A 144179-nucleotide genomic window follows, 5' to 3' on the forward strand; every position below is an offset into this window, starting at 1 on the left:
GATTCCATGATTCTACAGTTCCATTCTAATTTTAGCCATTTTATGGGTGATATTCATATGTTATATGCCCTTCACCATTCTGCGCGCTCATTCTTGTATTACATATTCCTCAGGGGAAGGAGACTATTATCATTTTATGACTTACATGAAACTCAGACAAATACTGTGTTTACAAATTTGCTGCAATGAATTCATCAAAGGTAGATTTCCTAAATCCCTATTCAGCAGCCTATTTATGATACTGTCTTTCATTTGATCACAAATAGGTAATATAAAATAGGTACATCAGATTTTTTCTTATATTTAATTGATCAAATTTTTTTTACTATTTTGACTATCAACTTTTTTGAATATTGAAACTTCCAGATGCTTTCAAAATTTTACTGTGATTCATACAGCTTTTTGGAAATCATTGCTTCCTTTATTCCATCTTCAGCAATCAGTTTTATGCTACACATTCCTTTTAATAAGCTGATTCATGTCAGATGCCACTTTTTCTCATCTTCTTTGAAAAAAACTAAATTACAAAGGGATTTAATGATGAAAAGATGCACCATTGGGAGGTCAAAGAGTTCATTTTCTGACACAGACTCATTAGATGATGTGGCACACACCAAGGGTGACATTGATTACCATAGCCAATGTACTCCTAAAGGTTAATGATCAGGATAATTAGCTGACCTATTGGAACCAGATAACACTCAATTGAGATAAGTGACAGGTGACTGTATTTATTCATATAGGCCAGAAACAGACTTTCTGACATTGCCATTTTTTTATTGAAAATTGCCTGTAAAAGAAACTGCAGAAAACGTCAGCTGTTTCTCCAAGGAAGGTCTAGTTTAAGAGTTTCTATTCCTTCTAGTTTATAAATACCTACTGCCCCAAATATCTTGTCTGTAAAAAAAGATTAGACAGATAGAAGTTTAGGAACAGAGGCTCTGGTAGAAATTTTAAAATGTAGTTGATCACATTACAAATTATAAAGAGGGATTTAAAAACAACCCATGTGTTTATTTTGACAGCATTATTCTGCAACCAGAGTGAGAGTTTATAGCAGCAGTCCCATGAAAAATGTATTTTTTATTAAAAATGTTTAATTATGTTTTATTTAAATGCTTGGTGTTGCTGGGAAATAGTTGTTTCTTTTGCTTTAAGTTTAGGAGGCAGAAGTAAGTGCATAATGTTTGGTGAATGTTTTTCTACTTACAGGAACAAGCATGTTCTTGACACTTAAGATATTTGATTGAGAAAACTCATTTGCCTTATGCAGTTGGACAACATATCTCATCCACTGTTTTGTTTTGCTCTGTTTTGCTCTGATGTTGCTCCTACTGTGCTGTTGTGGACAGCATGAGATGTAAGATCTGCTTGAGTCATGTCTTTTACCACTCTGATGTTACTGGAATTTGGACAAGAAAGGTATAAACCCCATCCTTACATGTGAGACAGAGATATTCACAAAGTCTTCTTATCGCATTCGTGGAAGAAGCAATGTATGTAGAAACAGAGGCCAGGAATCTAGGGAAAAAAACAGGTAATGCTAAAGGATTAGGTCAGGAAGCAACAACAATTTTGGCCTATGAAACTTCAGGGAATTCAGGAGCTGTACGTCTCTGTTTCATCTTAAAAAAAAAAAAAGAGAGAACAGATCCTATGAACATAAATAAGGAAAAATTTGTTCCCCGATATAAAAGCAAATGACTCTCTAGCCCTGAGAATATAAGAAAAAAGATAACTGAGATTTTTTTTGGTAGCATTACAGTCACAACACATTAATCAATGTGTCCTTTCTAACTACAGATGCTTCAGAGTAAGACCGAAAAAATGCTGCAAGCCAAGAAAGGGAAACTCTTGGCCCAGGCAAATTCTCACTCACTGGTAATTGGATAATTAATTAAACACAAGTGAAAAGGATATCTACAGTTTCTGAGGATTTCAAGAAGTAATTATCATAGCTGTCTTTTTAGGATCACACTTTTACTTAGGTTAAGGTTTCACTGGTCTCTTTTCTTGGTATATACAGTAATGTTCATACGTTTTTATGAGGAATGTTTGGTATCATCCCTTAAAGACAAACTAAGCTTATACCAGTAAAAAAGCAATGGCAGGGAATGTGCCTGGTTACTGGAACATGATAATGTCAGGTGAAGTTCCAGATAACTGGAAAAAGGGAAATATAACCCCCATTTTTAAGAAGGCGAAAATGAATGACCCAGGGAACTACAGACCAGTCAGTCTCACCTCTGTGCCTGGCAAAGGCTTGGAGCAGATTCTCCTGGAAGGCATGCTAAGGCACATGGATAACAGGAAAGTGGTTGGTGACAGCCAGCATGGCTTCACTAAGGGGAAATCCTGCCTGACCAATTTGGTGGCCTTCTATGATGGGGCTACAGAACTGACGGACAGCAGTAGAGCAGTTGATGTCTTCTACCTGGACTTCTGCAAAACATTCAACACTGTCCCACACGACATCCTTGTCTCTAAATTGAAGAGGCATCGATTTGATAGGTAGACTGCTCAGTGGATAAAGACCTGGCTGGATGGCCGCACACAAAGAGTTGTGGTCAATGGCTCACTGTCCAGCTGGAGACCAGTAACGAGTGGTGTCCCTCAGGGATCGGTGTTGGGACCAGTCTTGTTCAACATCTTTGTCGCTGACATGGACAGTGGGATTGAGTGCGCCCTCAGCAAGTTTGCCGATGACACCAAGCTGTGTGGTTTGGTTGATACACTGGAGGGAAGGAATACCATCCAGAGAGACCTCGGCAGACTTGTGAGGTGGGCTGATGCCCCTTATGACGTTTAAGCATGCCAAGTGCGAGGTCCTACACCTGGGTCGGAGCAGGACTTGGGGGTGTTGGTCGATGAGAAAATGAATATGAGCCAGCAGTGTGCGCTTGCAGCCCAGAAAGCCAACCGTATCCTGGGCAGCATCAAAAGGGGCATGATAAGCAGGTCGAGGGAGGTGATCCTGCCCCTCTGCTCTCGTGAGACCTCGCTTGGAGTATTGTGTACAGTTCTGGTGTCCTCAACATAAAAAGGACATGGAACTCTTGGAACAAGTCCAGAGGAGGGCCAGGAGGATGATCAGGGAACTGGACCACCTCCTGTACGAAGACAGGCTGAGAAAGTTGGGGCTGTTCAGCCTGGAGAAGAGAATGCTGTGTGGAGACCTCATAACAGCCTTCCAGTATCTGAAGGGGGTTATAGGGGTGCTTGAGAGGGACTCTTCATTAGGAATTGTAGTGATAGGACAAGGGGCAGTGGGTTAAAACTTAAACAGAGGAAGTTTAGATTGGATGATGTTCTTTCCTGTTAGGGTGTTGAGGCACTGGAATGGGTTGCCCAGGGAAGTTGTGAATGCTCCATCCCTGGCAGTGTTCAAGGCCAGGTTGGACAGAGCTTTGGGTGGCATGGTTTAGTGTGAGGTGTCCCTGCCCATGGCAGGGGATTAGAACTAGATGATCTTAAGGTCCTTTCCAACCCTAACTATTCTATGATTCTATGATTCTATAATCTGAAGCGTTAAACTGTTAGAGCTACTGTGCACAGTTTTGGCCAGTGCTAATGATCACCTTTGTAAAGCATTTCTGTGCATGTTTCTGCAGCTAATATAGGCTGACTATTCCCAAACAGTCAGTTTGCATGTAACCACACTGTTTTGACCATAAAGATGTCAATAATGCTATCGCAGACTCTTCAGTATCAGGTGGCCTCAGTGCTACAGAACAGTTCAAGATGTGCTAAACTTGCTAATAAGGACTCTGGATCTAGTGAAATCTAGATCCTGGATTCAACAGATATATGGAAGATAGATCTTTTTCAAGAACACTTCATTTCTAATGCTGGCATGTTTTATCTGGGGCATGGTAATGTCTGTAATGATAAAATCCAGCGAAGCAAGAATGATCTGAGATTTCAATATCTATCCAATGAGGGAAGACTGAAAGAATGGGATTAAATCTCTCTGCTTAAGGAAAATTCTAAACCATGAACTTGTAAATCTTTTTGGCAAAGACAGAGGAAATGTGTTCTTCAGGGCCAGTGAGAAGAACAAGAAGTAATGAGCACATATGTATTAGTAAGGGAGATTTAGATTAGATACTAGGAAAAACAAAGTAAATGGAAGGATTTCTGTGGCATCAAAACAGATCAATTAGATTGCTGAATGTTCATTCCTGGAACTTTTTAAGAAAAGCTGCAGAAAACATTAGTAGTCATTTAATTAGATAGAAAAACAATGAAGAAGGCACTGCAGGTGTTTTCTAACCCAATTTCATTAGAATTTTCTGATCATGCTAATTGTATGTTTTGAAAAAGCAACAATTAAATATTTGACATCATCAGAGAATTTTATTTTCTAGAAAAATATACAAAATTGAAAAGCTTTTGTTATTATTTATTTCCTGTAAGTATACTTTTGTTACAGTGTTAAGTCCTGACTGATGAGGGAAGTAAAAAAAATAAAAAGTATTAATTTAAATTAAATTTTATACCACTTTTTTACATATATCCTGAATGTAAACATCCACAATATTTTTTTTCCAAGTATAGTAATAATAAAGTGTTTTTTTCACCTTCTGAATAACACTAAATGTAAATGTGTTCTGTCATCATTGTTCTAATTACTTTCAAATTAATTCCTTTTCCACATCTTAATATTCTGTGAAAAGGTCCTGTTTCATTACTATATCTTCTTGCTCAGTTTCTTCAGTTATGTGACTACTTCAGAAAGAGAAGCCAGAATTTCCACAATTTTTAGCTTCTAGGTTCTCTAATTCCACATACAGTTAGAGAGATTATTTTAGCACATAATGTCTGTTGTAATAAAAGAGAAAGCAATCTCTCCCCCTCCCCACTCTAGATTTTTATTTCATTGCACTAAATCTGGCATAGCTGTTTATAACATCTGTTCCACTTTTCCTTTCCTCAAGTACTGCAAGCTATAAAACTTCATTCTAGGCTCTTAATGCAGTCAATCATTTACCTAGTAAAATAAAGAAGACTAATGAATCTTCCTCATATAAAGCTCCATTTAGCTGGGCTTGACAATATAGCCGTATTGCTCAAAGATGTGTGAACAAGCAACTGGAATACCTGGAGGCAGATACATTTAAGTAACTCACAGTAGGTCATATCTAGGAAAAGGATTACAACAGTAGAAGGAAAAGCAGGAGGTTTTGCCTCAGGCTACCTCTAAGGCATTTGAAGTAATGCAGTAATTCTACCAGGACCAACATGGTGAAGTATATATTGCAACATAAGCTGCTCATAAAGTAGTTGTAAAGATTGAATGTCTTCTAAATGCTTAATTTTAATTGGAATGTAATTAGCCTGAAGGCATAAAAGTATGTCTAATATGTATTTTCTTTTTACAGTTTAATAAATAGTTACAGAAAATACTTACTGAAAAATTCATAACAATATTAAAAAACAATTAACTTTCTTAGTTTTCTCTTGTAATAAAAAAGTTACAGAATCAAAGTTTTAGGCTGGTAAAGAAAATTACTTTTATTCACTACCTCACCATTGAATCTAAATACTGAAGGTAGTGATTAAATTGAATATTTTTGTACATATACAGAATATTTACAAAACAAAAGATGCAACTGCAAATATATATGCCCAAAAGAATATTCTCTTTTGAATTAAATGCCTGTATACAATTTTTAATAGAACAGTGTTCATATGAATAATGCTTTGAATGAATGCATTTTAATTATTTTGAAAGTAGACTTTTTTTTCTTTCTTATTTGTTTGGGTTTTTTTGGGGGGCGGGGATATGTTTTCTTCCTTTGGCGGGGGGGGGGGGGAGGAGGGTTTGTTTGGTTTGTTTTTTCCCCAAAGTTGTTCTCTAATCTTTTATCTGAGAGGAAAAAATAGGTAGAAAATAACTTTTGGCTCCCCAGTAAAGAATAAGTCAAACTGACCTTTGTGCTAGAGTAAATTGTGCAGCTCTGTGCAGTCCTTTTTCTCATTTCCTTCTGTGTTTTACATAAACCATGTAAATTACATTTTAAAATAAGACTCAAGAATTAGCTTTATGAATTAAAAAAATAGTCTCTTCTATAGCAAGCTTAATACCAGTATAAACAGCTCCTTTAGCAGTTTGCCTGGTGTGTATTTGTGAGACTCCTTATATGTGTGAAGAGTCTATTTTTCAGACTTCTTGTCTGTGCCAGTATTAAAGATTAAAAATTCTATGGAACTAGGGGAACCACCTGTGTTCCTTCCACAGAATAGGGAACCAGAACTACTAGATCTCTAGGAAGCTCTGTCCAGTAGTGAGTGCCATCCAGATTTACTCCATTAATTCCTGTGGGGTGATGAAAAAATATTGTTTTTTGGGTTTTTTGTTTGTTTTGTTTTTTTTTTCTTTAAAGGCAGTTTTTGTACTTCCAAACAGAACCTAGCTGTTAGGCCAACACCTGTCTTATTGACAGAAAGAAGGAACAGAACAAAATTAACTCCTGGTTCTAGTTTTAGAACTATAATGCCACAATTCTTTCAGGGAGAATGGGGCTTGAGAAGTTAACTTTCACTAATGGTTGATGTCTCTGTACATCTGAAATATTAGCATAAACAAGACAAGGTTTCTATGACAGCCATCACCCCTAATTTTATTTATGCTGCTTTGTGTCAGATCTAAGTTGGTTTCCTGAAGGACACTGCCTCTTTCAGGCTTTCTGAAATCCAGCTCAAGGGCACAAAAGCTCTCTTCCAGAATGGTGTTGATGAATTTCTTCCAACTCTTTCATCCTTGTCTTGGTTATTTGTCTATTTGGGGGTTTTGTGCAGGTATGTTTACTTCTAGACTTCCCGAAATACACTGTCAAATTTTAAGTCAAACATACACTTTCTATTTCCAGCATAGCTCCCCTGTAAGTTCACTTAACTTCCTTTCACACCTGTGTTATCAGTAATTGCTAGTTTACCTCCCTGGCTATAAACATTTATAGTCTACAATTACTCTCTGCACTAATTACCTCAAATAGCTGGTTTGGGCAAGGGAAAAAGTCAGTGGGAAAATACATATCCTTGTTTTCTAGTACTTGAAATATACAGCCTTCCTGTAACATGAAAACAGTATAGCCATCCTGGTTTTCTGACATTACCAGAACCTCCTTTTTTCTTTTTAAGCTAGTCCAGTCAAGTAAGTTGCGATATTCATGAAAGATATGTTTGCAGTTTGCATAGGGTACAACAGTGAAAGCTTTCTTGAAATTTGTAAAAATACTTCATTTGAATTCACAAACTAAAACTGGAATCTTTGACTAAACTAAATGGCAAAGTGGGAGAACAGATTTCAGCTATGAATATTAATTAGGTTATGAAGGGTTTTCAAAGCTCTTGCTTCATTGGCAATAGGAAAATATGAACATCTTGAGCAAATGCAATTGGTGTGAAGGGTGTGATACACTCTTACAGATCTTGAGGTCTTCTCTGCCCTTCAGTCTGTGAAAGAGGACATTAAAGTTTTTACCATGAGTTACCTTGAACTTAGACTCACTCATCTTTATGTCATTTTATCACTTAAACATTTCAGTCACCCCAGACAGCTGCAGCTCCTGTTCAGACTGCCTAGGTGATGCTGTCTTTCTAAGATGCTTGCAGTGGAGCCTGAATGTACTGGTCTGAATTCTCTGCCACATGTTCCACACTGTAAGGATCAAATACACATCGGCCTTACAGCTTTTTCAGACTGCTGATCCAGGTTAATAAGCTGTCAAGATCATGTAAATCAGGCTGACTACGAGGAACATTGAGGATCGTTAAGGAACATGACACTAAAGTAACCTTACTTTGACTAACCCTTTTCCATACTTCAGCTTTCCTCTTCCTCTTTTTCCATGCTTTTTCTTCTTTTTTTTTTTTTTTTTTATGTTTGGTTCCGTCCCCAAGCATAAACAGAATATAAGGTTTACCTAAAAGTTTTGAAAATTCCTAATCAAGGAAAAGTTTAGGTTATTTGGTAATTAAAGGTAATGAAAACTAAAGCAGCATCTCCCTAGATTTCATAGGAATTCCTTTTATTTTTTGAAAATGATAAAGGTTATCATGAAAATGATAAATGATATTTGCAAGGAAGAAAGCTTAATTCCCTTGTCATCCTCTGCTCCATTTTCCTCCTAAGACTCATAATATTTTTAGTATGTCTTCATAATGATATTTTCAGGGTTCTTTGATACCTTCCGCTTCCATGAACTCATACAATCTGTATTCCTGGTGTACAATCCTGTATGTCACCGTGTCACTTTTTTTTTTTTTTACTGAAATATGCCTTTTAGGCTTTCAGAACAGATCTGTGGGTACTTTCAGAAGCTATTGAGGGACAAATAAGGTTATCATTCCAAAATGAAATTTCCTGGTACTCATTTCTCGTATTTTCTTTCTTCCTTTACGTATCCACTGAGGTAGTAGTCTCCTGTCCACCATGCAATCTTATGCTTCATTTTAGACTGGCCATTTTATTCCTTTGTTATGATAGTTTATGTCATGTAATTCTCTGTAAGTGAAACTCGTCCCATTTTGGAGGACTTAATCAGCATTTACTCCATGGGTGTAATGAAATATTATAAGTCTTTCTTCAGACAGAGGGCACATAGTAAATTAGTGTGGCACTGACCAAAAATTAGTTCATGCATGTTTGGAAAAACATGAGCTCAGTTATTAATTATAGTCATTAAAACACAAATCTACAATTAATGGAAGCAGTACCAAACATAAATCAGATTAAAACCCTCTACAAAATAATCTAATGTTTAATTTTTTTTTTCTAGTTCTGTAGCTTTCACCTCTCACAAGAATATTTCTCTCCATCCTTCAAACTTGGCTGAAGTTTTTCAGGACAAAGCATCTCTGTTCTGCCAGACTTCTTTATTATAGGGAAGGTTTTCAAATTGGTTCACATCATAAAACAAGTATGACTGGTAGTTCCACTTCACCAGACATCAACACTGGCACAAATGTTTACATTTTCCCTGGATAGCCAAATCGGCCACTAAGGGATTAAAAATACCTGAATCTATAGCATACACACGTCTTTCACTATCAGAGAAAACTAACAATCCATAGCTCCATAGAGTTAATACCTTCTTCGGTATGGCATAGTATTACAAACAATTGCAAAATCCATACAAATAAAGTGCTTACTTTGCTTTGCATCATCTTTAATTTGTTGGAGAATGAAAAACTGGACACATCAAAGTGTTTACTAGGGTTGAATCATATTAATTTTGTATACTGTTACTTAACAGCAGACAAAGGAAACATTGTCATTGTTTAAAGAAGTAACCCAAGAGCTGTTAAAATAAAATAACAACCTTTTCTTGTGAATTAATGTGTTTTTCATAATTTTTGGTTAGTTTCATTATTATGGAGTAGAAAATGGGATGAGACCTTGGAAAAATTCATCGGCCATTTTTAAGATACAGGCGTACTTATGAGTTACAATCCTGTATCACATGGGATGGGTCACCTAAATGAACAAAAAGGGAAAGTAATTCAGGTAAATAACCTACCCTTTTTTAGTCAGCATAAAATTGTGATGAAGGAAGTTCTGCAGGTCTCAGGAAATATTGTTACTTTTTTGGCAAATGAGAAATTGACCATGAGAAAACAACATTACTGTCACCTGAACTACATAAGAAAAAAAAAGAAAAAAGTTATGGTCCCCACAGCATTCTTACTGCTCAGTTAGAGAGATATGGACTTCACGGATGGACTATTAGAAGAATAGGGAATTGGCTGGATGGTCACATTCAATGTCTTACAGTCAATGTCCCAGTATCAACGCGGAAAGGGTTCATACAGTAACAAACACCATTTAATATCTTAATCAGTGACAGTGAGATTGCATACCCCCTCAGCAGGTTTGTCGATGACACCAAATTGAGCAGTGCAGTTGATTCTCTAGATTGAAGAAATATCATTAAGAGAGACCTTGATAGGCTTGAGGAGTGGGCCTGTGTGAACCTCATGAAGTTCAACTCTGTAAAGTGCAAGGTCTTGTACCATGGGTTGCAACAATCCCCAGTATCAATACAGGGTGGGGGATGAAGGGATTGAGAGCAGCCATGCAGTTCATGAAAGGATTTAGGGACACTGGTGGGTGAAAAATTAGACATGAACCAGCAATGTGTTCTTTCACCCCAGAAAGCCAGTCATATCCTGAGCTACATCAAAAGAAGTGTGGGCAGAAGGTTGAGGGAAGTGAATCTCCCCCTCTATTTCAGTCTTGTGGGACCTCACCTGGAGTACTATGTCCAGCTCTAGGACCCTCAGTACAAGAAAAACATAGACCTATTGATGTGGGTCCAAAGGAAGGCCACAAAAATTATGAGGGATGGAACACATCTTCTATGAAGAAAGTTGATATAGCTGAGATTGTTTAACTTGGAGAAGAAAAGTCTCCAGAAGACCTTATTGCAGGCTTTCAATATTTAAAGGAGACTTATAAGAAAAATGGGGAAAGAATTATAGTGGGGCCTGTATAAGTCTTTCTTACAGGACAAAGGACAGCAGTTTTAAACTGAAAGAAGGTAGATTTAGGCTGGACAGAAGGAAGAAATTTTGAATGTTATGGATGATGAGACACTGGAACAGGTTGCCCAGAAAAGCTGCAAATGTCGCTTCATTGTTAATGTTTGAAGTCAGGTTATATGGGGCTTTGAGGATCCTGATGTAGTGGAAGGTATCCCTGCCCATGTCAGATGGGTTGGATTAGATGACTACAGAACCATCAAATGATCAAATATTTTTGGTTGGAAAGCTCATTTCCATCCCAAACTATTTTATACTAATACAAAATCTGATACTAAATTTCCTAAACAAGGGTAATTGCTGGAGCTCATTTATACTTTTCTACCAGCATAGTGTGGATGGTTTGGGTTAGAAAGCATCTTTAAAAAATATCTTTAAGTGTCTTTTCTAACCTAAACCATTCTATGGTGCTATTATCCTATGATTGAGGAATGATTAGTAAATTCCAGAGCAAATGTATAAATGACAATTTGCATATCAATCTGCAACACAAAACTATTGCTTTATTTAGGTCCAACAAAGTTTTGAGCAAAAACTGCAGCCTATGTTTAGGATATTTAGTATCAAATTCCATACTAACAAGAAGATTTAATATCAACTAGAACTGCAACTGGTAGTCACTGATATTTCTTATGGTTTATTAGTATTTATGGAATTAATATATTCATATCTCTCCCTCCAAAGTCTAGCAACACCAGTCAAAAATAACGCTGGGTTTCACCAGCAGCCTGGTCACATCTCTGTGTGAGGTAAAATTAACAATAGAGATTAATCTCTTTCAGTCGTATGTTTGTTGTGGTTTCCTTAGTTTATTTCATTCTCTCTGAATTATTGGGAATATCTGCAATAAAGATTATAGATTTTATTATTTGTGTATTCACATATAATATAAAGTCGTTTACAGTTCTTAAGAAATCCCAAATTTTGTGCTTATCAAATCACCAGTGTGGTGTTTATCAAACCCAAATGAATCACTGAATGCAAAATCTATCTAACTGCATCAGAGGAATAAATTCCGAAAACTTGCATATATCCTGTGCTACATACTATTCTTGAAAGACTGGATATGACACTTATTGCTTTGAATGGATGGCCTTTCTGCTTTTTTATGCTCATCAAATGTGTCAATGTTGATGAAATTGTCAAACAATATGTTTTAAATTTAAAACACAAAGAAAAAAGTGAGATTGCTAATTTTCTCAGTTAACAAAATACTCCCGGGGCTAAAGACAGATGATAACTGTGACATTTTATTAAGAAACCACTGATAAGCCAAGATCATGAAAGTTCATTCCATATGTATATAATTTTATATATATATAGTTATATATTTAAAAAATCCATTTATTTATATACATATCAGACAGCTTCAATTTTTTACAAAACAGTGTTTTGGAACTAAAAATTCTCATTTTTCTATTTTGTGTTCCAAATGACCGAAATTGATTATGCCTAAAAATTATAAAATTGGGTTTGGTATATTTGGTGCATCAATATGTAGAGAAGGTAAGTATTTGATTAATTTATTAAATCAAGACCAAAAATGTGAATATGCTGTGTTCAGTGAATAATGCAACACAGGATATATAAATCTATGGCAGAAGGCACGGACTTCTGTTGTTATTATATCACTGCTGCTATTTCTTTTGCTGCTCTTTTACTCACATCATTCCCTCTGGGTCCTAGGCTCTTTAAGGTTCATTTTCTGTTGATTCTCAATACTATTTCTGGGAATTGGAAAGATCAAGAAATATTCAGAATTGAGCAACAAGCAGTCAGAAGCAAGTGAATTCTTTATGATGTAAGTAACTTGAAGAGATTTATGGCAGTGTGCTTTGCATTATATTAGAATTCTTCACTTAGCTCTGCCCTGAGTTCCATTTCATATATTTTACAAGACTTGCAGTTTATCTGTTCATATCAGTAGACCTTTTTATTTCATTTTCTCAGACACTTTGACACTTAATAGGACTGAATAATGAGAACTTCCCACAATGGATATCCTGCGGTTATTTATGTACTCCATAAATGTACAATTTTTAGCTGTTAATATATTCTTTGAAGCACCCTCAGAATGCATGATAAGCATCCACAGTTACAGTTTTCTTCCCTTTTTTTTATATCTAAATCGCAAGGGGACTGCTCTTCTTGTAAGAATGGACAAAACCCATGTTCAGTCAGATTTTCAAGAATTGCAACACAGTGCTAACACTTCTCAAATTTTCTTTACTAACTTTAATCAATTTTAAATGTGTAAAGGTCTCATGAAATCACCACTGACATATTAAAGCCCTTTAGCACTACTGGCTTTCTCAAAGAGCTGTTCCACACGGCTAGTAAATAGCCAATGAGAACAAATATTTGTAGTGACCCAAACAACAGCTGTAACAGTAAATCAATAACACCTTCAATTTAGTTTTATTTGAAACAGCAGGAGATTCATTTAACAGCAATAATTTAGAGCAGAAGCTTCACTGTAGCAAATGTTTGGTGACATTGTACATATATATGTACAGGCAGGCATATAAATAGGTATATACATACCTACTTTTAACATAAACATATCATACAAACCATGAGCTTTAGTAGTCCTAATAATTGGCTAAAGTTTTAGTCAGTTAAAAATACTTCTGGCAGTGCCCAGAAGATTGCTGAGCACGCCCATCATGGCTGAAATATAGCCATTAAGTTAACCCAGTAAAATTTTTTGGACAATGCCATATCATAAATTCAGATATAATCAGTTTATGAAAGACCATTTGAAATATCTGTAGAAATGGAAGTCTGTGTTTCAGCCTACTGGAGTGGATTTTTACAGCATAAATTGTATGTGAAAATGCATAAAGTAAGTGGGATAACTTTAAGGTAATGCTAAACAAGAAAGCAGGTAAACCTAGTATAGTATAATTCATGCTGCCTATTGAGAGATGTAGATGTCTGATGTAGATGATCATGGGATCAGGATGAAGGCATCTTGTAGAAGATAAGTTATTGAAGAATGCAGACAGATTCTGTCTATTTTAGGGAAAAAAAAACAACAAACAACAAAAAATCTCTGGACTGAAAGTGACTTATTTCCCTAGAAGCATGTTCAAAGTTACAAAGGATATAATAAAAATGTGATGCAAAATGGGAGGAGCACATTAGGCCCAGTAAGGTAAACGAAGAATATGAGACCTACAATAAGCAGCTGTCACTATAATCAACTGTCAGAGTTAAGAGGCAGGCTTATTCTTCCAAATAAGAACACTTTTATTCTAGTATTCTTGCATCTTGATTTTAAGTCTTCTCACATTATCAAGATTTTTTTTTCGTGCAAAAAACATCACTTGTGTCTTCCTTCCAGGCATTCTGCAATAAGTCTATCATTTTACCTGATTCAATTTTTAATGAATGACACCTGAACAGATAATTGGTATTTAGTGATCTTCTACATAGCAGACACGACTCACAACTGTCCATAACAAGTGATGATTCTGGTAGATACTTAACAAAACTTGTTGTCTGACTCAAAACCATTTTCTCTTCCCTGATAGAAATACTAGCACTCTGGTCAAGTATGCTGTGATTTCCAGAAGAAACAGAGATTATCCAAGGAAAAATCTTGAAAGCAGCAGCTGTTGGCTGAAAAATTATCTGTCATCTCCCAGTCTTAGTCAACAAAGACAAACACTATGATATTCTTGTGTCAAATGGCATGTTTTTCAGACTAACAATAAATCTGTTTATTTAATTTCTTTTTTTTTTGAGAAGAGAGGGTATTCAAGAAACTGTTTCCATTTTTATTGTGGATTAACTTTTGCTGTTCATACACCATTTAATGGTTTACTCACTAAAATGCGTTTTTGCAGAGCAAAGATACTATTTATCACATGCAAGAGTAATAGAATCTTTACTTATGCCAGATTAAAATCAATCAAGCTGAGAGGCTGAGTTTCTGAACTCATTTAATGCTGTTTATTTGGTACCTACTTCTCCAAAATCATCTAGTACTTTGTAAAGTTTCTCTTTGAGATTTTGAATTTAATTGTGTGTGTATTCAAAGCTAATTATATGCAGCTACCTGATTAAATGTTCATTCACATAATGATTAAAAGTGTCTTATGATGACAGTTGTAGTATGTCAGTTTCAGAACTGAATGATTATCACCTGCTGATTGTAGAAATGAATGTCTATAATAGGAGTAATTTTATAGCAGCAGTTATTATAAACTAATACTGATCATATGTTACAGTGATTATTGTGGTGTGTCAGATACCTATTTGAAGAGAAAGAATTATTTTCAGCCTTCATTTACTTATTGAAAGACATAGAATTAGATAAAAAATCAGTGTATTTTATGAAGTTTAAAATATTTTGTCTCCATAGGAATATGGTCAAAGTAAACACTCATAGAGGCAGCCAAGGAGCATTAAGGCTCTTTAAGAGAATGGTTTTCTGTACATTTTGAAAACAGAGAAGGAGGAAGTTACATAAAATGCTATACCTAATTACACTATACTACTTTGTAATAAAAATGAAAACAGTTTCCATTATCAGCAAGAATAGATTAAGAGTATTTAGCCTTTTTAAAATTTTGGATGAAAATTATTTGGTCCTTACCACAGATTTTCCCATTTCTTGAACACAGATTGAGACCTTCTCTGTCTTTGCAGTTTTGGTAATTGGAGGGGGTGGGGGAGGGAAGGGAGAAGGGAAGAGGAGAAGAGAGAGAAGGAAAAGAAAGAGGAAAAGAAGAAAAGGAAAAGAAAAGAAAAAAAGAAAAGAAAAAAGAAAAGAAAAAAGAAAAAAGGAACTAAAAGAAAGAAGGAAAAGGAAAAGGAAAAGGAAAAGGAAAAAAGGAAAAGGAAAAGGAAAAGGAAAAGGAAAAGGAAAAGGAAAGAAAAGAAGAAAGGGAAGGAAAGGAGAAAAAGAGAAGAGAAGAGAAGAGAGAAGAGAAGAGAGAAGAGAGAAGAGAAGAGAAGAGAAGAGAAGAGACGAGAAGAGAAGAGAAGAGAAGAGAAGAGAAAGGAAAGGAAGAAAGAAAAAAGAAAAGAGAAAGGGAAAGACAAAAGAAAAAGAAAAGAAAAGAAAAGAAAAGAAAAGAAAATAAAAGAAAACAAAAGAAAAGAAAAGAAAAGAAAAGAAAAGAAAAGAAAAGAAAAGAAAAGGAGAAAAGAAAAGAAAAGGAGAAAAGAAAATGAAAAGAAAAAGAAAAGAGAAAAGAAAAGGAGAAGAAAAGAAAGAAAGAGAAAAGAAGAAAGAAAAGGAAAAGAAAAAAGAGAAAAGAAGAAAAGAAAAGAAAAAAGAAAGAAAAGGAAAAGAAAAAAAGAGAAAAGAAAAGGAAAGAAGAAAAGAAAAGAAAAGAAAAGAGAAAAGAAAGAGAAAGAGAAAGGAAAAGAGAAGAGAAGAGAAGTGTGGAGACAGTGTTCTCACAGGAGAATGGATAATTGGTACATAAACTCTGAATAATCCTTAAAGATACAGCAAGGCCATGAGAGGTCTGAGGAAGCTTAAGCAAGCAAGATAAGAAGAAGCTGGAATTCACTGAGTTAATGAGAACTGTGGACTGTTGGCAAGCTTTCGAGGTCAAGTTCTTACACCTGTGCTTAACCAGTTATATGTTAGTCACTAAGGGTCTTCAAGACATGTATCCAATCATAATATGCCAAATCACTGTAACTGCATGTAAGAAATAGTATCTAAGGAGTTAAGGCTTTGTAATAAATTTGGCAATCACTTGATCACATTGATCGTTTCTGCGTTGTTTGTGACTTCTGCGTCAACAGAAAAAAAAGAAAGGAAAGGAAAGAAAAAAGAAAAGAGAAAGGAGAAAAGAAAAGGGAAAAGAAAAGAAAAGGAAAAAGAAAAGAAAAGAAAAAAGAAAAGGAAAAAGAAAAGAAAAGAAAGAAAAAAAGAGAAAAGAAAAGGAAAAAGAAAGAAAAGAAAAAGAAAAGGAAAGAAAGAAAAGGAAAATTTTTTAAAAGGAGGAAAGTGTTCAGAATTTGGTTTTGAACCAATAAAATATACATTAATACTTACATTACTATCTAAATTATTAACTAAACCCCTTGTAATATAAGGAGATATTTCCATTGCTGGTTTTCATTCCAGAACAGCAAAGGGATATCTCATAAATCATTGCACTGTTGGTCATTTCACATTCCAAGAACACAGAAAGCCTAATTGATAACTGGTCAATAAAATGTTGCCCTTTTCTGGAAGTCATAGAACTATTCCCTCGTTGAAGGTTAGAACCTCTTAGTGCTGAAGCTCCTTACTTATTACAGATAATTGGAATTTCGCCTTTACAGAAATGGCATAAAATGGAAACTGAATTCATATTGCTTGCATTGCTTATTACTTTGCAACTGAGCATCATAAAATCCTACTTGTTGAGTCTTAATCTTTATTAATTTGTACCTTTGTAAATCTGAAATAATTTTTTTGAAAATCAATTGATTTGTACCAGATTTATGCAACTGACATAAAATCTGTCAAGGAGCATGTGGTTTGGTTCAGTTTGGTCTGGGTTTATGCATGAACATAGCAGCTGCTTTTGTAGGGGGAGTATTTTGGGGGAGTACTTTTTTTATCCCTGTGACCACTATGCATAGACCTAGATAGCTAATTAGCTATGGAATAGCCAATGGAGCCACTTTCTCCAACTGGTGATATATCCAGTTTGAGTGAAATACGGATAATGTCAAGGAAGAAGAATGAAAGAGTCATAATCATTTTATCCACTGTGAGCACTTCTTTTTCCTAATTAAGTGTGCAATTATCAGACTTTAGTGTCATATGGTGTAATGTTTATTGAACTAATTAGGATGAAGCTTAAAATTACTTGCGGAATAACTTGATGAAGCAGCTGCCATTTTTTTTCCGCTTAAAGGAAAGAAGAAGCAGCTTGGGGAAATGTAGGCACCTCTAAATTGAAATGTTATAATCAATAGCACACAAGACAGACAGATGTTATAAAATTAACAGCCATTTAGTTGACCTACATAGAAGAATTTGTATTTTCTGAAAAGAACTGGGACAAATAGGCATGGAATACAGGTATCATTGTACTAGTGAGAAACAGAGGAAAAAGGGTGATTTTTTTGTTTTTGTTGTTGTTGTTTTTTAATGTCCCAGTGTTTTTACACGAGGTATTCTGTGAGATTTACAAAACTTTTAATTGAGGCAATAATATGATGATGACATGTACTCACCTCTCACAGAAGCTGTGGAAGTTTAATGCACCTCACTTTCCTTCTGAAAAAGTTTTCTCAGACTAGAACAAATTCCCTAATATGTATCCAACTTTTCAAACATGCTATTACAAATGTATTAAAGAGTTGTCAGGGAGTGAACTCCCAAAAATACTTAGTGAAAGCATGTGACAGTTGATTCCTTTTGTCTAGAAAATACATTGGTAGTAAGTTTGAACATATTGACTCATATAAGGGTAGGCTTCTTGAATACATGCATCCAGAGCTGCTGATCAAAATTTATTAAGTCAACTTTTCTGGTTTAGCCTGTAATGGTGATGAACATTCACAGACACTAAATCAATCCTTTGAGGACTATTAGAAGATAAAGCACTGCGCTTTACTACTCAGACAGTGCTCAGTTATGAGCCATATCTGTAAGGTTTTACTACTTCTAAACAGTCAAAACCAATTGCATCTGAAGTCATTATTTTTTTTTTTTAAATAGCATTCTCAGAATTCTACCACCAAACAAGAAGAGGAAATAATCATGATTAAGGTGTTATCTTTTTATTATTATTTTTTTTACCAATATATTTCATGGTCCATAGTCGTCTAATTTTACTTCACAGAGTCAGCCAAACATCTATGTAAAGACCACCTGTTTGTGTATTAGCAAGGGATAAGTCTGCTTCTGGGTGAAGTCTGGAGTCCTGCAGTCACCCAGCCTAGATCTATGGGAGCTCACTGGTGTCTGTACGCCTTCATTGTTCTCTAGTGAAAGTCAGGGCATAAGGATATGGTAAGTAGATTGTGCACAGGCCAGTAAATGTTCCATATCCACAAAACCACTGAATTTATTTAAAAAGTAACACATTCCCCACATCCTGCTAGCCAGTTATGTTGCAATGTTCTTCATTTGTACAGATCACCACCTCTGTCAAGATCCTCTTGAAGCAGGATGTCATTACAGTCAGCTAGTTGTACTTCCTTTTGTATGTGAGTCATAAACATGTACACTGATATAACTTAAAAAAAAGCCTCAAAAAAAGCAAAAAATCCCCCCCCCCCCAAAAAACTAATCAAAACACCACAATCCAACAAACAACTAAACAAACAAACAAGCAAACATTAGAATTATGTTGTATTCACACACCGTTCAATAAATTAGTAGGCTGGCTAAAATTAAATAATTTTATTCTCTAAGTTTTCCTGATTTTAAACAGATGAAGATCACAAAACTTTAAAAACTACATAGGGTTCCTGCTCAAGATTTATCACTGTGGATGAGTTATGTAATAATTTCGATACTGCAAAAAAAACCAGCTAAACTATATATCTATATTTGCTTTGGAAATCCCTAGGAAGAATTTTTTTTTTTTTTACATATGAAACATTCCCAACTTCCTAACTATTCAGGGAGAATTAGATGCCTTAAAAAAAAGATCTTCAAATTATGCTCAGTTTACAAGATGTGTAACCCAGAAGAAAAAGTACAAGTATGAATTATTCTATTGTCTTCTAGTAAGTTACTTTAACAAAATAGATTACTCATTTTGTTCAATGTGGTCACAAATTGAATCTGGGAAAAAAAAAAACAAAAAACCCTCAAGCAAAAACACCCCCCAAAACCCAAACCAAACAAAAACAAACAAAACAAACCTTGGACAGGAGTAATAAAGTGAAACTTGCTTTTTAGACAGTGTTCTATGTGAGCAGTTTATATCAGATTAAGGTTCCCAATGGAAGAAGTGGAATGGATAAAGTGCAGGTTTTTTCCCTAAAAATGTTTGTGGTCTCTGGAAAATTGTTTTCTTTCAGATTGAGGACTTGTGCTTCATACCAAATAACATGTAACATTTTCAGACTTCTTTTGAGGAAAAATTAAATCTGTTTATTGCAACTGAATTGCAACTTATTGCAACTGAACTGTGCTGGATCATTCTTCCTTCTTTAATATATTGGAACGCTATATTACAGATTTAAAATTGATTGAATGGTTCCTATCCGTATGAATATTGCTTACTCAAAGCAAATGTTTAGTATTTCTCTGAATTGCAACTAACTATGCATTCCTTGAAGAAAACATTTACCCTGTTTTCTAGTTATAGAAGAGCAAGGTCTTTGCAAATGCATTCAATTTCTGTTTTTATCTGTTTCTTGTTATTACAAGGTGCAAGAAAGTATACGGCTGTCCCCATTAATGACTAATCTGGCATGAGAAAGTAGGAGTCATTTCCTACTGAAACTCAGAGTATTTGATTGAATGCCTTTGAGATAGCTTTGAAAAAATAGATGTTGACTGAACAAATATTTTAGAGGAGAAAAATTCCTATAGGAACTGAAACTGCAGACTTTGCCTTAAACGCAGCCATGCACAGTCAGAAGGTTTTTATTTTTATTTGGAGTATTGCTTTGTGTACCATACATAGTTTTGTATACCATCTGTGAGAAGAAGAGGTCTATAGAGGAAAAAATGTGCAATAACAGTGTGCAGTATGTTAGATATGAGACTGCAAAGTACTGTAGAATCACATCATTCTGTCTTGGTGCTGCTGTAATAATTCCTCACAGAAAGTCCTGGTTTATCTTTATCTGGATAATGCAGGAGAATGTGGTGATCAAACTAGATGTCTAGTTGTTAGCGGAAGCTGTTGGGAGGTAACTGTGAGAAGCTGTGAGCTCATTACTGGCTAAAGAGAGCAGCACTGGAATACTGATTTGGGAGTACGATTATGGAAAACTGATGTTCCTTACAGATGGACAGCAGTGGTAGAAACAGTAGCTATGTAAAATATTGATAGAATATTTTGTGATGTGGAAGCTATGGGGAGTAGGAAATTCACTATTTGCACAAGGAATGAAAATGGAGAAAGAAAAGGAGTGTGGAAGACTTATCCCAATTAAGAGAGCTAGTAAAGGGATGAATGCTGGTGGTAACACTGAAAAAAAAAGGAGAAAAAAAACCTAGAAGGAAGCAAGAAAAGATAATTGGAGGGAGAGGAGTAGGAGACAAGAAATTAACTTTATGTATGTACAGAACAGGATGTATGCATCACTTTGTTACAATCAAATTAATTAATCTGAATAATAAATGCAAGTATAGCAAACATTTTTGAGTAGCATTTCAGTGCAAGATGTGTTGAGCATTCCAGAAAAATGACAGACTTTTTCTTCAAACAGAAATAAATTTGAAACAAATTACATAAGTGAAGGCTGATTAAGACTGTTAATTTAAAATGCAAATTATAAGAAGAGGATCAGAAGAGGAAAGCTCCCTTCTGTTGGTATGCTACATCTCTGATAAATGCAAATGTATCACTTTTTCTACAGCAGGAGCTTAGGTTAGTTGGGCTTCTAACTCAGGTTCAAGCCTGATGGAATGAATCTGATCCCATTGTCCCAGAGACATATATTTTTGTAGGCAGTGAAGAAAAATAAAACATAGCATAGCAACACAAGTTTTATGCTGCTCTTCACTGGATTCTGCTGGTTGGATGGTCCTCTGATGGTTGATCTGCTCTTCCCTTTAGGAACAGAGATCAGAGGTCAGGCTGCTCTGCTGCATGACTATACTGGTGTCAGCTCCAGAGAAGCTTTCTTTTGTGCTGAGTGTGGCCTTGCTGGAAGTCTGCTTTCTAGCAAGGCCACTGTGAGATGTGATGTTCAAGAACATAGATTGTCTTAAATGGATGACAGTTTTACAGAATTCTCATAAATCCCAAGGGATAGGGTCACACTTTCATTTCACTCCACAAGTGTAGCTCAATCTCTTTCTTCACATAAACATCCTAAGTATTGGGTGCTAACAATTTCCTGTGTGATCTAGGAGGATTTCTGTATTCTTTCTTCAGACGCAACATTTTGTGCAGCATGCTTCATAAGAATCATCTCTCGCACTTTTGCGAGAAGTCATTTAGTAAATACAGCCAAGCTTTATACAAATTTTTATGATGTTAACATAGTAAAAATAACCCCAAAACCAACAAAGCAGACCCACGCATAAAACACCAAACCAAAAGACACTGTCGTATTGGTTAATTGCTGAGGTGAGTAGCTTGAGAGAGGATGCCTGCAACACCGGAGTGGAGCGGGGAAAGATCAGTGTCCAGGAGCCTCAACTGAGAGCGACAAAAGCCATTGAGGAGAGAGCCTCAAGTCCTCAACAAGACTTGCCCGGGAGCCGGCAGCTCAGCTCTCGCGAGCAGGGACTCACCGGGGGCAGGGCCAGCAGGCTCGGCGGCAGCTGTGAGCGGTTAAAAACCTGCCCAGGGAGCGCGGGCGAACAGAGCGGGTCGAGGCAGCTTGCGCGGGCAGGTGAGTAGGGTGACCGCCTGATCAAGAGGACTCGACTGGAGTGCAGCAGGAGGAAGGATTGCTTGCTTGCTTGCTTGTGCAGAGAGACGTAGACGGACCGATCGACCAGATAGAGCACGGTCACCACTCGATCAAAACCTGTAGTTAGGAATAACGTGGGTACCCAGACTGAGCCTTCCTGCAGACATGCGGCCGTGCAGGTCTCTGGCTGCAGTGAATGCCTGAGCCTGGCGCTTGTATTGGAGAGAGCCAGTGACACCACTTGCGTGCGGTGTCAGCAAGTAGATGACCTGCTAAAGCAGGTGGTTGAACTGAGGGAGGACATAGAAAGGTTGAGAGCTACCAGAGAGTGTGAAAGTGAAATTGATTGGTGGAGCCACACCCTAAGGCAGGGGCAGAGGGAAGTGGTTGAACAAGTGGTGGATCCCCTTCCCCTCCTATCATCAGACAGAAGGAGTGAACTTAAGGGACAAGGAAGTATGGAGGGAGGTCCCTCCTCGGAGAGGTAAGGGAAAACCCTCGCAATCCCTTTCTCCTTCCCAGTTGCCCTTGAATAACAGGTACGAGGTCTTGGAACTACAGGGCCAGATAAATGGAGATGGAGGGGTAGATCTATCTAGTGAGTCACCTAGGGCTTGTCACTCACCCCATGCCTTATAACTTCCTCAACGAACAAGAAAAGAAGAGTAATTGTGGTGGGTGACTCCCTTCTGAGGGGAACAGAAGGGCCCATTTGTCGACCTGATCCATCCCACAGGGAAGCCTGCTGCCTACCTGGGGCTCAGATTAGAGATGTTAAAAGGAAACTCTCTGATCTGGTGCAGCCCTCTGACTACTATCCGCTGCTGGTTTTTCAGGTTGGCAGTGATGAAATTATTACAAGCAGGGCAAGGGCAATGAAGAGAGACTTCAGGGCCCTGGGACTGCTGGTTAGAGGGTCTGGAGCGCAAGTGGTGTTTGCCTCCATACCTGTTACAAGCAAAGGTGAAGAGATAAATAGGAAGAGACTGCAGATTAATATATGGCTACGGGACTGGTGCCAAAGGCAGGGGTTTGGGTTTTTCAATCATAGGCTGCTACATGAGACACCTGGTTTGCTGGTGGCAGGTGGGATACACCAGTCCCAGAGGGGGAGAAGGTTTCTGGGGCAGGAGTTAGCAGGGCTCATTGACAGGGCTTTAAACTAGGTAGGAAGGGGGAAGGGGAGATAACTGGGCCTGTTGGGGACAAGCCCAAGAGAAACATGCGAGGGCTTGAAGAATGGCAGACTAGGGAGAACTCTCAATCTATTCTTTCATTTGAAGGAAAGGGTAGTTGTTTAAACCCTGTCCTGCAGGGGAAAAAGGGTACCTGGGCAAGAGTTAGTAGAGCTCACTCACAGAGCTCTAGGTTAGATTCGAACTGCGAGGGGGTTGTAGCTGGGTTTGAACTAGTGGGGCAATGTTCTAGTATGAATGAAGACCAGAAGGCCTCCTGCCTTCCAAGGGTGCCACTAGCGTGCTCAGCTCACTCCCTGAAATGCCTGTACACCAGTGCACGCAGCATGGGGAATAAACAGGAGGAGTTAGAAGTCTGTGTGCGGTCTAAAGGTTATGACCTGGTGGCAATTACAGAGACATGGTGGGACAGCTCACATGACTGGAATGTGGTTATGGATGGCTATGTCCTCCTTATGAGGAGAGGCTGAGGGAGCTGGGACTCTTTAGCTTGGAGAAGGGGAGACTGAGGGGTGACCTCATCAATGTTTACAAATATGTAAAGAGTGAGTGTCAGGATGATGGAGCTAGTTATTTTTCAGTGATGTCCAGTGATAGGACAAGGGGCAATGGGTGTAAGCTGGAGCATAGGAAGTTCCATGTGAACACCAGGAAAAATTTCTTTACTGTGAGAGTGATCACTGGAACAGGTTGCCCAGGGGGCTTGTGGAGTCTCCTACATTGGAGATATTCAAGGCCCACCTGGACAAGTTCCTGTGTGATGTACTCTAGGTTACCCTGCTCTTGCAGGAGGGTTGGACTAGATGATCTTTTGAGGTCCCTTGCAACTGTTAAGGTTTTGTGATTCTGTGATAATCAGTAATTTCCTAAAGATGGCTCTAAATATGGATTCATGGATTTATGCTTAGGCAGTTGAATGAGTGGTATGGTGTTAGTGTGAGATGCTGCATTCTCATGTTGTCTGTTTAGTTATGTGACTTTCTCATTTAAGAATCTAACCTTAATTATCTTCTTCTAGGATGCTTGTAATATATGCTTTGACTCTTGCCTGACCTTTCAAGCTATGTACAGTAACTGCAGTTTCACAATTGCAATATTTTTTTCAAAAGGACTTGGACTGCTGAATAGTTAATGACAGGCACTGTGTTCCTTTCTTCTGGGTGTTAAGCAAGAGAAATGGGAGACTATTTACCTGGGTAATAATTACACTGCTGTGATAATAAGAATAAGCCTATGTGATACATAAAGAAGGAATTTTGGAAACTAGAATTAACTGTAAGAAGAAATATGGGAGCAGAGGAAAGAAGTCTTCTCATTTTATTGCTGTGTTCTGACTGGGAGATTGGAGTCTGCTGATGTCCTGAAATTCATGTTTCAGGGTCATCATGAGGTTTGTTTAAGTGTATTTTGGTCCCTATTATACAAAAAAAAAGATGTAGATAGGCTGGACATGGTCCAGAGAAAGGTCATGAAGATGATCAAAAGACTGGGAAGCCTGACATATGAGGAAAAGCTGAGAGGAGTGGGCTCTTTCAGCCTAGAGGAAAAAAAAAAAAACAACAAACAACTCAGGGGAGACCTTATCACCATGTTCTAGTATTTAAAGTTTCCTACAAAGAAGACGGAGACTCCCATTTTACAAGGAGTCTTGTGGAAAAGACAAGGGGTAATGGCTTCAAGTTACTCCTGAGGAGATTTTGACTGGACATAAGAGGAAAAATTTTCACAGTGAGAACAATCACCCACTGGAATAATCTCCCCAAGGAAGTGGTGACCTCCCAAAGTTGGACACTATTAAGATTCATCTGGATGGGGTGCTGGAACATCTATTCTAGGTCATGCTTTGCCCAGAAAGGTTGGACCAGATGGTCCTTGAGGTCCCTTCTAACCTGGTATTCTATGATTCTGTGAAGTGGAAACTGTCAAATTATTTGCAATGGTTTTACCTAGGCAGAGGGAAAGAATTAGGTTATAAGAAATACTTGACTAAACAATCCACAAAATCGCACTTACAGACTGCAGTGGTCAGTCATAGGAGCTTCCAGCAAAGGCAACTGAGAGAAAAACTTGCCTACTGTCTGAAGAAATTCTCCTCTAATTCAAGCTTTTATAATTTACTAGGCTTTTCTGCCTTCTCTTTGCCACCAGTTAGAACATTACAGAAAAAATGTCATTTCAGAGTACAGGTCATCAAGCAACCTCCAAAAGATAAACTAAAATTTACAAAAGATTAGCCTAAACTTTCAAATTTTATTTTTTAAGGAGATCTGTAACATAGGTAGAATAAACAAATTCTTTGTATCAGATATTTAGAAGCTTTTCTTGCCAACTAAACAGTGGCTTAATCGTATTTCTTTCCAATTTAGGTACTTCATTCATTTAGTAAAAAGATGATTTGAGAAAAGTGGATGATTTCTCAAAAGGTGCAAACATCCACTGAGAAAGTAGAATTAATTTTTTTATGAACATGACTGTGAAAATGGTTATTGTGGGAGTTATGTAATAAAAGCATGAGAAAAAAATAGGCATATATAGAGGAAAAAATAATCTTAGTACATTTGGGCCAAATTTGTCTTAGCATAAGGCTGTCTGTGAAGAATTTAAAATACCTTTTAAATAATAGAATGACCTGGAAATGCAGAAGGAATTGTAAGGCTGGCTGCATCAGACAAAAAATACTCTATATTCTCTATATACTATTATAGAGCGCGAGCGACCAGTTTGCACGGCAGTTTGTGCAGGCAGGCGAGCGGGATGGTGAGCACTCAACTTATGACCAGGGTCCGCTCTGGGAGCTCTGCTCTGGCTGCCCGGGTAGTGGCCAGTGTAGGCACCCAGACAGAGCAGACTAGAGGGGAGGCTGCAGTGCAGAGCTTGGGGTGTAGAGAGTGCCTGCATTGGTCCTGTGAGGGAAAGGTGCACTGTGGAATGCTGTCAATAGGCTGCAAGATGTCAGGGGAGCCGAGAGGAAGCAGGACTGCTTCCTCCAGGTGCAAACTGTGCAGGGGCCTCAAGTTTCCCCTCTAGCTCATGAAGGAAAGAAGGAGGCCGTTAACCCAGGAAGCTGGGAATTAGTAACAAAAAAGTAAACAAAAAAAAAAAGGAGGAAGAGGACAATTAAAAGCAAAGGGCTTCCTCCTAAATCTGATGTCCCCATGCAGAACTGCTTTGCTGTCCTTCAGGGGGCTAACGAGGAAATGCACTCTTACCAGAAACAGGCAACTGATGCATTAGTAAAAAAGATCTCTACTGGTGCTGCCAGGAAAAAGCGGCAGGTCGTAGTGGTACAAGACTCTACTTTGAAAGGGACAGAAGTACTCATCTGTCGGCCTGACCCAGTCTCAAGAGAGGTGTGGTGCCTACCAGGGGCACAGACCAGGGATGTTGCAGAGAGGCTGCCTGCTCTAGTAAGTCCCATGGACTATTACCTAATTCTAGTGATCCATGTGGGTGCTAGGGATATAGATAGTAGTAGCTTGGGGAGCATAAAGAAGGACTACAGAACACTGGGAGAGGTGGTTAGGGGCTCTGGAGCTCAGATAGTCTTTTTGTCAATTCTCCAGGATACAGGGGAGGACCTAAAAAAAGCTAGGAGGATTAGCCAGGTTAATAAATGGTTAAAAAGGTGGTGTCATAGTCAGGGGTTTGGGTGTCTTCAACACAGGACTCAAGTTTGTATGCCAGGTCTACTGGGAGCTGGGCTGCGCATGGTTTTGGTAGGAGGCTTGCCAGACTGGTCAAGGAGGCTTTAAACTAGATGTGTTGGGGGAAGGGGGCATCATTCCATGCCAACACACCCAGTCAGTTGCCAGAACCTATAATAAATGCTTGGAGCAATGCAGAGATATTCCAGCCGCTCCAGCCAATGAGCTGGCTTCATTTAGAGCTCGGATCAGATGCCCCTATAGAAACGCGTGTCGCATGGGGAACAAACAAGAGGAATTAGAGATGTGTGCACGTCTACAGGGGTATGATATAATAGGCATCACAGAAACATGGTGGGATGGCTGCTATGACTGGAGTGTTGGAATGGAAGGTTACAGGCTTTTTAGAAAAGACAGGCCTGGCAGGCAGGGAGAGGGAGTTGCTATTTGTGTTAGGGATAGGCTGGAGAGTATGCAACTCTGTCTGGGGACAGATGATCAGTCGACAGAGAGTTTGTGGGTCAGGGTTAAAGGGAAAACAGCTATGGGAGACATTACTGTGGGGATCTGTTACAGACCGCCTGATCAAGGAGAACCTGCGGATGAATCATTCTATAGACAGATAGGAAAAGCCTCATGCTCGCAGGCCCTTGTTCTCATGGTTGAAGTCATCAACCACCCTGACATCTGTTGGAAGGACGGTACGGCCCGGCACAAGCAATCCAGGAGATTCCTCGATTGTATGGAAGACAACTTCTTTGTGCAAGTAATAGAGGAGCCAACAAGGAGAGGGGCCATGCTTGACCTAGCACTCACCAACAGGAAAGGCTCCTTGGAAACGTGATGCTCCAGGGCAGCCTTGGATGCAGTGATCACGAGATGGTCGAATTAGAGATCCTCAGGACAGTGAGAAGAGTGTGCAGCAAGCTCACTGCCCTGGACTTCAAGAGAGCAGACTATGGCCTCTTCAGGAACCTGCTTAGTAGGGTTTCATGGGATATGGCCCTAGAGGGCAGAGGGGCCCAAGACTGTTGGTTGATATTCAAGGATCACCTGCTGCAAGCTCAGGAGTGTTGCATCTTAACTAGAAGGAAGTGCAGCAGGAGGGCCAGGAGACCTCCTTAAATGGATAAGAAGCTGCTGAGGAAAATTCGAAGGAAGAGGCTTATAAAAGGTGGAAGCAAGGACAGGCAGCCTGGGAAGAGTACAAGGATGTTGTCTGGGAAGGTAGGGACCACGTTAGGAAAGCTGAGGCCCAGTTAGAATTAAACTTAGCTAGGGATATTAAGGATAACAGGAAGGGATTCTATAGGTACGTAGCAAATAAAAACAGACAAGGAACAACGTAGGCCCCCTCGGAAAGCTCTCGGGAGAACTGGCTACACAGGATTTGGAGAAGGCTGAGGTTCTGAATGACTTCTTTGCCTCGGTCTTCATTGGCAAAGGCTCTGACCACACCACCCAAGTCTTGGAAGGTAGACACAGGGACTGTGAGAATTAAGACCTTGCGCTCACTGTAGGGGAGAATCTGGTTCGAGACAGTCTTAAAAAACTGAACGTACACAAGTCCATGAGAACAGATGAAATCCATCCGCAGGTCCTGAAGGAGCTGCAAATGAAGTTGCTAAGCCACTGGCCGTCATATTTGAAAAATTATGGAAGTCAGATGGAGTTCCCGATGACTGGAAAAAGGGAAATATAATCCCCATTTTCAAGGAGGGGAAAATGAATGACCTGGGGAATTACAGACCAGTCAGTCTCACCTGTGTGCCTGGCAAAATCTTGGAGCAGGTTCTCCTGGAAGGCATGCTAAGGCACATGAAAAATAACAAAGTGGTTGGTGACAGCCAGCATGGCATCACTAACGGAAAATCCTACCTGGCCAGTTTGGTGGCCTTCTATGATGGGGCTACAGAACTGATGGACAGGGGTAGAGCAGTTGATGTCATCTACCTGGACTTGTGCAAAGTGTTCAACACTGTCTCACACGACATCCTTGTCTCTAAATTGGAGAGACATCAATTTGATGGATGGACCACTTGGTGGATAAAGAACTGGCTGGATGGCTACATGCAAAGAGTGGTGGTCAATGGCTCAATGTCCAGTAATGAGTGGTGTTCTTCAGGGATCGGTGTTGGGACCCGTCTTGTTCAACATCTTTGTCGTTGACATGGACAGTGGGATTGAGTGTACCCTCAGCAAGTCTGCCGATGACACCAAGCTGTGTGGTTTGGTTGATACACTGAAGGAATACCATCCAGAGAGACCTCAGCATGCTTGTAAGGTGAGCTGGTGCCAACCTCATGAAGTTTAACCATGCCAAGTGCAAGGTCCTGCACCTGGGTCAGAGCAATCCCAGGCACAGCTACAGGTTTGGCAAAGAAGTGATTCAGAGCAGCCCTGTGAAGAAGGACTTGGGAGTGTTGGTTGATGAGAAAATGAACATGAGCTGGCTTCAGTGTGTGCTTGCAGCCCAGAAAGCCAACTGTATCCTGGACTGCATCAAAAGGAGTGTGACCAGCAGGTCAAAGGATGTGATCCTGCCCCTCTACTCTGCTCTTGTGAGACCTCACTTGGAGTATTGTGTGCAGTTCTGGTGTCCTCAACATAAAAAGGACATGGAACTGTTGGAACAAGTCCAGAGGAGGGCCACGAGGATGATCAGGGGACTGGAGCGCCTCCCATATGAAGATAGGCTGAGAAAGTTAGGGCTGTTCAGCCTGGAGAAGAGAAGGCTGCGTGGAGTCCTCCTAGCAGCCTTCCAGTATCTGAAGGGGGCCTACGGGGATGCTGGGGAGGGACTCTTCATTAGAGTCTGTAGTGACAGGACAAGGGGTAACGGGTTTAAACTTAAACAGGGGAAGTTTAGATTGGATATAAGAAGGAAATTCTTTCCTGTTCGGTTGGTGAGGCACTGGAATAGGTTGCCCAAGGAGGTTGTGAATGCTGCATCCCTGGCAGTGTTCAAGGCCAGATTGGACAAAGCCTTGGGTGAGATGGTTTAGTGTGAGGTGTCCCTGCCCTCACACTAAAACCCTGCAGGGGAGGTTGGAACTAGATGATCTTAAGGTCCTTTCCAGACCTAACTATTCTATGATTCTATATTAGAAATATAGGACAATATAAAGAGTTTCTATAAAACTTATTAAATGTCTCCAAAATGACTGATGTAAAAAAATTAAGAATTTTATTACATACATTCTTAGATGATTATATGGAACTGTTATTTTTAAATTGAAGATAAAGTAATTTTATTGCTTATAGTTCACCACACTCATATAATATTAGGTCCAAATCTCCTGACCTTAAAATCTCATGTTACAGTCAGTTACTAAATGAGGTGTATTTACAGAGCAATGTAATAAAACATTCACAATTATACATCCATTTTCCTGCATAATTTTTTCTTGTTGCTTTTCCACCATGGTATTGTAACTTTAGAAGTAGGTAAACCTAAAATTTAAGTCACATTTGTTTTGCTTTGTTACATAAACCAAATACAAATAAACAGACATTCAAAGAAATAAATATATCTATGTTCATATTAATGTATTTTGCTGATGATGGTTCTGATTTTGGTTAAAAGTTTTGTGCTTCCACTGAAGAGCTGCAAAACATAGATGCAGGATGCTGGTCTGATACAGCACAGCATCCTTATATCTAGTTGTATGCATAAATTACTGGATTTTTTAACATACTTTAAACGACTTCCAAATGCATACAAAGACACATTCTACATATCTTTCCATCGCTTTTAGAATACATCTTTATATTAATGTCAAAGAAAAGCAGAACAAGTTGGCAAAGTTTTATCTCTGTTGTACCTTGAGCATCTCTATACGGCTTTACACCAAAGTCACTCTTGTAAAAAAAGTAAATGAAATATGAACCAATTCTACTCCAGAGAAGTCAGACGATGAAATTGTTCTCTAGGAACAGCAGTAATATCATCACTTTCTACAAACAGCACATGAAATATCCATTTCTGTTTTCTAAAGATTCTGATCATGCAGGACATCTGAGCAGAGACACATCACAGTCACATTGCCTTTCCTCCAGAGAGACGTTGTGCCCCATGCACCTGAAAAAATGGTTATTCTCTGTGCACTTAAACACCACCAGCACTGGTAGATGCTTGGATGTGGTTTTGACCAACTGAATGTTAAAAATAATGTTGTCTATGGCTGTGCTTAAAGACATTGTTTACATGCAAAAGTCACAGAAATAGATAAATAAGGAGATAGACCTTCTTAGTCTCATTAGTAAAATACACTTTCTTACTGAAAAACAACAAAAGCTTTGCTAAACCTCTAAACACTGGCTTGAAAGATAAGGAATTATTCAGTCTGCATTTTTCCAGACAGTAGAGAATCCAGCCGCAAAAGACTAGTTCAATAATAATAATGAAAAAACCCAACAACCCCAAACCCAAAATACTATTTGAGTAATTTCTTTAGCTCACAGAATTATTTACACAGGCATTAGACCAATATTATGGCATTATATTTTCCTTTCTAATTGGAGCTCAGTGAGCCCAATTTGGATGTTGCCTAGATAGAACAATATATTATTCTACAATTTGTCATGAATGTGAGTCTGCAAGGATAAGCCTTGTCTGGCCAGTTGTAGGTATCAACAATGCAGACTGCTGCCATAAAGCTTTCCGGTCAAAGCTCCATTCAAAGCTTTCTATTCTGGCTGCCTCTGTAACCAGTAGGAATAAACAAGCAGTTTCAGGGCATGATGCATCTACCTACTAGGGTAAACAGAAATAAAACTGTAGATACTACATAATATATCTATTTTTCTGAACTGGCTTCTCTAGTTCTTCCAAAAAAAAGCCATAAGGATCTGTCAATAAAGTGGTAGCTCCTAATTTTTTCAATCATTCATATTCTGTCTACAGTACAGATAGGATCACATTATGAATGTAACTACATTCTTCAAGCGATCATCTGACATGTTCAAAGCTAATGTGATTCAGTTTATCCAGAGAGCAGCATTTTCTTTTTCTTTTTCCTGGCAGAACCATGCGTTAACCAGGTTGGCCTGTCAACACCTAGTATGCTAAAGGACTGGTTTTGTTCCAAAGCATTCTGGTATAACCTGGGCAGCTTTCCCAAGCTGCCAGGTGGAAGAGATGGAGAAATGCGGGTGTTGGAAGACCATAAGCCAAATTCTGTCAACTGTTTCTTACTGTATTTTTTTAACTGGGGGAACTCTAAAATTGAAATGGAACTTTCTTGAATTAAAAATAAATGTAAAAATAATGAACACCTTTTTTGCTCTCAGAAAGTATATGTGAAAAAAATCAAATCTAAAAAACTTGTTGGGGCATGGTGAACAGATATAATGGTGCCTGGTGTTTAAGGTGTTTGAGTCTGGGTTTTTTCAAAATTATTTTAAATGATGAATAGCAACATTTTGCTGTGTCTCCTTCCTCCATTTAGTTCTTTTATTAGTTATTACAAAGATGTTAGTTCTGACTCACTTGTGTGGTGTCCCTCATCGGTCAGCGTTGGGATTGATCCTGTTCAGCATCTTTGCTGGCAACACAGACAGTGGGATTGAGTGCCCCCTCAGCAAGTTTGCTGATGACACCAAGCTGTGTGGTTTGGTTGATATGCTAGAGGGAAGGAATGCCATCCAGAGGGACCTTGACACACTTGTGAGCTGGGCCAATGCCAACCGTATGAAGTTCAGCAAACTCAAGTGCAAAGTCTGGGTCAGGGCAACCCCACGCACAGCTACAAGTTGGGTGGAAAAGTGATTCAGAGCAGCCCCGTGGAGAAGGACTTGAGGGTGTCGGTTGATGGGAAAATGAACATGAGCCGGCAGTGTGTGCTCACAGCCCAGAAAGCCGACTGTGTCCTGGGCTGCATCAAAAGAAGCATGACCAGAAGGTCGAGGGAGGTGATCCTGCCCCTCTGCTCTTCTCTCGTGAGACCTCTGTTGGAGTATTGTGCACATTTCTGGTGTCTTTTGCATAGGAAAGACATATATCTGTTGAAGTAGTCCAGAGGAGGACCACAAGGGTGGTAGAAGGGCTGGAGCACCTCCCATATGAAGACAGGCTGAGAAAGTTGGGGCTGTTCAGCCTGGAGAAGAGAAGGCTGCGTGGAGACCTCCTAGCAGCCTTCCAGTATCTGAAGGGGGTCTATAGGGGTGCTGGGGAGGAACTCTTCATTAGGGACTGTAGTGATAGAACAAGGGGTAATGGGTTCAAACTTAAACAGGGGCAGTTTAGATTAGATATAAGGAGGAAGTTCTTTCCTGTTAGGGTGGTGAGGTACTGGAATGGGTTGCCCAGGGAAGTTGTGAATGCTCCAGCCCTGACACTGGTCAAGGCCAGCTTGGACAGTGTGGCATTTCACAATACGGACTCAAATTGATGCAGAGACTCAAATCCTCATTTATTACCACCGAGCCCTTTCTATCCCCTTTTTCAGCACTTTCCCAAGCTGAACATACATAAAACGTTCAATCTCGTTGGCCCCTGTAAAACTCTCCAGGTAAATAGTCCAATCACAATGTTGCAGACCCTCTCACAACCCCCACATCCTCTGGTCTCCAACTGAGATTCCCACCACAACTACATCCTGGCTCATCCTCCCAAGGCTTGCTTGCTTACCTTTCCTGTCCTTCAGTGTTCCACCTCATCACCCCACAGTCTGTCAAGCACCAAGGCCTCCGAGCTCATTCCCAAACTCATTTTCATGCAAATCTTTTGGCTTTCCCTCCCCACAGGACAGAGACTTGGGTGATATGGTTTAGTGAGAGGTGTCCCTGCCCATGGCAGGGAGGTTGGAACTACATGAGCTTAAGGTCCTTTCCAACCCTGACTATTCTGTGATTCTATGTAGCAAACACTGAGGAAAAATATGGAAATATTTATAATGTTAGAGTTTATTACTCAAACAAACATACTCTAAGAAAAATAAAAAGTTTAACAAATTCAATTACCAAATAGGTTGAGCCAATAAGACAGATGTGACCCTCTATAACACCGAATTATTTCAAGTATCTGTGCATTCCTGGTCTTAGTCTAGAGAAAAAGCAGGGAGGAAAAGAAACCCTAAGTTTAGTATGTGTAATCAAGACTAAATCAGGAAAAGAGTTAGAAATCTCTAAATTACATATAACTGGTTTGGAAAAAGATACAGGAGATACTGTGGAGTTTCTAAATATTTCAGGTCCATGCTTAAAAAGGGCTAAAAAGATGCTTTAAATGGTTATGAATGAAACTGGAAATAAACCCATCAGAAGCTGCTGCTATCTATGCTATAGCTTGCTTCTGTCCTGAATACCATCTGTAGTTCTGATCATCTCCTTTCTAACAGGGTATGTTAGAAAAAAAGGTAGAGACAATCATGACAAGGACAATCAAAGATGGGTGGTATGGGGACTAGAGCACCTCCCGTATGAAGATAGGCTGAGAAAGTTGGGGCTGTTCATCCTGGAGAAGAGAAGGCTGCATGGAGACCTCATAGCGGCATTCCAGTATCTGAAGGGAGCCTGCAAGGAAGCTGGAGAGGGACTCTTCATTAGGGACTGCAGCAACAGGGCAAGGGGTAATGGGTTCAAACCTCAACAAGGTAAGTTGAGGTTAGATATAAAGAAGTTTTTTACTTTGAGATTGTCAAAGCATTGGAATAGATTGCCCAAAGAAGTGGTAAATGCTCTGTCCCTGGCCGTGTTCAAGGCCAGGTGGGACAGAGCCTGGGACATGATCTAGTGTGAGACATCCCTGCCCATAGCAGGGGTGTTGGAGCTAGAGGATCTTAAGGTTCTTTCTAACCCTAACCATTCTATGATTCTATGATTACCTTCCCATATATTACCTTTCTATCTGATCTTCAAAATGGAAAGTTTGTCATAATGGTACTTGTGCCACATTGCAATCCTTCTAAATTCTGAGCAGAGTGGTGGGTATTTCAAATATTATGCGTAGTTTGGATATGCATAAAAGTTATCAGTACGTTTGCAATTCCAATTAAGTTCCTAGATCACTTAAATACAGCTGTGTTAAACTTCTGGATTTATTCTACTATTTTTGTAGTTTCATACTCATTTAAAAAAAATCATTAAAAAATAAAATTTAACTGATGTGTAATTCTTACTGAGTAATTCACAAAGTAGAAGAGGTATCGCAAGGAGATAAATGATAATGTAACATGCTAATTAGCTCTTTAAGCTAATATTCCACTGTGGTATTACATAAGAATAAAAAAGCATACATTTGTTCAAATATCAAAAAATGAGCAAAATAAAAAAACAAAACAGATTAACCAATGCAAAGCAATGCAATAAAATCCATTCTCTTGTCCCCAGATGAAGACCTGAAGCAGACAGTAAGAAGAAGAATAGCTGAGATTATGACACATTTAGTTTCCTGAATATAATTGTGAAAGCCTATGCAGTGTTTTTTTGTCTGAGTCTAGGCCAATGACCTCTTTATTAAATCTTGTAATGCATCCTGAGGTACACAGCTTCTCATTTGTAATCCTTATTTACAACATAGAAAATAACATTAAAAAAAAACAAAACCAAACATAAACAAAACCAAAACAACAACCCCCCACAAAAACTCAGCATGGAAAGTTAATATGATAGAGCAACAAAAACATTAATAAAAGCAAATCTTAATTACATAAAAATACTCAAGTATTCATAATCTACCTTATATAAAAAAAAGCATCACAGTAGACTAGAACTGGAAATAAACCTTGGAGTTAATGACATGGATGTTGTGGATAAGTGAGTTTATCGTGATCCACAAAATTTTCATTCAGTGGAACATTTAAATAGTTGAAGATATTCCTTTGGACCATTTAAATGCAGGTGTCCTGGGTTCAGCAGTAGCAGTCAATTTTTTCTCCTTCTTAGTAGCTGGTTCAGCATTGTGTTTTGTCTTTCAGCCTGGGAATAGAGCTGATAACACCAATGTTTCTAGTTGTTGCTAAGTCATGTTTGCTCTGACCAAGGACTTTGTGAGGCTCATGCTCTGCCAGGGAGGAGGGGAAGCCGGGAGGAAGGAGAGACAGGACACCTGACCCAAACTGACCAAAGAGTACCTCATGCCCAGGGAGGTAACTGGGAGTTACCCAGAAGGGCACGGGCTCTCCTTTGTGGTCAGGCTCGTTTTGGCGGGTGGTATTCTCTTCCCTTGTTATTTTCTCTTATCGTTATTATCATTGTTGGTAGCAGTAGTGATTTGTTTTATACCTTAATAAACTGTTCTTATCTCAACCCCTGGGAGTTCTATTCTTTTGATTCTCTTTCCCATCCCTCCAGGAGTGGGGGGAAGGGGGGGTTAAGGAAAGAAAGAGGGAGGAAGGGGGCGGAGTGAGTGTGTGGCTGGTTTTCACACACAGTATACTAGAGATTGGAAGGGACCTCGAAAGATCATCTAGTCCAATCCCCCTACCGGAGCAGGAACACCTAGTTTTAGTTTTAAACCATGACAGCAGGTTTAAAATCTCTTCAAAGAAAAGAGAACTGTATTTCAGCACCAACTTCTCAGAGAGTATGTGGGATATCTCTTTATCATCAGCATAGTGAACATTCACTTTAGATTTCTAGGTAAAGTCAAATCAGCAATATTATTTAGTTTATTTAACTTTATTGAAAATGGGTTACAGTTTTTCCAAGTGTCACTTCTTTACCTGCTAGGTAAACTCGTAGCTGGACATGAGCTACCGGGATAACATCTCAAAAGAAGATCTATTCCCTTCAGTGCAACCGTTTAAACTATGCCATTGTCTTAAAACATACTTTAATGCATATTTGGATGCATGGACTTTAAAGTTACTGAGTGGCATTGAAACCACTTTAAGCTGACCATCTAGACATAACTGAAGCAAATTCAGTGTCTAAAAATACAGTTTCTGCTGTTTTTTTTAATTCTCTATTTAATCCTGCTTTTTGTAATATGAATAATTATTCACATTGCTGCATATTATTCACTAATTCTATTATTTAAAGCCTACTGATGTCTAAGAATGTGATTCCCTTGATTTGAAATATTTTGCATTAAGCCTAAGAAAATTTGCACGTTTTAAAATTTGCAGATCCCAAAAGGAGGTCTTAACATAAATGTAAGTGGGCATTTTTTTGTTCCGAATTTCTAGAGTAACATTAATTATTGCTGTTGAAACCTTAACAATAAATACTACTGGCACTGCTGTGAGATTTCCAGAGTTTAATAATTAATTCAAACAGTATAAACCATATTATTTAAAATTCAGGTTAGTACAAAGAAGTATAATCCATTTGTTGTAATAAAATAACTGCTTATTCACAGATTTATAAGTGTATTTAATTAAATACTGCAAAACTTTTCCTGCAAATAGGACTTTTATAAATTGATCAGATTTACAGCTTTTTGCCATTCCTACAATTCTGCTTGAACAAACTGTGCTTTTTGCAGGGTCTCCATATAAGTGCACCTATCTGATTAGAAAAGTGAAATAATGAGTATACATATCTGCACTTATCACCAATTATTAATGGTTTATTGTTTTAATTATAAGGAGCAGTCTTTGGAGTGACTGCAATGCAATATTCACATGTAGAAGAAATAATGTACTTTTAAATTAGACTACAAATTAAACGATATTTATCTGGCATTTTAGGTATCACTCAGGGGAGCCGAGATATATTTTTATTGCAGAGTAAACCAGGAGTAGAAGTTACATTTCACTGGTAACCGACTGTTACATGACAAGTAAACAAGTTTAATCATGTTATTCACCTCATTGACTTTAATGATTCAATAATAGATGTAATAGGCACCTCAGGACCATATGGCTTAGAGAAAAAAAGTCTGCATGAACTACTATTTTTTCATCTCAAGTATCTGATAAATATGTTAACTCTCTGCACTGTGATGACAGTTGAAATTTCTCACCAGCTGGCCAGTTGCTCTGCACAGTGAGCACTATCATCCTCAGCTGAATGTTGAATTCTCAGCTCTGTAGTAAGGTCAGGACTTGTGGGTATTTTTTAATAAAACACAGTTTTTATTGATTTCACATAAACATTACAATAATTTACAAAAGGATAAGTGGGTAAGGTCTTAGAAAGGGGTGAATCATGAGTTAAGGTTGAATTCAGTATGAGCTCTACTTGTAACAGTGCTCATCAACCACATGCATTAGCAATAAGGGTGGAATGTGTAAAGGAAAGTGGGGCTACCACTACATCTCATCAAGTTGTTTTACCACACCAGGCTTTTGCTCAGTATTGTGCTACCTCAAGCAGAGCCTGAATATGATCATGCCTGGCAGAAATTTCAGCCATGAAAACACTGCTTATTTCTAGCTGTCATCTGTGCTGTTGCAAGAAGAGCTCCAAAGAAACCCCCCACTTTTCCCACAAATGTCAACTAAATGGACAGGTTGATTATCTACAGCCTGTATCAGCCAACACTGTTCAGATCTGAAGGAGTATGCAGCCTACTGTCTGCCACTATTGCTTACTTTTAGCCATGTTTTTTTTTAACATTCCTTCTTTACTTAGATATCACATCTGTTTCTGCCTCTGGCTGCATGAAATCCAACCATGATAGAGCCTAACAAGACAAAAAGGGGTATTTTCATGTGTGTGTGCGTCTTCACAGAACATTATTTCCTTTTTGTTACCTGACTTCTTATTTGCTTTTGTAAACTAGACCATACTTGGTCCTGCATCAAGAATAACATTTGTCCAGAATTTTGGAAAGGACATTGAAAGGTACATAATCAAAAGAGAAAGTAGAAAAATAAATCACAGGTGCATTAGCCATCTCGTCAGTTAAGGGATTCTGAAACACAAGACAATTCTGAAAGCCTGTGGTAAACTAATTACATGTCTATTCAAAACCCACTTTAAAAAAACAAATTGGAATTTCTCAGTAACTTTAATTACATCCCAGCTACATTAAAATGCTAGAGGATCTAGAGTGTGGCATCACACAACTCTATAAAACTTTATTTTTCTTTAGTATACACTATTTGTTACAAGCTGTTTATCTCATTTAAATGTACAACATATTATTCATATACTATCAGAATAGTGAAGAATAAGGCTCTTATCCTACCATAATAATATGTATCTTTCCAACACAGTATATAAAGCCACTTACCCATATTAATTTATTTATTTACACAGCATCACTTTCTAAGAGGGTTAGACTATTCTTCTGTATAAATCCTCCTGTTTTAAATAAACAGAAGTGGAAAAATAATGACAATAGTCTTTGGGGGTCCTTTATCACAGACTTGTCTCTGTACACATGCCTTTTAATGAAGTATATATATGCCAAAACAATACAGCTAGAAAAAAAATATTTTGATACTAAAGAAGAAGCAAGCAAGAAAAAAAAATAAAGAAACCCCAATATAATGAAGTATTAGGGTAAAAATTAGTACAAAGATACACCAAGTATAACAATTGAAATGTAGAAATAAAAACTCAAGAAAAAGGAAGGTGGGTATCTGAAGAGCAATAATTTAAAAGCAGCAGCAGAAACAAAAATAACATTTTTTGTTTTGTCAGAAACAAAAAGTACAGGAGAGCATTGTTGGATTGTTTATTTACTTGAATATCAGAGGCTGAAACGGTTAAGAAAAATCAAAATAGAAGTATTCTCTTTATCATTTTTGATCAAAAGAATAAACCCCTCTACTCAGGTACATGAACCAAAGTACAACATGTATAAAAATTGTGATGGAACTGCCTAATGAACTGATATTAAGCCACGCTGAGAACTTATTCTTTGGCATTTTACAGCTGCATGCCAGGCACACAAGCCTGATTCAGAACAGTCCAATTCTCCAAAGGACTGATCTCTTTCTACAACAGACAGCACGGATCACTGCCATTTCTTCAGCACTGTGTTGTGTTTTTTATGACACAACACACACCACATACACCCTTTCGGGTGCATTCGGGTTTGTTCAGGTCAGTGTCTGAGAGTAGGCAAAGGCTGTGCAGACCAGATGGCTGCATAAACATCGGAGCTAACATCTTATTCAATGAAATCATTATATGTATTTTATGCTTGGAAAGTACTTTGGAGTGCTTGGGGATGCAGACTCTTCTGGGAAAATGTTAGAAAAGTGAACACGCTATCAAATTTACAAATTTCATGCCATTTTTTTTTTTTTTCACATCACCGTTCAGGACTACTTCTTAGAAAGAATAACCTTGCGAGTCATACCTAGGTTTTGCCTTGAATCCTTGCAAGGATTCACCTTGTTTCAGGGTGACCTAGTTTGGGAAACTATTTTGATTTGAAAATAACTTTGTGTGTGTGCTTTGATATAAGTCATCGTGAAGTTGCAGCCTTTGTTAAAAGACAGTAGATCATGTGGTTCAAGGCCCTTGTTGATAATTATTTATACAAAGTGCAACAGCAATATTTTGGCTTGGTTCTCAGTCACAGAATTAATCAATTTTAATAATGTATGCATGGATGAATGCTTTAAGATAATAAAAACTAGTGTAATTTCTATTTCACTTTAGTTCTTCTTTCCTTCTATTCTTTTGAAAAGTACTTGATATGAAAATTTCACTTTCAATTTCAAGTACTCTTTGATGCCACAGGTGGTGGGGGGGTAATTTCTTTTCAGTGAAAAATCAGTCAGTGCAAACATTTTTTTTTCCCGAAGGACAGTATCAAAAATAAAATATTAGAAGTGCCTTCATTATGCTATCAAGTATGGATAACTTGGATGAATAACTAATGGAGTATGACATATACTATGACTAAATTAATGAACAAAATACACATAAAATGTGGAAGGTTGCCTTGTCCAGCCTTTTCCAGTTTCACTTTGTCTCCTGTCGAGAGATTATGTAGTTTTTCAATGGTCAGATGGGTATTGTTGATAATTAGCCTCAAAGACAAAGGCTAATTGCTCAGTTGTCTTTGGAAAGTCTGATGGGAGAAGTCAGAGCTAGTAGCCAACCAGAAAGTGAAAAAGGACAACTCTCCAGAGTTAGTTAATAAAGGAAGCCTGTATTGATATCTTTTAACTTTCAGTTGTCATAATAGACATTTTTCTTCTTTGTAACACATGTGGACCTAAAACCAAACTGCTAGATCAGATATTGTAAGTTTATACTAATATGTAATATTTCTGGATATTTATGAGATAAGCTTTTTAACTGTTTCCTATAATGGTGTTGATATTTAGAAGATGAGTTTGTTTAAACTCCACTGAAGATATAGTTACAATTACCAGTAGGAGTTATTAAATTTGGTTTTAGTGATGGAAAAGCTTTCTAAAAATATATATAATTCCGGGTGGTCAAATGTAGTTAATATGTCAGTTGTGGTATTACTACTGTTATAACAGAAAACCAAACAAATTTAACAGATGATGTCCAAAAAGTGAAGTAATAGACTCTCTTCTATGAGAAACCTGGTCTAGCAGATGGTATCCCTGCACATGGAAGGGGTTGGAACTAGATGTTTTTTTAAGGTCCCATCCAACCCAAAACATTCTATGATTTTGTGATTCTAACCTGATAGCAGTATGTCTTTTAGGTGGTGATAGAAAGTCTTATGTAATATGACCAAAAAACAGCTGAGTCTTTTCACAGTATCACAGTATGCTAGAGATTGGAAGGGACCTCAAAAGATCATCTAGTCCAATCCCCTTGCCGGAGCAGGAACACATAGATAATGTTACACAGGAATGTGTCCAGGCGGGTTTTGAATGTCTCCAGGGAAGGAGACTCCACAACCTCCCTGGGCAGCCTGTTCCAGTGTTCCGTCACCCTCAATGAGAAGAAGTTTCTTCTCAAGTTTAAGTGGAACCTCTTGTGTTCCAGTTTGTACCCATTACCCCTTGTCCTATCATTGTTTGCCACTGAGTAGAGCCTGGCTCCATCCTCGTGACACTCCCCCTTTATATATTTATATACACTAATAAGGTCACCCCTCAGTCTCCTCTTCTCCAAACTATAGAGACCCAGCTCCCTCAGTCTTTCCTCATAAGGGAGATGCTCCACTCCCTTAATCATCTTCGTTGCCCTGTGCTGGACTCTCTCCAGCAGCTCCCTGTCCTTCTTGAACTGAGGGGCCCAGAACTGGACACAATATTCCAAATGGGGTCTCACCAGGGCAGAGTAGAGGGGCAGGAGGACCTCTCTCGACCTACTAACCACCCTCCTTCTAATACAACCCAGGATGCCATTGGCCTTCTTGGCCACAAGGGCACAGTGTCGGCTCATGGTCATCCTGTCGTCCACTAGGACCCCCAGGTCCCTCCCCCCTACACTGCTCTCTAACAGGTCATTCCCCAACCTATACTGGAACCTGGGGTTGTTCCTGCCCAGATGCAGGACTCTACACTTTCCCTTGTTATATTTCATCAAGTTATTCCCTGCCCAACTCTCCAGCCTGTCCAGGTCTCACTGGATGGCAGCACAGCCTTCTGGCGTGTCAGCCACTCCTCCCAGCTTAATGTCATCAGCAAACTCACTGATAGTACACTCAGTTCCCTCATCTAAATCATTGATGAATATATTAAATAATACTGGTCCCAGTACTGACCCTGGAGGCACTCCACTAGTTACAGGCCTCCAACTAGACTCCGCCCCATAGACGACAACTCTCTGGCTTCTCTCCTTCAGCCAGTTCACAGTCCACCTCACTACCTGATCATCTAGTCCACACTTCCTGAATTTAGCTGTGAGGATGCTGTGGGAGACTGTGTCAAATGCTTTGCTGAAGTCAAGGTAGACCACATCCACCACTCTGCCATCATCCATCCACCGTGTTATTTCCTCATAAAAGGCTAAGAGATTGGTCAAGCATGATTTCCCCTTGGTGAAGCTATGTTGACTGCCCCTCATAACCCTCTTATCCTTGATATGCCTTAAGATGGCACCAAGGATAAGGTTTTCCATCACTTTCCCAGGGATGGAGGTGAGGCTGACCGGTCTATAGTTACCCAGGTCCTCCTTCTTGCCCTTTTTGAAGACTGGACTGACATTTGCTTTCCTCCAGTCCTCAGGCACCTTACTTTTCTTCCAAGTATGCTTTTATTTCCAGACAGGATTAAATTTAGAAGAAGGCTTTCTTTTGCCGTTAATAAGGGTCTTGTGGTCCTCTTAATGTCTACATTAAGTCCAGAAGTATCCTGGAAGTATTTATATCATTTACTTCTAGGCATTAACTCTGTTTATGATTTAAATGAGAATTTCCATAACTGACAGAATTTGTGTCAGATAGTTTTTCATAAATGGTTGGAAAGGTAACTAAACTGCCTCAAAGATCTCAACATAATTAGTTTTGGTATCTATTATAATGTTGCCATTTTTAACACAGCCTCTATTTTCCCTAACCAATTTTTCATATTCGTAGTCTTAGAGTTTGCTGTGATTTTATAGAAAGCTGCTAATTAGTAAGAGATTAATTTGAATTTCTTCATTCCTACCACACTTTATAGTAGGCAAAAGACTCAGTAATACTGCTAAAGTGAATCATCAGGGACTTCAGTTTTATTATTATATTTAATAATGAAAGCACATTATCCCAAACCTTTTAATTTTGTGGCCCACCCACAACATATAATGAAGGCAAGTGAAGCTAGACAACTGAATTCAAGCTCTAGAAAGCCAGGAGTTTGTATTCCCAATAAATATAGTGCAGACACTGAAAATAAAGTAGGTTAAACATACTATGCACAACATTGCCTTTACTTTAGTAAGTGAGCCAGTGGGATTTTCATCTTGATGTTTGCAGTGGCAAGGGAGGATAATAGACATGGGCCAGAGTTGCCCACCAGCTATATTCTTCCGTTTTCCCTGAAGATAACAGATGAAGCAAGCTATCATATTTTCATCCCATTTCCCCAAAACCTTTCTTTTTGACCCAGGCTTAAGAGTCTGCCAAAATTAATTTGGTATATGGCTGAGAATCCTGGAGCTGGTCCTATCTGTAGAATGCTAGAGGGAGCCCTCTATCAGTTTAGTTGAGTAGATCAAGTTAACTTTTCCAGACACCTTATGCATCTTCCATTTAAAAATATATAGTATTTTTCAACTAAGTAAGTAATTTTCTAAAGTCTGCACATTAACTGCAAAGAACAAAGTCTAGAGTTTTCATTACATACTTCTCTGTGTCATGGTTCTGAGACATCCCCACAGCATCAAGAGCTTAATATGTGATTATCAAGTCACAAGTCATACAAAGCAAACATCTGACAGAAAAACACGAGTAGGAACAAAAAAAGGAAAACAAAATACATTTTAAAAAGAGAAAACTGGTGGAGGATTGGGAAAAATAAATTACAAATATTGTTCTACAGCATTCTCAATATATAAAATGATGTATGCAAATAACTGTGTAGTAAGTATTATTTTTAACTATTTTAGGTTTATTTCTGAGGATCTTACTCATGTCAAGCCGTACCTATCTGCTCAAATTCTTCAGTTAAGTTCACAGAGTGAGATATTATTCAATAGAGAAGTTGCAAACCCCTTTCTTTGCTGGGTCAGATGATACCACTTTAAGGGAAGATATTAAATATCTTGCTGTAAATATTGACATTGAACTATTGCTTCTATGGAATAAGAACTGCAGGTTTTGTACTATTATTGGGAGTATTTTTATATTGAAAATGTAATAAGAAGAAATATGTGTAGGAATATAAACGTGTGTGTGGTCTATACCTTTAGGTATGTAAAGATAGGTATGCTATGCAGGCATGACCGACTATCTTGAAAGCTGCTGAGAATGTAATACTTTTAACAGAAAGACACTAAAATATCCTGTGATACAGCTCAATAATCAATTTCCTTTAGAATGAGATCTAAGTGACAGTATAAATGATATTGTAGGAATTAAGATTAGTTTTCATCTGCAAATTGTACATTATTATTACATTTTGGACCAGAGACAGTTAGTATTCATGTCCTTTTTGACAGGGAAACAGTCTTTTATGAAGGTTCTGCAAATTGCCATTTGTTCACCAGATATGCAACAACTTTGTTATTTCTGGCATGTAACAGGTGTAGTGAGTTTTATAGACAAACTTGAAAATACCTGACAGTTTACTGTCTTCCTGGAAAATGTCAGAAAATTCAAACAAGCATTCAGTAATAGAGAGGTGTAATGTCTCAGAAACTACTACAAGAACTAGGGTTATTAAATTTGCTATAATTCATTGGATTAACTCTGTGAAACTTCCAAAGAAATGCCATAAAGAAAAGTGGTGTGGTGGCACTTGTTATGCAGTTTTTTGTTGCAATAAGCCAGTGAAGTGTGTGTAAAGTATTATTTCTGTAAGCATTGTTTTTTCCCCAAAACCCAAAGAACTGCTTGATGCTTGCCTGCCTCTTCTACATGAATCTCAGAATTCAAACTTTCATATAAATCAGACATTGTCTGCATTTGTTTTTACTGCTTTTTATGGTATAATACATTACCATAAGGTAATACATGTGCAACACTAAATACTGTAAATTACTGTAAAATAAAACGACATCACAGTATGATGCTGGAACTGTAAATCGCTGATATTTCCTAGTTCCCAGATATGTTGTTTTTCTTGAGCTCATGGTGTCAGAAGTAATAATTTTTCTAATTCACATACCTGGCCTTAAATTATCCTGTTATCAAAAAACAGCAGGTATACATGAGCATATATACACACACACATACATGTGCATATATACATGAACTATCATTTTTCCAGAGATGTCAGAATTGTCAAACCTTTCTAAGGTTTCCTTTTCTGTGTCACTAGATTGAGACTAAATTTACAACTGACTTTTTTTTCCCTGCTTTTGGTTGCAATTTGTCACTGAAAATAAACAGTTTGACATTACCAAATCCTTACAAAAATTGCTTGCAAGTTAAATTTATCTAGTCATGTTTCCCTGTCTTCAGTGTGGCAACACTGTTGACTTTTTAAGTCCATTTCTGCTATACACTGGTGTAGGCAGGAGCCGACAGCTCTGCAAATAGGCAGAAGCTCCATGCAGAGCTGCTAATCAACTTTGTTCAACAACTGATATTGGTTAGGGAACTAGTGGATTAGAACAATGTATTTGCAAAACGTCAGGTCTGTTTGTTTTGAGGCAGCAAGAGCTACTTCTGAGGGAGATTAAAGATAGCTGAAGTCCTGTGAGGGAAAAGAAACAGATAATTCAGTAAAGACTCTGCATTAGAAACATAGAGTCAAATATAATAAAATCAGCACCATGTCAAAGAATCTCAATTCAAGACAAAGAAAAAACTCTGCTGAAGTCAAAAGAGTAAGGGATATACCACACTGGGAAGGGATTTGGACCACAAAGTCTCTGTTTATGTGAAGTAGAAAATTGATTTAATCTTTCCTTATAAACAGACTTTGGATTTTATTATTTTAATAAAGGCAAAGAGGGCAGAGGCACTTCTCCCAGAGTATGAATAGTGTACATTTTAGAATGAAAAATGTGTTTTGCATGCTCAAACCAGATTAACAATCTGTTAATTTTTAAAAAAGACAGGAAGATAAATGACTAAACTGCCACAACACTAGTATGGATTTTTGCACTGCATATTGACTTGAAATCTGTGACATTGCTACTGAGTGTGCATATGAAGTAGCTAAATCCATGATAAGACATGGGGATCCAGAGCAGCAAAAGGCAGAAGCAAGTCCTGGCAGCTGGCTGAAGAAAAATGAGGCAGAGGCACTCCCCTCCTTACACCCAGCTCATACTGATCACTTGAGGCACCAGCCTAAAGGAAAGACAGAGATTTGCCAGGGTCAAGTGAGAGCATAATGAACCAGGATTAACTTCTCAGACCAAAAACATTTCTTCTTTAGGCTTGAACAGGATATAATTCAGCCTTCTCACATGTGCTGTTGCTGACCTAACATGCAGAGAAAGTGCTGCCTTTCGAAAGACTGTTTGCTCCTCAGCCTGCAGAGGTAGTCTTAATAGCAAAGGATCCAGTTTTTAAGGGCTAATGAATCTGGTCTTCAGTGTCCATCTCCTAGTTACATGGGTACCAGGTGACTAATTGGCACTCCCAATACATGTATTGTACCTGTCCTGGTCTTGCAAGAGCATATCAGAGTGAATGAATACTGACATAAATCAGACATTTCATCAAATCTTTCCTGTTTATTCTGCATGGGTTTCAACTCAGCTGCCTAAATAGTTTGGTTTTAGACTGAAAATTTAAAGATCTGGACCACTGTGACACAGTCTGGAAGAGAGTTACAACAATGGCCAGAAACCTATAAAATCACTGCTTGTGAGAAAAGTCTGAGGAATTCAACTAGTTTAAACCAAAAAACTGAAAACTAGAGGGAGACAAAATAACAGCCTTCAAATCTATGGAAAATTATGTCAGAGGATAATACATTAGCTGTTTTCCAAGTGGAAAGGAAAAAAGAAATAAGTTAAATTGTATTGAAGGAGATCTAACTTAGCCATTAGGAAAATCTTTCAAGCCATGAGGGTATTTAAGACACATAACTGATAGCTCTGGCAGGATGTGGAATCTCTATCTTAGATGCTTTTAAGAAGAGGTTAGATAAACATCTGTCAGGAACAGGTTAGACATAGTGACCCTCTCTTCAGGAGGGAATTTCCACAGACGAATTCTTTAAGTGTTTGGGAAGTTTTTCAACCTCATTTTCTAAGACTTTAGCACATCTCAAAATTGTATGTTTAATGAATTTACAAATTAGTTGGCAGAGGAGTACACATAGATCTATCATCCAGTCATTAATGTTGCATTCTTTTAAGAGCTGTTTTATCCCCCCCCCCTTTGCTCTGTGTTTTATCACCAAATAATTCTTCTATTGCTTAACAAATACCACCTTTAAGAGGTACATAGCAGACCTGCACATAACTGTAAGACAGAGCAGGACCCTGCTATAATTATTTATGAACAATAATATTTAATGTATTACACAGTTGTTTCACTTTGGCAGAGGGAAAGGATTCCATTTAAAGCATAAAATTAACATTAATCCAATAAATAGAGTAGCTGAAATTTAAACAATATGCAGACTTCTAAGAATAAATGAAATATTTGTAATTTTTGTAGTTGCAATCCTACTTGTCCCAGGTTTATTCCTGTAATAAAATCTTGGAATACCTTCCTTATAAATATTTTCTAGTTAATTTACATTCTGTTTAAAATGCATGATTATTCTCGGAGGTTGGATTAAGAAGGCATACTTTCCTTTTATGATTAATGCTAATGCAGAACACATACAAGCCATTTATCAACAGATGCGTTTTGACACCTGATAAAGTCTGTTCATCCAGATATTTTTTTTCTAAAGCATATTTGTATAAACATTCTCTAATGTATGAAATATGGCAGTTCTGCATAACTTTGAAAGTGAAAAAGGTATTTTATTCAGCAGGTGAGAAATGCTTTATTTTCCCCAAAGATCGTGGCTATGTAACTTATGTTATTTATACAGAACAATTCTGCAGCTTCATGTTCCAGTATTCAGAAGAAAAAAGGAAAAAGATACAGAGGTGTCCCTTAGATGCTCAATAGTGTTCACAAGATATATATATATAATTTAAACACAGCTTTGTCAGTAAGTTGTTCTCATAAAAGTACACTACAAAAAAATTATCACCAGTGAAGGAAGGCAAAAGACAAGCCTATCCTTCATACAGTAGCAGGTCTATTACTCTCTTTGCAATAAATGTTCCATACAGTAAATCCCATAGACATTTTTCTTAAAAGCTGTTGTATTAATCACTTAAAATAAACCAGTCAGAGTGATTTTAAAATGGTCCATGGGCCTAAGATGGTGCTGGAGGACAGATGTTTATAATCACCAGTGCTGCCTCTTGTTAATTTTTCCAAACGTTTCTCCAAAGCAGGATCCTAAAAGTCTCCATCTGATTTTAGTTAAGGGAAATTCAAACCCAAATGATATTCCAGATTTTACAAAACGCTTCTATTAGAAGGCTCTGATGACAGAAAGTTTGTAAGGTGTGGTGAAAAGTGCGGCTCTATATAGAAACGAGCAACATTCAGCAGCCACAATACCAGTTAGATTAGGGTTGAGTAACGTCTTTTGAAAGTGAAAAAATGGTGCAGAATAGCCTGTGCAGCTATGTATAGGAATACCAATAACAGAGACTTCATGCTACCAGTAGTAAAGTGCTTAAAGTTTGTTACAGCTTTCCAGTATTAACTATCATATTCATCAGAACTTGTACCCTGGTATTCCATACACTTCTACTCATCTGAACTGGGAGAAGTAAAAACAAATCCCCAACTTTTCTGTGCAGAAATAAAAGAAATACAAAACATAAGTAGTCCATCAAAATAAATTCAAACATAATGATGAAGCTTTTTATGTCAGATATTTAAATTTAACATTAATTATAATCCTCGAAAAAGATAAATTCATTATTCTATCTGAATACCAGAACTTTTCTTTTAAAATTCTTTTCTGCTTAAAAAACCCACAAAAACATACTTTTGCACTTTAAAACTTAACTGAAATTAATAAAAAAGTTAAAAATATAAAAAATTTAGCAATTTGTCTTTCACTTCTGAAGTAAATAGGTAATGAAAAAGTAAGGCCAGAATCAGCTATGATGTAACTTTCATATTAATATCTGAAAGTTAATTAGCAACTGTTAAACAATGATATTTGGGCAGGGAAAACCAGTGGAGGTCCATTTATATTTAATTTGTGATAGTGCAGTATTACCAAGCGAAAAAAAAAAATGAAAAAGAAAAAAAAACAACAACACCAGACAAACAAACCAAAAAACCCTCACAAATCAGAATAAACCAGGTGTACCTTAAGTTCACTGTAAGTTCTGAATACAAATTCAAGTGATGTGAATGACCAGTGGCTACTCATACAGTCCTTTTAGTTAATACAGTAGAGTCCAATGGAACGATGCATGAGACAGATATGTTCTACAGTGTTCTGTGAGGGATGCTTCCAGTAGGAGACCTAAGCTGGTGGGATCCGGGTGCTGAGAGCTTCCTTCTGCCAGATGATTTCATCTCGTAGTGATATGCACAGTGTACAACACCCATCTGCTGTTGGTTTCATTGGCAAAATATGCTTGTGCACCTCAGCTGCTCTGTTTTTAAAATCTGGAGTAGAAGTGAAAATTTGTATTGATCTGCTGTTTTTGTGGCTACAGGTGCCAACATCCATAAAAATTTAATTACTCTGCTAATGTAATAATGGATGATTAAATATATGGGATGGAAAGTGATAAGTCAGAGCACTCTTTCTACTCCATTTTGGTGCTTGCCATCACTTTTCAACTCACTACATGATACTATTATTAGTGAACACTTGCATAACTAACCTCACAAATGAGTCAGGTTGTACTGTGAGCAAGTGCTGCTCCAAGGCATGTAATGCTTAGTCCAACACATCATCAGTCAGCATGAAACTCTGACATAATTACTGGATGGAAGAAAATGGAAGACAGTAGAGAAAGAATTAAAAAAATGCCTTATCTGTGTGTGTATACAGATACACATATGCATATGCTTATATATACTTACATTAAAAACACCTTCCATCCTGTTTGTCTTCCACAAATGTTTCCTATTTTCTTCTTTAAAGAAATGATAGACAATCTCAATGATGCTATATACTTCTAATTAAAAAAAGACACCTTTCTCTTTCTTTTGGGAACTCCAATAAAATGCAATAGTTAAACTATATTTTTTTAAGATTATTTAAACTCTTATTATTAGTGATATTTGTTGTCTACTTGATAATCCCATAGACATTTCCAAGGGATTAATGATTTTTAAAACATTGTTCTTCTTTGTTAAAATTTGGGTCAACTAAGTTGAATTAAACTTGAATGACTGACATTAATAATGGGCGCAAACTAAATGATTGATTAAAAAGTGAACAGCTTTTGAAAGCAATCAGGTTGAATGTTATTTTAACAACTGATGAACAAATAAAGAAATAAACCTATTTTTCCATATTTAGCATGGAAAAATGTTGATCCACTAATACATTGCATTTCTGTGGCTCCCACTGCAGTTAGTGTCACTTTCCCAGAATATGGCCACTACAGCTGTGTTCCACGCTTCTTATTCTTAGATGGTCAATTGACAATATTTCAACACATCTCTGAATAAGGAATTATCTGAGAAAAAAAGAGATTAAACTAATTGCTTTATTCAACAATTTATAAAAAATAATTTATGAAAAATAATTTATGAAATGTACTTGTTATTACAGCTGCACTTCTAATGTTATCCAGTCAGTGCTCAAGTTGCTACACCTTTGGTTTGCCTTATTTTTATAAAAATGCCTAACATACTGTACATGTTAGCAAAGCTAAATTATATATGCAAATTATTATTTTTTATCACTATAACACTGCTGAGAACTACACAATAAAAGAAGGTGTTACTGACAACTGAAAGAAACAGGATATATAGACACATTATTTTGAAAACCTATCCAGATTAAATATTTTTACAGACTGTAAGAAAATGTTCACATTTTATAAGGACACTGTGCTCTTATACTAGCGCATGATTACTTGAGACGAACAGAAATGCAGCACATTTCCTCTACAGCCTTTTGAAATCTGTCTAAGGATTCAAATTTTTCAGTAATAGCTTGAGCTCATGACATATAAAAAAACTGTGAATCTCCCCAGGTCAAATCAAATGTCTTAAAATAGCAAACATACACACACACATTTTAATCTTTTCCTATTCTTGCTGCTGTTTTGACATCTCAGCAGCAGCGGATTTCATTACTACTTTTGTTAGTCTTGGGGAAGGGAGCTGATTGATTGACTTTGTTGGGGTTTTTTTAGTATGCTAAAATATACTTGCACTGATAAACATTTTAATATTATCCTAGTAATTATAACTCTTAGGCAAAATAATTTCAGTGTTTATTTTTCATCTCTATTTCAGGAGATCTCTTCCTTAATGCTTCCATGTACAGTAATGTCCGACCCTTTTCAAAAGCTAATAGCCCAAAGAAAGGAATAGTTTTGAAGTGGGTGTGTAGATGGATTGCTGGAGCCACAGAAAAATATAATTATAAAAAAAGCTCTGCTTCACTTCCATTTAACTAAAAAAAAACCTTATTAAATGATTTTTAAGTGTACTCCCAAAATGTGTTGCAGGGTGTTTCAATGCTTAGTTTTGTTATGGCATAAATATCGTTATAAAGCAATGTGTGCAGAATTCTGTTGTGTCATATTCATCAGACCCAACATGTTTACATGTTAGCAGTTGGGTGCTGCTGAGGTATTAGTATCTTTAAAGTTTACAGATTGCTTCTGTTGTTTTTACTTTCACATTAAAAGCATGTTTCTACTTGACACTAGGATAGAAAAAAACAATGTGAGAAAAAACCCCAAAATATTAGATGTCTTGCTTATTCAAAATAATACAAAGACAAGCAAAAAGTAGTTTGTTGGGGATTTTTTCAGATTTATCAAACTTGTAGCTAAACAATACTGTGTACTTCTTAGCAAGTCAGATAAGTTAGTCCTGTCAAGAAAGCAAGTTATATATGTTTAAAAATTAGTCTAAAATATCCCATAAAAATGTTTTTTTACTGAATACTAAATTTCACGCACACACCCCCAGATATCTCAAGAGTCTTGTTTTCCTGCAGGAAATGTTAACTCTGTTAAAGATGGAAACTTTCTATTTAAAAAGGCAAATTTCCGCCTAAGAAAACCTGGATATTTCATGAATATTATAGTTTACTGGTAGTATAATACAGTAAAGATGAAAAAGCGGTGCTTTTTACAGTGATTGGGTTTTATCTTCTGGAATGTAATGGCAGTCTGTTTATTTAATCAGAATTCTTATTGTGGTACTTGTACCACATGTGTCCTAATTTGATATAAAAATGTCAGGATATTCATATGAACTTACTCTAAAGTAGTTAAACTCAACGCATTCCAAGCATGTAAGATACAACATATGGATTTTTGTTCTCTAACTTTACGAACATTTGCACATGTTCAGGAAAGCCCACTGGATAAAATTTATGTTTTGCTAATGATTTTTATTGGACCCATGGCCCAAAGTGGTGGCAAAATGCCCAGGAATTTGAAAGAATCCTGTTTTACTTAGTAGTCAGAATGCAGAGAGCCATAAAAATAAAAAGCACTTGATGGAAGTCTGAATGCTTTCTAACTGGTAAAACTGAGGCTGCTTCTATGCAACCTTTTGTTGTCAGATCTCTAAAGCATTTTCTTTTCTTTTCTTTCTTTTTTTTCTTTTTTTTCTTTTTCAGGAAATATCCTAGCTCAGCATATTAAGCAATTATACAAACACAGAGTGATGTCCTTGAGTTCAAATTTTCCCACAGTTTATTGGAATACCTGAAGTGGAAGATTCACATAAGCATAAATTAAGAGGGAAATAGAAAAGCACTAGCTTCACCCTCTGTTTCTTTGTGTGGGACAATTGCAAACCTCTTCCGTGGACATCAAAATTTTAAGGACACTGTTATAATTTGTGTGAAGGGATACCATTGGAGTTGATATGTGGCTTTCCACATCATAGCCACCTGTGGCTGATCCTGGGGATGCTAATGCAGATGTATGTGCTTCAAAAAGCACTAAAGTTTGCAGATTCCTTTCTGCAGCTGCAACTTTACAGCCAAGAGGGAGGAGTTAACTAATGGTAGGCTAATTTCCATACTGGTTCTGCTGACAGGGGTTTGAGTCCAGTAGCTAAACAAAAATACTGGAGGACATTTCTAGTCTCTAAAAACCCCTAAATATGAAAGGGTGGTCATCCATTCCTATTTTCCTGGATTCTATTCTCAGCCCTGCTGGAAATTTTCCTGGCCCTCCACCAGAGTGTTGGGAGAAGAGAAGGAATGTTTCCCGTCAGCAGTAAGTAAATCCCAAACATAGTGACCATTCAAAATTCATACAAATAGAAGACCAGGAAAGTCACTGAAATGTAACAAGACACAATTACAGGAAATGGGATGAACAGTAAACTTCATAAAAAAATCTTTGCAATTCTTGAAATAATCCAGACTGAAGCAAGTTTGTGGTATTTCAAAGAGAGCCTTGCATGCTGTGTGTTTACCTCCTACTGAAACAAGAAAAGATAACTTGATATAAAGACCAAAAATCTTGCTTACTTGCTAATGGCCATTAGACATAAATCCATCCTATAAGACTTACACATACAAATTCAGGTACAATGCCTGAGTCCTAAAAAAACCCTTGAAATTTCCAACATAATTACTAAGCTTTCATTTGTGTTTGTTTAAGTACAATAATCAAATCAGACTCCAAAATCATAGAATCATAGAATCATTAAGGTTGGAAAGGACCTTAAGATCATGTAGTTCCAACCCCCCTTCCAGGGGCAGGGACACCTTATGCTAAATCATATCATCCAAGGCCTCGTCCAACCTGGTCTTGAACACTGCCAGGGATGGAGCATTCACAACCTCCCTGGGCAACCTATTCCAGTGCCTCACCACCCTAACAGGAAAGAATTTCCTTCTTATATCCAATCTAAACTTCCCCTGTTTAAGTTTAAACCCGTTACCCCTTGTCCTGTCACTACAGACTCTAATGAAGAGTCCCTCTCCAGCATCCCTGTAGGCCCTCTTCAGATACTGGAAGGCTGCTATGAGGTCTCCACACAGCCTTCTCTTCTCCAGGATGAACAGCCCCAACTTCCTCAGCCTGTCTTCATACAGGAGGTGATGCAGTTCCCTGATCATCCTCGTGGCCCTTCTCTGGACTTCTTCCAACAGTTCCATGTCCTTTTTATGTTGAGGACACCAGAACTGTACACAATACTCCAGGTGAGGTCTCACAAGAGCAGAGCAGAGGGGCAGGATCACCTCCTTCGACCTGCTGGTCACGCTCCTTTTAATGCCGCCCAGGATACGGTTGGCTTTCTGGGCTGCGAGCGCACACTGAAGCTGGCTCATGTTCATTTTCTCATCAACCAACACCCCCAAGTCCTTCTCCACAGGGCTGCTCTGAATCTCTTCTTTGCCCAACCTGTAGCTGTGCCTGGGATTGCTCCGACCCAGGTGTAGAACCTTGCACTTGTTATGGTTAAACTTCATGTGGTGGGCATCAGCCCACCTCACAAGCGTGTCAAGGTCCCTCTGGATGGCATTCTTTCCCTCTAGGGTATCAACTGAACCACACAGCTTGGTGTCATCGGCAAACTTGCTGAGGGCACACTCAATCCCACTGTCCATGTCAGCAACAAAGATGTTAAACAAGACTGGTCCCAACACCGATCCCTGAGGGACGCCACTCGTTACTGGTCTCCAGCTGGACATTGATCCTTGACCACAACTCTTTGTGTGCGGCCATCCAGCCAGTTCTTTATCCACCGAGTGGTCCATCCATCAAATTGATTTTGCTCCAATTTAGAGACAAGGATGTTGTGTGCGACAGTGTCGAATGCTTTACACAAGTCCAGACAGATGACATCAACTGCTCTACCCCGTCCATCAGTTCTGTAGCCCCATCATAGAAGGCCACCAAATTGGTCAGGCAGGATTTCCCCTTAGTGAAGCCATGCTGGCTGTCACCAAGGACCTTGTTGATTTTCATGTGCCTTAGCGTGCCTTCCAGGAGAATCTGCTCCAAGATTTTGCCAGGCACAGAGGTGAGACTGACTGGTCTGTAATTCCCCGGGTCATCCATTTTCCTCTTCTTGAAAATGGGGGTTATATTTCCCTTTTTTCTATTTACATACACTGGTGCGCTTAACTGACCTGTGAGTTTTATCTTGAGAGATTGCGTTCTTGTCCCTCAGAACCAATTTCAAGAGTAAAGCACTCTACATTGATATGTCGGGATGCAAAAAGTACCAGGAACTTCTCTGTGCAGATTTTGTGGGTTTTTTTCATCTACCAATTTCTAACTTTACGTTTACATATTTTCTCAGCTGTCTAAAGTGGACCTGAAAACGTTAACATTATATGCACCTTTAACTTTCTTCATGTGAACTACCCCATAAAACACAGAAGCATTCCTTCTTACCGTACTGCCATTGATACTTGTAACAACTGGCCACAATCATTAGGAGATTGTTGCATTCATAAACATGCCATGTACCTCCTTCAAATACTTTGTGAGAATATTTCCAAGGTGCTAATGTTATGGTACCACAATCTAAGTAAAAAGAAATATAAAATGGTGCTTCATATAAATTTAATCTAAAGTTTCTTGAAACTCATTAGTTGAGATTATATGAAAGTAAATGGTAATATCAGTAATGGTTATACCTCTGCCCTTGAAAATTTTGGCAGAGACATCCGGAATGGTAGCCTGTGTTGATTGCCTTGCTTTAGATTATCAACACAGGCCATACTTCATTCATATTACATTTTTGTTAGTTCCCCAAAAACATCTACAAAGTTGATAAACTTCTCTGTATACACTTAAACTAGGACTCAGCTTTACTGTGTTTGAAAACAGGTAGATCAAGAGTTATACCAAATTCATATGCTGGTGCAAATGTTGTTTCAGTCATAGAACCTTAGAATACCAGTTTGGAAGGTACATCAAGGATCACCTGGTCCATCCTTTCTTGGCAAAGCATGACCGAGACTAGATGACCAAGCACACTGTCCATCTGCATCTTAAAAGTGCCCAACACTGGGGAGTCTACCACTTCCCTGGGGATACAATTCCAGTGACAATTTCTTATCTTCCAGAGAATGATGTGGTTTAGAAAAAAAAAACAAAAACAAAAACAAAAACAAAACAGGAAAACATCTGAATGTCTAAATTACAATTTAGAATTATCAATTATTTGCTATTTATTTAGTTTTCACTTTTTTTTGAATGTTCATTCTGTAACTTCATTATGTTAAGCAAACCACTAGTAATTATATTTGGAAATCTTTGATATAACTGTGCCTTTTCTTTACCTAGAATCTACGTTTACATGTTTGAGCCACAAACATTAAGAGCACAAAATATTATTTTGTTATTAGACAATTATACCATGCACAATACTTTAAATTTTGTAAAAATGACTGTTAAAGTTTTGGAGATTTTGAGAGGGTGATAACTATTTCTCCTGAAAATTGAACCATTTACAGTAGGACTAAAAAAAAAGAGTAACAGGATGTAAGGGGATGATTATTTGTTGTGGTTTAAACCCAGTCAGGTAATTTGTTTGCTCACTTCCCCCCCTTTCTTGCCCTCCCCCTGCTCCCGGAGGGATAGAGAGGAGAATCGAAAAGAATGCAACTCCCACGGGTTGAGATAAGAACAATTTAGTAACTAAGGTATAACACAAATCACTACTGCTACCACCAGTGATAATAATGGTAAAGGAAATAACAAGGGAAGAGAATACAACACCTCACCACCAGCTGACCGATAACTCGCCCCCCTCAGCCTGACCAAGCACCGACCGATACCTCCTCCAACCCTGTAGTCTCCCAGCCCTTCCGGCTAACTCCCAGTTACATCCTGGGCATGATGTGCTGTGGTATGGAATAGCTCTTTGGTCAGTTTGGGTCAGGTGTCCTGTCTCTGCTTCCTCCCGGCTTCCCTTCCTCCCTGGCAGAGCATGAGCCTCACAAAGTCCTTGGCCAAACCAAAACATCATTGTTATCAGCTCTGATCCCAGGCCAAAAGTCAAAACACAGCACTGCACCAGCTACCAAGAAGGAGAAAAATGACTGCTACTGCTGAACCCACGACATTATTCCCTATAAAATTATCAATTTTATTACTGCAATCAAAATTATAAGTAGAGGCAAATAATTTAAAAATATTCGCAAGAGGTTTTGATTTAATTGTATTGCAAGAGTGAAGACATAAAAAAATCAGGTGGTATCTAAACTACATACATCAAAGGAAAACAGAAGTTTGGGAATTAAGGATATTTTTGACAACAAATGGCGGAAAAGAACTGAGAAAGACTCATCCTTACCTGACACTTGATCTATTTTGAAGGAAACTGGAACTTTATGGACTTAAAAGCTGTTCTTATTTTCTAGCATTACAACTGAAATAAAACTTTTTTCCTTACTACTTTTTTTGGTTTTCTCTTTTTTTGGGGGGGTGTCTTTTTTTTTTGGAAGTAGTGGTGGGCTTCATTTCTGCAATAAATCTGGGAGCATACACTGCTGAGTCCTGAATACTCTTTATAAGGAGTCAAGAGCAATAGAAACAATTCATCTGATCAATTTTAGAGCACATATATTAGGAAATAAGCTCAAAAGTTCTTCTTTGTAACTGTATCTCAGTTTCCAATAGCTACATACATGTCTGGAATTTCAGTATCCATGATAAAATTCTCCATATTTTTAGGATAAATTCTTTAAAAAAAACAGAATGAAAATAATGATCTATTTAAAAAGCATAAATATAAGTTGTGCATGGCTAAGAAATCAAATTGAAAAAATAATTTTTTTAAAGCTGAGGGAAATAAATTGTAGTCTTTCTTTGCATCATTAAGTTTAGCTCACTGCCATTTCATTCAGCACTTTTGACAAAAGAAAGGAATGAAAGAAAGATGACAGCATTATATCAGAAAAATTATTTCCTTGTAATCCTACCTTAAAAAAAAACATTTTTAGGCAGAGATCACACCTGGTCAAATGTTAATTCTGGCAAATTAAATTGTAAGAAAGATATGAGTGAGCAAAAAATGTTCTCCCGAGTAATGACAGGTCTTTAATCTAAGTTATAGTCTATATTATAAGCTTCAATTGTAATCGTATTAATGGTAATAAACAAACTCTCCCCACAGAATCCAGAATTTTCTTATTGGCATACCTTACAAAGATACCAATTTAATGTGAGCTTAGAACAAAGATCACACTGAGTGGCAAGCATTATTTTGTTCTTCAAATATGCTGTTAGATTTCTTAGAGCCTGGATTTGTGAACTTACATTTTTTTGCACGACCTTTTTTTCTTTATATTGTTTTTGCTTCCTTTCTGCCTTTATTTAGATTTCCATTGTGAGATACTTTTTGATTGGTTTCTAGCCAGTTTTCCTAAAGTACTTATTCTCTCTAATGTTTTTCAAATAATAAAAAATATATTTCTTTTCTTTCTTCCCTTCAGATTATTTCAAAGAAAAAAAGAAATCTTCAGCCAAGTCACCTGTGAAAATGTTTGGTTTTCTCCCACCATTAGCCCTGTTTTTTTCACCAGGTCTTTTGTCTAACTGTGATGTAATTTTTGGCAGCTGAGCAACAAGACCTTCCCTGCACTTTTATTCACCTCACAAATGATCACAGATAGATACAGTAAAGAAAACAGGCGCAGCATTTATTCCCATGGAAAAGGGTATTCCTGAGAACTGGAAAAGATCACTTCACTCTGCCTGTTGCAATAGAAAGTGTAAAGCAACCATGAACTGAGTACAGCTTGAGGAAATTTCTCATCTTGCTGCAGCAAATCAAGTTATTCAAGAAACAAGGTGTTTAAAGATGAATTGCTTTCTTCCAAAATTAAGAAGTATCTCGTGTCATATTTTATTTTTACTAGTAGTGCTTGAAAAAATTATCTGAAGGTGTACCTTATTTTTACTGCATATTCTGCTATTTAAAGGGGGACAAAAATCATACCCATAAAATTGCTGGTAATTAGAAACATGGCACCTAATGATTGTTTCTAGCTAGCCCATTACTGATGTACACACAGTTTTGGAAATGTTGGCTCAACAGCTCTGGAATTCACAGTTCAGCTGTTGTTAGTTGAACTCTTCTCCTATGTGATTGAGGCAGATGGCAACTTCCCTGAGCTAAAAGAAGACAGCATAAAAAGTTCCTCATCCATTTGATCATGCATTGAAAATTCTTCAGTAGATTCTCATAGGCAAATTGCAAAAATGTGTTAACTGACAACCTGGAGTGACTGGACAGAGAAGACAGTGTGTCCTAATCTCAGCTGTAACAGCTGTTTTTCTCCTTCTTAGTAGCTGCGATAGTGCTTTGTTTTGGCTTTAGTCTGAGAACAATGCTAATAACACACCGATATTTTAGTTGTTGCTAAGTAATGCTTACCCTGATCAAGGACTTTTCAGTCTCATTCTCTTCCAGTGAGAAGGGGCATAAAAAGCCAGGAGGAAGCAGAGGCAGGACACTTGATCCAAACTAACTACAGGGGTATTTCATATCACAGCACATCATACCCACTGTGTAAACTGCAGGGAGTTACCCAGAAGGCCCAGATCACTGCTCGGGTCAGGCTGGGTATAGGACAGCATGTGGTGAGCAATTGTATTGTGTATCGCTTGTGTGAATTTTTTTTTACCCTTCTCTTTTTAGTTTTATATTCTTTCCCCTTGTTATTTCCCTTATCATTATTGTTATTGGAGGTAGTAGTAGTGGTTTTGTATTATACTTTAGTTCCTGGACTGTTCTTATCTCAACCCACAAGGTTTACATTCTTTCGATTCTCATCCCCATCCTGCCAGGAGCAGGAGGGAGGAAGCAAGGAGGGATTGAGCAAGTGGCTGTGTGGTTCTGAGTTACCGGCTGGGCTTAAACCACAACACAGTGCCTACTTTGAATCAAGAGTCTGGTTAAGAATGCAGTAGATATGTATTGTTGACCATAATCAGTGGAAGCTAGTTACCTGGTAACTTGCTATACATGCTGGGTGTCTCTGTAAGTCAGCTTTAACTTGTTGATAATATTTATTTTTTTGGATAATAGAATCTGAAATATATATTGGATACTGTTTTCTGATTACAGCTGTATTTGTTTACAGCTATATTCTGTATATCCATACCTATTAAGCAGAGAGCTCTGATAAAACTGATGACTCCGTTTTCATACACTGTCTTTAACTATCTGTAGCAGCACATTTTAAATGTTGTAGAGATTTTGCCAAAAAGTATGATGACCAGACATGGAAATAATGATTTGATAGTGCTTCTTAGCATTATCTGCTTTGGATACATACAGAATTGGACTTGGACTATTAAGTAAGGAGTTATCAAAAATAAGGAAACTAAATCACCTGAGGATATTGCACTCCCCAAGTTTTTTTAAAAAAGGGAGATACTCTATTCACTTTAATGAACATATTCCTGGGATCAGTGGTTTGACAAATTTTCTTTAAAAGGTCACCTTACGAGTCTGCTTTCTACATTCTCTAATAGCTCTACTAGTGATGCAACACAAGCAGGCAGTTGACCAACCATGGTGACATAAAAGGAAACCCTGCTCACACAGAAATCACATGTTGATGTAATATAGCCTTAAAAAAAGGTGGTTTTAATAAAGAATTCTTTTTATACTGGAGGCATTTTTTTAGATTTATATTCTGTAGACTATGATGACAACTTAATAATGACTGTGCCAGACCCCTATATTAATAAGATTTAATATGGCAAAGTTTCCAAGTTTCCAGAAATGTGTTTTTTGAAATATTATGAGTCAAAACTGTTCCTCTGAAGCTGAATCTCATCAGCAGGTTGTTTTGCTGGTTGGGTTATTTTTAGGGTTTTTTTTTTTTTGATTTTGAATTCAAAGAAATACATAGAGCATAAAAAAAAAGGGGGGGGGGAGGGAAGAAAAAAATAAGAAATCAAGAAAATTAGTTAATTAATCCTTACTTAAACAGATATATGGTTACTATGCCATGCTCCTACAGAAACAGACTACTGTAATATAGCTCCTTTCTAAACCTTTTGAAGTTTGTGGGTTTGGAGTTAAGAACTGAATGAAATTCATTTTGACTGTATGTGTATTGAGCTGTAAACATCAGAAGTTTTGCCTTGAAGTACCAGCTATGTTAAAAAGTTGAAAAGCCAGAGTTTTCTAAACTGGTGTTTATATAACCGCACTAAGGTTCTTAAGTATTCAGAATTTAGCATTTCATCAATAACTCAACAAGTTAAAACTTTTGTTTCTTCCCCAAATCAATATGCTTAACTTTTCTATAATGTCATGTATATTTTCATGATCATGAAGAAATTACATTTACAATAAAATTATTAAGTTAGTGCCATAAGTCCAGTTTTTTTGTGGGTAGTCTCATTTGACGTAGTACATTGAGTTAACTGTCTCATATGCCAATATAGTTTCAGTTCTAGACTTATGCTTTTGCCTTGCATTTTTGTGCATTCATTTTCCCCCATTTTATGCCAAAATAGTTTGTATCTCAACTTAGAGCTGCATAAGGTCAGTAACTAAGGTATAGCAACTGTGTGTTCACACAAGAACATAACCTGGGCAACAAACTTATTTTTATTTTTCTATTTCATTATGAAAGACCTTATTTTATGTCCAGCATTCCTGTAAATCTTTCACTGTCTATCCCAGAATGATCTTTGATTTCCTTATTCAAATTAAGTAAAAATATATATGTACATGTGTGTACATGCTTACGTATATGCGCATGCATGTGGTGTTTGTGTCATATCTAAAAAAAAACTACAGCTGCACGCAGATCAAAACAAAAATATAGAATGCGTTTTTATTCTCAAACACAGTAATCTCAAAAATATGTACATCAAAATAGGGATGTTTGGTGCATAAATTTGCAAATAGCACATTGGGATGATTTAGAAGAAAAATATCAGAGATGCTTTAGCTGTGAAAGGTGAATTCAGGCAACACCAAATTCTTAGATCTTTGTTTCAATAAAATCATTTCATTAAGTAGCTATTTTAAAATTATCTTATTTATTTTAAACCAGAGTATTAGCAGATCTGCAAAAAATGCAGAGTTGTTTAGGTGTTTAAGACTCTCCAGCCTCTCACAAATCTTTTATGACTGTGCATTTACCTGAATTTAGTATTAGGTGTAGTATTAGTAGTATCCAGGTGCAGATGTTAAGGGAAAGGTTAAGACGGCTGGCTGCTCTGTGCAGCTGCTATTATCGTAAACCTGAAAGGTATGAGGCAGTCAGGACTGGGACAGTGGGCAATAGGTGAAATTAAGAGAATGACTCCTTCATATATACTTGTGTCACTGGGTAAGACTCAGTGGATTTAGTGATTTAGTGACAGTAATGGGATATCACAGAATTCTACGTAACTAGACAGCTTTGATCAGTTGTGATTCAGAGCTAAAATCCCTTATTCAGAACTCATTCGGTAATAGGAAAGCTACAATTTAGTCTAGATACTGGGGGGGGGGGGGAGGAAATAGTATTTCCCTCCATGTATTATTCTTTAAGCCATTATACATTATATACATATATTAAGCCAAAGAAGTTGGAACAATATGAACTGCCAAGTTCATATCTAGCTGCATATTCTGCATGTGATGTGAGTATCTGGCAAAAGTGATCTTTCCACCCAGGTCTTCCCACTGCTTCTTTTGTTTAGCCACAGCAGAAGTACATACAGCCTGGCAGTACAGCATGTCTAAACATTTCATGTCAGAAGCGTAAAAAATACAAAGGAAACATCATAAAGTGTTTTACCTTGTATATATTTTCTTCAGCTGTCATTGAAAAAAAAATACATACAACACATTTCATTCCTATTTCCGCTGCAGACAGCAAACACAATGGATGAAAACAACATGATGATTCACAAATCTTCTCTGAGGCATTTCACACCTGCTAACCAAGGTCAGTAATAAATTACAATGACTCAGTACATCAGAGAGTTGGCAAGCAACGGGTTTTACAAACCCTTTCCAGATATAGATTTATAACTTATCTGGGGCTGACATTACCATATAGTTCAGTGATATTAACCTAATATGTCTCTGATAGATGTGTGCATGTGTGTATATATAGACAACCACATATATATATATATGTATATGTGTGTGTGTAAATACGTGCACCCATAATCTTTTCCACTTCAGTAACAGTCCCCAAAGAAAGAAATCTGACACGCACTCGGCTACATCGGTTAAAGTTTTTGAAGAAATATTAAGAGAAACTTGATTCTTGAAGAAGATTATAATATCATAATCTTACCTTTTAAAATTCACAAATTACATCAAAGCTTTCAAAGATATCTTTTTTATATTCAGAAATCTCAATTCAGGACTCCAAAGCACTTGGACAAGTTTTTGGAGTTTTCTTGAGAGCTATTAGGAAAAATAAAACCTGTCCAGTCAAAGAAATCTTAAGAAAAGCCCTCCTATGAGTGCACAGAGGGCTTCATTTAATGATTAATAATTTAAATTTTGCCACTAGTAAGGCTGGGCCTATAAAACTGGCATCCGTCTGCTCTTCTTCAGCTTAAAATGTTTTCACTGACCTAAATACTGGGTTTAATTTATATAGTCTAATGTTAGACAGTGATTCTTCGTCTCTTTCTTCCTTCTCTGCAAAATATCACTCTGCTTCTCATTCTCACCTACAGAACATAGAAATATTTCACATGGCTATCCTCTAAAGTGTGCATTACTGTCAACTGATACTATGGGTACAGAACAAAAGCAGAGAATTTGCAGAGTATGTTCATGTTGTAACTTCACTGCTGTCCCAGGTGAATTTTGCAAATAGTATAAAGAGTAAGAAAGAGGCTGACAGCATTTTAGCACAGCTAAAAATCTCTGGCAAACACATTTGCTGAACTTCCAGTTTTCAACTAAATGCTTTGTCATCTCATAATAATGACGAATTTAGTCTCATTTTCAAACTTGTCTCTTCAGGTGCTCTTTAAGAATTTTTCTGTGTAGTTAACTGTGAAATTTTATCTAGAGTTATTGCTACTGGGGCAGAGGAATGAGGAAGCCTAAAATGAGCTTTTTCCTTCTACGTTTCAAGTGTATATTAAAGGAGACAATTGCAGATGAATGTTTACCTTTCTTTCCTGTAATTCATTGAAGGTTCCTTCCTCCTGCCAAACAATGAGTCCATGAAGACTACTTTTCTATATCACCATCCTGAATAACTCCTGGTTTGCCTAATGCATTATGAGATCAATTTACAATCTATTTAAATCTGTCCCTCTGCATACAGTTGTGCATCATCACGCCTAATCTTGTTTATATTACTTCTGTCAACAAAGCAGTTCTTACAAAGTCCAAGTCCTTTTCATGCCCTGTGCTCCCTGTGCTCTGCAATTACTTATATCAGCCAGAGTAGTACCATATGTTAAATATGTGCAATTCCCGTTAGCACAAGGAAGTATGATATTTTCATACTACACAGATGTAATCTTAATATGCGTTTTTAAGAATGGTTATTTTCCTGGCTACCTAGAATATCAGCTCAAATATATTTTCCAATTAATAACTTCATCAGAATGGTAAATACAAAATCATGCTTCATCGTAATATATTTACAGAAAAAGAACCTGCTTTCGACTGTAATTGTAAAGAATTTTGTAATTTTAATATTATAAATTGAATATTATTAAAAAGTCAGTTTCCAATGCCTTGCTTGGGAAAGGGCTCTATTGTGTCAGGTCATAGTACATTATTTTCTCCAAAGCTTTAATGTCTGGATCTATATGGCAAGCAATTATCATTCTTATAATGGAAGGAATATATCAGCTTTATTTCATTGAGGGTCAGTTACAATATTTAGACCCAAGGTGACAAATCTTCAGGATTAGTCATGAATGAGATTGTCTTGCACTGAAATGATTTCATAAAAAAGATCATTTTAACAAGATTATCTGTTGATGAGATAAACCACTGAAGAATCCAGGTTATGATAACAGGGTCCAGCTGTGATCTACATATAAGAAGTACTGAGTTGCTAATGTATTATATTATGTATGCATATGTGTGGTTGTCCATTGCAACTTACAGAAAAAAATATTGCCATAGTACATTGCATGAAGTACAAGGGTGTGAGGGTTTAATTGTTAATAGATACGAAATATTTGAGGTCCACAGATGGCAGTTACTTCCAAAGTGTAAAATATAGTCATTAATTTTTACATCTTGAACTGGAAAGATTTGCAATGTGTTTTTTTACATAATACAAACTACTGAGCTTTTAAGTTGTGTACAAATACTTATGCATTATTCAGATTTTTTTTAGAAAATTGCTAGGCAACACAACTGCTTAGTGTAATCTCTAAAAAAATATGGATAGCAATGTAAACAGCAAATACTACTCTCCTCAGTCAGAATCAATGAAAATAAGGAGTTTATTAGTGTTTTCATCTCAGTAAGGTTACTTGTACTTTTAAGAACAATCAGTTTACTCTGATAGCTTAATGAAGACTCAAGAAAAAAACCCAGAAGGCTATTTGTACTTCTGCATTATGTCCTCACAGATACTATTCTGCGTTAAAGGAAACTAATTTCATTGGCCTGGGTTTGGATTCCTCTTGCCAGACTTCAAATGCCTGAAAGTTAGAACCCTAATCATGTGTGGAAATAATGAATCTCATCATTGGAGAAATCAAATTCTCCCTATTGACCGTCGAGGAAATGCTTATATTAAGGTGTGTGTCACAACATACTCTTCACAGGAAAATCCAGCTGAAGGAGTTCCTGCCAGTTTTTTCCAGTACACACTTCAGTTCTGAAAGTCTTCCTTTATTGAACATCATGTGTTGTCAGTGGATGCTATTACTCATTTCACCTATCAGTTTAAAAAGTCCTTCTGATGAACAGAGCAACTCAAGTTTTAGAGGGTTTCATCACTCATACTGTATCTTACTAGAGGATTTATATCACATGATGTTCTGTACAGAATTTCTCTAACTCTGTTGCAGGAAGCATGCTTAAAACAATTTTTAACTGAGGGTGTGACTTCTGCACTTCTACAAAGAAAGAACAATAGTAAGGCCAGTACCATTTTTCTTATTTAATGAATTCCTTGTTCAGTGTTGGAAGAAGTTCCTCAGGATTTTAATTAACATTCTAAACAAATGCTGTTCTGCATCTAAAATGGTCTTATTTCTAACCCAGCCTAAATAAGTAATAAAGCAAATGCTAAATGCAGGCTAAGTTTCCAACCTCACACAGCAAAGCATACCTGAAAGAAATGTTTACGGTTTTACAGTTCTTAAAAGAATCTCAATACCAAAAGCAATTATAGGTCAAACAATTAATTTATGAATTAGAGAGTAAATCTGAATTATTTATAAATGTGAACAGAAATAAATACAAATTTATCTTAAAATAGCTTAGTTCAAGAAGCCATTTCCTTCACATGCAGTTCCCCAGAAGAAGCATAAAAAGCTGTAAGAGCCATAAACAGGCAAATAGTGTAATTTGAATACCAGTAGAGAAAACACGTAAAACATCATTCAATGTCAATAATTCTTATTATAATGAGGAAGAGAGAATAACAAAAGATGTTCTCTGATTCACTGAACAGCCTTATTTAATGTTTTCTTTGGTTTTCTTTTTTCTCTTGGAGTTTCTTGATGTTCCTGAAATACAGTTCATATCCTCACATCCTTTCTGACAGTTTTTCAAATAGAATATTTTAAGGAATTGATTTTTATTTTTTTTTTTTTCTCTTATGAGGATGTAGATTGCTCAGGGGGCCAGTATTAAGGGGGGGGGGGGGGGGGGGGATGAAGACCACACAACCTCAGTACTCATAGTTAAGGAAAAATTAACATTTTCACTATTAGTATATTTAATATTCTCTAGAAACAGCAGAGAATTCCAGAAAAATATAGTTGCTGAGATATGAAGTATCTTAGAATGTGATGATTTTTCTTGTAGCTGTCAGAAAAATTCTACACCTCATGCTGAATTAATTTTACATGATCCAAAAGCAGTCCAACACTGTAAATAGCAACTTTATTGTCAGTCATATGAAACTAATAATAATAAAGTTAAAAAGGAGATATGTCTAAGGTTTTCATTATGTCTACAGCATGAAATCCTGGTGTCCCAGCTATCCATACGAAGGATCAGATTCATTTACACTGATTTCTGTTAAACCTAGGGTATGTCTATATTGGGAAACACAAGTGGAGACTGCACAGTGATACAGTGTCAGAATAAAGCTGGATGTCAAATAATACCTGAGAGCTGAAAAGTGGACAGGAATCCCTTGCTCCACCATTGAAGATGCACTTTTAGGCTGTTATTACTTTCTACTTGCCATTTCCTGTGACATCTCTGCTTACCATTTCTTCTCCTTAAGCTTTTTTTTGTGATGGCATTCTAAACCTCCCAACAAATCCTTTAGGAAAGGTAGAAAAGCAGAGGGGGACATGAAGATAAAAGCTACTTGAAATTATTTTGCAAACTATAATTCAAGCTTCTGTTGGAGGGTAAAAACCGTATCTTTGAAGTGCATAAAACAGGATTCTCATTAAGCTGAGAATTGGAAGGGTCCACTGAGGTAACGCAGAACATCACGACTCCTGAGTCACAGTTCACACAGACTTTTAGAAACTTTCTAAGTCTTAAAGTAGAAATAGTAGCTGTTAATTATGACTACATAATTATTATTTTGAATTTTAATTTTGTAGTGAGCACATTTTCTGCTATTCATTTAAATATTTTGTCAACAACAGAAAATTTTATGTCATAAAGACATTAACTCATATTGGGTTTTAAGATCTACCTGCAACACTCTTAATGCATAGTTAGGTATCACTGGTTTCCCTACAGGCTAAAAGGTCTCATCTCGCTTGATAGACTGTTTATTTTGCTCCTGCTGTTGGAGGAGGGTGGTTGAGGAAGGCAACATTAGTTTAGAATTAAACCCTCAATCCCATTGAAAAAAAATTAATTTTAAAAATTACTCAGTTCAGAGTCTGATATTTAGTAATGGAAAGCAAAAACATTGCGAGTTTAAAAGTAATTTTTCAGGATTGTATTGAATGTCTTTAATGAGGCTTGATACTTAGCTAACTGGTCTTTTTTTGTTTTGATATTAGAGTAATTTTCATTGCTAACAGTCTGCCTTAAGAAAACTGCTGGAAGTAACTCTGGAACAGAAAGTCCTAGTCAAAGCTAGGACACTGTTAATCATAGGCTCAATTTTCTTGCTTTTGGACTGTTGTAAATCAGAAGTGACTATATTGAATTATCTGGATTTTCACTAACATAAATAGAGGAATTTAAATCCTATAATGTCACTGTAAGAATAAGACATTTTTCATTGCCCCATGTGGAACAGCATTAACAAAGATGAGGGAAGAAAACATTTAAAATGTTTAATTATAATAATAAAACTTTTAGCAGCACAGACCCATTTTATTATTAAGAAACAAGCCAACCTTAAAGCAAAACTTGAAGTTCTAAACCTATGCTGCCTTATGTAAACTACTTATTCAGAATGAACATTTAGAATTTAATCTATCAGGCATTGTTAGGAACAAGAGCTGTACTGTACCTGTTTTTGAAAACTGCTGAGCGCCCTCTGTTTTTTGACTGAAGTTGAAAATCACCCTTGGTGTTCCCTGTTTAAACATTCCTTTTACAAGAGGAGATTAAAGCAGGCAACAGTGGAAAAGGTTTAAAGAAGATTTAAATGGACACTGTGAATTCCATTAGGCATCCCAAAATCTCAGCATATGTAAACAACAAAACACATCATCTAATCCCCTTTCTGTGAATTTGTGAACTCAGCCCTCTATATGACAACTGCTTATCATAGCATAGATAGTTGGCATCCTCCTATCATTCAGTAATTGTAAATTCATTTTTATTCTTGTTGACTGGCTCTTTTTTCTTATTTTTATTCTTTGTTTCCATTCTATAAATGGAAGAGAAATATTTCATAAAAATTGCATGTTGCTCTTTTTAGCGATTCACATGAAGGCCTAAGATTATTCATAGGTAACTCTGACAGATTTTTGCTCCTTAATACACCCCTGCTCAGGCATGGTTAGCCTTCAATTGCCCTTCTGGCAGTGTCTCTGTCTCAGCATGGCTCCTCCTCAGGCTGCAGTCCATTAGGAGTGTTCCTGCCTTTAAATGTGTTACCCATGGCCACAGTCTCCTTGGAGGTATCTCCCCATCATGAAGAATCTCCTTCCAAGGTAGTTTCACATTCAATGGTCTATTTTGATATGTTCCACAATCTTATGAGACCATCTGGGTCTGACATAGAGTGGTTCATTGCCTCCTCACACACAGGTCATCCTAGCAGGGCCCTGCTACCAAAGATTTGCCATTTATGTCCACTATAAAGCAAAACATAACAGTGGAATACATGCACAGTGCCAGAAGAGAACATAGTGCCTTCCCATGTAGGCTTGGTGAATTAGTGAAGGAACATGAATGGTGTCAAAATGTTTTGAATTTGGTTTCTGTTGAGACCTTGAGGTTGAGGACAGGCTATTCATGAAATAAACATATTGTGTTTGCATTTTGCAAAGCCTGACGGGCTCAGAAAAAGTGGGTTATGTCTACTAGACAAAGTCACTTTGCACATTTTTATTACAGATTCAGATAATCTCTTTGAAAATCAGTAAAAAATCTAACCCATACTTGCACCTCAGAAAGGGATCTGTGTCTATTCAAGATTTCATAAATGCATTCTTAAATGATTTTTCACTTAGACGATTTTTTCCAGAGATAAATTCCTGCCAAATTAAATATTTCTGTGCTATATAGTGAGATGGGTGTTCAAAGCTAATTTCTAATCTGATTATTTCCAGGTTCTTAGTTTAATATGATTTATCTACCTTAAAGAAGCAGTATGGTTGTTATCAGCCACCACTAATGAACGTATGAAAATGACACAGTGTGTACTTCTACTGGCCAGTCATGCAATCTAAATATAACCATATAAACCACTGCTGCAGTTCTAGTACTCCTTGTGCTGTGATGAAATGAAAAGTCACTAACAGATATGAGTGTACAGATTCAGTATAAAAGAATGTCTGTAAGCCAGCTGGCCTAATGTTTGTGCACTGTAAAGAGGTCAAAGGCCTTGTATGGTCTTAATAAATAGAATCAACTGACTTCATATGTATTTTGGCACTAATATGTGGCCTATGGCATCATTTCCTGAGGTTTAGTACAATATTAATTAAAAGGCTATTCTAGATTAGGTCCAAATCAATGTTATGGTGGAGAACAGTTTTTCTTTTTGCTCAGTCAGAAAAAAATATAAATTAAATGGAATAAAGCACAGCTGCTTATGGCATTACTTTGAAATACTCACAAAAACACAAATCCTCAGGTTAAGTTGAAGCTTACTTCATTTTGTTTATTTCTCATTAGTTTGCTTTAAATCACTGACTTCTTTGGGAAGGAAAAAAAATGAAAATAAAAAAGTTCTACCCAGGCCAGAGAGATGAATAAAGCACATGCCAACAATAAATCCAGGTTTAGCCTTTGGCTTTGAAACACCCTGAATTCATTACATTTGTTTGTGCAGACACTGTTAATCTGCTGTGACAACAAATTAAAATCTGATTTAAATTAAAGCAAATCACAAAATAATTAGAAACTTCTTGTCTCTCATATCACTTTCTAGCTCTTCATCCATTACTGGTCCACCTGCCATCTGATGCTTCAGAAGGTTTATCTGTTAGGCTTTCCTTTTGCCCTCACTGAGGTATCCATTTTTTTCACACTACCATGTGGGGAACTTACACATTAATCACTGCTTGACCTGCTTGTTTTCTAAGAAGTCTTTTACTTCAGCTCTCAGAGGAAAATATACCTCTCTATTTCTTATTTAACAGTCCTAAGTGCTTGTTCCACACCCTCATTAGCCATTTCTCTGAAAAATTTTATGAGAGATTCTCTGAAAGCATTTTAAAAGGTTTCTTTTCCTACTGTAATGCATTTTACCTCAGTAATGAGCTGTGTTATGACTCAGTGTATGACTTAGGTACCCGTGCCAGAGATGCATTCTTCATTTAAGAAAGCCCAAAATCCTGTCTTACTTTATTTTATCTCACTTTTTGTCTTTGGTAAATGTCAAAGCCAACTTTGTATTTAAATATGGAAGAATGAATATGAAAGTGGGTATGGGAAGAAGAAGCTAGGACACTGTGTCATTGTGAAATTCATACTTCCTCTCTGAAGTTTACAAAATATCTCGGTTTAAATTACATCACGTTTAAGACTTGTTTTGGAAAATGGAAGGATCATATCTTTTCAAAGCTTTTTTAGCAGAATGGATTTTATAAAGTCTATGTCTTTGTGTATATGAGTTTATGATGGCTGAGGGAGGAAAGACAAAGAATTAACAATTTCAACATTTACAGGTTAAAAATCCTACTTCAGTTGAGGCAATAGATGACATTCAGTGTCTTCTTTTTTTTTTTTTAATAAGAAATGCATAATTTTGGATTTAAAGGGTAGAAGTTAACTTCCTAAACTTAATTGCCTAGTGGTTTTATATATGTCACAATTTATCCTGTTTTGCTTCCAGCTGCAAATGAATTCTAACATGGTTTTAAAAAGGTTTATAAGTGAGAAGGAAGTGATGTTGCCAGTGGTAAAAAATATTAATTTTGAATTTTCAGTGTCTGTATGGTGAGCTGGTATTATTAACACATTTGCCAGTTTAGGAATGATGTAGGTTTCAAAACGTTTGGCTTTTAGCTTTTTGCTATATTAATCTGTGACTTATTCTGACTTGTAGGTGAAGCTAGGGTAATTTAAAAATCATACAGAAAAATGGGGAAACTGCAGTAATCTTATGAATGATTCTTTCCAAATCATTAAAACTTGCGAAACAGATGCAACACACTATTTTTTTAATACCCCAGATTATCACCAGACTTGAGGTTACACATAATTATGGTATCTTCAGTGCCTCTTCTAAATCACTGCAGTTACAATAAGAATTTATAAGATGAACTTTTCTAAGACTTAGGCCCTGGCATGTAATTCAGACTATGAAGCCATGAACAGAAAGACTTTTGTTACAGACTTGACTCCAGGCCTCTGGAAGAAATAAAAAATATTGTGAAAATTATTTAATATAAACACCTTGTACCTGTAGAGTGCTACACATTCTTGATCCTTTTCTTCATTTTTCAAAACTTAAAAACAAAAAAATAATCTTAAAATATACCTTCAAAGAAGTGTTTTCAGTAAAGTACACAGAATTTGATCCAGCTTGATTCCAGTTTCTTACATAGCACATTTCTTAAAATTACTTTGAGGAGAAGAGTGGTTTTAGGGATACTGGCTAAGAAATGATATGGTGAAAAAAGGTCTCTCATCACTTGCAAGGATTGCACTTCTCAAAATTAATTAACAGATAGATTCATCAGTACTTACAAGTACTCACAAAAGCATTTTTATATGTCCTAGGGAAAAAAATACACTGAAAAGAGGCCGATATTTGATTTCTAGTCATAAGTGAATTAAAAATTAGCAAATATTCAAATCAGTGAGCTATTTCATGATTCTCTGAACAAATGAAGTATACAATTCCAGTTTTAAGTTCCTAACTAGGTACATGGTGTTCAGTCTTTATCATTCTTAATTATGTTGTGAATTAATCAATTCACCTGATAACCAGCATTACTGGAGTAAAGAAAGCAGGTTATTAAAAAAACTTTCCTTGCCATATATCTCCTATAACTTCTCATTTCTGGTTTTGGCCTGATGTGTCATCTCAAATGGCTTCATATCTCCCAATAATGTACTGAAAAATATGATTATTTTTGGATGAGAATAGAGATGTTTTCTGGGTTAACTGATTTGAGGTCCAGTTTAAAGGAAACAAACAGAAACTGAGACGTTATTTGAGAAATTGTAATGAAATGATTGGGTATCCCCTTGACATATCAGGAACAATAACAGCAATGCCAGCAGTTTGTGATCCTAGATTCATTTGACATTAAAATTAATTCTTTCATAACTTTTTCATACATCAAGTTTAATGATAAAGGATAGTATTATAGAGAAGAGAAATATATGAAGTCGTACATGAATAGATGATGTTTTAAGCACTGTGTAACTCATTCTCCATTTAGTCATAGATTATGTTGGTGCGAGTGGAGAAAAGTACATCAGAAGGTAAAGAAATAACTGATTTCCTTTTTTTGATCTATTGATCTGTTTGTGTTCTTCCACTAGGTAGAAGTGGAAGCAAATATACTTCCAAAATGTTCCTAGTGTTAAAAGGAAGCAGCATTTATTTCAAACATTTATTTCACATGTCCATATTGATATTTTAAGTCTTTTCAAAGAGTTCAAAATATGTCTAAACTAGAAAAGAGATAAAATTGCATTTAAGTGCCTTCATACACTCTTTTTAGAGCTCACATAATACTACTAGGATATTTCTTAACTTAGATGTGTGGTATTCATGTGAAGTAAGAGATTGCTCTACTCTACTGGTCTTTATTCAAATATGTCTTAAGTCATTGCAGGAGATCAGTAAAACAATGTATTCTATGATCTTCAGAATACTCTTAACTCTGTCATGTTTCTAATATTTCTGACATTTTTAATATTTTATGTTGGACCATTGACTAACCAGTTGTCTGAGAATTGCTGTTCAATGAGATAGTGATAACAAAAGTTATATTCAGGAAAGTCCAAAGAATACAGGTATCAAATAAGATATCCTGTTTTTCTTTCATGTAATGACTGAAGAAATAATATTAAACATTGAGATCCAGATTTGTCATCCCTTTTATATCTTCTTTTCCTGTAAAATTAAATGAAGCTCTGGTTCTGGAGAAAGATGCCATTAGCTTGCTAGGTGTGCTATTTTTTGACAATTATACATGAGGATGTCCTTCATTTGTGTTTACTGGTGTTTTATATGTGGATGAAATGGCAGCGCAAAGCATGGATGACTGTTTGAAAAGCACGTCTTACAGACAAAATATTTTTAATTTCTATGATAGAAACATTTCTATGTATTTTTCAGGTAGTTTAGCAGGCTGGTTTTACACTTCAAAGCTTTTGATGATTTCAGTTCTACCTTGAATATTAACTTGCTTCTTGCTTTTATGGAAAGTGAAATAGCTGTCCTTACAAGTCAAAAAGAACTAGTGTACCATAGAAAAGATGTTGATTTGACAAAACATCTTCTTTGGAGTACAAAATTATTTCTAGAATTCTGATACACAGCTTTGGTATATTACAGGTTTTCATTTTCTACCATAAGAAAGTATTCTAGAGTTGATTGAAATTTTCTCAAATAGCGTAGCAAGGAAAATAGAGAAGTTTTTAGTTTTGCTAAAATAAACTAGGAATAGGCTAATTAGGTTTCATGAGCTAATATACAATTATAAGACAAATAATTACAAAATTTATTACAGTTCAGTTTTGTGTGCACTAAAGTTGTAAAGCCTATGTAAAAAAATACTTTGCATACAACTTTAAAAATTAAGTAAAAGTGACACTTTCCAATAAACTCAACATCTGTCTCCCAAACCTAATAAAAACATACCTACAGCTATGTTTATAAAAATGCAAACCACCATCTATTATATTATCTGGGCGAAAAAATTCCCTTAGCATCATTTTTCTTCTTCACTTAACTTGTTGATTAAATCATCCTCAAGGAAGAGTTTGGAGGGGTTGTTTGGCTTTGTTTTATTTTTCAATCCATGAATTTTAGTCATGCAAAATTGGTAGGAATAAGAAAAAGGAAATAAGAAAGTTATTTTTGCCAATAATTATCACTGCACTAGTATTAATCATTTTCATAGGATGCTTAGAGATGGAGAACTGAGATAATTTTAGACTTCTGCACATTTTTTCTTCAGGAAAACTCAGAACACGTCACGAATTTTGATCACTTTATCAAGTCCTGAAATTTATCACTGTTTGACAGCCTCTACAGTTCATGGAGATTTCAAAGAGAAGTTCAGTCAACTGTCATAGTGATCATGGAATGTCCCCAAGCTAAATGTTACATAACATTAAATCCACCCCATAGCTCAGAGCACTGCTACCTTAGTGGGAAAATTATGTTTTTCCTTTCCATTGGGATTGTGTTTGTAGTTCTGTCTTCAGGGCAGTCAGCCTAAATGACAGATTATTCTTGTGTGAAAGTAATCATCTTTTCATTTGTTCTACTCTTTTCTCATACAATGGCATTTATGTTTGCCAGTACTGAAATGTGTGTCCCCAAATATTCAGTCCAAGATCAGTGCCATTACTCCGTTGCTCTCACTTTCAGACCTGTGCACTAACCAGAAGTCAAGAAGGTATCAGCAAGAGCTAACTAGAAGCTGTAGTTCTAGATTTTCATAGTGAAAAGATGTCAGGAGGGGGAGAAAAAGTATTTTACATGTGGTGGTTTTATGCACATCTGAAATTAGAGTAGCTGATTTCCAGGTAATTCCTATCTAGGAAGGGGATCTAGACCCTTGTAAATGATATTCATAACTAATATGTTCAGTGACTAAAAGGAGAAAATAGTAGAATCATAGAGTGGTTTGAGTTGAAGGGACCTTGAAGATCATCTCGCTCTGACCCACCCTGCCATGGTTAGGGACACCTTCCACTACACCAGGTTGCTCAAAGCCCCATCCATATGAATATACATATCTAGTATAACTCTTCATAGCATTAAGAACTATGTAGCACAACTGATTTTTTCTTTTAAATAAAAACATTGCATTCCCTTAGAAAAGTTAATGCTCCTAGCACATGATTTGGTTAATTTTAATCAACATCATATCAATTCATTTGAAAACTAGGTTTCCATTTTACTAGTTTAAAGCACCACTGTCATGAAAGAGGCTCTATAAAAAGTGTATTGGCACAAATGACACAAAACATTTTAATGTTTAGTGTTTTAAAAGAGATAATAAAATTAGGAAGAAAATAAAAACAGGCCACTCTTTCAGAATGGAACTGTATATTTGTCTTTGAAAATGCTGTTGGCTAGCAGTCATCTGGAATGCACAGACACTCAACATATTCCAAGCCTGAATTGTTTATTTATGTGTCTGAATATAGACTGAGGATTTTAAAATGCCGTTTCTTGCTGATTGGTTGTTCTTAATGTGTTCCTTTTGGACAGCTGATCTTTTGGAAGAAGAAAACAAAGGAATATTAGCTGTCAAGGCATGGCAGTCACATTTGCAAAGTTCAGCATACAGTAGTGATAGCAATGATGCTTTCCGTAGGTGGAAGAGACTGGGCTGGAGCTCATTTTGGCCCTTGCCTGGAGCTGAACTGTACAATGTAAATCCTTTGCAAGCAAACTTACTATTAAAAATATCCAGCTCTAAAGAATGGCTGCTTTCTGAGTTGACAGGATTTGTTGCTTGTTTTGAAAATGTTTTGGAAATTTTATTGTGGAAATGTAGTTACCAATTTGTTTCAAGTGACTCAAACTAGAAAGAAAGTGTGGCTCTAAGCATGTAACAAGGATTAGTTCACCCTTTGATCCTCTGAGAGTTAATGTAGAGTGCTTTTAAAATCAAATTCTCTCCAGCAACTTTAATCTCTTTAAAGTGCTTTTATTTATAAGCTATGTTTTATTTTCTTCCTGTAGGCAAATGAAAGAAAAACCTTTTGGAGACTAAAGAAGTTTGTAAGCCTGCCCTCTCTTATTAAGAATGTGCTTCCAAAGTTATTTATAATATCTCTCCCTCCCCTTCTAACATTAAGAAGAATCTGTACTATAAGCTATATTCTTGGGGATTTTTTCCTTTCCAGGTACCCTTCCTAACTGTGTTTATTAATCACACTGTGACTGTGACTGTGTCTGTAACTGAGGAAGGCACTATCTTTCTAGTTACTTGTAGCCAAAGCAGAGGTCTATTACATGTAAAAAATAAGGATATAATTTAGAAAATCTTGCCTTAAACTCAGCTGGAATAATTGGTTACATACCAAATAGTTGGTTACATACCAAATAGTTATTTACATACCAAAGTTGTAACTAACAATAGTATGCTAAGTATTTTGTAACATTCTGATAACGCAGCCAGCTACAATTTTAGAATCATAGACTGTTTTGGGTTGGAAGTGACCTTAAAGATCATCTAGTTCCAAGCCATGGGTAATACACCTTTTACTAGACCAGGTTGCTCAAAGCCCCATCCAACCTGTTGCTGTCCAGTAAACTGACCTGGTTCTATACTAGAAAAGTGGTTGTTCTTTATACAGACGCAGACTCCACTGGATGTCAGTTGGATAGAATATAGATAGACTTAAAGCGCTGGTGGGAAAGATGTGTCAAGAACAATCATGGATGTCTTTGGTAATTCTTTGGTGCTGAATAAATAGTAAGGAGAGTATTATAATTACCACAAAAAATATTTTAGTCCTGTGAGTTCATTGGCCCTTCCAAAAAGATGGATAGATGACAGTGGACAATGATAACCCCCTAAGAAAGAAGAGTGGGAACTACAGAAAAAAGTCTGCTGACACTGTCCATGCCAGCAACTTTCTGTCTCTAGGGATTTACTGCCTGTAAATTAAAATGTTTACAGTAGTGATTGATTCCTTGGGGGACTTTCAAAATTGCTGTTTATTAACATGGAAGATCAGTCTCACTAGTGCTTCATAAATTCTTCCCATCAAATTTCATTTCATGGCTTTACATTTTTATATCAATATGCATCTTGAAAATGAGACGCCTCATAAAGAAAAAAGGATAGAAGCCCAGAAAGGGCTGCTTAGTTCATTTAAGGCCTTTAAAAATTGTATGTTTGGTCTGGAGAAGGTTGCCTGGGTCCTGAATAAAATTTGTTCTTGCTGAATGACAGCAGCTGTAGCAGTTCCCAGTTCAGTGTGGAAGCTTAGTGACTGAAATCGGCTCTTCAAAGGTCATGCTGGAGGATTGTTAAGTGAACACTGACAAGAAAAGACAAATGTAGTTAGCATAATAGCTAAAGGAATCACACTTAAGTTCAAAAGTGGTGTTAGCTTAAAAACCTAAATTCACTCCTGTGAAAGCACAGATGTGACTGGTGAAAGGCGTTGAACAAAGGTCACCATACACAACTGACTACCTTGAATGAGCTGAAACTTGAGCCCAATGCATTCCACGTATCTCACTCTGTGGAACTTTGTCATATGCTTTATCACTGTAAAGTTGTCCAGTATGTATAATTTACCCTACACCTTCTCTGACTAATATGAAATTGCTGGAGGCAGAAAGATTACTTTTGACCACAAAAGTAATCTGTTAAAAAAATATAAAAATTTAGACATAATTTATTCTGTTATTTGACAAAATAGAGGAGAATTTTATGCTTATCCTGTATAGATAAACTGCAGTAGTTCTTTACAGAGGTAACAGTGATGTACTTACAAGTATGCCTTTCATTCTACATTATTATACAGAAAAATATTATTCATTATCTACATATAAAAGCCTTCTAAATATCTAACCAACAAACCATTTAGGATAGAATGCTAAATTAAATAAATTAGTACTATGCATCATGCAGAATCAAGCTAGATTTGTTCATATATTCCAAACATGCTTGAATTAATGAATCCTTTGCTACTGGTCATTTTCTGTTTAGTAGGTTTTGGAGGGTTTTTATTTGTTTTGTTTTGTTTTGTCTTGGTTTGGTTTGGGTTTGTTTGTTTGTTTTTTTGGGGGGGGAGTTCTGTTTGGTTGCTTGTTTTGATTAAATTAAACAAGGAAAGTCATCGAGCGGGAAAAAGATGAGTATTATCACTCAATGTATGCATTATTTTAAAAGAGATTTACACTGTTATACATCTGTCTGTATTAGGTTAGGGAATTATTACTTCTCAGCTGAACCTCCTGGCAGGAAACTAGATGTATCTGTTGAAGGGAAGGGAGATAGTGCAGCCTATTTTAAAAATCCATTTTGTCCTGGGTTCAGCAGTAGCAGTCATTTTTTCTCTTTCTTAGTAGCTGGTGCAGCTCTGTGTTGTTGACTTTCTGACTGGGAACAGAGCAGATAACACCAATGGTTTTAGTTACGGCTCAAATGTTTGGTCTGGCCAAGGACTTTGTGAGTTTCATGCTCTGCCAGGGAGGAAGGCAAGCCAGGAGGAAGCAGAGACAGGACACCTGACCCAAACTGACCAAAGAGGTATTCCATACCACAGCACGTCATGCCCGGGATGTAACTGAGTGTTACCCAGAAGGGCTGGTGCACTGTGGGGGTGGACTAGGTATCTCGTGCTTAGTCATGCAGGGTGGGGCAAGTATATCGGTCGGCAGGTGCTGAGGTGTTGTATTCTCTCTCCTTGTTATTTCCCTTATCGTTATTATTATTGGTGGTAGCAGTAGTGATTTGTGTTATGCCTTAGTTACTCAACTGTTCTTATCTCAACCCATGGGAGTTACATTCTTTTGATTCTCTTCCCCATCCCTCTGGGAGCAGGGGGAGGGCAAGAAGGGGGGGGGAGGGAGGGGGGGGAGATAGAGACTGCGTGGCTGACTGTGTTTAAACCATGACACATTTAAAGAAGCAATAGGAACAGCAAATGGTTGAATAGAAAAGTTGTGGGGGTTTGGTGCTGGTTTTATTTTTTTAAGAGTTTTTTTTTCTTAATTAAAGTTGTACCTGGCAAATTCCTTTCATTTGCAATTTTTCATAGAATCATAGATTCATAAAATACCAGGTTGGAAGGGACCTTAAGGCTCATCTGACGTAACCTTTCTAGGCAAAGCATGACCTAGATTGATGTTGCAGAACGCTGTTCAGGTAAATCTTAGGAATGTCCACTGTTGGGGAATCCACCATTTCCCTGGGGAGATTATTCCAGTGGGTGATTGTTCTCATTGTGGCAAATTTTCTTCATGTGTCCAGTCAGAATCTCCCTGGGAGTAATTTGTGCCCATTATTCCTCATCTTTTCCATGTGACTTCTTGTAAAAAGGAAGTCTTCTTCTGCTTTGTAACCACCTTTAAATACTGGAACAATATTTTCTGTAAGCTTTGAAGTCTTAAAAAAAGTTATCTAAAGGCTTTTATTTCCTAATATGTCCATGACATTCACCTCCCATACGAAGACAGGCTGAGAAAGTTGTGGCTGTTCAGCCTGGAGAACAGAAGGCTGTGTGGAGACCTCATAGCAGCCTTCCAGTAGCTGAAGGGGGCCTATAAGGATGTTGAGGAGGGACTCTTCATTGGGGACTGTAGTGATAGGACAAGGGGTAATGGGTGCAAACTTAGACAGGGGAAGTTTAGATTAGATATAAGGAGGAAGTTCTTTTCTGTAAGCATGGTGAGGCACTGGAATGGGGTTGCCCAGGGAAGCTGTGAATGCTCCATCCCTGACAGTGTTCAAGGCCAGGTTTGACAGAGCATTGGGTTAGATGGTTTAGTGTGAGGTGTCCCTGCCCATGGCAGGGGGGGTGGAACTAGATAATCATTCCAACCCTAACTATTCTATGATTCTATGATTCTATGACTTATGTTCAATTTTTTTTCTAAGTACATCAACATGTTCTATTCAAATATTATGCAAGTACATACATCCAAAGCAAATTATTAACTTAATTATTAATTAACTTTTTTTCCTTTGACTAATAAAGAAAATGGAAATCACAAACCAGTATAAGACAGAGTGTGTTCTTTCCTTAATTTCACTTCTATCAAAGATCAAATAGAAGGACTCTCACTCCACTACATAGGGCCAAAAAAAGCAAACAGATCTGGTGAGACCTTAATTCTTTCCCCTTTACTTTGCCCTTAATGGAAACCATAGATTGTGCAAAATATCTCTTAACTTACTTTTTTCAAGAAAATGAAGCTCAATACAATAAACATTTCATCCAGAAAAAATGGAGATACAAGAAAAATGTTTTATTGCATTCGTCATCTCTGTAATTCCTGACTGTAAGTGATCAAAGTGCAGGAAAAACCCAGAACAACTTGGTTGTTCCCTTTTTTGTGATTAAGAAAGCTAAAGCAATAGCTAAGTTATCTGATAGTTCGATAGATTTTTTCATGCTTTCGATTATGATAGTTGAAAGAATAAAGAGATTTCTATGTCCTCCCCACTGCAAACAGTGAGAGCATAACTTGTGTAACAGGAAGCTGAAGAAAAATAACTCCCTCTCATCAATTTACATGGAAAAAATGTGCCCACCCATTATATCCCCTGAACTTTGAGCAAGAATCCAACACTTCAGTTCTTCATGGAAGGTATTACAGATTCTCCTTTCTACATATTTTTGTTATAGTTAATGATTATCACCATGAATTAGTAAATTATCTCTCTCATTCCCCTTTGATGACAAACTGCCACATGTAGTCTCACCTTCCCAGTGAAAGAAATGGACTCCAGAAACACTCTTGCTTATGGTACTCTCTTTTGGTCCTCTGAAGGTGATTTGTTCAGATCACTCTTATATGTTTGAAATATCTTGATGACATTTTGGAAAACAAACTCATTCCTGAAGAAGAGGGTGGAGAGCTATGTACCATTCTTCGACTTACAAGTTCTTTTCCAAACATATTAAACACAAATGTGTTTTGATTTTTGAATAAATTTATGATTATCTGAGATTAATGGAATCATCCACATATGTTGGATGGATATAAATCTAAATGAAGAACCAAAAATTAAAAATACTTGTCTATCTACATCTCAACAACTGTACTTACAGACAAATTCTCCTTAAAGGGATTAGAGGTCAGAAAATCTTGATTGAGAATGTTCTTGTGAGAATGAATCCAGTGTGACTTTCTCAGTAAAAGCAAACCTAAGAAAGATGAAAAAGATCTCTCAGCCTTCTTGTTGACTGAAACTGTCAGGTAACTTGTAGCTCATAGAAAGGTTAAGTGTTTGAGGTAGTTATATACTCATTACCTAAAATATTTTATGCTGACATTAATAGTGTAATTTCTTTTTAGATATAAATTTTTCACAACCGCGATCTCACCAAATATCACATCACATCTCCCTTGATTCTTCAAACCATATTGCTTTACATATTCTGGCATATGTCATATCTAAAGTCAATGAAAAATTTAGTAAAATACTTCAGTTCCTAGTCCTTAAATAGTTCTGTATGGTTTGATAAAGATTTAGGTACTATCTGATGGTTTAAATTACAAAATAAGTCTTATTTATTAAGTCTTTAAAAGTATAAAAATAAATGATGTATACAAGAGGAACACCACAACATAAGAACAAATGGATACAGACGTAAACAACAAAAACCTTAAGCTGTCATTCTCTTTGAGAAAAAAAGAAAAAAAAAAGAGGTCAGTTTGTGTGATAATTTATTGATTGGTTCATAATTTGGTCCCATTTATTTGTATTCACAATGTAAAACATGGTTTTCAAGTGTAATTCAGACTACATGTATTATTCTGATTACATGCACCTTGATCTTTTACAGTATTTCCTTAACTGCAGCTCTGTGGTTTTTCCTTCCTATCTGTTTCATTAGGCAGAAAATGGATTTCAGATGCTATAAAACAAGAAGAGCAGGAAGAGCATTGACCTATGTTAGTAAGAATTGAGTACAACCTCATAGTTCGAAATACAAGTTCACATGTTTAGAAACTAATGGACTGCCAAACAGTTGCTGTTAGATCAGAAATGGTAATAAAGGGATAACATCAGAAGAGTCAGCACAGGGTGATTAATATTGATCATAAGGTAATGAAAAGGCAGATTTGGTCTTAGAATGTTTCAGGGAAAATTTTCTTAGGAAGCAGAGGAAGTATTTTTAGTTCATGAGGCACTGTCAATGTTTCTTCTAGAATTATGTATGGTTTTCTTTGGTGCATTTATATTCAGAAAGATGAATATAACTGCACAAAGACACTAAAGAGTGGAGAGAAAAAGAGAATAGAATAGTTATCAGAAGAAGAGTGGCCAGAAAGATAAACAGTTGAGAACATATCTTAACTGGTGGTGTTGGAACATATTAGTATGGACTAGTTGTGAACAAATTTAGGCTAGACATTTCCAGTTGTTGAAATCATGAGGCTCTGTAATGGGTTTTCAGAGGGAACAGGAGAGTCAAAACCCCTGTATTGATTTAGGATGGACCATGATAGTTATACCAAAAGGAATATATAGTGTAATTATTCATTAAAGCATTTGGATACAATAAGATACAAGAAGGAGTTTTCTTCATAGTTTTCTTCAAACCATAGTTGTCTAGCCTGAATTATGACACCAATTTAGAGCAGCAGAGTCTTTTAAAACTGTCTTCTGATGTCTTCTTTACTGCCAAACCTCCTCAGTTGCTTCTGCAGCATTATAGTAGGGTCTTTCACCTCAAATGAGAATCAAAATCCCTAAAAAATTGTCAGTACTTGAAATGCTTATGAAGGACTTCACTGAACAAGAAATAACACTGCTTCAGTATTAAAATTCAGAATAAGTGACACTTCACACTTTATTCTGTTAATTTTAACACAGTTACTCTGTTATCTTTAAATGTGTTAAAAAGAGAATTTTACATGTTCTACAGAAACAAGTATGAGACATCTTAATCAGGTGTAGTAGTCTATGATTATCTATTCCTACCTTAGTTTTGATATCATGATACATTGAAGTAATTAGGGCTGTCATGGATTATCTACGTACACTTTTAATGACAAAACTTATTGATATATCTATCATTCGTCTAAAATCCACTCATTGTGAATATGCTAAAGCAACATTCCATTAACAGGTTTGCTAAATAAAATAACGTCAGCCAGAGAGTTTGCAGATTTCTCGGCTCTTAAAATATCTAATCAAGAGAACGGCACTCATGCATTTTGGCACTAGACTTATAAATTATGCATAACACAGCATAACATTAAAACATTAACATAATTTAACAATACCAATCTATCAGTTCCTAAGCAAAAGAAATAAAGGTGTTGTATCTGAGTATCTTGACTTGATTCACCTAGTTTGTACATGATTAAGATTCATACTAATAAGAATGAGTAATTAAAGATTTTAGAACTTTGCTAACATGCCCTTAATGTTTTCTTTTAGCCATATAGTAGGGTTTTTTGTTGCTGTTTGTTTTCTGGTTTTGTGTTGTGTTGTTTTTGTGGGGTTTTTTACACAAAAGCCTTTCATTGTTAATATTTTGGTTTAGGTCCAACTGATATACTACGTCTTTTCCTAACCTTGAAAACTGTTCAATTAGCTAAGTCTAGCTGCTTCAAACAGAAACCTGTGGATTGCAGCTAATTTCGTTCTGACTGTTTCTAAAGTATTAAAATACATGTATGGGCCATCATCATCATCAAAGATACTTCAACCAGTTTATCTACTATTTAGCAGAAGAAAATAGATAATACTTTTCTTCATGTGTGATGATTGTCACACTGATAGTATTCCTAGTGGTTTTGAAACCTAGGATGAATGGTTTGCCATTCAAGTGTCTAGCCAAGAATACCGAAGATGGTGTAATCATGTGGGATTTTTTGCAGACTTGGAAATGTAGATCTTGGATCCACATAAGTATTTCTGAATGTTCACCTGACTTTTAATTTGGTTTTTGGTTGGTTGTTTTTGTTTTTGTGGTTGTTTTTTTTTTTTTGCGGGGGCAGTGTTGGGGATTTTTTGTTGGTTTTTGTGCTATAGTCTTAGTCATAAGTTACAAATACATCACTGGGAAAGACTTGTCCGTTACACATGTAGACATTGTAGCTATGTGTGGTATGCCTGTAACTGATCTCTCAGGGTGTATGACATCACCTTATGGTGCCATGGTCTTACACAGAGAACCAGAGGAATGGCTACACCAAGGAAAAAACCCAACAAACAACAAACAAAATAACCACCACTTTTTTTTAAACTTTTTTTCTCAAGCTAATTAAACAGACTTTACTGAGAAATTCCTAGCTCCTGTATAATCACTCCTAATGCCAGTGTTATACCAGGGTGGTGTTCTATTTTACTGTATGAAACATGACATATAATGACACCAAAAACTTCAAACTAGTATAAATCAATTTCATCTGACCATATACAACTTATCTTTATTATCACATCTGTGCAATTATTTCCATCTTAGATGAAGGAGAAAACAAGCAGAAAACTTAAACTTTCATAACAGCATTATGTTTTGACCCTTCTCTGACAGTGTACTAAGACAAAAAAGGTAAAAAGACACCTGTTTCTGCCATGTTTTCTCTAGAAGTGAGAAACAAAGAAAATCATGAACTACACACATCCAGCCTAGGTACTTACTGTTAGCGATTATGTTTCTTTATAACCACCAAGGGTCATTTAAACACTGAGATCAGCTGTCCACACTAAAAGCATAGATTTAAGCTCAGCATCTTCTACAGCATTATAAAATAACCTTACACTGCTTGGTGTGGTCTCAGACACTCAAATCCTCCCTGTCTAAACCATAATTACTTTTCTGTAAGAATGTAAATAAATAGCCTGATTATACAGCATAGCAGAAAAGGTACTCTTGTTGGAAATACTCTTCAGGAAGAAAAAGTCTTCATTTTATGTCTTTGTTTTAGAATGCTTCAGTAATTTTTATTCAAGAGCAATTTGAAATTTTTTATTTTTTTTTTTAATTTAAGACTAATGAGAGAAAATCCACAATAATGTGCTCAGCAGCATGCAAAGATCATTCTCCATATTATTGCTTATTTGAGTGTGAGGACCTTTTTATCCTCAGATGCACTGTGAGATAGATTTTACAGAAAAGGTTGTTACAAATCCAGCTGTAGCTAAACAGATGTGTACAAATTTGTTCAGGCAGAAGAAGGCACAGAGCACAAACCTAATTTGTTAGGCAAGTATAGTAAATCTCGCTGTATTACAAAATCTAGGCAGGAGTAACATGACAATAATTAAAGGCTGCTTTCATTTTAGAAGAAAAGAAAAACCTTCTTATATTTTTTAAAAAGGATACATTCCATCCCTAGACAAGTGTCTAAGACAGAGGCAATATTTTAAAAAAGTTTTTCTTTTGGACTTTTCTTGTCATAGAATCATAGAATTATAGAATAGTTAGGGTTGGAAAAGACCTTAAGATCACCTTGTTCCAACCCCTCTGTCATGGGCAGGGACACTTCACACTAAACAATGTCACCCAAGGCTCGGTCCAATCTGGCCTTGTGCACTGCCAGGGATGGAGCATTCACAACCTCCCTGGGCAACCCCATTCCAGTGCCTCACCACCCTAGCAGGAAAGAATTTCCTCCTTATATCCAATCTAAACTTCCCCTGTTTAAGTTTTAGCCTGTTAGCCCTTGTCCTCTCACTACAGTGCCTAATGAAGAGTCCTTCCTCAGCATCCCTATAGGCCCCCTTCAGATACTGGAAGGCTGCTATGAGGTCTCCATGCAGCCTCCTCTTCTCCAGGCTGAACAGCTCCAACTTTCTCAGCCTGTCTTCATACGGGAGGTGCTCCAGTCCCCCTACCACCCCTTGGCCCTCCTCTGGACTTGCTTCAACAGCTCCACGGACTTCTTCTGTTGAGGACATCAGAATTGTACTCCAAGTGAGGCCTCACTAGAGCAGAGCAGAGAAACAGCAGCACCTCCTTTGACCTCCTGGTCAAGCTTCTTTTGATGCAGCCCAGGATACGGTTGGCTTTCTGGGCTGCAAGCACACACTGCAGCCTCATGTTCATTTTCTCATTGACCAGCACCCCCAAGTCCTTCTCTGCAGGGCTGCTCTGAATCTCTTCTCTGCCCAACCTGTAGCTGTGCCTGGGATTGCTCCGACCCAGATGTAGGACCTTGCACTTCACTTTGTTGTACTTCATGAGGTTGGCATCAGCCCACCTCACAAGCGTGTCAAGGTCCCTCTGGATGGCATTCCTTCCCTCCAGCATATCAACCAAACCACACAGCTTGGTGTCAGCTGCAAACTTGTTGAGGACACACTCAATCTCACTGTCCATTTCACCAACAAAGACTTTAAACAAGACCGTTCCCAACATCGGTCCCTGAGGGACACCACTCATTACTGGTCTCCAGCTGGACTTTGAGCCATTGACCCCAACTCTTTGCATGCAGCCATCCAGCCAGTTCTTTATCCACCGAGTCATCTGCTAGGTATGTCTTTCAGGCTCAGGATGCTTTCTTCTATGTGTCATATAAGTAGATGTTGCTATAGCTAGAACTGAGAGATAAACACTTCCACATGGGGATTTAGTCCAGCTTCTAATAGGTGTACAAGGTAGGGAAAATAAATCCTTGAAAGTACATTTATTGAAAAAAAACCCAAGATCATTACATTTTCAGTGTGGATAGTATCTCTATTAATGCTGGAAAAAACTGTTAATATGTAGTAGGTGAGGATGCTGCATTGGCTGCAGATACTGCATTAAAAAAAAATGCTTGAAAATAAAATCAGAGCACCAAGACTTGTTTTATGTAATCTAAAGCTAAGGTAGCATTCAAAAGGCAAGGGATTTTTTGAAAAGAGGAACTGAGAAATCAAAATTTAATAAAACTTTCTGCTGCAATAATTTTTATATAGGCTTCCTTATCTGCTGAAGTGGAGTCTGCGCCATAGATGTGTTTGAGCTAGAGGGACAACTGGGTGCATGTATGTGCGTTTAGAACTCCTTCAAATGCATTTTGCATATATTGGACGGGATCCCCATTGGAGCTGAAATAAGGTACAGCCTTCTCCTACACGTTCCTACTTCAAGTATTACCTATTAATATTTATATAGCATTCATGTAAGAATACTGAAATTATTGAAGGGAGATAAAATACTAACTACTCTTTCATATTTAGACTCTCACATTAGACAACATAAGTTTAAAAACCCTCTTTCAAAATACATTGGAAAGAAAGCTGTAAGCACAGCAGACACGGTTAAAATGAAGACAAAGAAACACAGCAGAAGTGAAACTTAAACAGGCAAGGTATTATGCTGGTAACCACAACTTCTTTATTTTAAACCACGGGCAGTAGTTACATTAAATTAGGTCATAACTAGAAACCTCATACAAAAGCATCATCAGTTCTGCGTTACCAAGATTCTACTCTTTACGCCCCCATAACATATGATCTCTGGAGTTGCTTTTGTTACTTCAACTTAATATTTTAATCTTGGTTTGAGTTTCTCCATATTTGTCTGATGTTCAAAAGGCTAGAAACTTTCAGTTTTGTAATATCAGAAGAGATGAGCCCGTGTTTCTAGTGATATCATTCACAGAATTTAAAAATCCAATCAATAATGTCACCTGCTCCTTCTAACAGCTTAACAGAAAACTTTGTTTTTTGTGGCAGATTAATTGTGAAAGTGTTATTATTGACATCCTTTTAATTTATTTTGAATTTTCCTGTATCTTCAAAGTTTTTCTAAAGTCTCACTGTGATATTTATTTTTTCTCAAGATAAAGTGGCATATTGAGGACCTTGGTCTCATTATACAATAATCCCACCCATATTAAATAGGCTTACATCCAATAAAACCAGCCTACAACAGCATGACAAGCTTTCTAGGATGTTATGAGCCTAGATTTATTAGAAAAGCTCATAAAGCTGGAAAAAAGGGCGGCACTTTTTTGGACACACCAAACATTTTTAATTCTTATATTCTTATAACTGCAAAATTATTGAAATAATCAGCACTACTATTATTTTAGTAGAGCAGCTGGGAATTGTCTAAGTACTCCAATATTCCCCCAAAAAACAAACAAAAAGAAGCAGTTAATAAAAAAAGGGGCTATATTTTGCATATATTTAGCAAACCTTTATTGTTGGTTTTCTTAATGATTCGCACTTTTCAGCTTTCCTCTGTGATTGTCTTTTAATATACTGGACGAGTGTGTAGCCACATGACTTCAAAACTTGAAACGGCTATTTTCAGATCCAAAATAAATTTTAAAACTTGGGAATATGGATCATTCCATTTAAATTAAATACTAAGTATTTAGCACCAAAATAAAAACAAACAAAAAAAACCCGACAACAAAAAGAGCAAGCAACCAACCAACAACCAACCAACCAATCAAAAAAAAACAAAGGATAAAAAAACAACAAAACTATAAGCACGGAGGAAAAAATCCTCAGAAATTATAAAGCATTTCTCTGTGTAATGTAGAATTAATAAAATCCACAGCTATTTCAATAAACTGCAGTGGAAAATCATAGGCAATAACAAACACGAAGAGAGTATTTCCCATTGGTTCAACAATACTTAGACTCATAGAATCATAGAATCATAGAATTGTTAGGGTTGGAAAGGACCTTAAGATCATCTAGTTCCAACCCCCCTGCCATGGGCAGGGACACCTTATGCTAAATCATATCACCCAAGGCCTCATCCAACCTGGCCTTGAACACTGCCAGGGATGCAGCATTCACAACCTCCCTGGGCAACCCATTCCAGTGCCTCACCACCTTAACAGGAAAGAATTTCCTTCTTATATCCAATCTAAACTTCCCCTGTTTAAGTTTAAACCCGTTACCCCTTGTCCTATCACTACAGTCCCTATTGAAGAGTACCTCTCCAGCATCCCTATAGCCTCCCTTCAGATACCAGAAGGCTGCTATGAGGTCTCCACGCAGCCTTCTCTTCTCCAGGATGAACAGCCCCAACTTCCTCAGCCTATCTTCATACGGGAGGTGCTCCAGTCCCCTGATCATCCTCGTGGCCCTCCTCTGGACTTGTTCCAAGAGTTCCATGTCCTTTTTATGTTGAGAACACCAGAACTGCACACAATACTTCAGGTGAGGTCTCACAAGAGCAGAGTAGCGGGGCAGGATCACCTCCTTCAACCTGCTGGTCACGCTCCTTTTGATGCAGCCCAGTTGGCTTTCTGGGCTGCAAGCACACACTGAAGCTGGCTCATGTTCATTTTCTCATCAACCAACACCCCCAAGTCCTTCTCTGCGGGGCTGCTCTGAATCTCTTCTCTGCCCAACCTGTAGCTGTGCCTGGGATTGCTCCGACCCAGGTGCAGGACCTTGCACTTGGCATGGTTAAACCTCATGAGGTTGGCATCAGCCCATCTCACAAGCATGTCAAGGTCCCTCTGGATGGCATTCCTTCCCTCCAGGTTATCAACCGAACCACACAGCTTGGTGTCATCAGCAAACTTGCTGAGGGTGCACTCAATCCCACTGTCCATGTCAGTGACGAAGATGGAAACAAGACCGGTCCCAACACCGATCCCTGAGGGACACCACTCGTTACTGGTCTCCAGCTGGACATTGAGCCATTGACCACAACTCTTTGTGTGTGGCCATCCAGCCAGTTCTTTATCCACCAAGTGGTCCATCCATCAAATTGATGTCACTTCAATTTAGAGACAAGGATGTCATGTGGGACAGTGTTGAACGCTTTGCACAAGTCCAGGTAGAAGACATCAACTGCTCTACCCCTGTCCATCAGTTCTGTAGCCCCATCATAGAAGGCCTTTTCTGCTCTTTAGTCATAAATTTTGTTTTCTGAAGAAAACCTTTACATTTTGCATTTTAAACAAAATTTCTCTTTGTGGAAATAAAGGTTGAATGCCTTTTGGTCATTCAGTATAAGTTGTCTGCATTTTTTTTTAATCTTGGAAAATTCTTTTTTACCTCACTGCTGTCTAAATTGCTCTATTTCCAACTGTTATTTTCTTACACACTGTTTAAGCTTCTATACCTACATCTTCCACCTGTCAAATCTGTCTTGCACCTCTTCTGCAAAACTTTTTTCTGTGCCAGACTCAGGATTTTATTTCATTTTATTATTTTAATCAGGGAATGATAATTGTGATTAAATGTTTTAAAGATGCACTCTGTAGATGTCTGTACTGTTTCATCTGGCATGAATGTAATTCACTTAATTTGCTGCATATTCAATTGCTGCTCTGTAGGGTTTTTGAGTATTACTAGACTACCTCAGTGTATATAACTTCAGATTCTCTAACTAAAGGTATACAATTCCCTTACAGGTAGTGACTTACAGAATATCCTGTATCACCTGAATTACATATTTAATTTTTATTTACCTTGATATAAATATGAGAAACTACAGTTCATATAGACTGATCTTGTGGGATCCCATCTGGAGTACTGCGATCAGCTGTGGGGCCCCCAATACAAGAGAGACATGGACCTGTTGGAGTGAGTCCAGAGGAGGGCTGTGAAGATGATCAGGGGGCTGGAGCACCTCTGCTATGAAGACAGGCTGAGAGCCAGGGTTGTTCAGACTGGAGAAGAGAAGGTTCCAAGAAGGACTTAGAGCAGCCTTCCCATTACCTAAAGGAGGCCAACAAGAAATCTGGAGAGGGACTTTTTTACAAGGGCATATAGGGATAAGACAAGGGGTAAAGGCTTTAAATTGAAAGAAGGTAGATTTAGATCAGGTATTAGGAAGAAGTTCTTTACTGTGAGGGTGGTGAGACATTCGCAGATGTTGTACAGAGAAACAGTGGATGCCCTGTCTCTGGAAGTGTTCAAAGCCAGGTTAGATGGGGCTTTGAGCAATCTGGTGTATTGAAGGTGGCAGGTGGTTGGAACTAGATGATCTTTAAAGTCCCTTCCAACCCAAACATATTATGATTATATGATCCTATCATCCTGTGATCTGAAGTCTGATATACTTGAGTAATATACCTTCAGTCCTTAAAATGGGACTTTATGCAGCTGCAAGAAAAGGAAGAACAAGTCCTCCTGGAATATTCTGTTCATGTGACTGGAAGTTTTCATCCTCTGGCGGTTGTGAGAATATGACATACATTAATTCCTGATTCTGAAAGCTTCAGGCTAAGTGCCGATAGCATTAGCTAAGTATTTTTCTTTCAGGCAAGTACCAAATTACAACTCTCCTGTCTGATTTGTTTCAATATTAGGAAAGGAGAAGGTCTCCCATGGGAAGCATTTGTTTCAGAAAAAAACAGCAAGTTAAACGCTATTCTCAATTACATCGGTGTAAAGTAGGATTAAATCCTAGATAAATTCAGATGATTAGATCTAAGTTTACATCTCAATACTAGGGATAAGAATGTAGTCAAATATTCCCTAAAGCATAACCTGTTAATTGCCAAGTTTCAAATTTATCAGACAATTGAAAACTAATTGCTTATGTTGATTGAAAAAGCCAGCAAAGACTTCAGAAAGAGAAGGTTTCTTTAAAAACTTCTACATGCAACAAAACAGAATGGATAATTTACATAAAGTATGGTGAAAATATTTATTATTCCTTGATTTTGGTGGATCAAAACCATTTTGGAATACTTTCTCATCTACATTTAGTCCTCTGTTCCCAAATGAGAGACCATCTAATTCCAACCCCCCTGTCATGGGCAGGGACACCTCACACTAAACCATGTCACTCAAGGCTCTGTCAAACCTGTCCTTGAACACTGCCAGGGATGGAGCATTCACAACTTAACTGGGCATCCCAATCCAGTGCCTCACCACCCTCACAGTAAAGAACTTCTTCCTTATATACAACCTAAGCTTACCCTGCTTAAGTTTAACACATTACCCCTTGTCCTATCACTACAGCGCCTAATGAATAGTACCTATCTTTAAAGTCCCTTCCAACCCAAACATATTATGATTATATGATCCTATCATCCTGTGATCTGAAGTCTGATATACTTGAGTAATATACCTTCAGTCCTTAAAATGGGACTTTATGCAGCTGCAAGAAAAGGAAGAACAAGTCCTCCTGGAATATTCTGTTCATGTGACTGGAAGTTTTCATCCTCTGGTGGTTGTGAGAATATGACATACATTAATTCCTGCATCCTTATAGGCCCTGTTGTGGTTTAAACCCAGTCAGCCACACAGTTTTTACTCCCCACCCTCTTTCCTTCCTCCCCCCACCCCCAACCCCGCTCCCAGAGGGATGGGGAGGAGAATCGAAAGAATGTAACTCCCACAGGTTGAGATAAGAACAGCCCAGTAACTAAGGTATAACACAAATCACTGATGCGACCGCCAATGATAATAATGATAAGGGAAATAACAAGGGAAGAGAATATGATACTGCCTGCCGAAACAAGCCCGACCCAGAAGAGAACGAGTGCCCTTCCGGGTAACTCCCAGTTACCTCCCCAGGCATGACGTGCTGTGGTATGGAATACCTCTTTGGCTAGCTTGGGTCAGGTGTCCTGTCTCTGCTTCCTCCCAGCCTCCTCTCCTCCCTGACAGAGCCTGAGACTCACAAAGTCCTTGGTCAGGGTAAACATTACTTAGCAACAACTAAAACCATTGGTGTTATCTGCTCTGTTCCTGAGCCGAAAGTCAAAACACAGTGCTGCACCAGCTACTAAGAAGGGGAAAAATTGGCTGCTACTGCTAAACCCAGGACAGGCCCCTTTCAGATACTGGAAAGCTGCTATGAGGTCTCCATACAGCCTCCTTTTCGCCAGGCTGAATAGCCCCAACTTCCTCAGCCTGTCTTCATACAGGAGGTGCTCCAGTCTCCCTACCACCCCTGTGGCCCTCCTCTGGACTTGCTTCAACAGCTCCACGGACTTCTTCTGTTGAGGACACCAGAACTATACACAATACTCCAAGTGAGGCCTCACTAGAGCAGAGTAGAGAAATAGCAGCACCTCCTTTGACCTCCTGGTCAAGCTTCTTTTGATGCAGCCCAGGATACGGTTGGCTTTCTGGGCTGCGAGTGCACACTGCTGCCTCATGTTCATTTTCCCATGAACCAACACCCCCAAGTGCTTCTCCACAGGGCTGCTCTGAATCTCATCTCTGGCCAAGCTGTAGATGTGACTGGGATTGCTCTGATGCAGGTGTAAGACCTTGCACTTCACTTTGTTGAACTTCATGAGGTTGGCATTGGCCGACTTCAGAAGCTTTTCAAGGTCCCTCTGGATGGCATTCCTTCCCTGTCCTGGGTTTAGCAGTAGCAGTCATTTTTCTCCTTAGTAGCTGGTGCAGCGCTGTGGTTTTGACTTTCGTCCTGGGACCAGAGCAGGTAATACCGATGTTTTTAGTTGTTGCTAAGTAATGTTTACTCTGATCAAGATCTTTGGGAGTCTCATGTTCTTCCAGGGAGGAGGGGAAGCCGGGAGGAAGGAGAGACAGGACACCTGACCCAAACTAGCCAAAGAGGTATTCCATACCACAGCATGTCATGCCCAGGTTTAAACTGAGAGTTACCCGGAAGGGCTAGCTCACTGTGGGGTTGGACTAGGTGTCAGTCAGTGCTCGGTCAGGCAGGGTGGGGCGAGTTATCAGTTGGCTGGTGGTGAGGTGTTGTATTCTCTTCCCTTGTTATTTCCTTTATCATTATATAAAAAAATTGGTAGCTGGTACTGGTTTTGCAATAAAATTCCCAGATATTGACAATATCTCCCAATAACATTCACTATATACACTTTGAGCATCATTTCTATTTGCCAACAATGTGACTGATATGTGAAACTCAATATGATTTTCCTTTATGTGTACCTTATACAGACCCCAGTGCATGAGTCACAGGTTTTTCAGGTGTTAAACTGAGTCTAGCCACATCAAGTTTATTCAAGAGGCATTGATTATATAACACTTGAAAAGATCTGTAATATGTATTAATGAGGGCATTTTTAACTCTTCAGTTAACCTGAAAAATGCAGTTCTCTGAAAAATCTTTGAATTGTGTGTATTGATGCAAACCCACCTATTATTTCTATTAAATCTGATACAAAACCAATTATGAATTTTGAAAAAAAAATATAGTGGTATGTAGTAACATCTCTATACAAATACAGATACGTTCATGCTTTCTGCTTCAGGCATTAGTCTGTGTATAGCAGGACATTTGTTTAGTGCAAGTAAGCCAACAAAATGAGCATCTCTGGAACATATGATCATACAAATTTCTATTAATCAGAGAAAACATGGGTTATTGGTCATGCTGTGCCACACGGATTCCTAATGTAGATGGTACAGTTTTGTTTTTCATTCAATGGGATAGAGAGTAACAATAGTGCAGCACAACTACAAACTCCAGCACACCTGTAATATTTCCTGTTTCATTTCCAGTTTGATTTCCTAAAGAGCTTCTATGCCTTGTTCTTTGCTGATGCTTATGTTCATTCACGATCCTGGGTAACAGGTAGAAGTCTGAGGAAGACAGGATAGATTAAAACATGAACTTTGACTCAGCATCACATGGGTGATGGTAAGGGGAAGTAGATGATTAGTGAGGCTTTGGTAGAGTATCAGGTGGTTGTATGAAACACAAATGAGTGATGTTGGCGAGCTGCCTACTAAATTAGACTGAGCTGTTTAACCTGGGAGAAAAATCAAGAGCTCAAGTATAAGGCAGATAGAAGCATTGGGGGGGAGGGGGATTTATGTGAAAGAGTCAGTTTTTGGGGAACTGCACTGTATGAGAACAGAATGCAGCTGGACAAATGCTTTTGGCAAAATTTGAAATTTAGATTGATCATTAACCATAATTTACCCATCAGTTTCACCAACCATGCACTTTGCCAAGGCTTTCCAAAAGATTTAATTCACACATCATTGTATTTGTTCCTCATCAATGTCCTTTAGACTTCTGAAGTTTATGCAAAATGAAATTTAAAAAAAAATGAGCTATGACATTCCTTTTATAAAATCCATTATATGAATAAGCTTTATATTGAAATACTTCTTAAAAAAAAATACACATTGAGGAGGAAACTCTGTTGATCCACAAAAAACAGTGTGGGGCTCTGGGCAACTTTCAGTTGTAAAGGTTTCATTTTAAGAAATGTATCAAGACAGTCATTGATTAAATATGATTCAACATAGAAATACTTTATTTTTTAAAACATAAAGATATTTTATTTATTAGTGTATCTTCAATCCCATGCTAGCATTCCAGTGAGTCACTAGGCTACTGATATTCTTTAGATTAAAAATAAAATGTGTAATTAAAATTATTATTCTCTAAAAAAATTATCCGGTTTCAGATTGTAGATCATAAAAATCACATTGAGTTGATTATGACAGGGTTCCTCACGTCATTTGAGATACTTGAGTTTATCAGAGATCCCCACATGGGACTGGTAGATATTTCAGGACAGAAGATTTATACTGGAAGCTGGGTGCCAGAGAGGATATTTTAGAGCATCTCATATGGCAACAGACACGACAGTAAAGCAACTCAATCAAACCCTAGGTTTCACCAGATCAAAATGGAAGTTTAGACATCCAGCAGTAGACACATAGAAGCTTAATTCGGAGCACAGTGTTCTGCCTGTTCCCAAAAACCTCTATGGTACATCTCTTCCATATGTACCCTGTTATATCTCTGGGAACCACAGTCTTATGAATGCTAAGACACCCCATGTGGCTCCAGATGCATATAGCAATATAGGCAACCAAACTGAGCTTCAGTCTTCACTAATTGTAACAGGAACCCAGGCATTAACTTACACACAGAAGTCAACATTTAGATGTTCACAGTACATAGCTGAATACTACCAAGAAAAAACAGAATCAGGACTTCTATATTTATCTCAGGATAACCCCTTTAGCAACATAAACACAGATGGTCCTTTACTGCTAGAACTGTCCTTTACGTTGCAAGAAATAGCCATCACATGAAACTCAACTGGTAAGAATTCCAATAAAGAAAAATGCTGGTAAAGAGAAGAAAAGCATGATGAGGTTTTTTTTCCTAAGTTGTAATTTAAATGCTTCAAAGACAAAGAGCATGTATAGCCAGCTTCTCACAGAGCATTGCCAAGAAATGCTGACTTGTACAGCTGGACTGATCCAGATTGACATCAGTGGTAGGAAAGCCCAATACAAGCTTTCAAGAAACAAGATATTCTTGGCAATAAAACTAAAAATATGACGAGTTATACCATTTCTGATATAAAATTGGCAGGCATTCTTTACATTTTTTAAAGGCATTATCAGTTGAAAGCAATCCAAATGGTGATGAGCTAAAAGAGAGCACCTGCTTTTCATTGATAAACACATACTGCTCAAGACATGAGGTTCTGGATAAAGACACATGTGTGTGCTTCTGTAATAAGTGCACGTTTAAGAAATGTCTGGGAAAAGAAAGTAATGAACAATCAGAACATGAATACATTTAAAAAAGATTTTCATGCTGAGTATATATTGAGAGGATAATTTGTCTTGCCATTTTTAATCATTATAAACAATAGCTGTTTCTACAAGCCTTCCTTCCTCAGCCCAGCTGCCCCTCCTACTCTGCTCTTCAACAAAGCTAGGTTTGTATGAAGTTATTTTTTTAAATGAAAATGTTTTAATGATAGAAAAGAATGTTACCATTATTCTTCAATATTATAGTGACTGTGTTCCTTTTTTTGAGCACTGTTGAAACTAGTCCCAGCCTGAAATAATACCACAGAACCTTTAGCCATAAAAAAAGAATATGCTTTTAAAATAAAGAAAAAAGATAACAGACATGTGGAACATTTATTTCAAAAGTCACCTAGAGCTTTTTTTTTCCTTACAAAACCTGCCAACAATTGACTATATTAATCCAAGTCAATGTACTATTGAATACTGAGACAAATATTTACCAAAACATAAGAAAAGCAACTTAGGTTAAAAAAAAAAAAAAATTACTGTTTACAGCTGAACCCATGCACTGATTATTTTGCCTCAAACTTAAGAGATGACATATAGCGATTAAAATAAATATTAAATACTTGTAAATTATGCATTATGCCTTAAAAATATTAGCTGAATTTCAATAAATAATAATAATTTTTAAATGCTAACAAGAAGTATAATTTAAAAGATGCATATAAAAAATGTATTCTACTTTCCTACAGTAGAACAAAAAGATGGTTTTAGTACTTGTCATGTTATCACCTTTCAATTAACTTGCCAGGAAAATGACAAAGAGATGATTTCTGAGACTGCAAAATAAAAATTCACACAATAAACTTTCCTGAAGACTTGTATCTAGTCTAAAAATGGTTATATCTTTTCTATATGGTAGCACAGGGAAGTGACAGTTCATGCATCAATTTAACATTATACAAATACAGATAGAGTGGAATAGATTTTGTTGCAAAATATACTAGAGAAATATTTTTTTTAGTAGGATCAAGAAAGAGAAGAATTCAAATAATTTTATTTAAAATAATAATGATTAAAATCCGTCAAATTCTGTCTTAGAAGAATGAATGCAACTAAGATAAAGAAGACTTGAAAACAGCACTGCTGTTTTATAGATAGTATTTAGGTCTTTGGTTACTGAAATATTTCTTATCTCATTATTATTATATAATGTGCTGGTTTTGGCTGTGATGGAGTTAAGTTTCTTCATAGTAGCTAGTATGGGGTGATGGTTTGGATTTGTGCTTGAAACAATGCCTATTATACAGAGATTTTTTCGTTATTGCTGAGCAATGTTTATACAGAGTCAAGGCCCAATATATATTATATTGTACAGGCTCATATATATATATTATTATTTTATACAGGGTCAACCTAATATGGACTGCTGAGAGACACCAGCTGTTAGTGATCTCTAGTTGGACATTGAACTTTTGACTGCAATTGTTTGGATGCAGCCGTTCAGCTAACTCCTTACCCACTGTATAGTACATCCATCAAATCCATATCTCTCCAATTTAGAGACAAGGATGTTGTATTAGACCATGTCAAAGGTCTTGCAGAAGTCAAAATGGATGACATCAGCCCACTTATCCACCAGTGCAATCACTCCATTGTAGAAGGTCAATTTGCCTTTGTGAAGCCATGTCGATTGTCTCCTTGTCATCCGTATGCCTTGCCAGATCTTCCAGGAGGTTATGTTCCATGACCTTATTGAGTATTGAGGTGAGTCTGACTGGTCAGTATATCCCAAGGTCTTCCTTGTTACACTTTCAGAAAATGTGATGTTTCCATTTTGCAGTCACTGAGGATTTCATCTAACGCCTGTGACTTCAAAGGTGGTGGAGAGCAACTTAGTCACTACACTTTCTAGCTCCCCCAGGACCGTGGACATAATGATCACTGGGCCTATTTGAAGTGTCTTAGGAAAGGATGTATAATGCTACTGAACTATGGAGAAGGACTTTTTACAAGGGCATTTAGTGATGGGACAAGTAGGAATGGTTTCAAACTGAAAGAAGGTAGATTTAGGTTAGGTATTAGGAAGAAGTTCTTCACTGTGAGGGTGGTGAGGCTCTGGAACAGGCTGCCCAGAGAAGCTGGGGATACCCCATCCCTGGAAGTGTTCAAGGCCAGGTTAGATGGGCTTTGAGCAATCTGATTTAGTGGAACTTTAAATGACCAGTAGGGCTTGTCTATGCTGTAGACATGTAAGTGTACTCAGTTATATTTCACTTCAAATAGTAAAGTTATTATCAATCCTTTACTAGTCACTCCTAACTGTTACTAATATATATATTTATATTTTTTAACCTGTGGTAACGATTAATACAAGCTAATTAAAAAGATATAATACTTAGAAGAATGTTTAATTGGTTTACTTTTTAGTTCAATTTATGGCTTTATGATCCTACATTATATTTAAATAGTGACTTAGAAGTCATGATCTACCTAAAAGGGTAACTTACGCCATCCATTAGTTAATATGCCTTCTTGTGTTACTTCTTATTATTGTGCAATCCTGTGTAAATAAGACCACTGTTTTCACAGTGAAGCTTTCTTTTTCCCTAATACTTCTATTAAAAAAAATGCATATAAAAGAAAATAAAATTTCAATATATTTGAACAGGGCTGACTTAAATAAAATTCAGTATTTGAGCTGAAGAAGTAGTATCACTTTATACAAATTACTTATAATATTTCTTTCTTTTTTCTATGTCAGTCTTCACTTGTGCTAATTCCTTTTGATGCAGACTCATTCTGTCAGTTCCAGTTCTCAGTTCTCAGTTCTCAGATGGATCAAAGTGAAGGACAATCAGCGTGTATGATTGACTCACATTATCAGTATTGTCTTCTGCTGTTGAGTTATTCTCTTACTTTGTCTACATCCTTCCAGTGTCCTACTAACTCTTTGATCTTGAGTGATATATTAAAAAAAAATCATGTTTTTTATAAATGTATTAATTTTTTCCCTGTATCTACCTTACCAAACATTGCAATATTCACTTAATACATTAAATTATTATATATTGATGAATATAGACACAGCTATGAAACAAGGAAGTAACTGTATCAGCTAGACCTGTATAATAATCATTATATTACTTTTTTTCTTTGAAATACATTACCTTCTTTATTCAGTGAATAAAAATTAAAAGAAAAAAAAAAGAGAGAATATACCAGGAGAGGGTATTTCAAAGATCCAAAAGGGTACTGATGGGCTTTTGGTATTGCTGCTTTGGAGACTGAGGAAATGAAACATCTGTCCACCTTGCCTGGTCTCTGAGGATCCTTCTGTTGTGGGGTTGCTGAAGGTTGAAGAACAACAAATGCCGATCGTGACCACAACAGTGCACCAGCGGCAATATCGCACCAACTGGGACTCCCTGATTCCCACCCATAAGCTGATCCATAGACTGGAGAGCCAAGGAGTGATCATCAGGACCCGTTCACCATTGAATAGCCCCATATGGCCAGTGTGAAAGTCTAATGGAGAGTGGAGACTAACAGTAGACTATCGTGGCCTGAATGAAGTCACACCACTATTGAGTGCTGACGGACTGGACATGCTAGAGCTTCAGTATGACCCAGAGTCAAAGGCAGCCAAGTGGTATGCCACGACTGATATTGACATTGCATTTTTCTCAATTCCTTTGGCAGCAGTGTGCAGGCCACAGTTCGCTTTTTACTTGGAGGAGTGTCCAGTACACTTGGAACCGACTGCCCCAGGGGTGGGAGCACAGTCCTGCCATCTGCCGTGGACTGATCCAGACTGCACTGGAACAGGGGCAAGCTCCAGAACACCTGCAATACTTTGATGACATTATTGTGTGGGGTAATACAGTGGAAGAAGTCTTTGAGAAAGAGAGGAAAATAATCCAAATCCTGGTGAAAGCTGGTTTTGACATTAACTGGAAAAAAGTCAAGGGACCTGCACAGGAGATTCAATTTTGGGCAATAAAATGGCAAGATGAACATCTTCAGATCATAACAGATGGGATCAACAAGATAACAGCAATGTCTCCACCTACTAATAAGAAAGAAACACAGGCTTTCCTAGGTTTTGTGGGGTTCTGGAGAATGCATATCCTAAATTACAGTTTGTTTGTAAGCCCTCTCTATCATATGACGCAGAAGAAGAATGATTTTAAATGGGGCCCTGAGCAACAACAAGCCTTTGAACAACTTAAATGAGAGATAGTTCATGCAGTAGCCCTTGGACCAGTCCAGACTGGGCCAAATGTGAAAAATGTGCTCTACACTGCAGCTGGGGAGAACGGTCCTACCTGGAGCCTCTGGCAGAAAGCTCCAGGGGAGACTCGAGGTCAACCCCTCAGCTTTTGGAGTCAGGAATACAGAGGATCCAGGGTCAGCTATACCCCAACCGAAGAAGAGATATTGGAAGCCTATGAAGGGGTTTGAGCTGCTTCAGAAGTGATTGTCACTGAAGCACAGCTCTGGGGGTGGCTGGTTGTTCAAAGGCAGGGTCTCCTCTACACATCATGCAACTGATGCTACATGGAGTAAATGGGCTGCACTAATTACACAACGAACTCGAATAGGAAATCTCAGTCATCCAGGAATTCTAGAAGTCATCATGGACTGGCCAGAAGGCAAAGATTTTGGAATCACCAGAGGAGGAGGCGGTGCATGCTGAAGAGGCCCCACCATATAATAAACTGTCAGAAAGTGAAAAGCAGTATGCCTTGTTTACTGATGGGTCTTGCCGTATTGTGGGAAAGCATCGGAGATGGAAGGCAGCTGTATGGAGTCCCCGACGACAAGTTGCAGAAGCTGTTGAAGGAGAGGGTAAATCAAGTCAGTTTGCAGAGGTGAAAGCCATCCAGCTGTCCTTGGACATTGCTGAATGAGAAAAGTAGCCAGTACTTTATAGTGACTCATGGATGGTGGCAAATGCCCTGTTGGGGTGGCTGTAGCAATGGAAGCAGAGCAACTGGCAACACAGAGGTAAACCCATCTGGGCTGCTGCACTACGGTAAGATATCGTTGTCTGGGTGCAGAACATGGTGGTGAAGCTATGCCGTGTACCCAAGAGTCAGGCCACTGAGGAACACCAGAACAACTAACAAGTGGATCAAGCTGCGAAGATTGAAGTGGCTCAGATAGACTTAGATTGGCAACATAGTGAATTATTTTTGGCCTGGTGGGCCCATGACACCTCAGGCCATCAGGGCAGAGATGCAACATATAGATGGGCTCGTGATTGAGGGGTGGACTTAACAATGGACACTATTGTCCAGGTCATTCATGAATGTGAAAAGTGCTGCAATTGAGCAAGCCAAGCGGTTAAAGCCTCTTTGTTATAAAGGATGATGGCTGAAGTATAAATATGGGGAGGCCTGGCAGATTGTTTATATCACACTGCCACCAACCCGCCAAGGCAAGCGTCATGTGCTTACCATGGTGGAAGCAACCACCGGGTGGCTGGAAACATACGCTGTGCCCCACGCTACTGCCTGGAACACTGTCCTGGGCCTTGAGAAAGATTTTGTGGCAACATGCCACCCCAGAGAGTATTGAGTCAGACAATGGGACTAATTTCCAGGACAACCTTATAGACACTTGGGCAAAGAGCGTGGCGTTGAGGGGGTATATCACATCCCCTACCATGCACCATCCTCTGGGAAAATCAAATGGTACAATGGGCTGTTAAAAACTACACTGAGAGCAATGGGTGGGGGAACTTTCAGACATTTACCAAAAGCTACCTGGTTGGTCAGCACTAGGGGATCTTCCAACAGGGCTGGCCCAGCCCAGTCAGAACTTTTACATATTAGGGGGAGGGGGATAAAGTTCCTGTGGTGCACATAAAGAATTTGCTGGGGAAGACAGTCTGGGTTATTCCTGCTTCAGGTAAAGGCAAACTCACTCATGGGATTGCTTTCCCTTAGGCACCAGGATATACTTGGTGGGTAATGTGGGAAGATGTGGAAGTCCAGTGTGTACCTCAAGGGGATTTAATTTTGGGGGAAAACAGCCAATGAACTCAATTATATGCTGTTTCCTGCTATATAACACTTTTATAGCCCATCAGCTAGATGCCCATCTCCACCACTCTGGGTTTTGAAAAGAAAATGCTGTCATGATCATCAGCAGAGAATAAAGTCATGAGAAAAGCAAGCAGCAGCAGCAGAACTGTCCTCAGGTCATCATCAACTGACTCTGACATCTCTCCGATCATCAACCCAACAAAGAATGAGCTTTGATGAAACCAAATGAGCTCAGCAGTGACCAGACGAGGTTAGCAGTGACCAGAGGAGTTCAGCAGTGTCAGCAGCAGGCAACAACCCAACACTACACACTGTCTCCTGCCCTGAAAGACTGTTACAAGAGATGGAGCCTGACATCATGGAATGAATTTAGCAGCTTCATAGGGATTGATCCATGGACTAGGGAATGGTATCTGTCTCTTTCTATGTGTGTGGGGTGTATTTATATATATCTGGGACAAAAAATTATATATTGAAAAAAAGTCTGAGCATGAGGTGAATGATATGGAATAAGGGATGGATACTGCCCTGGGTTCAGCTGTAACAGTTGTTTTTCTCCATCCTAGTTGCTGGTGCAGTGCTGTGTTTTGACTTTCGTCTGAGAACAATGTTGTTAACTCACCAGTACTTTAGCTGTTGGTAAGTAATGCTTACCCTGATGAAGGACTTTTCAGTCTCTCATGCTCTGACAGTGAGGAGGAGCATGTGAAGCCAGGAGGAAGCAGAGACAGGACACCTGACCCAAACTAGGTAAAGGGGTATTCACAGCATGTCATGCCCAGTATATAAACAGGGGGGAGTTACCTGGAAGGCCCAGATCACTGCTCATGTCAGGCTGGGTATCGGTTGGAGGGTGGTGAGCAATTGCATTCTGCATCACTGCTGTTTATTGTTTTCTTTCCTTTCCCCTTAGTTTCATATACTCTCCCCTTGTTATTTCGCTTATCATTATTATTATTGGTGGTAGCAGTAGTGGTTTTGTGCTATACCTTAGGTACTGGGCTGTTTTTATCTCAACCAGTGGGAGTTACATTATTTTGATTCTCCTCCCCATCTCTCTGGGAGAGGAGGCTGGGAGGTAAGAACAGAGGGAGTGAGTGAGAGGCTGTGTGGCTCTGAGTTACTGGCTGGGTTTAAACCACGACACACACAGACATGATTCTATAGGCAATCAGGAGAAATCTCTGGATAGGTAGCTCTTGTCCTTCTGGGAGATTTCCACTTCCCACACATCAGCTGGGAATAACATAATGTCACTGCTGGACAAGTGAGGCTGCTAAATTCCTGATGTTTGTGGAAGGTAACTTCCTTCCACAAGTACTCAGTGAGCCAGCTAGAAAAGGTGCCCTCCTGGACTTGCTCTTTGTGAATCAAGAAGGACGCATGCGAGGTGTCATGATAGGAGTCTGTCTTGGCCACGCTAATCCCAAAGACCTTGAGCTCAAACTTTTGCACGTCATGAGGGAAAAGTTAAGCAAAGTTGCTACACTGGGTATCAAGAGAGCAAACCTGAAGGTGCAGAGGGACCTACTTGGCAGGGTCTCCTGGGCAGGAGCTTTTGAGGACTTAGGGGGACATGAGAGCTGCTCACTTTTAAAGAACCAGCTTTTGAAAACACAGGAGCAGCAATCCCATCATGTCAATGGAAGTCAAGCAGGTGCAGCAGAAGAACAGCTTGGAACTCTTCTTGGAATTGGGACGGGAACAGAAATTGTGTGCTCTCTAGAAGCAAGGCCGAACTTCTTAGGAAGACTACTGAGCTGTGGTTCACACTTGGAGGGAGACGTCACGAAAGGCCAAAGCTCAGCTAGAGATGAAACTGGTCAGTGTTCCATCAGACAACAACAAAAGGCTTTTTGACATATACTAATAACAAGCAGAGGCCTAAGGAAAGTATTGAAACGATACTTTATGAAGACAGCCACTGAAAAGTGGGGATGAAGAAAAGACAGAGGCATTTAATGCTTTAGCATTGCCTCAGACTTCAGTGTGCATGGTAGACCTGGGGCTCCCCAGGTCCTGCGAGTCGGAAGACCATGGCTGCAGGAGCCATGACTTTCCATTGGTGGACACTGCAGTTGTAAGTGAGCAGTCCTTGGGGCTGGGGCTGGACATGGGCATCCTGGGGTGAGTCCCACAGGGCTCTGTCCCATCTGGGCCCCTGGGTTCCAGAACTGAGGTCACAGTGGTGTTCCGTTCTAACCCGGTGCTGGCCCAGCAACAGCCCCAGTGCCTCCATGGATGGTGCTGCGAGTGGCAGCACCAGTGGCACTGGGGGTGCTTCCCTTTTGTGGAGGAGCGCTCCCGTCCCGAGTGTGACAAGCTTTTATTTGCAAGTCTTCTCGCACCCCTGTCAGGATGGGGCAGTGGCTCTGCTGCTGCGGGTCCAGGTGGGTTCCCCCACAGCCCAGGGATACACTGGCACAAGCCGGCCCCTGCAGCAGCTGCCTTGCTCATGTCTGATGCTGTCTGCCCTGCAGGGATGACCCTGGCCCCAACCAGCAGTGTGTACCTGACCAGGCGTTGCCCAAGCCGCTGCTCAGGGAACCTGTGCAGGTGACACAGGGCCGTGGCCAGAGGAAGAAGAGGGACCTCGTCCTCTTCAGAGACACCCTGGTCATTGCCAAGACCAAGTAAGATTGGCAGAGCCCAGCTGCCTTTCCTCCCAAGACCTGGCCCTGCCACCAGGGCACCAGAGCAGGGACAGCCAAATAACAGCCCCAGGCCCCCAGCACCCTGGTGGTGGATACACCTGTGGTTGTGCCCATGGCAGGTGGGCACTAGAGGGGAGCCAGCAGGCTCAACCACCTCCAGCTCACTCCCTGCCACTCCTCTCTGCAGACCTGGCAGCATCCCATGCCCGCAGCACTGCCTGGTCCTGGGCCTGCTCCAGGTGCTGAGCGGTGGGAAGGGCTCAGCCGGTGATGCTGCTGAGGAGGAGGAGGAGGAAGGGAAGGCCACCAGCTCCCTTGTCTTCCTCTGGCCCTGCGACTCTTGTGTCATCACTTTCTGGTGAGTCCTGGTGCAATGTCTCATCAGAGGGGTGGGCAGCACCTCTGCCCTGCCCCATGGGTCATCATCCACTGGGGCACAGCAGGCACTAAGTCTGTTTCTCCCCTCTTTTCACAGCTCCTGAGTAGTGAAGGAACTCTGGGTCAACGCCCTCCTTGGGTAAGCCCTGCCTGGCACTGTAGCCTGGGCTGCCCTTACTTCCATCATGGTGGGATGCTCCATGAGTGGCATCCGAATGATGAGAAAACACCTCTGCTGAGCTGAGCAGAGGTGCCCCCACAGCTGCAGGCAGAGGTGCCCCCACCGCTGAATGGGCACATCTGGTGAAGATGCTTCCTCCACCTGTGTCCAGCCAACACCTGTCCAGCCCCATTCTCGCCACTCCCACTGTTCCTGCTCCACTGCTGGGCAGTACCAGCTGTTCCTGGCAGTGTGGAAGCACTCCCCAGGCTGGCAGCAGAGGGGAGAGCTGGCTTGGGTCTCACACAGCTTTTTCTCTGCCCCTTCCCTGTGCACAGACCACCGGAAGCAGTTCAGGGAGCCAGAGTGACCCAGCTGCCGTCCATAAGGCTGATGCTGAAGGAGCTGAGTGGCTGCCATGCTCTGCCCCCAGAGGCTGCCCCAGCCCAGCATCAGCTGCATTGCTCCTCACCTTCTGTTCTTTTCCACTTGCCCAGGGGACGGCACTGGATGCCAGCAGCCTGGAGGAGCTGCTCCAGCGCCAGGCTCAGGTCAGACTCACTTGAGGTGCAATCTCACCCATCCCCACCTCTCACACACGGCCAGCAGCTGATGCAGCTCTCCAGGGGACCTTTCTGCTGTGAGGTTCCTTGGTGAGCACAGCCCATTTCTTGCAGGCTGGTGCCAAGCAGCTGCCAGTTCCTGTCCCCCCCCCCCCCGCAGTGAAGGCAGACATGGCCATGTGAATGGTGTGGAGAAGACAGGGGCAAGATGACCCTTCTCTCCTGTTCTTGCAGGCAGGCACACGTGCTGTGATGGGGCTGCCACTGCCCTTCCCACAGGGCACGTCTATCCTCGGCAGCAGGAGAGAGCTGAGCCCCAGGGCCCCTCATTTCCGTGTAGAACATTGGCGGGTAGACAGCACTGAGGGAGTCTGGGACCACTCTCCTGGTGCTTCTCCTCCACGGCTCTTTGCTCTGTTTCCCTTGGCAGCAGGCGGGACGAGCAGGAGCAGGAGGAGGCTGCCCTGGCCAGTTGCACGGCCAGTCATCTTGGCTGCAGCAGGGGCACCAGAGCCATCGGGCTCTGCTGGTGTGGGAGCTCTTTTTGGCCGGCCCCTGGCAGATCTGTGCAACCAGGACAGCATGCTGCCCCAGCCCATCCAGGTAAGCCAGCAGGGGTTCCCCATCCCATCCCTCAGACTCCTCCCTAGAGAGGCTGTCCCCAGCACCTACCTCAGGGTCTGTCTCCAGCCCAGCAACTCTCCTTCTCTGTGCCCTCAGGACCTGCTGGCTCTGCTCAATGAGCACAGCCCATCCACAGAGGGGATCTTTCGGCGGGCGGCCAGCGAGTGCACCTGCCACGAGATCAGGGACGCCCTGGACAGCGGGATGCCAATGCAGCTGGAAAACCAGCCTGTGCTGTTGCTGGCTGTCTTCTTGAAGGTGAGCCCTGCTGACCCAGAGACCTGCAGCTCCTGGCTCTCTTGGGGCTGATGGGCACCTGCGGGAGCACAAGCAGAAACCCAGCCACCTGCTCATGAGCCAGAGGGCTGGGGATGCTGCCTGTGCTCCTGGAGGCAGTGGCCAAAGCCTCACATGGAGCCCTTGGCACTGCAGGACCTCCTCCGGAAGATCCCCTCTAAGCTTCTCAGCATCCAGCTGTACTAGGAGTGGATGAGTGCCATGGAGAAGACCAGCAGGCAGGAGAGGCTGGCAGTGCTGAGAGGGTAAGTGTTGCAGCAGCCAGCAGGGACTGGCACAGGCTGGGACTCCACTGCAAAGCAGTGGCCTGCCTGAAATAGCCATGGCTCCTGCAAGCAACCTCCTGCTGCTGTATAGTTTATGTTTTGGGGAAAAGAGGCACTGAAAAGCTTTACTCTCCAGGGAGTACTTCCCACAGGTGGTGGGGCTTGCTCCAACAAGGGTCTCTTTCAGAGAGGCAGGGAGGGAGGGAGGTGGCTGTATCAGCAAAGGCAGTCCCTCTGCTGTAGACCAGGCAGTGGCCTTTGGTGAGATCAGCCTGGGAGACCTGTGTTGTCAACACCAACTTTATTAACATTGTGCTCCTCTTCCCTCAGGTTGGCCAGCAAGTTGCCAGAGGCAAACCTCCTCCTGCTGGGCACTTGCTATCCCTGCTTAGAAGGATCAGCAGGAACGTGGCCATAACCAAGATGACTGCTGGGAACCTGGCCATCTGCCTGGCACCAAACCTCCTGAGCCCACCCCAGGAGCTGCCCCTGGATATCCTGGCTCTGGAGACAGGGAAGGTACGCTGTGCTCACTGCCCGGCTACAGCGTCCCCAGCCCAGCCAGGCTTTGGTGCTCAGAAGGCCCTGGCTGCCACCTCCCATCAGCAAAGCCATGGGGCAGTAGCCGGGAAGAGCATCCCCATGGCTGCACCTTACTTCAGAGAAATGCGGGTCAGGCTGGGAAAGGCTGTTTGTGCCCTCATCAGCCCCCTCAGTGAAAGCAGTGGTTTGCTGTGTGCAGGTGACGCAACTCGTCGAGTTCCTCATCGACCACCATGAGGAGCTCCTTGGAGAGCAGGTGGCTGGGCTGGCCAGAGAGGAGGATGAGGAGGCACCAGCAGCACAAGCAGAGCTGGAAACAGCAGAGGTAAGTGAAGTGCATGAGCAGCATGACAGCAAAAGCCTCCCTAATTAGAAGGTGAGGCTGCTGCCACCGCAGGAACAAGCATGGTCATCCACCAGCCTGCAGCTCTGCCAAAGTGCAGAGCAAGGCCGATGCAGGTTGGCCATCCCGCTTTGTGAGGTGATCCCACCACAGGTGGCTCACCTGAGCTGAGCAAACTCATCCAAGGGATGTGCCTTTTAGAGCTAAAGTAGCAATTGTGCAGGGAGGTCCTTGCCCCCTGCTAACCTACACATTGCCATTGCAGGTGCCTCCCATCACTCCCGAGAGCAAAAAACAGAGGAGCTCTTCCGGGGAGAAAAGGTAAAACTGCCTGGCTTTGCTTAGTTCAAGGTACTCACGGCTTCACCTGTTTAACAATACTATTGAATGGAAAGGTTCCCAGGTTCTTCACAGAACACCAGGAAGCAGAGAGCAGCCTGGGAAGAGGGCAGTGATGGGCCACCGTGCCAGAAGAAAAGCAGAACTGAGCTCTCAGGGATGTGCGACTGAAGAAATTCAAGCAGGGGAATAACAAGGCACCCAGGTATGTAGCAGACCCTGTGTTCCATCTTTTTGTCAAGCTCTGAATATAGGAAATGTTCCTGAGGTGCACAGGATTGTCCTGCCCTCGGGGGAGCATGTATGTTAGGAGAAACATACTACCCCAGCATTGCCGGCCAACCCATGATCAATGGGATGCTGCTGCTTGGGTTTTGGAAAGGATCGTATCCCAGCTTCCCAGGGCTCCCTGCTGAGCCCTGCTGCCTGGCAAGGGGGCACTGCACATCTCTGTCAACTTCCTGTGCTCTAAGGGTATTACATGTATTGAGAAGTTAGCAAAGCAACATTGTAGTTGCCAGTAAGGAACCAGTAAGGAGCCTCTCTCTTGTGCTAGCAATGACCTCTTTTACAGCATACTTCCGAAAAGCCCAGGAGCCAAGTCCTGCCTGCTCTTGCTGTTATGGCTTCATCAGTGCTTTCTGACTCTCCCTATATGGTGCCCATTCACTACTTTGGATTCCCCGGATGAGCTCTGCTGCCTGGGCTTGGAGTTCCACCCTACGGCCGGCCCCAGCACCACCTCGGCAGCGGCGAGGACAGAGCCACCATGTCCTTCTGCTGTGGATGGAAGGTTCCACTACCTCTCCCTGGAGCCAGAGCAGCACACTCAGACCCATCCCAGCCCTCGCAGGAGGCCTTGCTGGCTCACTCAGCTCCACCAGCAAAAGCCACCCGCTGGAGCATCTCCCCAAGTGGAGAGCTGGCCTCTGGACCTTGATACTATCATTATTACTATGCTTGTTACTATGCTTATAACTATGTTTATTAGTCTATTACTACGTCTTTTCAAAACAAATTTTAGGATACACCTTAGGATATATTTAGGATATAGTTTAGGAAGCATGTTATAGGTTAGTAGTTATTTCACATTTTGTGAGTACACACTTCATAGGATCATAGGATAGTTAGGATTAGAATAGGGTAGTTAGGGTTGGAAAGGACTTCCAGTAATTTCATATTATGTCACAAGACTACTCTTCGCTTGGCTTTTCATCTGTATTAGTAAAAAAGCAGAAAGAATTACAAAAGTTGTATCTCTCTGCCTTGCCATCTGCATCCTGCAGAATGGAAAACAGAAAAGTATACTGAGAGAGTCTTTGGATTAGGAAAGAAATGACAGAAAGATATTTATGAATGCAGAAGAACTACTGCAACAACTTGAAAAAGGTTCAGATAAGTTGCAGAAGAGTACTGCCTGCTGGTGGAATACAGCTGCATACCTTAGACACCTGTTAAGGTCCAGAAGTAAAGAGTAACTTGCTTCTAAAAGAAAATGCACAGGCAGCAGAAAGGAGCATTGAATTGCAGCACTGTGTTTTCATTGACAGCTGTTCATGGTGGGCAGAGAGGTGCAGAAACAGAAACAAAAAAAAGTCCCTCAGATCCCTCTGCACTCTGATGGGAGAAATGCTGGGAGATGATAGCAGGTGTCCCAGGCATCTGCAAACAAAGCTGTCTCAAATTTGAGTACCAACAGAGTGATTTGTTGGTAATAGGGCTGAGTGACTGATACGTGCATATTTTCCTTGCATTTGCTGGAATACATTGTACAGATTGCCTGCAGTTCTCAGCATTGCTTCATATGTATTATGCCTTTCTGAATTTTCTTTACCATTTCTATACAGAAATAAAGTGTCATATACACATCTGGCCAGGCTCTGTGTTTGGATGAGTTGCTTCCCTTTTTATTCCTCTCTTCGCCTCTGGGTTTCCCTTCTCTCTCTCTCTGATACTTACCTGTTCAAGAAGACAAAAAGGTCATGCAATGGTTGCATTTGTATAAGTCGTTCCTTTCTCCCAGGCACTTTTTTTTTTTTTTCTCCTAAAACACCTGAGGAGACATCCAAGAAAATATATTGAATCTATATTGAATAGATTCCAAGTCTCCAGGTCTTCAGTCTCAGCTTCTAAGTTTGCACTTAGACAGAGTTTGTGATCTTTACTAGGCCTTGCTCCTGGAACAAAATCATAACAGCAGACTTCCTTAGCTGAACATCAGGAGGGACTTTCTGAAAGTCTGAAGTGATTATATTAACTATTCTCTTTTTCGCAGTACTCTCACTGACAAGCAGAAGATTCCAATGTGGAAGTTGCCAGATGCTTTTGATTGAATATGTTATCTGGGAGCCAAACCACTTCACAAACACATACTGCTGGGTTTGTTGTTTTTTTTTTTTTCCCCATTCTTTCCTACTTCTAGTCCCTTGCAAAATAGATTTTTCAACACAATTAATTTCAAAATATATTTATAGACATGGAAAATTTGTGTGAAATGGAATTGTTTTCTCTCAACCATTGCATCTAGTAAGTTATAGAGGTACTGTTTTCTTTTTCTTTTCTTTTTTTTTTTTTATTGAAAACCCATTTTTTTTCTTTAATCATCCTTTGCATTCCACTATACAGTTGGAAGCAGTCTTTGGCTTGGCTTTTCTCATTTCTAAAGAAATTATTCCAAGGCTGTGAATGAGCATAGCAGAGCACACTCACCACACCCAAGGTATCTTCCCCAGTACTAAAACCTGCACATCTGAGACAAGAAATTTTCCCATTTATAGTATTATTTTTTAAGATAGCCAATAATTTTTATCAAATCTATAAATGCATCTCTTAGGAATTTTAAATTCTATACTGATACTGAAAGCCTTTTTTTTTTTGCCATGAGCACTGTCTTTACCTGTGATATGGCATATTAGAGAGTAAAAGTGAAAATTTGTACTTTAAAATATGAGGTTTATAAATTTTATAGACATGACAAAAACTATGTCTATTCTCTTGTGAGTTTAGAAAAGAAGCAGGCTGAGGAAGCAGGCGATTTTAATACTCAAATACGAATGTGTGGAGAAGCAGCCTATAAAGAACTAGCAAGTCTGCAGTCATCAAATAGGAGAACATAATATATTCTTATATAATTTTACCCTCAGTATCAGAATAGCAGGCCACTATTCATTCTGTAAATTTTTATTGCACAAAAATCTCTTGGTTTGTTCACTCTTGACTAATAAATTGAAAGGTTTTAGTATTTAAAATATCACAGAAGCATTTTTTTTCAAATCAGATGAGTGGAATAAATTTACTTAGTTTAGACAGCTAGGGATAGACTCTCATCTTTTATTCTGCAATGTGTGATCAATTACAAGGAAGATATAGAAGTTCTGATTTTATTCTCACTTTTTTTTTTTTTACATAGAAGTGAACCCAGTGATTTTGTTAAAGTCCTGTCTGATTTGAACTCATTCAGTGAGAAAAAAAATTACATTCCAGGCTTTCTTCTATTCTATTCTTTTTTCTTTTTTTTTTTTTTTAAAAAAAACAAACCTTAAAATCATGGTTGTCTGAGATATTTATGCTGTCCTTTTAAAATAAGAAACAACCCCTTAAAGCAATGGAAGTTCAGATATAGTGCTTTTCAGAGAGCCTTTGGGGATAGACAAGCAAAAATGGGACTGTTACTAGTACAGATTTCTTCTAAGTTAAATAGAAATAAAAGAAAGGAAAAATGAAGGAAAAAAAACAACCCACCTCATATCCTAATTTCAATATTATACTAAAATGATTTATACTAAAATGATTCCATTTCCACTATTTAAAAAAAGGTGGTTAATACTTAGCTGTATTGATTCTATAGAGCTAATCCATGACCCAGTCTTAATCATGCTTTCCTTACTACCTTGTGCTCTCTCCCTTTGGTCAAGTATATTTGTGGTACCACTTGTTTACTTTTTAAGTTCTCCAGTGCATCTCAGTGGATTCTTTTTTTATAGTACCAGTGAAAACTAATAAAAATAGCTATAAATAATAATATAAATATAAGTCTTAAAGATTACTGCTGCAGATGTTCAAACTATTTATAGTAGAAAAAACTATGCAAATGATCAAGGAAAACTTGATTGGATAGATCAGTATCACCATTAAGGATACTGATTTTGTAAGGAAATCAGCTGAACATGCACGGAATTATACTGTTATCTAAAGATTTTTGCATAACCAAAGTAAGATTGATATTGATCCACTTCACATGATCAGAGAATACCTTTCCTCTTTTCACTTGATTCCAGAGGTTGAGGCGATTTGTTCAACTGAACTGCACCTTTAGAGGGCACTATTTTCAGAATGCGGGTTACTTATTTGTAGACAGTATCATAGGATTCACAGACCCCCCAATCTATTTGATACTGATAAAGTGCATTTGTTTTGCTATTTGCCAGACTTTAATCACTTTCAGACTTTTGAGACTGTTCTTCCATTTGTGTGGCAGTTTTGAAGACTTCTCCTTTTCTCCTTTGAGCTTTATGTGATAGTTCTAAAGAACTTGCTCAGCATCCAAACAATTATTTAAGGAACGGACTGGGATATCAGTCATTTGTTAGCACTGCAGAAACCCACCCATGTATGGAAGAAACAGCCTGAACTAATAGACAATCCCATCTCCCCCTATTTCTGTAGCTATTTTCTGTAATTTTTTAAATTTTTTTTTTTTGGTATATCCTTCAGTGCTAAAATTTCCCCCCAGCAGCAAGTAGCCAATACCATAAGTAACTTCTGCTTCACTGCTCTCAGGAACGCAGGCTTTTGTAAACACTGTCTTATTGCAAAAAGAGGAAATAGAGCTCTTTCTAAATAAAAAACAAAACAAAGCAAAACAAAATCTCACATTACTCATTCAGAAGATAGAATTATTGTTAGAAAATGTAGCTAAGTGTTCAATAGTTGATGAAAACCTAAACTTGTCACTGTTGAAAAGAAAAGGGTAAGTAGAATCAGTCAGTCCATCACAGCTTCAAGGAACTGGTTAGTAACATTACAAAGTTGAAATGCTGTTTTTTCCTTAAGCAAATGTCACATATTAGCAGTTAATCTATAATTAAAGTTAGACTCAAATTCCAACACGACCATGAAACTACAGAGCATCTGAAACATGGGAAAAAATAATTTAAATCACTGATCTAAAGTATTAAAAAAACCGCACAAACATTGGTGCAAATATTTTACTGTCCCTTGAATTACATAAAGCCTACTTGTTCCAGTGACAGTATTTGTTTCTTAATGATGCGCACTTGTCATATGTATTGCTAGATGCAGATCAATGACATGGCATGCAAGATTCATTTCATGTGTGTGCGTCAGGTTTACATTAAAAAATAAATTGCTTAGCAAAGTTCAGTCAGGCTGAATGCCAAAGGCAGAAGGTTTTAAATGTAATGTAAGCCTTATAAAGATTGGCAAAGGCAGGTTTCATAACTTCATTGTTTTGTCAGAATCAAGATAAGAGAACAATCCATCTATATGATTCAGGCCTCATTAAGTAGGGTCCTTCCTTGGATGTTTTAAAAATTTGGAAAGACTCATCAGTAAATCCAGACTGTGCAAGTAACTGTCATCATCCTCTAAAGAATTTGTCTTTTCTATCTTGCCATTCAGCAATAACAATGAATGAAAGTATTAACATATGATTTAAAAAAAGGCAAATGAAACATACTGGAATTAATATTTTTTCCTCAATTAATCTAAAGGCTATATTCTGCTTAGTTGATATTGCTTCAACTGCAGTATTAATAAAAGTGCTGAGAGAACTGGTGGAGAACTTTACGTAAAGGTCTTTTAAATTTTTCCAGTCCCCCAAATAGACCAAGTTTATTAAGGGCCCAGGCAAACAGTGGGGCCTGTTTCTTCCTTGAAGAAGTCTCTGTTTGAAGATCAATAGTCACTTCAGTTATGTAGACTTGTCTGGAAAGATTTTTATTTTTGCTAGGTTTCAAAAGGATGTTTTATAGAAAAGAGCTCACTATTTAAATGAGTGCTAAACACTGTACTTTAACACAGCAGCTTACAGGGTTTTGGAGACAGGGAGCATATCTAACATTCATGAAAGCTTCAGAAAAAAGTTTTCTCATGTTCCACCTAGAATTTCTGTGTAGGTCTATAGGTGGGAAAAGTTGGAGAATACCCCAGCAGCTAACAACCCTGTATTAAATCAGAGGATCAGTCCATACTTGAGTGCTGAACTGCCCGATTCAGTGCATGCTTTGTATGTTAACGTCTTAATCATAGGCTTTTCTGAGGTGGCTTTTAATGACCTGCAGAATGGCTTTACTATATGCAAGTCTATCAACAAGTATCAGCTGCTGAACAAGGGATACCGGTAATATGCACATAGAAGTCTGCAGTATTGCCAAGCAAGTTTGCTGTCTCTCATGCAGTAGCTCCTGAACACTAAATATCTAACTTCAAATCAGCATTGTGTAATCCATGAAACTACATCAGACTTTAATGGGGACTTTGTCATTACATGTTCAATAGTCCATTGAGTGAGTTTGGGAAATAGTATACTCAGCTATATACCCTGTAGTATACTCTGTAATGGTTAGTGATTCCTTTTACCATTTGTGCTGTCTCTCAGATACTAATCAGTTTCAGCATTTCTCCAAAATTCTAGGCATGATTCTGTTGCAAGTAGGTATATTTTTTAATGGGAAAAAAAAAAAATTCATGTACATTTTACCATCTATGTAGCAAAATATGTGCAATTGGAAGTGGTAGTAATCAAAACCTCACTTATTATTAAGGCAACAGGAACAGCTTTCATATGTTATCACGGTGTCCTGGGTTAAGCAGTAGCAGTCATTTTTCTCCTTCTTGGTAGCTGGTGCAGGGCTGTGTTTTTGACTTTCAGCCTGGGAGCAGTGCTGATAACACCGATGTTTTTAGCTGCTGCTCAGTAATGTTTACTCTGTCCAAGGACTTTCTGAGTCTCATGCTCTGCCAGGGAGGAGGGGAAGCTGGGAGGAAGTAGAGACAGGACACCTGACCCAAACTAACCAAAGAGGTATTCCACACCACAGCAAGTCATGGCCAGTATATAAACTGGGGGCAGGTATCCGGAAGGGCTAGATCACTGCTCAGGTTGGGCTGGGTATTGGTCAGTGGGTGGTGAGCAGTTGTATTCTCTTCCCTTGTTATTTCCCTTATTATTATTATTGGTGGTAGCAGTAGTGGTTTCTGTTATACCTTAGTTACTGGACTGCTCTTATCACAACCCGTGGGAGTTACATTCTTCTGATTCTCCTCCCCAACCCTCTGGGAGCAGGGGGAGGAAGGAGGGGGGAGTGAGCAAGCGGCTGCGTGGTTCTGGGTTGCCGGCTGGGCCTAAACCACAACACGTGGATAAGAAACAAGCAATATAATAAAATAAGAATTAAGGTAACAAACGATTAATTAAACATATGTTAGTGAAGAATAAAATCAATTGCTATGTACAGAATCCAGCCTCTGAAAACAGTGTTTTGTAGCTGTATTTCCCTTCTTTTGATGTCATATTTGGGGTTCTTAACATAGTTCCAGGCAGCACACACATCACAATTAAATGAAAGCTAGTAATTGCTTGGTATTTTAGCTTGTACTCTGATTGCAGGGTTGATTCTTAAAAACTAGTAATTGGAAATCAAAATACTGAAAGGGTCACAAAAATAGCTATCAAATATAAATAACTTTCACATTTGCTGTTGAGTGAGGATGGGAGCAATAGAAAACACTGGAAAAAGTTCCAGAGGGTTTTAGGATATTATTGAAGCAATAACATGAACCAAAATAATTCAATTAGAGTCATTCAGCACAACTTTAAGAGGGGAAACTCATGCTCAAGCAGTTTAAAAGGTCTTCAAAGATGTTATTGTCAAGAAGTTCTGAGTGACTTTGGGTGATGGCAATAGGATATGGACCTATTCACCTCTCAGTCATTATTTCAAATTTAGCCAAGGTCAACAGCAACCAAAAGTTGTCAGTATCTTATGGCTTAGTGACCTGTGTGAAGTAACATGATGGTCTCTTTTATATGCTTATTGGACACTAGCTCACATCAAAAAGGAACCATCACAAATGATGCTGCTGTTGTCAATCTTAAGAGCAATGAAGGGGCTGCATGAGCACAGAGGCTGTGCTCCCCTCTGAAATGTGAGAGCGATCTTTCTAGGTAAAGACTGAAATATGCTGGGAAGCCAAAGCAGAGGTACTTCTAGCACCACTGCTTTTGCTGTTTCTGTCCAGATATGTGAACAATCTAGTTCAAGCACTATATGACAATAAGAAATTAAAAATAAAAAAAAAAAGAATAAAAAGAAACCCAACTGACACACATAAAGAAAAAATAAAGAAATAAAAAGTACAGATTATTTCATTTAATATGTATACAGTTGAAATGTCAGGAAACATAATGTGTATATATGTGGCAGATGTAAACTATATTTTAAATTTAGTGGAAAATGTGAACTGTACAGGTTTTTATTAATAAGTTTATTAATAGTAAGTTAGTAATGAGCAGTTTTGTTTATTTCATGTTCTAATGACACCGATGAAGGATAACCAGATCGTTGATCTGAGATGCCAGAGACCAGAAAATAACCTAAACCTGAGAACTTTTTTGCCTAAAGCCTAATGCCTTATATGACTGCTCTGGGTACTGCTTACTCTTTTTTCTTTTTCTACTTAATTACTCATTTACCAATGCAGCTCATGATTCTGTCTGCGCAGATTTGTCACAGTATTTTGAAGTCCAAAAGTAAGAGTTCTCCCCAAAAAGCAAAGCAGTCCCCCCTCCCTCCTCATCACTCATCCTCCCTCCAGGCTCTTTGCCCAGCTTCCTGGGCTGTAACCACAAATTCTGCGATGACTAAGAAAGAAGCCTCTTCCTTATTTCCACCGCCAGGGGCTATCCCCAGAAGAAATATTCTGAATCGCAAACAACTGTAGGTGCATTCTAAGGCAGGCATCAACTCGGGCGTACCACTTGCCTTATACTGAACATTATCAGACAATGGATAGCTCCCTAAGCCAACATGCGGTACTGCAATGGTAAGCACTAAATTCTATGCTCCATAGAATAGAAACATATTGTACATGCAACAGCAGATTTGAGGAGAGATAGCTGAGACAACCTGTGCAGGTTAGAAACGACTTAAAGCTGGCAGTATGTCAAATGAGGTGGATAAAAACTAGTTATTATAAACTCAAAACCAGGAAACACTGAAAGACAAACTTATTAAAAAAAAGGTTTTGTTTTAGCTCTTATTTTAAGTGTATCAATATTTCATCTGGCAGGCTGCAGGTTTAAAAATCTGATAGGCTAAAGGATCTTCTTTAAATTAACTTTTAGATAAAGATATAAATCACTCCTAGACTTAAACGCAGCTTACAAAGGTTTCTGGGTTTTTGTTGTTCTGTTTGTTTGTTTTTTTTTTTTAAAGAGGAATTCCCTCTCCAATCAAAATCTAGAAAAATGCAGGCAAAGGACAATTCCAGTTTCAAATATTTCCCAATAAGTATGGTGTACAGGAAGTAATCGGGCTGCACCAGTCCAATGCAGAGATCCAGTATGGGATTTCATTACAAATATTCACCTAAATATTCAATGATTCTTGCAAAAGTGTCAAAAAATAGTGAATTAGTTTCTTGTGGTGCCTGGCTTTTTATGCCTACTACTATGTTGTGATGGCTTCCTTATACAAAGGATTTTGGCCCTTAAAGTTTTAATTAAGAACTCATTTTATTGTTAGGATCCCATTCAGCTGAACTTTTTATTTTAATCCAGTTCTACTGATGCAATCATACAATAAATGGTCACAGGGCTGGATTTAGAGATGTCTGAATACATGAAATATCATACGCAAGAAAAGGCGCAAAATAACAGCAGTGCAAAAAAGGGAAAATTTGGGCAGAGATTTGTATTTAATTATACACGAATGGAAAACTACAACAGGATAAAACACTTGCATTGCCAGGGGGTTAAAAGTAGAGCGAACATACATTAAGCAGGAAATGAAAAATAAACAGTGGATAGAAACAAAAAATATTTTACTATAATGATAATCACTATGTGGAATAATTTGCCACAAGGGTCAAAATGGCAAATGTTAACAATCAAATAAGAGAATAAGCCATTTTATGAAGAAGAAGAAAAAAAAAAAAAAGACATAAAAGTGATTTTTAACCCTAATTCTCAGCTCAGCTTTTCAGCTTTAAGAACTCCTTCTTTTCTATAAAGCACTGTATGGATCACTGATCATATCATGCCAAAATAAGCATTGTGAGAATATTACAATTAAATCAATTTTTTATAGGGTACTTTACAAATGTATCATATTCAATAGAGAGACACAGTGTTGTGTTTTGACTTCCAGCCTGGGAACTGTGCTGGTGACACCGACGTTTTCGGTTGTTGCTAAGTGATGTTTACCCTGACCAAGGACTTTGTGAGGCTCATGCTCTGCCAGGGAGGAGGGGAAGCCAGGAGGAAGCAGAGACAGAGTGCCTGACCTGGGCTAACCAAAGAGGTATTCCAGACCACAGCACATCATGCCTGGGGTGGGGGGTAACTGGGAGTTACCCGGAAGGACACGGGCTTCTGGGTCAGACTCCTTTCTTGGTGAGTGGCATTGTATTCTCTTCCCTTGTTATTTTCTCTTATTGTTGTCGTTGGTGGTAGCGGTGGTGATTTGTGTTGTACATTGGTTCCTGGACTGTTCTTGACTCAACCCGTAGCAGTTGCACTCTTTCGATCCTCCTCCCAGTCCCTCATGGGAGCGGGGAAGGGGAGAGTCCCGGAGGGGGCGGGGCCTTGATTACTCTCAGCCCGGCACAACTCACTGGGAGTGAGTGAACAAGCTGTCTGGCTAGGGTTTAAACCATGACAATTCCAATTCCTGATAATGGAGTTTTTCAATTAATTTGCCCAACTCAATATGATGCTTTGACTAAATGCTTTTTCGTTGCCTTCAGAAGGAGAACAGCCTTCAAGAACCATTGTATCTTCCTTTTTCATTGCTTCAGGTCAGTTCAGGATAGTTTATATTTCTCAGTTCATTTACATAGCTCTTGTGAGACCCCATCACGAGTACTGTGTTCAGCTCTGGGGCCCCCACCATAAATAAAATGTGGACCTGTTGGACTGATTACAGAGGAGGGCCACAAAGATGATCTGAGGGTTGCAATATCTCTCCTATGATGACAGATTGAGAGTTGTGTGCTTGTTCAGCCTGGAGAAGAGAAGGTTCCAGGAAGACATTGAGGAGCTTTCCAGTACCTAAAGGGGGCTTAAAAGAATTCTGGAGAGGGACTATTGACAAGATCATGTAGTGATAGGAAAATGGGGAATGGATTTAAGGTGAAAGAGAGTGGATTAAATTATCTATAAGGAAGACATTCTTTACTGTGGAGATGGTGTGACACTGGAACAGGTTGGCCCAAGAAGTTGTGGATGCTCCACCCCTGGAAGTGTTCAAGCAACCTGGTCTAGTGGGAGGGAGTTGTAACTGGATGAGTTTTAAGGTCCCTTCCAATTCAAACCATTCTATGATCTATGCCAATTATTGCTCATTCTAGATGCATAAAAGTGGAAATACCCATGTACCCCCAGAAGCACCTTCTAATAATACATATTTAGCCATAGTATAGAATCATATGATCATAGAATCGTTAGGGTTGGAAAGGACCTTAAGATCATCTAGTTCCAACCCCCCTGCCATGGGCAGGGACACCTTACTCTAAATCATATCACCCAAGGCCTCGTCCAACCTGGTCTTGAACACTGCCAGGGATGGAGAATTCACAACCTCCCTGGGTAACCCATTCCAGTCCCTCACCAGCCTAGCAGGAAAGAATTTCCTCCTTATATCCAATCTAAACTTCCCCTGTTTAAGTTTTAACCCATTACCCCTTGTCTTGTCACTACAGTCCCTAATGAAGAGTCCCTCCCCAGCGTCCCTATTAAACTATAAATTCTATTTTTTAATTTTGGCAAGTTAGAGGTGAAGGGGGATGCAACACATTGATTTATTCTAGAATAAGATTGATGGCGGGAGATGAAATCCAACTGTTAACCTAGCACTGCCAAGTCCACTGCTAAACCATGTACCTAAGCACCACATCTACATGTCTTTTAAATACCTGAAGGGATATGCTGGGCAACCTGTTCCAATGCTTAAGAACCTTTTTTGTGGTGAAATTTTTCCTCATATCCAGTCTAAACCTCTCCTGGTACAACTTGAAGCCATTTCCTCTCATCCTATTGCTTATTACCTGGGAGAAGAGACTGGCAACATCTTGCTACAACCTCCTTTCAGCCACCTGAAGAGAGCTACAAGTTCTCCCCGAGCCTCCTTTTCTCCAGGTTAAACAACCCCATTTCCCACATTTGATCCTTATAAGACTTGTGCTCTAGACCCTTCACTAGCTTGTTGCCATTCTTTTCACATGATACAGAACCTTGGTGTCTTTCTTGTAGTGAGGGGCTCAAAACTGAACACAGTATTGAAAGTGCATCTTCACCTTTGTCATGCTTTGTCATGGTGAATAAGCCATGTTTTAGTGTAGCTTGTCATTCATAAACAATTTGCATGCAGAACAAACTAGTCTATGTTATTCTATTTTCTTTCAATCTATACATCGAATCATAGAATCATAGAATAGTTAGGGTTGGAAAGGACCTCAAGATCATCTAGTTCTAACCCCCCTGCCATGGGCAGGGACACCTCACACTAAACCATGTCACCAAAATTTCTGTCCAGCCTGGCCTTGAGCACTGCCAGAGATGGAGAATTCACAACCTCCCTGGGCAACCCATTCCAGTGCCTCACCACCCTAACAGGAAAGAATTTCCTCCTTATAGCCAATCTAAACTTCCCCTGTTTAGGTTTTAACCCGTTACCCCTTGTCCTGTCACTACAGTCTCTAATGAAGAGTCCCTCCCCAGCATCCCTATAGGCCCCCTTCAGATACTGGAAGGCTGCTATGAGGTCTCCACGCAGCCTCCTTTTCTCCAGGCTGAAAAGCCCCAACTTTCTCAGCCTATCTTCCTACAGGAGGTGCTGCAGTCCCCTGATCATCCTCGTGAGCCTCCTCTGGACTTGTTCCAATGGTTCCATGTCCTTTTTATGTTTAGGAACCAGAACTGCACACAATACTCCAGGTGAGGTCTCACAAGAGCAGAGCAGAGGGGCAGGATCCTCTCCTTCGACCTGCTGGTCACTCTCCTTTTGATGCAGCCCAAACAAAACATTCATTGTATAAAATTATGCCTATACCAATATAGATAAGTAGATAAATAAGTAGATAGTTACATGCATGTTAACAATAAATAAAAACAGATTTTAATTATTTCAATGTGTTACAGTGCATAAAGTCTATGGCAGCAGTTATACACAGGTTTAATCTATTCAACAAAGGTTAAGCAGTGATCTATGGAGAGCTGGTTGTCCATAGCTGCCACTTCAAGTTGCTCTGAGGTGTTTCTAATTAAGAAGAGATATATATACATGAAATAAATTCATAATTGTACTTTGTGTAAAATCTCACTGGTCTTACAGACAACTCTTGGACAGGAGCAGGATATGAGTCATTTACTTTTTGCTAAAATGTAGTTCACAAGATGTTAATCTTTGCCACTTATAATTTCTTTCTTCCTTTCTACCATCCCAACATTTTCATATTTTTGGTATGGAACTCTGCTAATAAAAAGATTTCTTACAACTTTTTGAACATCTTGCTATAATATCTTGTGCTTCATTCACCTTGCAATCCAATTGTACCTCATTTATGTGATGCCTTTTTTCATGATTTGTTGGTGAAAATATCAACTCTAAACATTTTTGAAACATGAAGTCAATGCAGAAACTCAGCCTTCTGGTTCTCAAATTCATTCGAAAAAATATTTATTTTGTGGATTTTAATCTATTTCCTGGAAACTTCATGGAAATTAGGGAAATGAGATTCAGTGGGGTATTGTAGCAGAATGCTGCAGAATTTATGCAGAATGCTGCATAAAAAGTAATCCTGTTTGAATGAGGAAACTGATTCCTTGACCTAAGACATCTTTTCTATTTCTAACATCTGTGAATCTCTGATACTCAAACATACTGCAGTCAAGCCATTTCAGCATGGTATTAATCAGTATTTTGCCCTCTGTGTTTGCATGCATGTGTGTATGTGTGCTGTTTTGTATAAAATAAAGCATCCTTTGTTTCAATGGTTTTACCCAAAACTATATAATGCTTAACATTCTGCTATTCTGTTCTCCTATAAACTATTGTTTAGTATTCCAAATCGTTGTGATCTTAATATTTCAATTTTTGATATTTCATTCTTTTTTATCCTATCCCTGAATCATATTTGCTTATGTATACTATACATGGGTGCCTAAACATAAGGAAAGATAAAATACAAAAGCTTCAAAAAATAATAATTGCTCTATTTTGAAGTATTACATCAGCCTTGAAAAAAAGTAATGATTCATCCAGTGCTGGCCGTAGCATATAAAAGCAAATAAATATTCCTCTGTCATTAAAATTGACACCAGTGGTAAACAAAAGAATTTTCTTTTTATTCATTTATTTATATTTGGCTACATGGTAAATGGAATGTCTGCTTAAAAACAAAGAACCCTTCAATAGTGCTTACTTTTTCCCCCTCATTTATCTTACATACTATCAACAAGAATCAGCTTTCCCTTTGCAAAAAAAATCCTTACTGCTTATCACCTAGATGATATGTGAGAAAAAACTGCGTCTGTGGGCAAACTCTTATCTGAGGCATGTAGAAACACATGAAATATCTAAATAGAAATGCATCAACATTAATGTCAGTGAGGAGAAGGAAAGCAGGACCTGCTATTTTGATTAAAAGATCACCTGACAAAACTCCTTCCTGTGCATGGAAAACAAATATTTAAGTTTCTCAACCAGGCAGAGTTTTTATTTTCTTAAGTCACAATTATTAATTGCTACATAATCTTTGTTGTACTTCACTTTAGTTACCCTATAGCACATAAGTCTGAAGGCCAGACTTTGTATTTGCTCTGTGTCAAGTGTATTAGACCTGTTTATTCTCAGACAGAAGACTGGCTTTCTACAACTGTTTATGCCACTCCTTCATATTATATGAGTGATTTTGGGTAATGGACTTTCCAGAACTCGCAAGAACATTTTCTTTATGTCTTTCTCCTTGTTTTGTGAAATAGCCTGGTGTATGCAAATGATAGATTCCTCCTGTCAGAGCAACTACTAGTCAGGAACTCTTATGTGTAGTTAAAAGTCATGCATTATCACTATATTTGTTATTCATTTCATATCTAATACACTTTTCCAACTACTCCACTCTGAATGTTAATCAATAGCATCACAAATGGGTAAGTGCCAGTGAAATGGCGCCATCAGACACCCATATTCTAGTCCAGTGCCACTGGGACTTCAGGCAAAACACAGTCCAAGTGTCTTCGTACCCAGCTGTTACACAGCAGTGAACATTGTATCCATCCCACCATTTAGTTTAGCTCACCATAGTCCTTGTTTTCAATAAAAGTGTCCTGAAAACCTAACAAACTGTTTTGTTTTCACTGCAATTTTTCAATTTTATTTCCCATTGTACCCCTGCCCAATATCACTGCAATAAGGAATACAGAAGATTAAAAGCCACTGGCAGCTTAGGGTTTGTGGGACCAGCGCTGGTTACTAACTGACCATGCTATCACGATCTTTGCTTATTTAAGTATGTTCAGTTTCTGGTAAGGAGAGGAACAAACCATACATGGTTTAACTGTCTCCTTCAGCAGTCATCAAGCCTAACCCTTTTCTGATGTGTAGCTTTTAGAAGGGACATAAAATCAGTTTTTTACTCTCCCTCTTCAAAATATAAGCAGATTGAAGTCAGACCCTGTGATATTTGGGTATCCCACAGTGAGTACCTACACTAAATAAAACTGCCATAAAAATTGTCCTTAAGAACATGCAGATAATTGCCATAAGTATTACATAGTTATTATTAAAAGTTTCTGGGTAAGTTAGTGTTGAAATTGTACTGCACAGAACACCTTTTTCGATATATGATTTTATGGAATGTTGTTTGCCTCCTTTGACTTTCACTGCCCCATCAGATTACTTCTTCACTGAGAATTTCTGAAATCTGTTTGGCAGCAGACACTGGCTTGGGGAAAATGCATGTTGCTTTTTGTGTCCTTTCAGTCTATTAATCATTAGTAACCTTGTATTCAGTTAGTTCATTAAATATGTATGCCTTTTGGTAATCTGATGCCTAATATATATCATAAACATTGCACACTAACAGCAATTATATTCTCTCTAATGGGTTTTGTAACTGTACTACCATGTTGAAGAAGCCTGTGAAGTCTGAAATTCTGAAAATAGAAAAAAAAACAGATTCTGCTAAGTGGTAGCATAGTAATAAACACATGGAGAAAGATATTAGGTTGGAGCATGAGAGGATAAACTATCCTGTTTTTTAATATTCTTGGTGGAGGTCTTGACAGATTTTCTGCTTTCTGCAAATAAACTACATGAGTGCCTTTATACTATTTATCATAGGCTGGTAAGCCTGAAATAATAAGGGTAATATTATCATGCTAACTAAAAACTATAAACCCAAAACCAACTATAGACATTTATTCCTCTGAACGTGAATGAAATTTCAAATAATATGAAGAGCTGTGAGCAAATATTTGACATGATTTAGAACGGGTTTAGAAAACTTAGCTGGCAGTAGCAAGTTGTGTCATTTAGGTGCATAACACAGCTTTGCTGATTGTAACCTAATTGCAAAACATTTATTAATTAAAAATGGGGTTATGAGACTACTCTTTTTTCAGTTACAAAGTTCTAAAATATAGTTACTTATTACATTCAGAGATACCACTGGCATAGTGCAAACTCCATGAAATTTGAGGATTGCTGACTCCAGAATTTCTAACTTGGTATGGGTGATGAGGGATCACTCTATCTGAGATTCCAAAAGATATTCTGTCACCGAATATCTTACATTTCTGTGGTGCAAGAAATCTTTAAGGTTCTTGCTAGACCAAGTTGATAAAAAGCTGGTCTCCACACAGCAAAGTAGTACAGAGGAACAAGAGCAGATGGGGAGCCAAAACAGTACCCTTCATTAGCTAATCCCACGCTCACCACAGGAGAGTCATCAGACCATTAAAGACTCCTCCATGCACACAAGAGAACCACCAGCCTAGCCAAAACTCCTCCACACATGGAGGCATGACAGCAAATGAGGAAACCCAGTATTCCAGCCAGAGAAACAAGCCTCAAATCTGTTCCCTCCTGGGGCTGTCTCAGAAAGAGAACAGTGCTCTGGGAAGAGAGTGTCGAAGGATACTGGAAGGATCTGCACTATATATACATTTATATTTCTGTCGTGGTTTAAACCCAGTCAAGTAACTCGTTCACTCCCTCCCCCCCTTCTTTCCCTCCCCCTACTCCTGGAGGGATGGAGAGGAGAATCGAAAAGAATGCAACTCCCACAGGTTGAGATAAAAACAGTTGAGTAACTAAGGTATAACACAAATCACTACTGCTACCACCAATAATAACAATGATAAAGGAAATAACAAGGGAAGAGAATACAACATCTCACCACCAGCCAACCGATAACTCGCCCCCCCCCAGCCCGACCAAGCACCGACCGATACCTCCTCCAACCCTGCAGTCTCCCAGCCCTTCCGTCTAACTCCCCGTTACATCCTGGGGATGATGTGCTGTGGTATGGGATACATCTTTGGCTAGCTTGGGTCAGGTGTCCTGTCTCTGCTTCCTCCCGGCCTCCCCTCCTCCCTGGCAGAGCATGAGGCTCACAAAGTCCTTGGCCAAACCAAAACATCATTGTTATCAGCTCTGTTCCCAGGCCGAAAGTCAAAACACAGCACTGCACCAGCTACCAAGAAGGAGAAAAATGACTGCTACTGCTGAACCCAGGACAATTTCTATTAACAAACACTCATCAGTCAGAGAAAGTAACAGGATGAGACCATTTGTTCTGTGTGTTTCTGCCTGTTTTAATCTGTATGGCTGGCTGTAATATATAGTATATGTGTGCACTGCATAAGTATACTTGTAGTGTGCCGATCAGGAATACCTTCTCAGCCTCACTTCTGGTTGGACCTGGGGACATGAAGCTGCTGCAGCCATGCCTCTCAGGATGTTGGATTCAGCAACTCCCTAATAGATCTGAGCCTTCAAACATTTTCAGATTTGAGTTTAGTTTTCTTAGAAGAACATGCAATTTACAGGAAGGGGTTGTTCCTTCAGCTTGCAAATGCTCATCAGATCCACATCCCAACAAATTGCTATTCTATTATTTAATTGAACAAACCATGAATCCCAATTAATATATTTTATATTATTTGGAAATGCAAGTTGTTTTACAATATATGTGAATGTTTATATCAGCATTTACTAAGACTTATTCTTCTCCATCAAGAACGATTTAGTACAGTTAGACAAGTTATAGAGAAGAGCAACTTAAATAAGTGAACAGAACAGTTATTTTTTAAGGAGAATTTAAAAAGGCTAGGACTCTAATTTGAAAAGAAGTAGGCTCAGAAGGTATATTAGTAAGATCTAGGAAAAAAAAATAAAGAAGGTGGATAAGAACACAGAACTGTTATGTGCCAAATCCCACAGTACCAAACATAGGGAACTCTCACTGAAGCTGGTAGAAGATAAACAGATATTAAAAATACTTAAAATATTAGAATCGTAGAATAGTTAGGGTTGGAAAGGACCTTAAGGTCATGTAGTTCCAACACCCCTGCTGTGGGCAGGGGCACCTTATGCTAAATCATATCACCCAAGGCCTCGTCCAACCTGGTCTTGAACACTGCCAAGGATGGTGCATTCACAACCTCCCTGGGCAACCTATTCCAGTGCCTCACCAGCCTAGCAGGAAAGAATTTCCTTCTTATATCCAATCTAAACTTCCCCTGTTTAAGTTTAAACCCGTTACCCCTTGTCCTATCACTACAGTCCCTATTGAAGAGTCCCTCTCCAGCATCCCTATAGGCCCCCTTCAGATACTGGAAGGCTGCTATGAGGTCTCCACGCAGCCTTCTCTTCTCCAGGATGAACAGCCCCAACTTCCTCAGCCTATATCTTCCTACAGGAGGTGCTGCAGTCCCCTGATCATCCTCGTGGCCCACCTCTGGACTTGTTCCAACAGTTCCATGTCCTTTTTATGTTGAGGACACCAGAACTGCACACAATACTCCAGGTGAGGTCTCACAAGAGCAGAGCAGAGGGGCAGGATCACCTCCTTCGACCTGCTGGTCACGCTCCTCTTGATACGGTCCAGGATACAGTTGGCTTTCTGGGCTGCAAGCACACACTGCTGGCCCATGTTCATTTTCTCATCAACCAACACCCCCAAGTCCTTCTCTGCATGGCTGCTCTGAATCTCTTCTCTGCCCAACCTATACCTGTGCCTGAGATTGCTCCGACCCAGGTGTAGGACCTTGCACTTGGCATGGTTCAACTTCATGAGGTTGGCATCAGCCCACCTCAGAAGCTTGTTGAGGTCCCTCTGGATGGCATTCCTTCCCTTCAGCGTATCAACCGAACCACACAGCTTGGTGTCATCGGCAAACTTGCTGAGGGTGCACTAAATCCCACTGTCCATGTCAGCGATGAAGATGTTAAACAAGACCGGTCCCAACACCGATCCCTGAAGGATGCCAATGTCCAGGTTGGCAGTATAATTCTGGAATTCCTTCCTGCAGTAGTTTGTGGGTGAAGATTATATCAGGAGTTTTAAAGTGGATTGCATGAATTAATATATAGGAGATTCATAGACAGATATTAAAGTGAATACATAGGAATGTACCTTATAACATGCTTAATTTAATGACTGTGGATAGTAGAGTTTACAAGGGAAATACACACTTTAGTAGCTAGGATTGTATGCTGTTTTGAAATGGTACAGACCACTAACATTACTTGAAAGAGGACTAAGTGAATGGTTATTCCTACTCCAAGAACATTTCTTACATTCTTATTTTTATGTATTTCTATAGGTACAAGAGTCCACTTTCTTAAGTGCTACACAGGTGTATTTCACAAACTTGTGATTGAATGTCCTAGTTCGGCAATTTTCCACATAAAGATGTACTTTAGCACACACAGTTTATCTAATTTCCACTGTCACACCAGTGTCATAAAAATGATAATTTTCATGGCCTGAGACTGTTAAAAGTTGCAGAAAAATAAAATTATAGTTAGAAAAATAAATTCCAAAAAGGAATTATAGTGACAGCTAATCAACTTAGCATTAACAGCATGAATAAAATATCAGACCAGGAAATATTGCTTAGAACCACAATCTTAAAATATAATATTAAATGTTTTGCAAGCATTTGATAGGAAGTAGCCAGGTACAGTCAATAGATAATGTATTTTTAGAAGATTCTATAGAATCAGTCAGTAGAAACTTTTGGTCCAATTTTACTATTTAAAGAAAACTGTTGTTAGAACAAATAGTTTGAGAGAATGTTTTTTTCATGGAGAAGATAATAAAAAAATTTACAGTTCACTATATCTATTGCAGAGCACATGCCCTTCCAAAAATAAAAATTTATAGTAAATATAATAATTTTCATGGATAAATTAGAAAGATTGTTCTTAGAATCATAGAATGGTTAGGGTTGGAAAGGACCTTAAGATCATGTAGTTCCAACACCCCTGACATGGGCAGGGACACCTCACACTAAACCATCTCACCCAAGGCTTTGTCCAACCTGGCCTTGAACCTTGCCAGGGATGGAGCATTCACAGCGTCCCTGGGCAACCCATTCCAGTGCCTCACCACCCTAACAGGAAAGAATTTCCTCCTTATATCCAATCTAAACTTCCCCTGCTTAAGTTTGAACCCGTTACCCCTTGTCCTATCACTACAGTCCCTAATGAAGAGTCCCTCCCCAGCATCCCTATAGGCCCCCTTCAGATACTGGAAGGCTTCTATGAGGTCTCCACACAGCCTTCTCTTCTCCAGGCTGAACAGCCCCAACTTTCTCAGCCTATCTTCCTACAGGAGGTGCTCCAGTGCCCTGACCATCCTTGTGTCCCTCCTCTGGACTTCTTCCAACAGTTCCATGCCCTTTTTATGTTTAGGACACCAGAACTCTGGTGAGAGTACTCTACTCAGGAGAGCAGAGTAGCAGGGCAGGACCACTTCCTTCAGCCTGCTGGTCATGCTCCTTTTGATGCAGTCCAGGATACGGTTGGCTTTCTGGGCTGCAAGCGCATGCTCCTGGCCCATGTTCATTTTCTCATCAACCAACACCCACAAGTCCTTCTCTGCATGGCTGCTCTGAATCTCTTCTCTGCCCAGCCTGTACCTGTGCCTGAGATTGCTCCGACCCAGGTGTAGGATCTTGCGCTTCCCATGGTTAAACTTCATGAGGTTGGTATCAGCCCACTTCAAAAGCTTGTTGAGGTCCCTCTGGATGACCCATTCCTTCCCTCCAGCATACCAACCGAACCACACAGCTTGGTGTCATTGGCAAATTTGCTGAGGGCACACTAAATCCCACTGTCCATGTCAGCGACAAAGATGTTAACAAGATCGGTCCCAACACCGATCCCTGAGGGACGCCACTCGTTACTGGTCTCCAGCTGGACACTGAGCTGTTGACCTCCAATGACCACAACTCTTTGCACGCAGCCATCCAGCCAGTTCTTTATCCACCAAGTGGTCCATACATCAAATTGTTGTCTCTCCCTTTTAGAGACAAGGATGTCGTGTGGGACAGTGTCGAACGCTTAGCACAAGTCCAGGTAGGTGACATCAACTGCTTTGCCCCTATCCATCAGTTCTGTTGCTCCATCATGAGACCACCAAATTGGTCAGACAGGATTTGCCCTTAGTGAAGCCACATTGGCTGCCACCAATCACTTTGTTATTCTTTCTTGTGCCTTAGCATGCCTTCTAGGAGAATCTGCTCCAAGATTTTGCCAGGCAGAGGTGAGACTGACTGGTCTGTAATTCCCCGGGTCATCCATTTTCCCCTTCTTGAAAATGGGGGTTATAGTTCCCTTTTTCCAGTCCCTTTTTCCAGGAACTTCAGCTGACTGCCATGATTTCTCAAATATGATGGACAGTGGCTTTGCAACTTCATTTGCCAGCTCCTTCAGGACCTACGGATGGATTTCATCAGGTCCCATGGACTTGTGCACGTTCATGTTCTTAAGATGGTCTTGAACCAGATCCTTTTCTACAGTGGGCCCAAGGTCTTCATTCTCACAGTCCCTGCGTCTACCTTCCAAGACTTGGGTGGTTTGGTCAGAGCCTTTGCCAGTGAAGACTGAGGCAAAGAAGTCATTCAGAACCTCAGCCTTCTCCAAATCCTGTGTAGCCAGTTCTCCCGAGAGCTTCTTGAGGGGGCCTATGTCGTCGCTTGTCTGTTCTTTATTTGCTACGGACCTGTAGAATCTCTTCCTGTTATCCTTAACATCCCTGTTAAGTTAAATTCTAACTGGGCCTTGGCTTTCCTAACCTGGTCCCTAGCTTCCCAGACAACATCCCTGTACTCTTCCAGGCTGCCTGTCCTTGCTTCCACATTTTTAAGCATCTTTTTTCATTTTCTTCCTTGACCCTAGACAATAGATTTACTTTGTTTAGAGAGGAAGATCTCCATCAATTTATGATACGTATTAATTTGCAAAGAACTTTGGTGGGGGGGAAGGAAGGAGAGAAAAAATATCTTTTACTTCATAGTTTTGTTTTACTCATCCCAGAATTTATTAGCTGAAAAGAGGATTGAGTAAAATGTTCAGCTAGCTAGTAATAGGTAAGTTGTTTTCAATTCCGGAATGAAGAAAATTAATAAATGTATCTGCTATCCACCCATAAAAATAACAGTGAATAAGAAAACTTGTGATATTACATATCTGATGATTCAGTGTCTATGACTCCTTTTTTTTTGTGAAGATCACCTTCATGCTACCCATTTCTTTACAGAGCTCTCATTTAAAACAAATGACAACCAATGAGATCATTTTAAAATAAATATATCACTAATTTCTCTAAACATTATAAATTTAGAAAATAGTTGTATGCTGTGAGACATTGGCGTGCAAGGTATAATTGTCTTAGCCTTCATCATAGGTGACCCTTTTAGTAGCTTCAGTGTAGTGTTTCTGGTGCTACTTGCTGAATATTTAAAGCAAAATCTGTGGTGTGAAAGTGTCTTCTGATATGGAATGCCTCTTCTTGGATGTAAGGCAAGATCTGAAACTGTAAGGGATATTTTTAATCAGTGCTGATTGCCAATTGTTCCCAATACTCAGAGACTCTAAAATTAAACACATAGATATTTAAGTTGAATACTCTAGAAATTCTTTCCTAACCTGAGGTAAGTCTAGAAAACTTGGGCATCAACTACCTGCTGTGTGGGCAGAATCTAAATTAAATATTTAAATGTATTATCTGGGTCTGCAGGTGCAAAGATGATGTGTAAAATCAGTTGCTGTTCCAAAAATCACCCTCAGAAAAATAGATGCTCAGTTTAAATAATCAAAACTAATAACTGTTACATCTGTAACTTCTGTGATTCCATGATTGCCATGAAGATATTCTGAATGCATCTATTTCTATGCAAATTCAGTGTGAATGTGTCTGTTTATATGCAAATAATACAGAAGATGAAAATGGAATTTTTTTTAAGTTGATTCACTTTTTAAACATAACCACTAAAAAACTCTGTAATATCTTTGGTCTTTTGATGCAATTGCTATAAGTTATTTGAAGATCTCCATCCATTCTCTATTGGGTGAGTGGTATACTTTAAATAATAAAATCTGTTAACACAAAATTAAGGACAGCATCAGAAATTTGCAATCAAAATTCTTTGCAGAAACATTTGAAGTTGTGAAAAATATAGGGATACGAACTTCAGAGTTATAGGCAAAATTAAAAAGCAAGGAAATGCATAGTTAAGTTTCCCAAATTACCTTAACCTTCTCTCCTAAGACATCCCACTCATATTCCTCTTTCTTCCTGTCTTCAACTTACCTTCAAGTAATGTTCCTTTAAAGTCAATTCAGCAATGTGACAGCGTTAGCCCCATGTTAAGTACTTAGTTGGACTAGACAGCAGTTCTTTTATAGAGGAATGTTTTAGCCTCCAAAACAAATCCTGCCAGAGCAGGATGATGTTGAAAAACAGAATGAAACTAAAAAGGATTCTTTTCACTTCATTCATCTAAAAGGAAGCCCTGTAAGCCTAGACACATTCTATACCAAATGAATCACCTCAAGATATTAAATCATCCTACAGTTCTTAAAAGAGTTGTGGCTGAATCAGTGAATCTCTGATCAAAGAGGCTCCAGGTCAAACCAGGGCCTTGTTCACTCAGATTCTGTATATAGCCAAAGGTGTAGTGTTCAGTAACATTCACTGTGGAAAATGTTTTTGTGGTGTCAGACTGGAGTATCCTTGTGTCATTTGCCTTTCCTCCAAGCAAAATGCACCTCCAAGAGAGTCTGGCTTCACCTACACCGTCCAATTAGGTAACTGAAGAGATCAGAAAGCTGTCTGCTTTCTCTGCCCTTCTACAGGTGAACAAACTCAGCTTCCTCAGTCTCTACTCGTACGTCATGTACTCCAGACTCCACTCATCAACATAGCAGCCTTTTACTGGACTTCAGTATGCCCATGTCTTCGTTGTACTTCAGCGCCCCAAAACAGACACAGAACTCCAGATGTGGTCTCGCAGGTGCTGAACCAGCTCCCTCAACCTGTGGGCAACACATGCTGAAAGCTGTGTGAACAGTTTTCAAAGCTTCACAGTGAACTGCTGCTTTATGTTCATCTTGTCCATCAGAACCACAAAGTCTTTTTTATAGAAGTGCTGTTTAGTCAGCCTGGGGGCATCCATCCCATGTGCAGGGCGTTGCATTTTCCTTGGCTTCATGAGATTCCATCAGCTCATTTCTCCAGCCTGCTGTCCTCAAAACAGCAACTCCATTTCTTCCCAGCTCATCATCTCTATTCTTGATTAGGAACTTAAATATAATTGGGCTTGGTATAAATCCCTGAAGGATGCTCTTAATGTCCACTGGAGAATGGGGACCACTGCACTGATGACCACAACATGGAGCCTGTCACTTCAGATAGCTTTATCGTCCATTTATGCAGTTCATTTCCCCTATAAAAGTGCTTTGAACTTCAGTCTCTCACTTCCTTGAAAATTGTTTCAATTGCTGATACACAACAAAATCTCAGATAAAACATGTCTTTGGATAAATTTAATAATATATATATTTAAAACAGTTACCATAGACTTCTCCTAGGACACTGGCCTATCCCTGAAGCACATGCATGGCCTCCTTTGATGTCCAACCCGTTATCTGTGTGAACCAGTACCTTGCTTTCTGAAGTCAGATCTCTCATAAAGGATATGCACAAGCTTTAGCCTGGTGGTGTTTTAATTGTCTGTCATATGTTCAGGCAAAAAGAACATGCTGCATGAATGTTTTGTATTCCATTTACTTAACTTTGCTAACAACAGTACCAATTGATCTCTCTCCTACAAACTGAACAATCTCCAGGTTAAAGCTGAAACAGAAACTTTATTGCTTTGACTATAAAATCGGGATGTACTAAAATTTTGATGAAAATAGACACACTTTTTGAATGAAAGAAAAAAATAAAAATAATAATAATAAAAAAAAGAAAAGCAGCATAACACAGCTCTTTGAAACAGAAAGTCATGAATGTTTGGGAATTTCAGCCTCAAACAGATTCCCTATTAGCTGAGAATTCTGACTTCTCCAATAACTTATTCACAAACTACTATTTCCCTAAGGCTGGAAAAATACACATCAAATTGAAAGTCATCCATATAGTGTACATTGAAAGTACAAGTAAAAATTTAAATACAGTGCTTCTATAACACACAAAATAAATAAACAACTTATTTTAAATACTCTAATGATTATCATAATACTGAGAAACACAGAAACTGCCTCTTTCTTCTAATATTCCGCATATTTTAATGCATTGTCTCAACGTCATATTGATATGAAGATATTTGAAAATGGTGACTGTAATCTACATTTTTGATCTGTTTAAAGAGCTGCTGGCTTCAGCAGAACATTAATGCAAATCTAATGTACCTGCTGGTATGATTAGCTGAATCAAATGATGGCATTTAAGTAACACCTAAATAATCTTAATTAGGATCTTCAGCTCATCTTAGCACTTGGAACTCTACAGATGGATAGTCTTAATTATCAGCCTTTTGATTAGGATAACAGCTCTAATCAAGATGATGTGGTTCTGATAGACAGCGTATCAGTAAATTAATGACTGCTGTTAAGAGGAAAACATAAGTGAAAAACAAGAGCTGTCTGCTATCTGGAACGTGGCAAAAGAATGAAGTCTACAGTATATGAGGAAATTAATGTTTTGTGGGAAGAACATAACTATTCACATTTGGTATGTATGGAATTGAGCCAATAATAACGCCTACCCCCAGTTTTCCCCATTCAACTCCCCCACACAAAGTATGGCTATGAGTTCTCTCTTGCATAGTCACAAATCATGAGTAATGTAAATTAGTTTATAAACATTCCTTTTTGACACCTTATGATTTTATGAAAGTCCAATGGATGTGAAGCATTTGAACCAATGCCAGTGAAAAGGTTCCATATGTAGGTAAAAGTAACAAATGGCTTGTTAGTGGTGCTGTTCATTTGAAATGGAGGCTATAAATTTAAAAACATTGCTACATCACACAAAACACAAAACCATATATGAAAATGCGACACTTTTTTTGCAGCCAAGCTACATGGTGCAACTTCCGCTTGAGATGTTTCATCATTCACTAGTGGAAAATGAATGTAAATGTCGGACTAATTAGGATACCATGGTAGAATATGGCGAAGTGTTTGTTATCCAATATCCAGATATTGAAATTATGGGTTGTTTCAAAAAAAAAAACCAAACCATTTAATTAATCCTACTGAAGACAAAATTATATTTTATTCTTATAAAATATGAATCAGTATATGGTTTTAGAAGTTATTTTGTATGAAGGATGAAAGCCATTGAAATGCCAGCTCTTTTTTGCCTACTGAATCATTTCTCACTTCATGATGAGACCTATGGGGAAAAATTTTTTTTTCAACTTTAAATGAGTATCTTGAGCTTACTTTCTGATGCACTTCAATTACTTTACTAAAATAAACAAAATTTATTACTGTAGTTGGTGAAAGCAAAAACCAAAACAAAACAAGAAACACCCCAAGCCAAAAAAAAACAACTTAACTTAAAGAGAAAGACCACAGTGAAGGTGAAAGGTACAATCTAGAGGTGAAAACAAAATATGCTTTGAACAAGGATATAGGCAGAACAAGAAAAGTAACTGACTCCATAAAAAATAAGCACTGAAACACTAGATACACTTGGTTATCAATGAATTCTTTGAATATTAAAAGAATTTCACTTAAGGGTTTGCACTTTTGTGTTTTATTTCCAGGGAACACTGACAAATCCATGCAACTTCTATAAACAACATGGAAAACAAATGCTATGAAGTGACCTATCTTCTATAATCAAATTCACCCTCCATACCAGGACGATGAACAAGCCTATCTGCTGATGAATGTCTACAAGATAAAATGACCTGAGAAATGCTAGGGTTGGACAGATGAAGAGAGAAGCTTTCAGGCACAAGTAGCAGTCATAAATGCTTTTGAAAGAAAATACTGATACTGGCATCAGATGATGCTCATCCTAAAGTGATAATTGGAGGAAATATTAATGAAGACTCTGCATTTTCCCAATCATATGACGTGATAACCAGTCAGGTCACTCACTGGATGGCATCCCCTTAAAAATGGAGAAGAGCAGAGAGACTAACATAAGAATGCTCACAGAGACCATCAAGTGACTGTTACCCAGTGACAATCAATCTGGAGAGGGTAGAGGTTCTCAATAACTATTTTGCCTCTTCACTGGCAAGTGCTCTGCCCATGCTGCCCATGTCTTGGAAAGCAGATGCAGGGACTGTGAGAATGAAGACCTTGGGCCCACTGTAGGAGAGGATCAGATCTGAGATCATCTTAGGAACTTGAACATGCACAAGCCCACTGGACCTGATGAAATGCACCTGCAGGTCTTGAAGGAGCTGGCGAATGAAGTTGCTAAGCCACTGTCCATCATATTTGAAAAAACATTTCAGGCATATGAAGTTCCTGATGATTGGAAAAAGGGAAATATAACCCCAATTTTCAAGAAGGGGAAAATGTATGACCTGGGGAATTACAGACCAGTCAGTCTCACCTCTGTGCCTGGCAAAATCTTGGAGCAGATTCTCCTAGAAGGCATGCTAAGGAATGCTAAGGCACACAGCCAATGTGACTTCACTAAGGGCAAATCCTGTCTGACCAGTTTGGTGGTCTCATGATGGGGCAACAGAACTGATGGATAGGGGCAAAGCAGTTGATGTCACCTACCTGGACTTGTGCTAAGCGCTCGACACTGTCCCACACGACATCCTTGTCTCTAAAAGGGAGAGACAACAATTTGATGTATGGACCACTTGGTGGATAAAGAACTGGCTGGATGGCTGCGTGCAAAGAGTTGTGGTCATTGGAGGTCAACAGCTCAGTGTCCAGCTGGAGACCAGTAACGAGTGGTGTCCCTCAGGGATCGGTGTTGGGACCGGTCTTGTTCAACATCTTTGTTGGTGTCATGGACAGTGGGATTTAGTGTGCCATCAGCAAGTTTGCTGATGACACCAACTTGTGTGTTTCAGTTGATACACTGGAGGGAAAGAATGCCATCCAGAGGGATCTTGACACACTTGTGAGGTGGGCCAATGCCAGCCTCATGAAGTTCAACCAAGCAAAGTGCAAGGTCCTACACCCGGGTCGGAGCAATCCCAGGCACAGCTACAGGTTGGGCAAAGAAGAGATTCAGAGCAGCCCTGTGGAGAAGGACTTGTGGGTGTTGGTTGATGAGAAACTGAACATGAACCAGCTTCAGTGTGTGCTCACATCCCAGAAAGCCAACCGTATCCTGGGCTGCATCAAAAGGAGAGTGACCAGCAGGTCGAAGGAGGTGATCCTGCCCCTCTGCTCTGCTCTTCTGAGACCTCACCTGGAGTATTGTGTGCAGTTCTGGTGTCCTCAACATAAAAAGGACATGGAACTCTTGGAACAGGTCCAGAGAAGGGCCATGAGGATGATCAGGGGACTGCAGCACCTCCTGTAGGAAGATAGGCTGAGAAAGTTGGGGCTGTTCAGCCTGGAGAAAAGGAGGCTGCATGGAGACCTCATAGCAGCCTTCCAGTATCTGAAGGGGGCCTATAGGGATGCTGGGCAGGGACTCTTCATTAGCGACTATAGTGACAGGACAAGGGGTAACGGGTTCAAACTTAAACAGGGGAAGTTTAGATTGGATATAAGGAAGAAGTTCTTTCCTGTTAGGCTGGTGAGGCACTGGAATGGGTTGCCCATGGAAGCTGTGAATTCTCCATCCCTGGCAGTGTTCAAGGCCAGGTTGGACAAAGCCTTGGGTGAGATGGTTTAGTGTGAAGTGTCCCTGCCCATGTCAGGGTTGTTGGAACTACATGATCTTGAGGTCCTTTCCAACCCTAACTATTCTATGATTCTATGATTCTATGCAAGATTTCCATTTCAAATTAGCAAGCACCTAATTGATTCATATGAAATACCAGGTCAGGGTCCCATACAAACAGTATCCATCTTCTTAACCGTATTTAGTTGAGATTAAAAAAAAAAAAGATATTGATATTATGGTTTGTGTAATTTCATGCAGCTGTCCCTCCTGCCTCCAAACCTTCCTCCATCTAATCCACAGATGCTAAAGAGAAACTATCCAAAGCTAAATTTGGGGACTAAATTCTCAAATTATGCTGTCAGGTGGGACATGATCAAACGTATATTTTAAAGTTCTAATAAATTTAAACACAAGACAGTTTGAGGTTAAACAGATTGAGAGAAGCATGAATGTTAAAAATATGCAAATAAAGCTAGACCTTGAGCCTCAATATATACATTATTCTAGTACAAGAAAAATATACTTACTGATGTATTAATTTGTCTCTGCCTGTCCTCCAATTTTAAGTGTGCTACTTACGCCCACTGCATAGGTTCCTCACAATTCTGATAAAAATTTTAACCTTGAGCCTTTAGAAAAAAAAAATAACAAAGGAGACAAAAATATTTATAATGAACTATTTCCTCTTATGTTTATGCTTTAAATATATCTATCTGTTTTACATAATTAAGGCAGGTTTAGAAAGTATGCTACAATTTCTACATGTCCCAAAGTCCCTTATGACTTATGTGTTTCACAAGGACAGAATTCAGAATCAGACAATATATGATCCTGTATTTAGAAAGGTAATATATGTCAAAGCAGAAATATGTAGTTTATTAAACCAGCCATTACGTATAATCTAAAATACATTTATTTTGGACATCATACAATCTAACTATTTTAATTAATTGATCTTTAATAAACATTTGCATAGTGCTTGCTGTAATGTCAGTTAAATGCCTATTTGTAAGTAAATAACCATTACCAATTCACATTCATAAAGTACGTCCTTGATCCTGCAAGTGGAACCACACTGATGGATTGCGGTACAACATTGTCCCTAGTAAGACACTGTGGAAAGCACTGGAGAGCTCAGAAAGTCCAAAGGAAACAAAAAAAGTTCTGGTAAATTTTTTGTTTGGGGAAGGATTGTTTGTTTTTCTTTGAGACCTACCATGCGCACCATTGCCTGGCATGGATCTATATGGAACATGATCTCTTTGCTCGCTGTCGTCTCTGTGTGTATCCCGATACACAGTAAGTGTGGCTCTGTTCCCAGGTGTCACTTTCTGAGTGTTGCACCCACCCACATTTTAGTGTTTACATTCACAACCAGCCCTGCAAGCCTTTGCTGACTCTTCAGAGGGCTGCTTCCTATTCATCTTTTGTGTTATTTCATTTACTTAAAGAAATTAAGGTTTTAGTGCACTTCTAATTATATATAAATCTTTAATATAATGCTATTTTATAACACTAAAAGATGTGAAGGGGGGAGGGGAGGGAGGAGGGGAAGAGCAAGGAGGGGAAGATGGAGGAAAAAGAAAAAAGGTGCAGCAACAAACATAACAAGACCCCGAATGACATCTGGTATTGAAATTGTTCATCATTTGCCATGGTACTAATTGCTCTCTATATAAAACCTTTCCACTTAATATTATATGCCTCCCTGCTGTAGGCTTTAGCTATAAATTAATCATAACAATGACATTTCCAAATGAGAACTGTATCAATGTCAGCACCAAATAAATTCTTAAAACCCACAGCCCCCCAAAAGCCTAAAATTATTCAACATTTTAAGAGATAAATTTTCTATTTTTTTCATTTCTGTCAGTTAGTTACACTGCTGCTTACAAGTGCTGTTGCTGGTACAAATTATCTTATTCAAGATGTTTATGTTACAAAGTTAAACCCATGAAATGTTAATGCCACAGAATGTTAACAGGGATGTGGGAATTAACCATTCTTGAAAGTTGTGGAAATAATTTCTTGCTTGATTTTACTCTAGAATACTGCAATATTTTCATTTATTTTCAGTTCAGGTTTTTAACATGGAACTGGATAATTAAGTATCAATTTAAGACATATTAAATAGAGGAAATTAAACTGAGTTTAACATGCAGCATGTGAAAATATTTTTTAAGTATATCTGGAAAGTAATACAGGTGCTTGACTTCTTATTTTATATGGACAATCTGTTCTCACATGATGCTTAAAGAGTAGGCAGATGATTTTTAATAATTTTAATAATTTTAGTTGTTATTGGGTTATCTGATAATGTCTCTGTATAGGGAGTAATTATATTGTGAATACAATATTCCAGTAGTTTACTCAGTGATCCAGTATCTGCCTCTAGATACGCTCAAACATGCTACATTTAAAATATACTTCAATGTATTCTAAAATATACTGACTTTTTGAAATATTTTTATCACAGGACTGTAAGCATGAAAAATTATTTCTGAAGACACATAATAACCTCATGATGGCATTATCTCATCAAACGCCTGTTGCGTAAATCACAATACCTTAGTGTATGATCAGACTGAAACAGAGTCATAAAACATATGGAACAGGTTGCCCGTAGAAGTTGCGGCTGCCCCATCCTTGGAAGTGTTCAAGGCCAGGTTGTATGGAGCTTTGAGCAATCTCGTCTAGTGGAAGATGTCCATGCCCATGGCAGGGGGTGTGGGGCTTGATGGTCTTTAAGCTTAAGTGATTCTGTGATCCACTGTTTACATGACTCCTATGGTTTTTTCTTGGGTGCTTTTTTCTTCTCTGGAAGGAAGGGGCAAATGCAAATATGAAAGATATTCAAGAGTTTAAATACACACCAGGCTTTTTTTTCAATGTAGGTCTGGTGCATTAGTGAAAAAGCCTTGGAGTGGTCCTCAGCATGACAAATTTGCAGTCACACGTAGGCATTTAGCTTGACCCTCAACCATTCTATCCCTATCTTGTCTTTCACATCAAGCAAGGAAAAAAGTTGTCTTTTCTTTTATGTATTCAAATTCTTCACACTCCTTTTTGACTAATATCAGCTGAGGCCAGACCTGAACTATGCATATAAAATTATAAGCCATTGTCCATTGATGTAACTACATAATGTGTTATGTAAGAACATTTTATGCTAATATGCCACTACTACTATTAGTATTGCTATTACTATACCAATAATTATGGAAAATAATAGCCATGGATATTACAATCAGTAACAGCTTTAGGCATAAAATTTTGATGCCCATTCTATCTTTAGACAATTACAATGTACAGCTGGCCAGAAGCAAGAACTGAATTTCAGGGGAAAAAACAACAAAAAAACACCCAACACCGCCCCCCCCCCCCCCCAGAAGAAAGAAACTAGCAATCTATTTTGTTTACATTGAAACCAAGTCCTTAATTTTATATTCTAGACACAGATATTATAAAGTTATATATGTATATATATATAATATATATATAAATGAAACATGCATACACACACACAAGCACATTCCACTTACCTGTCTATTCAATAAGATCCACTACTCCAGTTCACAAATAGTCACGAATGGTCAAATACTTCCTTATTCTGTAATAATTATTAGTTTTCTTTTCTTACCTGATATAATAGTAATCAAGTTTCATATCCCTGTTTTGCACATGATGGACAATATTAATAATTTTATTCATGGAATATGCACCAAAAAGAAAAAAAACGAATTCTCATCAAAGGCAGTTTCACTGAAAACCACACTTCCAGTGAAATTGAATTTGTTGGTTTCAATAAATCAACTTTTTCAATTAAAAATTTAATCAAATAATGTTTTTAAAATCTTAAAATTTAGTGTTCGCAAGATAGAGATTTTTATACCTTTAAGATCTGATCATCCCTTTAATAATGGCAAATAATTGGAAAACTGCTCATGGAAACTAATTATAAAATCACTTATTTCAACGTAGTTAGAATAATGAGGTTGGACATTATTGAATTTCATCATATTCTTTCTATTTGCATACAACTGACAATATTTTTACCTTCAAAGTTCCAAATTAACAAAATTGTTCGAAAAACTTGTTTTAGAAAATAATGAAAACGTTTAGAAAAATGTTATGCTTTAAAACAAGATTTTTTCCTGTTTCTTTCAAAATGAAATTTCAAAAAAAAGTGACATTCATATAGAGCTTTATTTAATTACATACTTTATGATCAATTATATTTAAGGTTTCTGAGCTTCATCTTGACCCTTAAACTAGTTTTCCAAATTTCAAACTCATACAGACCAAGTCAGGTGATGCTAAATGCATGCTTAAATCAGGAAAATAAAGAAAATATATATATATATATGCATATATATATATCATTTGCTTGCCAGAGCTTTTAGCTTCATAGTTATATAGCTGTTTAAAGTACTAGAACTGTTCTTATTAATTTCAGGTAAAACTGATTCTGAGCTCCAGATATTGGAAAATTAATCTTAGGCAAACAAGGCCTGTCACTAATTGGTTACAATGACTATGATAACAAACAATTAACAGCATAGACTTAAGAGTGTCAATCGTCAACCAGTCAGTTGTATCAACAACTAAAAAGCTTACTTAAACAAGTTGTAGGAAGTACTCTGAGGAGGGTTCAGGTTTGTTTTGTTTGACTTTTCTTTTGGGGGGCAGGGGAGAAGGGAAGGAAGGAAGGAAGAGGAGCTCACGTAGAGCAGGATATATTTGATGTAACAAAGCCCATTTTAATAAAAGTACAAAACCAAAGATTTAATTTTGACATGGACTGAAAGTGTACAAATACCATCAGATACAAAGGTACATGCTCAATGTCAGTTAGATAAGCCATCCAGCGATTCTTTCCAAAGTCACAAGATCCATAACAGTGAACCAATCACCAGAAATTGCTAGCTCTGGAAAACG

Source organism: Pezoporus wallicus, unplaced genomic scaffold (assembly GCF_028554395.1).
Source record: "Pezoporus wallicus isolate ANWC-B61680 ecotype Strahan unplaced genomic scaffold, APGP_CSIRO_Pwel_v1 contig_6846, whole genome shotgun sequence".
Taxonomy (NCBI): Eukaryota; Metazoa; Chordata; class Aves; order Psittaciformes; family Psittacidae; genus Pezoporus; species Pezoporus wallicus.